Genomic DNA, 139,375 nt, shown 5'->3' on the forward strand with positions numbered 1-139,375 from the left:
AAATTGTGTAAAATTAATTTAATTTACATAAATTTATTTTAATGATGATAAAGATATTACAGAAATAATATTTAAATTTTTTATACATGTCAAAAAATACTTTCATTAATATAATTTTATTTTAGTAACGATTTAGAAGTAATATACATTTACTACAAATGATTAAAAAAATTAGATATTCTATATTCTCCTTCGAAAGAAAATCAATTAGATATAATTCAATAATATTAAATTACATTAAAATATATAATAAATATTTTTTTCAATCAATTTATAAATATTGAGTATTTTTTTTGGAATAACCTCGACAAATATTATTAATATGAGTAATATTAAAAAGATTATTAATTTACAATCGAAGAAATTAGAAGAAATTTGTGGGAGATAATTAAAAAGAGTAGTAAATTCTTTTGATTAAAATATTAGTGAGAATATGAGTGCATAATGAATGAAATTTGTTGAAGATCTTACATCTACTAAAAATAAGATATTTCATTATATATAAGTGGATGTAAATCTCATTCCATGAATCGATTTTATGAAATTGAATTATTACTTAGAATTCAAATATAATTTCTCTTTCTCTTTAAAAAATTGTGAGTATAAAGTTTTACTGTGAATTTTAGATTTTGTTGTAGAAAACAAAAAGAAAAGAAGAGATGGGAAAGGTTGGTGAGGGAAAAGATGAAGACTTGTGGGTCTGAATAATAAAATCAAACATCTAACATCCTGATTTACTCTACCTAAATAATATACCAGTTAAATATATTCACATAATTTAGATGCTCATAATATAATATGATATTACAAACTAATTTTTTTATAAACATTTTTAAATATATACATTATAAGATGAGCAAGTTATATAAATTTCTATATTAACTCTTTATGTATTGTTAGGTCTATAAGAAACTCAAACTTTAAATGACATAAATATAATTTAATATATGATAAAGTTTTAATTCACAATCGAATTGTATCACTAGAATCTTATATTAATCCTATAACCTATAATTCTATAATTATAATTCTACAATCCTACACTCAATTATAAACTTCATGTAATATATGTGTATCTAGGTATCTACGTATACATAAAGACACTTAACTAACTCAAACAAAAAAATAATTACACACCATTAATGGATTATAGTTGAACTCATAGATAATTCATTTATTTATAATCACTACCACATGTATTTTTTGATGAGTCACCTTTCATCTTTTAAATCCATTCAACTTTTTTTTAAATATTATTAACAACTATAACCAATTATAAAAAGTCCATAATCAGTTATAAGACAAATATGTACCATATGAGCAAATAACTAATCATTCTCATACAAGTAAAAATCGAAAATCAAATTTGTAATTTACCAATTTAATCCAATTTTTTTATACATTTCTTTATAGTTTATGAGAGGTCATTCTTCCCTCTCTCTTTCCTTTTTTCTTCTTCTTCCAAGTAAGTGTAAATTAATTCAATAATGCATGAGGAATACTAACACTTTATTAGCACTCCAAAAGTAAATAGACCCAACCAAAGTATTAGTCTTGAATTCTATGCATAATTTAGATCTCTCAATTGTAAAAAAAAACCCATTTTTTAGGATTTATTTTGAAAATATTAAAATAAATAGAAACGTCACATGTTAATTTTATATTTCAAATATTAGTAAGTGTATTTTAGAATCATCACTATAACCAAGTGCATATCTTCATTCTTTTTTATATGTGTGTTTAAAGTTACATGAACTAATAAATATAATAAACTTTATATGGAATAAAAATTATAATAATTTTGTATTGTAATAAAATAGTTATACACTTTAATATTTGACTTATTTCTTTATCTGTAATACAATAACAAATACATGAGTATTTTTTTTCTTAAAGTTCGAGTATAATAGAAAAAAAGGTGTTACCAACATGATATATCATATCTTGAAATATGTTATTTGTTTTACTAAGACAAATGTCACTTTAGTTATTTAGTTATCTTATTGAGTTAAGTTAAAAATAATATTATATATATATATATTTTAAAAATTAGAACAGTAATTAAAATATTAAAAATTACATTTTTATTAATATTAATTTCACAAAATTTATAGATTTTTTTAAGAAAAAAGTAACTAGTAAATAAAATGTCATTTTTAATACTAATTTATATAATAAATATATCAATAGTTTGTCATTTAACATATTATATTATATTTGTATTTACAATTATTGTGACATATAAATTTAATTATGTTTTTCATTGCAATATTAACATTAAATGATATTTTTTTAGAACATTATTATAATTTTAAAATCATAGATAAAAATTTTATAACGTAAAGAGTAGTTACATGAATAAAATATAATTTTTGTATAATTTAATTAAAATATTATTTTTATAGTTTTCATTATCTGTAAAAAAATACAAAAAATTAAGATTCAACTTAAAAAATATATTTTTAATAAAAAATATTTGATATCATACTCTATATCATTATTTAATTCTTTTTTTATGCATACCAAACATTTGATAGATTATAATTTATCATGTTCTTTATTTTATTATTATATATATTTTCCTTACCAAAAACTTAAAATATTAATTGCGAAGTCAAACTTGGTGGATACGCAAAGAGAGGCGGTGAACATAACTATAAATACGACCGAGACAAAGGAATAACGCGGTAGGCCAAATACACATTGGGTTTGGAATTTGGGGATTAGGGTTGTTTGCTTCGCGAAGATGATCGAGGTGGTGTTGAACGACCGATTGGGAAAGAAGGTGCGCGTGAAGTGCAACGATGATGACACAATCGGCGACCTGAAGAAGCTTGTGGCGGCTCAGACTGGCACCAGAGCCGACAAGATCCGCATCCAGAAGTGGTACACCATCTACAAGGATCACATCACTCTGAAGGATTACGAGATCCACGATGGCATGGGTCTCGAACTCTACTACAACTAAACTCCTGGTATCTTCCTCCTCTCTTTCCTTCCCAAATTTTCTTTTACTCTTTCTCAAGTCGGTATTAGGGTTTTCGAGTTTCGATTTCTCCAGTAAATTTTTCTTCTGCAATCAAGCTGTCTTCTGTTTTCTGCCATGTTTGTATCGATTATTCGACTTAGACAATAACATCGTGTTTTCGTTTTTTTGCTTTCAGGTGTGTTTTATGCGTAGTATACTTTGTGTTGGAATGTGATAAGCGCTAAATGTAATTCTGACTTGCTAAAGTCCCATTGGTTTGAATAATGTACATCCCCTTAATCTGGGTGAACTATGTATTGTAGAGCCTATATCATCAACTGATGGGTGAAGTGCTTGCTTATGCCTTTTGCTTTTTAATTCTCTGGTTATTGATCAACTAATATTAGGACACAGGATATTATCGTGAGTTCACTGTGCTATACGAGTTCAATGCTATCTAGAATTGTGTGCCTTTTTTTGTTCTCTAATTTGAAATGCCATAGATTCAAATTGAATATAGTACGCCATGCAGTTTTAAGTATTTTTTTCATAGTAGTTACGTGGTTAATGTTATATTATGTATATTTTTCAATGGATATGGTTCCTTGTATTGAAGTCAAATTAACATATTTATCAGACCTAAGCTTCTACACTTGTGGCTGTTCGTGGATGGATGAGTTTTTCTGTTTTGGCATTTTAATGCGCGAAATCTACCATGTGATCAATAATGAATATTTAATAAGCTAACTGATGTTTTAAATGCCAGCAAAAGTCGTTTATAGAACATTTCTCAATTCTCAAACGATAATATGATTATTCATTTTTCGAAAAAACATAGACACGAACTGTGTTATATTTGACAAACACGCAGTTCTTTGGGTTTGGTAGAGCTGGCACACGATTAGTTCGTGTGCACATGTTAGCACTTGGCACAATGTGGATGGGTTTGAGTGGTAAATCAAAGCAAGATGAATGTGAATTAGAAGTTACCATGGACAAGGCTCCGTTGAATCAGAATGTCAATTATCAGAAGAAAAAAGTTCTCAATTGGGTTATTTCTACTGAAGTAATTGAGGCATATTTGTATTTCAATTACGTCACAACGTAACTGATTTTTTTTCAAAAACTAACAAGTATTTTTAAAGTCAAAATGCACTTAATTCACATGTTTGTTGGTGTTCAGTATACTAGTGCTTGAACTGAAAGAATATGGTCAGAAACATCTTATTTTATTACAGGAGGAATTGTAGAAACATGCTTCTCGTTTACCAGACTGTTCGGTTTACAGAGCGATTGATTAAAATAGTAGTTTTTGCTTATACCAATGAATTAGAAATTCTTTCTCATGCTTGTTTGGATTACCATTCCCAATCAGTGAAATTACGTCCATTTCTGTTAAGTAAATGCAACACATTTGTATCTTTTAATATAAAAAGTACGTTTGAGAAAGGAAGCAAACATGATATTCACCTTCTCTATCGCAATTCTCAGTTTTTATGCGGAAAGGACTAAAATTGTTTGGTCATTACTAAATGTAAGATACATCATCGTTGTTTTTGTACTCCATACGCATGTGCACGTAGTTTTGTATTTACAGTGTTTATGGCATCTACCTATCTACCTAATCGATACGCAACTTCTGCATGCTGCCGCATTCAAGTGGTCATTAAACAACATGGTCAGATACAGCCTTCGGGAGTAAATGGATATATACAGCTAGTATTTGTCATTAGTGAGCCAAGGGTTTTGGTTTTCTTCAAACAAGAAACTACATCAGATAGTCAAGACAGGTTAGCTAAGGAATGAATAGGTTAGTCACTTTGTTGATGGACAGAAAATATGGAAAATCAAGAGTCAGTGTCACCGGCAAAAAAGGATGGACACCCTAAGAGCCATCATCAGCAAGTGCACCATAATCACCCTAGAGTTTCAAATCTGACAGGATCTCACGTTTGTATGTACCATACTAATAAATAAATAGAGCTAAAACATTGACTGTATACAACCATCTCACAACTAAAATGATCAGACAAAAAGCAGGAACAGAATGTTGAGGATCTGCAACACCAAAAGGAGTGATGACCACGATTCCTCCTGTCAGACACAGTAATGTAAGAAATGTGAGAATAGCACTCCCTGAACTTTTTCACTACCAACAAATTTGATTGTCAAGTTACAGACACAGGAAAAATACAATGCAAGTCAGAAGGAAATTATTATCTCCACTTACTTGTTGCTATGAAGTTCATTGAACCCTCTCAACTCAACTCTCTGACTTTTTTCTAAAGCCAAACCTTTTTGGTAAAATACTCCAACTTTTCTTTGTCTTAGTCAACTTCTGCAGCTCGTTTCTGATGCTTGAGCATTCCTTCTCCAGCTCCAAAAGACGTTCCCTCAAGTTTTCATTTCCCTCTGCAGTGTCCCGTTGACAAGGATCATTATTGGGAAGGACAACATTTCCACTGTGGTGATGTCCGTTATCAAGATTGTCAGAAACAAAGAACCACCCAGATATTGATGTACGGAGTCTAAGCTGTTCAAAAAATAGGACTTGAACAATTACTCGTAGAGGCAATCTTTCATTTTGTGCTGCATGAGTGCTTGCTTCTAATGAGAGCTTTTGACAGTTCATCAATCTGCAAAGTTGCTCCCGTTCAGAATCTGTCAGCCATGGATGTATCTGTAGTTGTCGGAGTTTTACATTAGAATGATTATATAATAATGTTGTATTACTTTCTGCGAGGTCGTTCTCAGGGGTTAGGATATCTAAAGCATATTGAGATAAAACAAAAACTACCATTTCATTGTGTAGATTTAGGATTGAACTTTTAAAGAGAAAGTTGGTTCCATTCCATATTCTCCAAATTGGAGGAAAGAAAAAGAAAAGATATCGGATGAAATGGAATTTAATGCATTCATCATTGCTCCATCCATTCCATTCCATCACATTTTTAATAATCTAAAAAATGAAACCTAGTAATGTTGTTTTCCCTTCGGCTCTATTTGGTGATCTATTTTATGAGAGATTCACTCACCAAATAGACTTGTTAAACACTTTTTTTCTTTGTCATGAGTTTAATTTTATTTTCATTCTCAATATAGCTGCACATAAGGCGGTGAGCAGTAGCTTTCAAATATCACCAATACTAATTTGATTCATTCTTCCTCAATTTCAATTCTGTTTCAAAAGTTATGATATCTACATACCAAAACATTTAGTAAACCAGAAACATAACACAGGTTAATATTGGCTATCCAAAATTATCTAACCTTAAGGTATACATCTATTGCGTGGTATATACCATCATCAAGTGGCCTAGCATAATCTGGAATTGCAATAGCAAGTGCCAGAAACTTAGCCAAGCTCATATTAGTATCTGAAGCCACCTCAGCAAGATATCCATCAAGCAAATTTGCAACCATTGTCATAGGTGTCAATGCATCAGCTCCAGCCATCAATGCCCCCTGCTCAATTATACATGGAGAAGCTGCTACAGATGCAGGCTGGTATATAGACATAAAATGATCAAGGATCCTCTGGATGCAGTCTATATCATATAGTGTCTCCATCGAGTATCCCATATTTGGAATGAGAAGATCCACAAGTGCAGCCTGGTCTAGTTGAGCTCCTACCCTTCTCTCCAAATTTTCCCTACATGATGGACTTGCACTCAGTATCATGGCTGTGCGGAGCAGCCTAAGCAAATTCTTTGAGGATGTGACCCCTCTTTTATTAGGAATCAACTCCACAATTTCTTCAAGTAGAGCCCTTTGGTCTGCTTCGGAAGTATTAGGAATGGTAGCATGGCCTGTATCAGTGAAGCTTGATTGCCTATTCATCAAGGGGAGAAACCTCCTAAGATAGTATATGAGAGATGCAGCAACGGCCTCAGATTTCATTCCTTTTGCTTCTATTGCTATAATGAGTCGTTTATAAAAGGGTAGGCTTAACAAAGACACATCATAAAACCACCAATCATCACTTTGAGATAATCTTGTATCTCTAGAAATTCCATTCCATAATGCATGGTCGTCTTCTTGATTTTGCTTGCAATTACGTGCAGCCACGGGCCAGTTGAATAAGTTCGGATCTGAACAAGCCTTCATAGCCAAGGAATCAATGCATCTTGAAACTATATGGAGGTCTTCCGCAAAGGGTTGCACTTCCTCGCATGTTTCAAGGGCTTTTATAGAATCTGGCCAATTGCTGAAAATTTCATTGAGAAAAGTCTCAGTCTGTTCAACAAGATTCGCTTCGCCATAGTCTTCAGTCATTTGCAGGTACTCAGCTGCACATCTAAGGCTGACTACATTTAATGATGTGATTTCTATTTTTACACCGTAGCAGAACCTGGTTATATCCTCAAATGTTTTGGCTCCACCAGGAACATCATAAAGTTGCAAAACACAACTTGATTCATCCTCATTAGAGGACTCTGCAATGAGTTTCTTCAGTAGGCCACTTCTAGAAAGCAATGGAAACTGCATCAAAATCACAAACACAAACGTAGAAACAAACTAAGGATCAACTCGAAAAGACATTCAAACTCATAGAAGTTGAAGAGACGGGGAAAAATCAACTACACAATGCACAGCATGTGAAAGAATAAAACTTAGACGCAGATCGTTAGGGGCTTCTAGTGTTGTTCTCGTGTCAAAATTGAAACTTCACCTTGGCAACTTATATTGGTTTTTAATGCAAACCTAAAAGCACATGCATCTAAGTTTTGTCTTATGTTAAATAGGAACAAGCACCTTGTGGAGGAGAAATGAGATTTCGCCAACTTCAATGGTAACATCACTCGATAGTCCTGTCGTACAAACCCTGAATGCAAAACAATGTTAGTATAAATGATCCAAATTAGGGGAATTCACAAACAAAGTAATGAAAAAACCGTCAAGGGATACAAGGTTACATTTTTATTTATGTGGGAACCTAACAATTATAAAATTAACAAAACGTGGGTTAATGGCAGAAGGAAGGACCCATTAGAGCATAGATTTTGAAAGAGATGAATGATCACCACGTTTGACCTTCCCGACGAAAAGGTTCAGACTTTGACCCCTGCTTCATGAATGCCATTATTATTCATATATCTAATTAGTTAATTGAAATAGGGATTGTTGTTTGAAGATTGATAAATTGAGACATGGAGGGCAGAGGAGGGTGAAAAGGAAGAAAAAAAAAGAGAAAGATGGAAGTGACGATGCTCCACACACAAGAAGGCTAGTAACTGAAGGAGCGAGGAAAACGGTTAACGTAGCTATCTCCAAATTCCGCTTATGATGTCTCTCTCTCTCTCCTCTTTCATCCAATAATTTGTTAGCATGTCTGACATAACGTGGGACAATATCATTTTCTGTGTGTGCATCTAGGTAGGTAGCTATGGATTACATCCAATTATAAAAACAATTTGAGATTCAATTTAAACTGATTTGAAAATAATATTAAAATTGAATTAATTAAATCTAATATTCTGCCTTTTAGATTTTTTTGGTTATTTCAGTTTTGATATTTTCTGATAAACAATCTGCTATTTTTGGTTAAATAATAATAAAGTCGCAAAATAGCGAATGAATATTTCGATTCATGAAAAGTATTTATTTATTAAATAAAAACTTAAATTTTAAAGTATTATTTCACAACTTAATCTAAATTATTTAAAATTACTTAGCATACAAAAGTTATAAAGTATTATATCGAAACTTAATCTAAATAATAAGTCAAGTCAAATTGATTTCAAGTTTTTCAAATATACAAATATTTGTTGATAGTAAGTTTAGCAATATTTAGACTAGGATTAATTCAACAATAAATAAAATTACATTTTTAGTAGGTTTGCAATCTTTTTTGTTTATTAATAAACAATATTATTTTATAAGACATTCTCTCGAGTTTGTATTTATAAAATTTACATTAAAATAAAGAAATTCTTAGAAAGAGATTCTCATTTCGTATAGTTTTATATTTGCAATCAAATGTCTATTTAGTTGAAACTAGACTGAACACCAAAACAATTACGATAATTCTCTGAAATTAATTTCCTCCTTCGGTCTGGCAGGTTGTTAGGGTTTTGCTGGGATCTTTCTCGTCTCCGTGCTTCTCCTTTAGTTCTCAGTCTCGAGTGAATGCCAAATGGGGGAGGTACTTGCAGAAGTCACTCCGAGACGCTCAAGTCAGTAAGGCGGGTCATAGGCAAGTGCACAGTAATAAATGACGTACCATGTTCTTTAGAATGTGTGCTATTTATATTATTTTAATTGATTTATCTTATTGAGTTTGATTAGTGGAATGGATCACACTTAGGATTGCATTACCTAATTCTTAATGGTAGTTTAACTTCACTGACCTTAGTTTGAACGTTAATGGTTATATGTGTCGGTCGGTCTGACCGTGCGAGGTGTCTCAGCCAGCTCAGTCAGAAAAACCAAACCATGTTAGCGTATGTCTCGATCAGTTCGGTCAGGGAGATCGAGCCACGTCATCATGTCGGTCGGCATAGAATCCTATTACTTTAAAAATTGATTAATTTACCTTTCTATTTTTAAAAAATGTGATTTTTAGTCTTTCCTTTTACTCATTTTGCAATGATAAAAGCTATTACTAAATGTTGACGTATATATAAAAACATTAATATCATATATCATGTAAATTTCATCGTTTTATTATTTTTGTAACGGTAAAAGAATGATACTAAATATTAAATTTAAATATAAAGAAGCATTTTACTATTATTTTCAAAAAAGAAATGAAGGCTAATGAAATGATTCTATATAATTGGATTTTTGTTTTTTCTTACCGGTAACTAAGAATTTTATCCAGATGAAAATCGATAAGGAAGCAGTGTTGGGTTGAGTGTCTCCCTCTCCGTCGCAGCAACGGAGTAATTAAACGTCGCCGTTTTGAATTTCGCCATTCACGCCTTCGTGCAACCCAGGCTTCAGTGGGAGCACATGGCTTCCATGCATTCCAATTTCGTCCCCAATTTGTCCTTCAATCGCTTCCAGGTAACCCTCCTAACTTCAACTTTTCGCCTTATCTGCACTTTACATTAACACTATAAACAAGAAAGAAAATCAATTTCTGATATTACATGCCTTTGTTGGATGGGAAATTTAGCTAATTTAATTTGTATTATACAAATGTTGAAACTTGCAACAAACCTCATAGACACCACCATCATCGTACCTTGTTGGTGCTGGTATTGTGCAACGTGGAGTTATTTTGAGCAATTATTGTAGAAGGAGGGTTCCTTGCATAAAGTGTGAAAAGAAAGATGAGGAGGAGCACATTAAGCATGTGTCGGTGGAGCGTCCACCCTATCACAGTTACTTTGACTCCACCTCTGGCCAGCTCGAGCCGGCCTCCGGCGCCCGAGCGAGTATTCCCAGTCAAGAGTATTGGCCTGAGGGAACTGCTAGTCGTGTGAGGGCGGCAAGGGCACCGGCTCCAACTGCTGAATCAACAACCTCTCCATCTTATGGAGCCAAGCCTGGAAGTAGGAGGAAGAACTACAAGGCATCTGTTCCTGCTGCTGCTTCTTCTTCGTCTCAGTCCACTGTGGAATTTTCTGGTGCTGGCTCTGGCTCTTCTGAGCTTTTGGTTGAATCCTCCGAAGAATCTCAGGATCACTCGTCTGAGTTTGTTGTTTATCAGTCTGAACCCGAGGAGGAAGAATTGAGTGAATATGAGTTCAATAAGAGAGTTGGACTTTCTCATCCGTTTGTTGATCCAAAGACTAAAAGGCCGATAGAGGGGGTGCTTCCCAATGAGGAGCTGTGGTGGAATTGGAAAGAGTCGGACAAAGAACAATGGTCCAGGTGGCAAAGGAGGAAACCTGATGTTGAAACGGTTAGTGTTCATTTTTTGTTTTCGTGCTTTATGATCGGAATTTATTTTGGCTGTGGATTAATTCACGATGGTCAATTTATGGATTAAAAGGTCAAGTGGGCAGTTCATTTTTTCTGTTGGCAACCTGGTTAACAGACTACAACGATTTGGGATGTAAAATTATTTTCTTGTCAGGTGCTCTCAGTCACCATTTCAGATACTTCTATTTGTTTGATCATCCATGGTCATGTTCATCAAACAATAGGTCTAAAAGCCAGTCATATATGTTGAAGTCACAAATTCTATGTTTTTTAATTAAGTTTTACATCTTGAACCTAAACTCCTCTTTCATTTTTCAGGTTTTCCTGAAAGCTATGGCAGAAACTGGACAAATAAAGCTTCACGGTGAAGAGCCAACATTAACAGAAACTGCCCTTTATCGAGCAAGGCGTGAAATTTATAAAGAAGAAAGGTATTGTTGACTAACACTCACAACATAACTCTGATAAGCCTAGAAATAAAAATGGTATTTGTTGTAGTGCATTCAAAATGTAAAACATATAAGAGCTGCAAACAAAGTGATTAACTAGATAGGTTAAACAACAGTTGCTTGAAGATTGGAAAAAATTCTGAAAGGACTGAGAAAATGCATGTGAGTAACCTTCATATGCTAAGAAGACTACTTGACACAAATCACATCGTGAATTAAGTGTAAGGAGAGTAACTTGACAAAGTTCTTACTGTTCTGGCCGGACATAAGCTGCTCCAAGTTTATTTAAGCCCCTCCTTTACATGTACTTTTTAATAAACTGAGTTTAAAAAAGTGGTACCAGTCAATATGCTTCATTCATTTAAAAGGTTCAAGTTTGAGTTCTGCTTCCTTGTTAAAACGGATGTACTATGTGAACAACAGATTCCAAATTAAAGATGTGTCTTTTCAAAAATGAAAGGAAAATATACTATTAGTTGTTGTTTTTTAAAACAAAAGTAAAGAGAATACTTGAACGCAAGAAAAAATATTTGAGAAAACCTACCTACTATGGCTGTGTTGGGTTTTAATGTGCCTAAGCATAAGTGTATGGGGTTGAATTTAATTTTTCATAATTGTAAATTCATATAGAAGAATTAATTTTAAAATTCAAAATGGTTTTATCTTAAATTGTGGCACACAAAATATTCTTCATTTTCTTTTGCTTTAAACCGTGAAAATGTCAAGTATAAAAGCTTCCTGTATTAGTTTGTGTCATCACATGATTGAATCAATTAAAATACTCCTGATTTTTGCAGGCTGCAGGCTGAGCAAGAGAGACTGGAAAGAGATGGTCCAATTGCATACTATTCAGAATGGGTGAAAGCATGGAAAAGGGACACATCTCGCGAAGCAATTCAGAAGCATTTTGAAGAGACTGGAGAAGATGAAAATGCACAACTAGTTGAAATGTTTTGCCACCAAACTGACCGAGAGTATCGGGTGATGATGGGGACTGATTATCGAATTCAAAGGGACCCTTTAGCAATGCGAATGAGGGAGGATCAGATAAAGCAAAGTACTGACTTATAAACATAAATATTTGTGTCATGGCTGTATCTTTTTAGTTTCTTAATCTTTTAATGTGATACTGCCATTCTTCTTATTTCTTGAGTTTAAATTTGTTTCACTTTAATTAGCTCTTTGTTAAAGAACCATTTAAAGGCCTTTTTTCTCAGAAAAAAAAAACACTACTATGTATGCTGTTATTTTGACCAAGTTCTGAATGTATTTAAGAAATAAGAGAATAACTAACTGAAATTATATCAGAAAGGAGAACTTTGACTTCCATTTGTTATTATCTATTTACTGATCATCTGTTTTTCTTCGAAGGCCTTTTTTTTTCTTGTTCTTTTTATTCTATATCAATATCATAACAATTAACTAGGAGTTTTCAGCATCTTACATTTTGTTTTTGTCCTTGAAACTTCTTGCTTGTATTTATTCCCTGTTTACTTAATTTAATGTATCTACTTTTACCTCTAATATTTAGTGTTAAACTATTCACCTGTTGCCTGTCGTCATCATAATTTATGCATTGGCATCTTCTTATCAAACAATTTTGCTCACTTTACTGATAATAGTTTAATTCAGAATATTTGGTTAAAAAATATTCATCTTTCTTGCAGTATGGGGTGGAGATCCAGTTTACCCGACTGTGAACTATATTCAAGATCCAAATGAAGTGATTGACTACAGGGGGCCAAATTTTCATGAACCAACGCCAAATATGGTGGCTTATCTGAAGGAGGTTATTTACTCTAAGATCTTCTCCTTGTTTTCTTATTACTCCTTTTTTTTTTTGTTAAAATGGGAATAAATTGCAATAGTTAATATCTTTAGACGAATGTGAACATATATCTATAGGATGGCTAAAATAATTGGCATAAATTCTCAAACTCTAAAAATTATGTGCTTGATACTACTTATAGTGTCTCCAAAATATGAACTTCACTTGGTAATTTATTGTTATTTTATCCACTTCATAAGTTGATCATTACAAAATAATGTCATGGTTTTAACTCGTTAGATATCTTGTATTCTCTTTCAAATTCCATAAAAAAAGTAAGACAATTCTCCATGTTGGTTATAAGATTAAGTTGAATCTGTTACTGTTAGATTCATTTCAGTTCTAATCCTTTCAATTTTACTTTGTTGCTTTATGAGGATAATCCTCCAAAGCACTTGACATAGTGTTACAAATGTCGTTCTGTAGACATTGGCCAAATTTTGCCCTCAAATATATGATTTTTGACTTTTTTTTTACTCTTTGTTGAAACATTCATTTTCAGACTTACATAATGCCAAGACCAAATTTTTAATTAAAATTGTGATTATTTTATTTACGCCGCAATTTCTGAATTTCTTTTCTTTTTCGATCAGCATGGAAAACTCACTTCAAGGGATGAATTTGACAAGACTATGGCCGAGGAAAAGACTGAACTTGTTGAGGTAAGGAAGTTTGAACTTGATAATATTAATTGATTGGATTATTTTGCAAACTGATGAGTTGCATATAGGGAATTTCTTTCTTGAAGAAATTTATTGTTTGGTTTTATTTTATATGATTTGCCTTAACTTGGTTTAGATTAGATTCATTTGGGCAAAAAGATTAAAGTAAAAGAAAGGTGAAAGGTGGGACTCTACACTCAACTAATGTTGAGGGGCAAGAGGTCGGAGTTACGTAGACTCAAAGCATGGGAATTTTAGTTGGCTCTTTTGAACTAAGTTTAGTTCACATATACCAAGGAGGCACGGAGTATCATTTACTTGTCTTTTTTCCAATTCAATATACCAATTCTGCTTAATGGGACGGGAAATTGTCATTTTATTAGGAACCTTAAAGTCTCATTACTCCTAAAGAATTATTTCCGTTGACACAATAGTTGGGGTGGAGGACTCGTGAAATATAGTTTTGTTATGTAAATTGACTTTCATTAGGTTTTCTGCCTGTCACTCACTTCCATCAGGTTGTCTGGACCACTAATCAGAATCTGGATGGATATTTAAAATGGTAGAGAAAGCTATAAATTCAAATAAGAAGAATGTCTCTTTATTCTTCTTTGATTTTATTTGTTAAAGTTGAGCCATAACACGGGGAAGATCCATTTGAAAGTAAATATTTAATGAGTAAGTTTTCTGTTTATCATGGCAACCTATAATATGATCCTTATATCTAATTTATAGCAGGATAGACATGACCTTTTCGAAATTTCTCAAAAGTTGTACACAAATTTATAATTCGTTGACCACTGAATTCTTATGGAATAACTTAGTACTGGTTGGTTTTTTCATCTGAACTTTCTTACTTTACTCAGTGTAAAGTTATGAACCTCTTATAACAAATACTTTCTGCTTTGCATCTTCCTCCATTTAATACTACCTTTGACCAGTCATTCTATTATATGGTCTGATACCCTTTATTTTGTATTATGGCAGATGACGGACATGGATGAAGCTATGGCCAAAGCTGTTGACATTGGGGAGAATGATGTGAGATTATAGGATTTCATTTACAATGGTTGTCTAGTTAGTTTTATTCCAAAATGTTCGGCTATAAGAAATATTTTCTCCCTTGTTTCTCTCTTTTTTACCAGGATGAAGAGGATAGTGATGTTGAGGAGGTAGAGGAAGGGGGAGAGGAAGAGAAGCTTAGTGATTATTGGAGTGTGTTGAAAAGTACCCCTGAGCTTCGCAAGTCAAAGGTACTCTTGTAAATAAAATATTTTCTAGTAGTCGTTTCTCTGCTGGTTTCATCTGCTTTCTAGTTAAGTAGCCTCAGATGGATCAAAGACTTTCTGGTATCTCCTATTATTGGGATGACAATGAAATCAGAAATCGTTGACATATATTTTTTTATATTTCGCTCGTTTCTTTCTCATCCGTAACATTGTTTAATTGACAAAGCATCCCTTCCTCTCCTTGAATATGCAGCCACAGCCAAAGCCAAAGAAAAATGGTGCTATGTCACTGGACGAAGCTGTAGAGGATTCAGAAAACTTGACTGATTTCCTCATGGACTTTGAAGAAGAAGAATGACATGCATCCTCTGTTGCATCTCAAGTGGAGTATTGTATTGCTTTGTAGACAGAATAGAAGGTTTGGTTGTTAATCTTCTTATGTCAATTTCTATACCCTCTAAGTAAATTCTAGGTAGGCACAGCCACAGTGGATGTGTGTCCAATGCGATAATTATTAGAGTGCGATTCTGATTCAAGGGTGGGTTCTAGTTTCTGTTAAGCACTTGTTCCCTAAACATGTCTACATTAACAATTTTGAAATCCCTCTTCATACGGAACCTAGCAGATAAATTTACTAGGGAAGTGACCATTCCAATATATTAAACATATTGGTGCATATTGTAGTTTTTTGGTGCAAAATAGATGTTAAGTCACGTATCTTCTTTCTCAAGTAGTTCAGATAACGATGTCCTCGTTCATTGAGATTTACGACCTCCCTCAGAATTTGGCCCAAGGCATGTACATTTACGACCTCCAGATTTGGTTACTTCAATGTATTTGTGTCCAGCACTTTTGTTTGAACCATTAGAATAATTTTATTTAATCAGATGGCTATGGTTCATTTGAAAGAAATTATCACTTGTGGCAAGCCACATCTCAAATATGGCATCAGCACACCCCAAATGCCAAAGTGGGAGGTAAAATGGTAAAGGGAAAGCTTTAGATAAAATGCACATTTTAGTTATAAAGAATGACTTATAATCAATAACAAAGTATGACGTCAATATATTATTGTAAAACATGCATAAATCATACTTAGCGGTAATATTTTCTGTAATTGAGATTTTATAAACAATTATTTTATATATTAATATATGTAATCACAAGGCGATCATTTTTTTAGAGAAATTAATTAGTGGTAACTACTTTTATACAGAGTATATCAAATTAGGCTTATTGAATTTTAATAAAATTAAGCTTAACAAAAAATGTAGTCACACGTGAAAGTGTCTGTATTTTCAATGCAACCTTTTTTACCAAAAAAAACTTCAATTACTAGTAGAAAGAATTACCAGTTAATTTGTTAGGAAGGAGGAAACGTTGTAACGTTTCATGCAACTTACTGGGCCAGGTTAAGCTATAGATTTTCTGCATTCAATTAACTATTTGAGCAACTTTCATTCATTCTGAAATGAGCTTTTCAAATATAAAAAGTCCATTCCAAAATGAATAGGATATGTCCATGATTTTTTATTGGATGCAAGAAAGAAAAAAAGGTCACATTTTCAGTGTTCTTTTGGGTAAATGATGTAGAACATTTCTTTCTGTATCCAAACCTAATCTAGTCACATCCTTTTCTTTTGAAAGGGTAATCCAGAGTGCAAAAATAACATTCTGAATATTTTCTTTCTGAATGAAAGGAGGTGTGATTTGAGTTTTTCAGTGTATGCAATAGCCGGATCCTATGTATGAAAAAAAGTTGAAGAATGAGCAGAATTCAACAAGGTAATGATTAAAAAAATGAAAGATAACTAATGAAATATCCTACTTTGAACAAAGGAAACTCGATGACTCTGACCTCAATCCCAGAGTTAGGTATTGGCTCTGTATCTTCAAATTTGAAATCCCATGTGGAATTCAACTTCAGTAGGAGGATCTTGTCTGGAATTTCTTTTTCTTAAGCTTTGTTTGGATCTAGATTTTTTTTTCTTTAACTTTGTTTGGATCAAGGTATAAGTAAAAAGGTAAAAAAATAAGAGAAAAGTTAGTTAAGTTGTTTGGTAGAAAAGTGAGTTGAAAAGATTTAGAGAAAATGAGTTGAAATATTTGTAAAAAATAATATTGATGTGACTAACATATAAAATGAATAATTGTATAATTAATTTATTTATAGAAATATCTTTATCTTAAAATTATGAAAAGATTAAATAAAAATAAAAATGAATGTTTTTATATAAAGGTTTACACATTTATTTATATATTTAAAGGAAAAAAATTGTAATTATTTTTTTAACATTAAATTTAGGAAAATAATTTGTTTTATGGAATATAAATCATTTTTATAATAAAATCAAACAAATGATTTAAAAAATTAAATTAAAATGTAGTTTTGTTGTTCAAAAAAACAAAACTAATTTGTATGTTTTTTTATAATTAATATTTCATGTTTTAACATTCAATTCGGAAAATAATTTCTTCTCTGAAGTAGAAATAGATTTTATAATAAATAATTAAATTTATAACTAATAATACATAGTTCTGCAATTTAAAAAGAAACGTACATGAGTTTTTCATCCAAATAAATCTTTTGGAAAAAGATAATAAAATATTTGATAATAAAGATGCAAAATATTACATCAATAATTTATATTAGCCATTGATTATTTCTTTTTGTATAATTATTATGTCTTATGATATAATAGATTATGCCTAAGATCCATCATCACCTTCTTCTTTGCAAGCTTTTGTCTTACCTGCAACTGTCTTTCGAAAATGGTTCCGTTAATTAATTACATGGATCAATTCTTGAATTCTCGACCGTTGCTAGTGAGTACCTTGAAGCTCGATTTCGAGAATTTAAAGAATAATAAAAGTTAGAAATTAAGACATTAATGAAAAGTAAATGATGAATATGTGAATTTTGGTGATAATTATTAGTGTCACACGTGTGCTTGAAAAGAAAACAATTCTTTTAACTAAGAATTAACATCTTAAATAGGTAAATGAATAATGAATATCCTATATTAGTCTAAAGTGTATTTTAAGTCTTCTTTTTCAAATATGAAAAACGTACTCAAAGGAACAAATAAGTAATTTGTATAAAATATATATTTGTAAATTGATGAAAAGCGTCTACGTTTTAGTAAAAAGTTTATTTATATTATTCAGTGTTGTGATAAACTGAATATTATTAGATTCTCATAAATATTATCTGTATAATTCAAAACATGAATATAACTCAAAAAAATTCGTAATTATTAATGTTGTCATTTATAACGTGGTTTGAAGTTTTGTGTTAAGAACTTTTAATAATATATTCGTGGATACTTATTTAAAATTCAAAGTATTATTATGTTCAAATCTGGTGGCAATATCTATAAACAAATAAGGACGCAGTGACCATGTTTGAAAATTCTGTGGTTTCATTTTTCAAACGTGGAGAAACATAAAAAAATGCTATGCAACTTATTTGACTAATTTTTATAAATGGTACTATATATATAATAGTATTATTACACTTACGATGCAGCGTGTGTGTTGCGCGCGTGTATTTTGCCTTTTGCATAAAACTCGTCACTATTCTCCCTCTCTTGTCATAATTTGATGTTTGACTCTACCATGTGCTATTGCGTTCTACGAAGCACCATTCGCCACATTATAAAACTTGTCACCATCAACCAAATAATACACCCCAAAATCAACAATCACTGCAAAAATAAAATAAAAATTACAGCCTCAAAAAGTGGTTTAGGATTATATTAGGAAGAATAAACACAGCTTTTCTTTCTTTCTTTTTGGATCTTAGTGACTTCCAGAGCATATTTGGGTGAAATCTAGTGAAGTTAAAACCAAATCTAATAAAAAGCCCAGGTGTGTTCTTCTCTACCCCTAGATCACAATTATTTATTCTCTCTGCCCTACACTATCCATCTGATTCTTCTCCTATATCTTAAAAGTGCCCTACAAATTAAAATATCATTCCTTTTACCAATATTAAATCCCAGCAATTGAAAAATGTTACCAATATTATAATGAACTTTATGGTCATAATTCTCTGCAGAATTAATACCATCATTGATGTCTAACATTTTCTAAACCAAGAAATGTGTTCAACCCACTTGCCTTGCTTGGAATGTGGTCCCATTAATAATACACGGATTCCTACTTGGCCTTCATATTCAAATGCATCTTTGACACAATTTTATATCATCAAACCTTTCAAATGTATCTTAAGGGATACACCACAACTTTTAAATTCACCCCTTCTACAATACCAATATCCTCGAACCTATATTCAAAGAAGAGAAAAAAAAAAAAAAAAAAACCCATCTCAATTGGTGTACAATTTTTCTACTCTATTTTATTCTCAACCCCTACCCAAAACATCCTTAGCATAGGTGCTTCAAAAAATTGATTTCTCTTTCACTGTTCAAGGGGACACATGATTGATATCTCCTACACCATGGGGGAGAGTCATGTGGTGCATGCTCATGTAGTAGATGTTCATAAGAGAGACAAAAAGAGAGAAAAATGCATTAGGGTTGAAGAGAGAGTGGAAATATTATTAATAATCTAATGACAAGGAATTTGAGATTTGACTTGAAAGACAGAATGTTTATTGTAGGTCCATTTTCACTAACCAGGATGATATAGAAATGATTAGCAAGTATGGTGATGAGCAAACATGAATTTATTATTATAATTGCTATAATTAAAACAAAAACTGTGTAATGGGTTTATTATGTTTGAGATATGTCACCCAAAACATGGCCAAGAAAAAATCCAAATAGATGCTGCCTTGCTTTCTTGCTCTGCTCCCTGGCTCCCCAGTTACCTTTGAAAAATGGCAAAGAAAGAGAGTGAAACACACAAACATTTGGTCAACATGTTTCATTCTCTCTATACCAATGTTTATGCTCTTCTTTCAGGGTGCTTCGCTTACGTTTCAAAAAACACACTTATGGCTAAACCTAAACTAAACCAAACCCCTTTTGATTTATTACTTTTAATTATGCTTAGTCACACTCTCAACCTTTCTTTATCATTAATTACTCCCACTCATGTCATGTCATGTCATCCCATGCCACACACCAAAATCATTAAGACTCATCCCATGGGCTCCACCTTATTATTCTCTTCCCTTTGCCTCACTCTAATCACTGCTTCACAACTTTTTAATCATCATAATTACTATAACGATTATTTTAATTATATGTTTTAGCATCTAAGTTCATTTCCAACTTTATTTTCAAATTAATCATGCGTCCTGTAACAGTACAATCTCAAAGTTTTCTCTAAATAAACAATATTTTTTTTTCTATATATTTACGACAAATATATAAATGTAGTAGCTAGGATTAAAGTAGGTGCGTGAAAAATTAAAATCACATTTGGAAAGAATATAAAAACATTTGACCTATGTTGAATTCATTTATTTTATTATTTTACACAATGAAATGAATTGATTTAAAGATAATGATTATGTAATAATTCATGAGTTTTATAAGTATGGTGTGAAATGGGACAAGTGTGTTGTTTTTGTTGTTGGGACAGGGATGGGTTGAGCAAAATCTGATCCCTACAAGTCTATTTCTCATGATTATTATATACCAATTTTCTATAAATTCGAACTATATTATTTATTTTCTTTCTTATCATTAAAAGATACTTAAGTGAGCCTAAAAATGAAGCAATAATATAATTAAGGTTTAAACATTTGCAATTTCTTTCAACAACCAGTTAAATTAAAATAAAATAAAATAAACTACCTAATCATATAGTCTAATCCCCCATTCCTGATTTGTTGCGTGTTTAAAAATTAAAAAATATTTTGAATCCAAAAAGAAAAAAATATTTTGTTTTTCTTTTTTCCATTGGAATTTGGTTTAAATATGATAAAGACTAGATATCTGAAGAGCAGTTCATCATCCAAATCGACCGAAAGTTACGTGACCTATTAATTTGTTACTAAGTTGCGTGACAATTTAAATTATTATTTACACTTTTTTCTTAAAAAATAAATCATAAATTAATAGTTTATCTTGTATAATGTATATATAACACTGACATATCATTAACAATGACTAATGAATAAAAAGTTTACGATAAAATAAAGTTCTATAATCAATGTAACGATCCAAATTTATAATACAATATTTTATTGTAATATAGAGATGTTCCTATTACTTTCCTAACATTTTATTAGTAACTATACACTTAAAAGAAAGTTGTATAACTAATGTGACATTAATTCCAAATTTATAATTCAATGTTTTCTTAAATACAATATTTTAAATCACATTATTTCTGAATAATTCAAATATTTACTTCATATATATAAACAAAGGGTTAATTTTTTTAAAATATTAATAGACTTAATTTTATCATGTCATGTCTACAATAAAATATTTACAATCATAAACATAAAGGAAGAAGAAATATATAGAGTTATTTATTTTATAATTATTTTTATTTAGTAAGGTATTTTTTATTTTATTTTGATTATTTATTTATAACTATATTTATTTGGTGTTTTTAATCTTATTTTATTTATTATTTTATGACTATATTTCTTATATTAACTATTTATGATAGTGTAATTGTTAATATCGAAACTATATATCGATACTGTGATAATAACCTAAAATTAGAAATGAATAAATTATTATTAGTAAAATAAAAGATTTTAGGAATTGTAGAATGAAATAATTGTTTTAAATATCTAAGTTATATTTTATGTTGATAATAAATTATATATCGTGATCTAAAAGTTGTATACTCGTTAATTGTAGAATAAAATAATATATTTTTTAGAACGATAATTTTATTCAAATTATATTCTGTTTATCATATGATAATAATGGGGTCAATTTTTTCTCAAATTCAAAACGAAATTGAAAGCAAAGAAAATAAATACCACTTAAATTAAATCAACCACTCATTCATTATCATTCCACGTTTATTATAACTGTAGCTTTCTTACACTTTCTTCTAGTTTAATCGACTTAAACTTTAAAACAAAAACAAAAAAAAATATTTAATAATATCAACTAAAGATTATAATATTTTATTGTATATAAGTGGGTGTAAACCTCACCTTATAAGTCGGTTTTATGAGGTTGAGTTAAATTTAAAAATCACTTCTTAACGTGGTATCAGAATCATTTTCGAGTTCATCTTAACGAAAATTTATTGAGTTTATCAGGTCACCCGTTGATCATTATCGGACCATCCATAACATATAAATGGATGCAAATCTCACCTTATAAGCCAGTTTTATAATATTGAGTTAGACTTAAGTTCACTTCTTAACCTTCTTTGTCAGGTTTTTATTTTATTTTATTTTAATAATTAAGTATATATCTTTGTTTGACCAACTCTCAGTCTAGTTATGGTAATTAAGTAAATTCCCATCTCAGAACCAGGACTCTAAAATTTAAATCTCTGATATTATAAACAAAGTTAATACAAAACCACGGTCTTTTTTGTAATTGTTGTAATCGGGTTTTTTTATATGGGCAAATTAAAACCAGAAATTGGGATTTATTATATAGAATAAAATTCTGAGTTGAGAAGCACATGCATCTCTTTTCTGAGATTTTGAATCTTTGAAGGACAATGTTTCATTAACCGTATATTGTTTATCACAAAAAAAAATGAGAATGTAGGATGATGTTACACGTGTTTATGGAGTCTACCTCACCATTGCAGGTATTGATATGAAATGATTGGCACAGAGAAAATCTGGAACATATCCTATATCTTTTTCTCAGCCAATTAATGCATAAGTTTTATATATTTAAATTGTTAGTAGTAAACAAAAGCATTAAGGCTGAAAATAATATAATGTAAATAAATAAAAAATAGTTAGGAAATATAAAATGAATTAGAATTATTATTAAAGTAGATAATTTGATGTGTGATAGGTATGTGAGGTAAGTGAGAAGAAGTGAAGAGTGGAAAAGAAAGTATGATAGTGGAGTCACAAATTCCGCAAGATCCTCGAAATTATTGCATGTTGAAAGCCGCCCTCCCCCACAATTATAACATGTCCTTTTTAGTCAATAACCCCAATTTCTATACATGCCTTCTCTCTTTTCTATCCATCTCCATTTCCATTATTTTTACCTTCATTCATTCAACCCCAATTAACCCTACATCTTTCCTCACTAACCATTACCCTATAACATCTCACCACTTTTCTCCAACTTCCTAACTCCTATGTATCATATATTTGTATCCACATTTTACAACATTATCATCAATTCAAAGTTTAACTATGATAGCCATCACATCAATCAAAAATAACAACATAATCGATTTTATAAAATTAAATTGTATTTAAAGTTCATTTTTTAATATGGTATCAAAGTTATTTAGAATCTATCTTAATGAGTGTTTATTAATCTTTTCATATCATTCATTCACCATTAAATCGTTATCGGATTATCATCTATAATATATAGTCTCACCTACAAGTTAATAGTCAATTCTTACTTTATAAATCAATTTTTGTAAGAGGTTGAGTTAGAATTAAAATTTATTTTAATAAATATTATGCTCAAATTATGTGCATGTTTAATTTTATGAGTTCACATATATGAGCTTCATAACCACCATATTCTTTGAATTCTTTTTATGTTGTGTATTTTACAAGAGGTTTATGTTATATTGACTTGTGGGAAATATTCATAGATGCGCATTCTTGTATTATTATTATTAACTGTGCATATTGACTTATAGAATAAGATTTTTATCATTATTAACTGTGCATTTTGATATGATGTTGTATCAAGAAACTCTAATAAAATGATCCATGAGAAACTATTATTGGAGATCCCACATCGATTAGAGATTAGAGCCTTACTTAATATATAAGTGGGTGCAAACCTCAACCTCATGAGCCGGTTTTATGGGATTGACTTAAGCTTAAAGTTCACTTCGTAATAACTATATAATAAAAGTTTGAATATATGTTTGTTTTCATATTTTAAATTTTATATCTAGTTTTTAATTTCTCTTATTGAAACATCTTTTGCCTACATGTCATTATGATAAAATTTTTGAAAGAAAAAAAAACATGTATTAGACTATTTGATGATAAGAATATTAAATTAAAATTCGTTTTCATATAAATAACAGATAATTAGTGAGCTATATGAGCAGAATTTTTAATTATATTTGGAATAAATTTTCGAATATAAGAACTAAAAAAATAAGTTCAAATTTAGAGAAAAAAAAGTACAAATTTTAAAAACTAAAGTTAGAATTAAATAAATTAGTATTTTGTTTTGTATATAACTCGCACAAGTCCCGTACATCTTAAAAAAAATATTATCAATTTTTTTATCAGAAAAAAAATAGAAGACAGAAATAAGTGTCTTAACTCATGTACAAGAAAAGTTTCAGAACAATTGTCCCAAAAAAAAACTTACATTCTGAACATACTCTTAATAACAGTTATATTTTTAAAAATATAACATTTGTAGGTTGTTTTTTTTATTATTATTATTTTGAATGATTGCGTGATGGACATGTTTGACTCAAACACATTCGAGTAGTAAATTTCCTCACTTGCGATAATGTATTTTTTTTTCTCAATGATTTGATAATTTCTCTAAGTTGTCACAGTGAAAGAAAGAAGGAGAAGAAAAAGTAGAGATGAAAGGATAATACAGAGGGATTGAAAATAGACACGTTTTGATGAGACAAACAAAGGTAGGGTTTGAATTAGATACATCATGGCCACATCACTACCATTTTAACAAGATATAATGTACCAAAAGCAAGTTAATTAGGTCCCATGAATTCTACTTAATAGTGCCCGAAAGCGATCACAATTCAATTCGTTAATAGAGAACTCCTAGAAAGACATTTTTTTCTTTCTATTTTTTCCTTAAATTGTTGTATAACACTTTTTTTTTAGGACAAATTTTCATTTTACTCTATTTCAATTGTTGGAAGATGAGTGACAAGTGAAATTTTACAAGTTTATGAGAATAATTAAATTATTTAAAGTTATATAATTTTAAATTTTACTTAAATAAATACAAAATTATATTTTTTATATTCTCTTATTTTAAATTTATGTATTATCTATTTATATCCTTTCTCGGATTTGATTTTAATTATGATACTTTCGAGTTTACTTATCTAAAAACATTGGTGACATATTCAATATTAAGATATCTCTAAAAAAAACCATTAAATAAAAAAATAGAGATACAAAATAATTAATTAATTAGATATCACTTTAGAGACTACAAAATTATTGGTATCTAAATTAATTTTTATTATTGATAAATAGTTTTTAAATTGGTATCTAATTATATATCAATGTTTTAGCTGATAATTTTAGAATCTAAATAATTAGTAGCTAATTATATATTAATTTAAAAACTATTTATCAATAATAAAAATTAATTTAAATACCAATAATTTTTTTAGTATCTAATTTAGTTAATATAACAACTAATAATTTTTTTTTAAAATTGATTTATATTTAATGATTTTTTATTAATGTTTCATTATTTTATATTATTTTTTATTAATATTAGTGTGGAAGTTTCTTCCTTAAAGTGAATTGTTAACTTTTTTTTTAAGATATAAGTCGATGTTATTTTTTAATTGAGGTTATTTAATGTTTTCTTTATCATCATTATTGATACTTTTCGAATAATCTCAAATGCAATTTTTTTTTAGTCAATTAAGATTATTTTTAATTAATTTTAGTCAAAGTGTTTTTTTATTAATGTTGTTCATGTGAAAATAAAATAAGAAACTCTCAAAAGTGGCCTAAGAAAAAAAAATAAAAATTAAATAAAGTCAATAAGGTAAACAAAAGAACATTCTTTAATGCTTAGTTTTTGTAAAGGCAACAAAGAGAAGTGATTAAATCCCAACCAATTAGTTTAATCACTGTTTGCATTCAACGATGATAATAAAATTCTATGATATTGATGTACAACACTATCATTTTTTTTTTATCTTGAATTGAATTGTTTGGAGGTCATCTTATTAACTTTCACTCCAACTTTTGAAGGACGTTATAGTTTCCTTAAGGTTTTAAGTAGTTCATCATCTTCACTTAATCCTTCCTCCTTGTCCAGCTTTTCAATCAGAACTTGGAGACAAAATTGGCTTCTAATAAAATACTAGCTCAGATAGATTCAACTATACATGCGACCAAGATGATTTGACATGACTCTTTGAGCCTCTTGTTCACCACTTGAAAGAGGCCCAAAACAATTTTGCAAGACTAAATCTTGAGAAATCGATTTAGAAGTAATTTGTTTGACAATAACTAATTTAGAACTTATTGCATTAATTGCATATTTGAGATGAGAGGATCCTTTTAAAATACCATAATTTTCAATGGGCAATGAGTCCTTCTTTTGTAGTAAATCATTTGATTCATGGACATCCTCCAAAGAGGGTATATTAGCAAAACTATAGCAAATTTATTAAACTTTTGACCAACAAAAGATTTAGCCTCCACTTGACCAATAACAACTTCTACAAGGTGATTAAGATCAATAGTAGTTCCCTCAACTTCCACCACTCATGCATTACGAAGAGGTAAATCATATATTTACACATTTACCATGTTTCTCTGTGATACCAACAACTTCCTTGTGAGAGACATCATTAATTTCTTTTGTTTGGTCAGTCACAACTTTTTACTATACAACAAAAAGTGTGGACAAAGCAGTAGGCGGTTTGCCTGTGTTATTGGGGTTATCAAGATGTTGTCTGCATTTAGAAATATCATGCCCTCTTATTTTGCATTAAGAGAAATGTAGGCAACTTCTCAAATTCAATATTTGCAATAAAAGTAAAACCAATTCTTTCCACCAAAATTTGAGGCAAAGCATATATGATATCAATATCAACCAACACTCTAACAAAAAAATCTTTAGATTTATTCATTGTGCATTCATCAAGAGAACGAGGAGTATAAATCCATCTCGCTTTAAAGAAAGTTGTTTTTGGTTGTCAATATTTCATAGGAAGACCATGAATCCTAACCCAACATTGAGCTTTGGTAAGTTTCGTAGAAGATGATAAAAAGTCTTTAGTCCAAATACTCTCAAGATACCTGGATTGAGATTCCAAGATCCTACTTTTAGGACTCTTCTCATGCCTTCAAGAAAAGAAAAGACAAATTCATAAAACTTTTTTTCTAGAGGAATAATTTTTCAAAATCCCATAGATTTCCAGACAAGATCCAACTTTTTGCACACATATAGAGTAAGAGGTTTGTTACCTTTGGATAGTATTATTCTTGCATGAGGGTGTTTTTTACAATCCGCGACATCTTCATCAATTTGAACAAATATCAAATCTCTTTTGGATAAAGGAGAAAACAACTGTGAAAGAGAAATTTCACAAACATTATTCAAGATTTGTGAAAAAAAATCTTTTATACTTGAACCACATAAAATAATTTAACTTTATGAATAGGTATAATCTACCTATATATCGTTTGTGTTAATATATGAGTTTTGGTCTAATCTCCCATATTTTTGTATTTTCTTTCTTTTTTCTTTTTTTTAATAATATTTTTTTTCATGTGAAATAAAAAAATAACAAGATTGATCCTTGAGACGCCTAGTAAAAAAAAATGAAAACCGTAAGAATTTATTCCCCCAACTTAAAATTTATCATGTTGATCTTTATATTTGTGTGTGTGAATTATTTTTTATCAATACTGATATTGTTATTTGATGATAATTTTTGTTTTTTTAGTAAATATTTAATTGAAATTTTTTTTTGTAAAATTTCCACCGAATGCTGGGCTTTGAATTGTCAATTTTCGAATATTTTCATGAGATAAGAAAACAAACAAGTGGATACAGTTCTTGAGAATCGTTATTATTCAAGTTAACTAGGTTTAATGATATTTTATTTTCTTAAATTTCCTGGATACAAAATTAATTGAGGTGATGAAATGGATCAATTTAAAGTAAACTTCCAACTATTAAAAATAACTTTTATTTTTTAAATAAATTGAGTCATAATAAATCCGTGGAATAGTTGAAACTCTGGGAATGTGTGTGTGGGAAGGGAGGTATGAAAAAAAAAAGTATGAAGCACTTCTAATGATTCGATATAACAGAAGGAAAATTGATGTAAAATTAAAGTTATAAACAATATTTAATCTTGAAAAGAACTAAAATTTGTGCTGATGATTTTGCAAACATGGTGGAAATTAGACATAAAGAAAGAGGCACAGCTAAATTTAAATATATTAAATTATATTCTTCCAAAACCGAGGCAGAAATGGTCGTAGAGAGAGAGAGAGAGAAGGTGACGATGGATCCAATTCGAAAGCGTCAAAAAGGGAAACTAAGAAATCCAGAGAGACGAATTTGGTGGGACCCTCAAATCTAAGCCATGAGCTGTTGCTTTTTTGACATTTCTCACTTTTTCTTTCTCCTCTCTCTTTCTTTGCACTAACCCACAAACTCACTTATCAATTCAAAAATGTACGAAAATGAAACACTACCTAGCTAATCTCACCTATTTCTTCATCATTCATGCAAAATCACTTTTTTATTTTATTTTTATTTTATTTTAAACTCTCTCTATCTCCACACCCATTTCCTACAACCTTATCCTTCCCCACCCATCTTAATTATAAACTTCTAAATATCTACAATTTCTAGAGAACATCACAATTATATATTGAGTAGAGATATGAGATAATAGGTTATAAACACAACAAGAAATTACAATATACAAATACATATTGGGAAAGTTAGAATTCAAAAATCACTCGTTCAATTACAATTTATATATGATTTTTTTTTAATTTCTAATAATTTTATGAGTGTTGTTTATTAGTAGGAATAACTTAATAAAAATAAGAAAGCATATGTAGCATATAGTGTATAGCTGTATAATGAGAAAATGTGATGGCAGAAAAAAAAAGGGAGAAAAATTGATGCATGATGATAGTGTAGTTGATGGTCTTGGTCATGATATTATTAAGGACCCACTAGTTGTTGAGTTTTAATCTACTTGTAATGTTTCTTTCTTCATTTCTTAAATTAATATAGGCCCATGCAAGAATTAAGATTGTCTACTGCACTCCAGGGACCTACCTCTGTTTTTAAATTAAATTTAAGAAAATTGAAGTTCATGTATCAGAATCAGGTCAGAATTTGTCTATTTGTTTGCACGTGTGAATGGTTTGAATTTTTTTGAGATGAGTGCACCAGGTAAGCTTCCTCCTTCTGATGTGATATTATGAGGGTTGGAGTCAGAAAACTCATATCAGATTGAAAGACACTTCAGGTTTAATCAGAGGCACCTGATATTATATATATATATATTTGAGTTAGACACATAGATAGATAATTCTATTGTATTATAATTTTCTTAGCAATTATCTGTTCTAGTTTGAAACTTAAGTTTCCATTGAATTGATATCTTGTCAAATGCTAGAGAGGGCAATAATAATTGAAGATAAAATCAGAAGGAAATACGAAGAACATTCAAGTATAGATTATATTAAATTATAATCAATGAGAAAATGCATTTCTATAGCTTTGTGCATGTTGACAACTTTGACCGGAATGTTGTAAGAGCTAAGTTAAAATGGAGAAAGGTTGCATAGATGGTACAGATATTAATCTGCAATATCTTTTGCTGCTTTTAATTCCCACATATGATAAAGATTTGCACACTTAATTATAGTAATTATGTGCAGAAAGGAAGAGTATGTTGCAAGACATGCAACAGAAAACCTATTACTGCGCATGCAAATTATGTATGGATTTCGAAAGTTAATTGTTTATATTATAGATCCTAAGATGCACAGGACCACAAGGACTTAAAGGTTGTCTGGTACTGGCTTGGTACTCTTATGTAACTGTCGCAATCAAGGGATGCCCAAAATTTAGGATCAAAGCCAAGGTCACTGCATCTTTGTCTGATGATTCTCCTTCGGAGTTAGGACTATGGAGAGTTGCCTATGGACTAGGTGATCATTTCTTGTGCAATTCAACAACATCAATGTGTGTCTGATCTGTCTGCAATCATATGACTAATTAAGAACAGTTATTTTATTTATATTTTACTATTCACTGTAAAAAGATACTGTAGGAACACAATTATGTTTTTCAATCATTTGATTAATGAATTTTTTTAAAATTTCTTTATGTTTTAAAAAAATATTAGTATAATAAAGTATTTTGTATGGGTTATTAAAAAAACAGCTCTAATTTTAGTAAAAAAATCTCTAACTTGGGTACGTTTTGCATTAAAATATAAATAACCTTGACTTATAGTACTTTCCTGATATGTAATGTCTTAATTCAGTATTATACACACGTATATATTTGTTTTTTTGTCTTCTTGTTTCTACAAGGGGTCGGTAGGCATGCAACCAGCTATACACATAGTTGAATGACACTTTTTGACTCTTAACCAAAAGGAAAAGAAATAATTATACTTTTAAATAATTTTAACCCTTTTTATTTATCGACCCAAATCTTTTAAGGTAAAATGAGATTGAATTAGGTTTAAAGTCTACTTTGTAATATGGTATCAGAGTGATTTTGAGTCTATCCTAACGAGTGTTTGTTGGATTTATTAGATCACCCGCTATCGGCCTATTATCGAATCACCCATCATATGTTATCTCACGCAAGGTGTGTTGAAGATCCTACATCGACTAGAGATGAAAAGATTTCATTATATATAAGTGGGTGTAAACTTTAAACTCATGAGCTGATTTTATGAGGTTGAGTTGGGTTTAAAGTACACTTCATAGTAAAAAAGATGTTTTTTTATTTATTTGTTAAAAGGGAAAACAAAATATGATGCCATTTTTTTTTTTAAATATTAAAATTGTTAATGATTCTTTGATGAAGCACGGTTTTGTATAGATTAAAATCGGAGAAGATAATAGTTGTGATTGAAAAAAGAAAAATTAAAGAAAAAGGTTTGTGGGATCCATGGATATTAAATATTTGTGTTATTAAAAAGAAGAGGACCCAAGGGTGGGGAACCATTTATAAATCTGAAGCTGGATCCTTTGCCCCACCCTCTTCCATTTTCAAAATTTCATTATCTATAATCTGCCCCACTAAGTTTATCATTCTCAATTCAAATACTAATTTTAAGACCATACATTCAATTCCCCATGCCACATTTATTTCCATTCCACCTCTTTCTTTTTACTTTCCACAACTGGGAAATTCATTCATCTTCAAATTATATTTTATTTCATTTTGTAAGGTTATAGTCACCTCCAGTTTTTTGGGAAAACTTTATCTAGACTGTTAAAAGACTATTATGCCTCTAAAAGTATAAAAATACATTATACTTGTTTAATCTAACTTTTATTATATATTATTTAACTTTTATAAAGTAATAAATATCTTGCTTTTCTTCCTGAGAGTACAAATTGGGACGCAGAGAAATTTGTTAATAATCACCTGACTATCATAAATTAAGGAGGAAAACCGACAAACGGAAAAGGAAGACGTTTATGAGAATTTAGAATTTAGCAGTGAATATTTTTTTAACTTACTTTTTTTTAAAAATGGATCCATGATATTTTATGTATGATTTATTTGTTCTTACAAGCCTAATTTTTTTAGAGTAACTTTTTCTTCTTATTTTTCTAATCTTTTCTGTTTTTAGATTGGAGAAAAATCTGCAAAAATATTATGATGCTCAATTCAGTCTGAGTAAAATTTGCAGTTTTCTATACCACTTACATATTTCTATTATTTATATTTTTTGGTTGGATTATTATAATCATGAATCTTCCTAAAAAATCTAAAAGAAGACTCAATCACATTTTATAAATAATATAATAATATGATATATTAGTAACTAAATAATATTTAAAAATCTTGTTGTTTGGGTTTAACTATGTGAATATAGATCCATGAAATGTCAGTAATCTGATTGTAGTCCATTATTCATAAAAATACATTAGGTATATATAAAAAAAAATAATGTAAAAGGATGTTTTTGCTATGCTAAGTGGTTTGGTTTGTTCTTGTCTCCTTAATTGAAACTTCTTGGATGAATAATATGTTTGGCATTAATTAAAGAATGATTAGAGCATTGATCTTGAAGGGTTATTAGAAACATGAAAGTATAGGGTGTGTCATACATTCACAATGAGTAACTGTGAATGGTACAGATTTGAGATAAACACAGTGGTAGATGATGGACACTGTCCAAACCGCACACTTACCACCGTCCACTTTTTCAGTTCACTTCAATTCACACCATAAACACACACCACTGTTCTACTCAACTCACCCTATCTTGCTTGCAAAATCTGAAATGATGAAGCCCTAACCTATCTTTTCTCCACACTTCTAAATAACCTATAAAACATATATTTTCCTTCTCTCATTTCAACAACATCTATACAATTCCTGCACGCCAGACCCGGTTGTGTTGTGCATTCGACACTGATGTTTCAACTAATTGCTACCTCCTTTGCTTCTACCTCTTTCTACTTCATTTTTATATCTGATCCACAATATATCATTTTCTTTTCAATCTATTTAATATTTTTGAAATACTTGAAAACCCCAATCTCAAGAAAATGGCGCTTTTAAGTGTGCTACATACTTTCTTATTAGTCATATATCTAATACATAAGATAGAGTTTTACATTTTGTACTACGAATCACATATTTATATTCAATGGAATTATACTTGAAGATCTAGTTTTTATTCGATACAACACGTTTATTTGTAGATTTTTTATTTGATATAGGTTGAATTTTTTTTTATGATTTAATTAAAGGTTTGATATTGGATGATCTTTAAAATTCTTTCAGTTTTTTTTTTCTTAATCTCCTAATTTGCATGTATTCGATTAAATATAAGTGATTTAGTTAGATTATTTAAACTTTTTTTGAATTTTGCGTAGGGATTTGTTTTTGTTAATTGTTTTCAGAAGCAAGTTTTTCGATCTTGAGAGGCCTATTTTCTAGTAATTGTTCTTGTAGGAAGTTAGTGACAAGCCTATAAAAAAGGTGTTGTTATTTCTGTGAATTTTGTATATAGATTGAATCACTCATAAAATGATTCTTATTTATTTATTTTTTATTATTAATAAAAATAAGATATTTCGAAGATAAAATTGTGTCATTACTTAGTATTTATTACACAGATACCATAAATATATAATAACCAGTAAGGAAAAAAATTTGTGTATCTTATGCATTAAAAACTTTGTTATGTTCACTTAATTTTTTTCTTCTCTTCTTGTATTATTATATATTTATATTTTCTATTTCTAGTAGGCTGGAGTTTGTACACAGTTTTTTAAGAAAATTATTGTTGGGACGAATGTTCGTCCTAGGAAAAATTGAAGTTAATCACTATAGTGTCATATGAATTTAGTGTATACTCTAGAGAATTTATTTGTTGTGAATTTGACGTTTATAATACAAATTATTATAAGAAATCATGCAAGATGCTTAAATTCAATTTTAATGAATTTAGCATGTCAACATTTATAATAATTTATACAAAGTTTTTTCCAATCCAAATTTTTGATGAATAATTCATATTTTATAAGTATATATGTATAGTCACGAACTTAAGGATCGATTTTAAGAAGATTTTAACTAATATCCAATGATTCGGTTGAATTAGTATGCAATGAAATAAGTGTACCTTGTGACAAAAATTTAGCATGAGTGGAAAGAGATACATACTGCTTTTTAGGTGATACAACTGATAGGTTTAGGGCGATCTTGCTAACAAATTTTTTGTACCTTACCAAAAAATTAGTAACTTGTGAAAGTAAAATCAAATCCTTTACTTTTAAAATTCAGTTTTCCTCAAATTTATTGTTTCTCAATTCCGTTTTCTACCATTCTCTAAGGTTTCGTTTGTTTTTAGGGAAAAAAAACAAAATACTTATATAGAGAAAGTCGGAAAATCAAAATAATTTTTTTTAAAATACGAAAATCGAAACATTTTTTACACTCAAAACTTTTGCGAAGAAAGTTTTATATATATATATATATATATATATATATATATATATATATAATTAATTAATTTTAATTTTATTTATTTTATTTTAAAATCAAATTACTATTATTTTTATTTAAAATAGAATTACAATTTAAATATAATCAAAATTATAAAAAAATAATAATTATAAAATAAATAATTAATCATATTATATATATTATAAATTATAAATATAAATAATAATAAAAATAAATATACTTTTTAACAATAAAGAAATAAATTTATATAAAAATTATATTAATTAAAAAAATCAAAGATAAAACAATAATGTTATTTAACATAAAAATAAGTTTTATTAAATATTTATAATTATAAATATTTAAATAACATTTTAATTAAAAATAATTATAATTTATAAATAAATAAATAAAATTATTTTTTTAATAAATTTTAAATATAAAGATAAATTTATAAACTTACATTTTTATCCATTAAAAAAAAATATAATTTCAATCACACCCATCACATCACTTACAAACTTTCCCTACACTTTTCACTCTATTTACCTTAACTCAAACACCCTAACTTTCTTTATATTTTTTTTTTAAATCATCTCAAACTCATTCTCTCATCTTCACTTCTTAATCCAAAGAAGAAAAAAAATGTTAAATATATTTAATTTAAGAAGACACTTAAACAATAAATGCTTAAAGTTACCAAACTTTAAATGAAAACAATGTGTATTGTGTATTGGTATAAAATTAAAATTCTTTAACATTGGCATAATATATAAATATTATATTATCTGGCATGTAGTGAAATATTAATATTAATGATGTCTTAAAATATATTAACAGTTGTTTAATGATAAGATATTAAAATAATTGTCAAGTTGATTATTATAGGATGTTATAAAGTTGTTAATTAGAAAGAAAGAATCCTGATTCACAAATAAAATGTATGTGTATGAATGTAAAAAATGGAAATTTGGATGGTTAGAAAAATGTAGTGAGATATTATTGAAGGAAGGAAATAGAATAGAGAGAAGTGGGAAAGTGCGCAATAAAAGAAAGGTGTGGGGGTAAGAAGTACGTACAAGTTGGACAGCGACCAATAAACAAAGTACTGTAACTGTAGCTATACCACTACATCTACTGTACACTATTCTCTTATGTCCCATCACCAAATCTTTTTTCCTTTCACACTCAACACTCTTTTTCTCAATCCCTAAATATTCCTAATTCTTTTCTAAATCACTACATTTTTCTCTTACGCTTTCTTTGCTTCACCCTAACACATTTCTCACCAGTGTATCACTACATTTTTGTTTCTGTTTTTCATCTTCACTCACACTATATACTTTCAGTCAATTTTTATTCTGTCTCATTTTCTGAACTCCATAACATAGATAGACCAAATGTGTAAAGAACTACCTGTGTCTAAAAATAATTGATAATTTTATTATGTGTAAAAATAAACATCGATTATGAATATTAAATTTATTTATTTGAATTTCATAATTTAAAATCTTTACATATATTTATATTTTTTCACTAAATTTATTTACAAATATGAAATATTGAAATTTGATTTTTAATGCAAATACAACTATTTTCTAATAAATTTACCGGAAAGAGTTGACTTTGCAGGTAATAGAATTTCACCTTTAAAGAGCAATATTTTACTTAAAGTCATGTAAATACTAAAATCCTAAAAAAATTACTTTTTTGAAATATTGTATGAATGAAATATATAAACTTAATTAAATATTACATATATAATATAATATTGATAAATGATAACTATCATTGCATTTATTATCCTCAAAGAAGTGTATGATTCTAATAATGAAGTTAAATATAATTTTCATATATTTTTTTCTTTGCTGTAAAAAATATATATATTTTGATTTAGTTATTCCTACCTCAAAAGACCAGATAAATAAATTGTACACTTTAATTTAGATGTAATAATTGTTTTAAAGTGATACCTTTTTCATATTTAGCCTGGTTTTTGGATACAAATATTTGTTTTCGAATATAAACTTTCTGTTCAAATACTGTTGTCAATAAGTCATTGTTTTTTGATAATTTTTTTTCAAATTTATCAAATAGTCATAGTCACGATGATGATATACCTTATGCAAATACTCAGAAGTCATGATCAAACATGTAAACTTAAATAATTTGTTCAAATAATTTTCATAAATATTTTTAAAATATCGTGTATTTTTCTACTAGACTGACTCTGTAAGAATTTTTTTTATCAAAAAAATAAAAATTAAATAAAATAAAAACAATATATATAATTATTATCACCTGCTCCCATACATTAGACTATGTAAGATATAATTTTAAAAATCTTAATACATTTCTAGCCACATGCCCATAAGTTGATATAAAGTAAGTTACATTTGAAACATGATCACAAAACTAATACAAATAAGAAAAATAAAAAGTTAGAGTAAAAACATAAAAGATTTTATATATTTTTGAGACTATATTACCGCAAAATTTGTACTGACCAGTAAAATTACAAGTACTTTTCGCTCTAGTCGCTTTCCAGTAACCAAGAAGATACTATGGGACAACTTACTAAATCATTTTTTATCCATTCTCTTATTCTCTCAAGTTTAATTAAGTTGTTAAGTTATCTCAGTCAAATCCTCATTTCATTCTCCTTTTTAAAAGGGCCATTTTAACTATTATAGCAATATCCCGAAATTTATTATCACATTTATGTATTTTAATTGTTCAACTTTGTTATACAAATATTCAAGCCTCGCAATTAATTATAAGGAAATAGTATTCAAGGGATATATTAAGAAGGTGGAATTTGATTTCCATTATTCTCTATGTTCAACTCTAGATAATAATACTCATTTTCAAAGACTAGTTTTGTAAAAGTTTTTTTTTTTTTTAATTTCCCCCACTTTAAATAAAACCAGCGTAGACTTTTTTTTTCTTTTTTAAATTCAGTGGTTGTTCATTATTACTTTGTTTTAGAAAAGTTGTGGGAAGAAGCATCATCCTCCATTTATTATACTCAAGAAAAAAAGATGAAGAAATAATGAAGGGTTTGGAATATGTTGACAATAATTTGAAGAAAGTTACAACGGGTGTGGTGTGATAAAATTGACGGAAAGAACTACCGTAAAATTAAAACAGGAGAAGTTTGATTGAGAAAATAGACCAAATTAATTCCCTAAAAAAATAAAGAAAAAGAACCTTACCAGTGTTTTTGTATGTATTGAAGTACTAAAGGATAAAAGTTTTTTTTTATTGCAAACAATATCAGGAAATAAATATTGAACTGGAGGAAAGTTTTATAATTTTTACATTGAAATATGGAAGAAACACTTATTTATAAACAGAAAGTAAAAGAAACACTTATTGTTTCAGTATAAATCATTATAATCAAACTATAAACTAAAAGTCGTCTTCATCAATATATTTTTCCAAGCAATCAATCTCCTTGATCCTGCTCAGGAGAACATAGAAGACAAGGGAGAAATTTTTTCTTTAAATCAAATAATACAAATGCTGAAATATTGAAAGAAAATAGAAAAGCCTTTATGGACTTAGATTAAATAATAGAAAATAAGTGGTTATTTTTTTGGAGTTTGAAAGCACATCCCCCACCTCTGAGACCAATTATTCGTTAAAAGCACTCGTTGTCAAATTAGGTTATTCTTCACCGCCATGGTCAATGCATCCAATAATGTGGATGCAAGTAGCTGTTTCGACTTCCTTTCGTTGTTTCGGAATACAGGTTTAATTCATAATCATCACAGCAAACTTGTCTCAAATTATGTTTCTTTGTTTACTTAGAATATCTGCATTCCAGACACTACTTGTCTTTCACATTATATCATAGTATGAGAGTGACGTTAATCACACCACTATTTATAACTGCCTGTTAATTACAGTTTACACTTATTCTATTCTGCCTTAATCCTTATTTCAACATGTGAGATTCAATAAAAGTCTTGTGACTTAAGAACAACAAATGATGATAGATGTTAATGGCACTGAAAATTGTCATAACTTGTAATTAAATGAATAATTATACTTGCAAAAAGAATAATGTCCTTTCTGCATCAAAGATTTACAGTGAATTATAAATGATTGAAAAATTCTGATCTTGGTCAATAATTGGGTACTCATGTAATCGATAAATCAATTTTAGCAGAGCTGTACATTTATAAGCAAAGTTAAGGTCTCCCTCTAGAGAAACGGGTGATTGCATAAATATAAAATAAAAGTTTTAAATATAATAACATTAAGTTTTAACATTTATTGAGTAAAGTAAATTTAGCACGCTCTGTATAAATTAAGGGTAAAAGAAATATTGTTCTTTTTAGGAAAAATGTTGCCATATATATAAATTCCAACCGGTGAAGCCTAATATTTGTTAAAAAAACATGGGTATGAAACGAAAAAGGAACTAAGCAATTTCAACCAATCACGTGGTGGTTAGGAATACGGGGTTAGATATATAACATCATACCGAAATTAAGTAGATCCATAAAATTAAAATAATAATATCTATATTTATATAAAGAGAATTGTTCTTTTAGAATTTTTTTTAGTGTATATAGTTTTTTTTTAATTCTAATCTTATTTAATATATCTCAATTTATTAATATAATTGAGTATTTTGTTATTTTATATGAATTATTTAAAAAATAAAATTATTTTTTATTTTTTTAAATTAATGTTATGGGACAGTTTTTACATGTACACTAACTTTCGACTATTTCCTTAATTTTTTATTTTTAAAAAAAAACGGACTTTCACCCTCATTCGTATCAAATAAAATAACATTTATTTTTAATTACTCTTTCCACTTCATTTTCAATCCGTCTTTCAACTCCATTTCAAACAACATTATTCTTTAGTAAAATCATATTTTATTGTATTTACCATCAAGTGAATCATAACCTTAAGATGAATATCATCATACCCTCCAATCCTAATACCACAAATGGAAGAAAAAAAACTTGAAAAAAAAGAGAAATTCAAACCATAAGAAAAAAATGTTGATTAATCAATTCATCATTTTTATTTTATATGTTATTTTTTATTTTTCAATTTCGAATCATGCAAAATTATTTCTGTATGTATATTAAATTTTTATCATTATGAAAACTAAAAAAAAAATGTGGATATACCAACACTATAGGTTTGTGGCTATAGTGTTTCCGATAGTATTAATAATGTAAAATATTTTTAATTATAATTTACTGGTATTTACAATAATCACTTTAGAATATTTTTTTTTATTTAATTGAGGCTATAAAATATGTATGGTGTACTTAAAAAATAAGCTCTTAAAGATAATAATAACATGCCATGTTTTGTTATTCAACATTTCTCTCATCATAATGGCCAAAATTGGCAATATATTTCGCTACTCTGAGGACCATTTTCAATTCATGGGACATATGAATCCTCTCCAAGTTATTATTTTTTGGTAGGTCCCAATGTTACGGTTTAGTAAAATATAGTTGAGGAGATAATTAACAAAATTACATTTAACTATATTTAGAAGATAATGGTGATTATAGTGACTTAAACTTGGCCTAATCTTGATTTCTAACAAGCACAAATGACTAAGAAAAACAACACAGATGTCTTTGTTTATATTCATTAATGGTCAGACTTACCTTCTTTTTAGATATTTATGATCGCGTGAAAGAAAATAGAAGAATTACGGAGGAAAAAGGGAAAATGAAAAAAAAAAATAAAAATGTATGCATCAGAGATGAATGAAATTACTCTGGATTTACATTATTTTTATTTTCTTTTTAAATCAAACGAAAGTAATTAATATTTATTTATTTTCTCTCATTTACTCTTCAAACAAACAGAATGCAATTAATTGTTCCAGTCTATGTATCATACTATTTTCTTATATATTTTTTCTGTCAGAATATAAGTGTAGAGCTAGAAAACAACCATTGTCTTATTTAGCTTGATGTTCATAAGTTATTTTGAATCCTTTTTAATTTTGTTTTAAGAAATGAGTTGTTTACTAAATGAACAAATACAATATTTAACAATTGATAAAAAGCTACGACACGTGTGACCTCGTGGTGAATTGGTTGGTAGGGTACTCTCCTATCCACACAATTAAACATTTACTCTTGAAAACTTGAAATACTGTAAAAACCAGTTTGATAAAATACTATAATTTGATGAAATGTAAAGTGGAAAGTTATGAAAATACGAAGTTATAAGGGAGCAAAGTGCAAATTTGAAAATGGGATTTGGTTTCACATCTAAAGAGATAACTGTCCAACAACATATGACACTGTATCTTCCTTACCTCATGATTCCCAGAGTTGGGTCTCTGCATTGTCAAAATCAATGCACCTGCATTTAGATTTTGCAAATGGTCCAACTTTATCTTAAATAAACTATTCTACCCCAACAGTAGGACAATACTATTCAAAAATTAAATTTATTCTTATACCTAGTAGCCTTTAATTTAATTTAAACATTTGTAATTCTAATGGATTATAACGAAATGAGATTTTAACAAATAATATACTAATTTCTATAGCAAAAATATTTTTGCATTTTTTCTATAACTTTTAGAATTTGAGTTTAGTTAAATTCTAAAAAATAGTTTGGGCTTGTATTTGTATTTATTTTCAAGACAAAACTTAGATATACTTTTTAAAAATTATATTCATTTTATTCGTCAATAAGAAAAATTACGACTAAAGAACGAAACAAACAATCTGTAATAAATTGCACTAAGTTTTATTTTTACATTTAGATCTTTGTTTAATGCCAGTCCATTTTTTCTCGAATAACACTCAATTGAATTGGAAAAAATGGGAGAACATTTTTACAAACAAACACTGAATATATGTTTGAAAAACTGTTAACAACATTGACTAAAGAAGTTTCACGCATCAAGATAAAAAACTTAAAATGATGAAGGAAAATGAATTGATGTGGGATCGAATAAAAATACGCAAACGCATACTTAGAGGTAATGATTAGTATTTACCAATTACATTAACTACATTATTAGCTAATATAAGATTTCCATCGCCTTTTTCAAGCGCGAAGTTTATGAAATCAGATATATGTAAGTAATTAAACAATAACTCGATAACAGCTAGTTAATTACTTCGATAAGTTCAGTGATAATTTAATACTATATTAAAGCCCATAAAATAAAATAAAAAACACACACGATTTTAATTATATGTGAGATATTTAATCTAAGAATAGCATAAAAGAGTAATCCATAATTAGGAATGGGAGAGGAAATGTAAATCTAAAATCTCCCTTCCCTCGTAGGTTGTCTGAAAATGAAATGGTGGGCACGAAAAGTAATAATAATAAAAAGCAAAACTCTCTCCCTAGAAAAAATGTAACACTTGTACGCACTCTCACTCTCTTTCTCCCTCTTAAAAGGACGCCCCAAAAATAATGGCGGTTGCGTTGTGATTGATTGGAGGGGAGAGAGAGAGAGAGAGAGAGAGAGAGAGAGAAGAGGGAGGGTAAAGCTATAGTAGTAGCATGGCCACCAAGTTAGAAGTAGAGTAGTAGTATAGCTTGAACATGACCATGACCACAAACCATAACCATAAAAATAAAGCACAACACACAACCACTGCTACTTCCCATTTTTCCATTACCGGAAATGAAATGAGCCTAACGCTGACTCTCCATTTTCTACTCCTCACCCAACCTTCTTACTTCTCTGTCAATCACTGATCCCTTAACCTCTTTCTCTTCTCGGATTCGCCGCTCTTTTCCTGAGATCTATGTGCTTTTCGCCTTGTTCCTTTCTTCCGCTTCTGGGTCTCGTTGCTCTTTCAGATTGTTGCTAAATTTGGCACTGAGGGCACGTGCGTTTCCGAGAGACTCTGTTGTGTGTAATGAGGACTTCTGTTCTGTTCAGGATTGCAACCTGGGGTGTTGGGGGTTGAGGAAAACCGGAATCGAATGAGACGTAAAACAATTGCCTTTTGTTGTTAAACTGCTTTTGGTGGCTGTGTAAGGGTGGGAAACTAGTGGGCAATTAGTGGATTTTAATGGGTTTTAAGAGGTGTTAAAAACTGGGACAAAGATTACTAAGAATGTTATTCTGCAGTGGAAAGGAAGGAAGAGTGGTCAAGGCTTGGTTTTTGGTGGAAGTAGTTGTTTTGTGAGAATTTTGTTGAGTGTTGTGATTGTGGACTCAATTTTGAAGTTACTGATTTGCTTGAGACTTTTTTAGCTCAAATGAGACTTTCTTCAGCTGGTTTTAGTCCTCCACCCCAGGAAGGTAACTATTTTCTTCCCGTTCCTCTTCCTCCTCTTTTTTCTTCTTCTCCTTTTTCTTCTGCTTCCATAGTTCATCTCTTCTTCTTGGTTTTCACTTCTCAACTTTTCTAAAACTGGTTCTTGCAACCTCAATCCTTGGGGGATTAGAGTGTGCTCTTTGTGCTAATACGATTAGCCAAGCCAATGAAGTCTTTTGTACGTCTAACATGGCTGGTGCTAATGTTGAGGTGGGGATGTGGAAATTTGCGTATTTGGGCTATGTTTTTCTCTTGTTTAGTCACAGCTCAGAGATCAGAGAAAAACGTAATTTGGTTTTGGGATTCGGTAATTGGTTTGAGATCTTGGATTTGGCATGAGTATGCAAAATGAGTTTGTTGGTGTGGACTTTTGGTATTAATTCATGTTTGATGACATTGGGGTGGATTTTGCAGGGGAAAGGCGAGTTCTAGATTCAGAACTTTGGCATGCATGTGCTGGTCCCCTTGTCTCTTTACCAGCAGTTGGAAGCCGCGTGGTATACTTTCCACAAGGTCACAGTGAACAAGTGAGTAAAATATACGATGTTTGATTATTGTATTGCTACTAGCCCTGTGGACATTGTGGTAACATTCTCTTACCAGTGTTGAGAATAAAGTAATAATGCGAATCTTGTGTTTCTGGGCATGAGGATGCTCTCTTGTCTCTTGTCTCTGTCTCCGTATTGCTTCTAATTTGGAGGATGGGGTGGGGTTTACTGTTACACTTTTGTTTAGCAAAACCTGTTTTTTCTTTAACTCTGGGGAACCATGTGTATATTTATGCTTACCTGGTGTTCCCAAGCTCAATTCTTTAGTCTTGAAATGCTGAAGGCTAATGAAGTAACTTCACTTGCCTCCCAGAAACCACCACACGAACCTTCTCATTCAAAACTTTCTCCTTTATTTTCTGCATAAACTACAAGATATCCTAACTCTGCACTATTTTTTTTGCTCAGGTGGCTGTCTCGACGAACAAGGAAATAGATGCTCATATCCCAAACTACCCAAGCTTACCTCCTCAACTCATATGTCAACTTCATAACATGACCATGCATGTACGAATTGCTTACTTTTTTTAGTGATAAGACTGGTTTGTGTTGGCCTCTGATTTTTAAATTTTTTTCTTGTTGGATCCTGCAGCCTCTTTGCTTTAATTATCTGTTTTTTTTTTATGTGGGATTCAGGCTGATGCAGAGACTGATGAAGTGTATGCACAGATGACCTTGCAACCTCTGAATCCTGTATGATATCACTGTCTCAAATCTTAAGTGATAACTGGTTTTGGAGCTTGTAGAGTTATGGTCATTCTTCAGCTTTTAACTATGTCTGTGTTTCAGCAAGAGCAAAAGGAGGCATACCTTCCAGCGGAGTTGGGCACTCCTAGTAAACAGCCAACGAACTATTTCTGCAAAACTTTGACTGCAAGTGACACAAGCACTCATGGGGGATTCTCTGTACCTCGTCGTGCAGCTGAAAAAGTGTTCCCTGCATTGGTAAACCTTTGTGAAAAAGACCATATTACGTGAAGTTAAATTATTTATCGAATCTGCTAATTTCTTGGGACTTACATTTATAGTTGCGATCTTGCAGGATTTCTCTCAGCAGCCTCCTGCTCAAGAATTAATTGCAAGGGATTTGCACGGTAATGAGTGGAAATTCAGACATATCTTCCGGGGTGAGTTAAAAAACTGATTTTCCGGCAATTTAATTTCAAAAGTGTATTTCCGAGACTTCTATGTTCATTTTTTGTCTACAATGTTTGAAGATGGTTTTTATTTCTTTTCCTCTGAAGGCCAGCCCAAAAGGCATCTACTTACAACTGGATGGAGTGTCTTTGTGAGTGCTAAAAGACTTGTTGCTGGTGATTCTGTGCTGTTTATCTGGCAAGTAATTTAATTGTTTCTTGCTCCCCAAAGACGCGTGCTGCTATTTTTCTGGACAGCATTAATATTATTCTGCTTCTCCATCTCGGAGTTTCTCATAAATTCAATTTTGACCTTTTCCCTTTGGCTATCATGGCTGGTTGACTTTTCCCCCTGAACCAGGCTCTGTGACTTGCATGTCATTTGGCCATTCAAAAGAACATATCATTATAATGAAAAGTGAAAACTTTCTCATTGACATGTGGGTCAGCCTTTAAGATGCGTGGTTGCTTGTTATTTCTTATATCTGTTTGCTTTATTGAGATAATATGTTAGAAATGTTAATTTTATTAGTAATTATGTGATGTGTTGTCTTGTGTAACGTACATTTTCTTGTATAGGAATGAAAAGAACCAACTTCTTCTTGGCATCCGTCGTGCTAATCGGCCACAAACTGTGATGCCTTCTTCAGTGTTGTCAAGTGATAGTATGCACTTGGGGCTTCTTGCTGCAGCAGCTCATGCAGCTGCAACAAATAGTCGTTTCACCATTTTCTATAACCCACGGTATAAGTGTACACTTTTGCTAAACTTTAAAGTCATGGAAATGTTTTCTTTAATTGACTCTTTTTTTCTCTTTATAATTTCAGTGCCAGCCCATCAGAATTTGTCATTCCCTTAGCGAAGTACGTTAAAGCTGTGTATCATACTCGAGTTTCAGTTGGTATGCGGTTTAGGATGCTGTTTGAAACTGAGGAATCAGGTGTACGACGGTAGGTTTTTAAAACTTTCATTTTTGTTGCTTTAAATCTGAGGAAAGATGCGATTGGGGACCTGAATAATCTCAAGAATTATAATGACCTAAGGAACACTAATCATATTATGAACATGAAGCACAGATATTAGATTTGTGACTTCAACTGTACTTGCTCTGTGCTTGAATTCATTATACCATTGCGAGGGCTTTGATAGGGTGTGAAAAAACGTGCCTGAGATGTGATGGTGTCTAATAGTAAGGCAATATTTGTATCATATATGTCGTGGCTTGCCCAACATTGGTACATGCTACCCTAAGTTATGATCTTTACAATGAAATGAATGAGAAATGGATTTCATTTTGTGCTTGATCAGACCTCTGATCCTTAGTGTGGCCCTTGATGAATTAGCTTGAGTAAAGAATAAAAAAAAGCTTGAGCGTTTGGTTGAATAATTTTTCATTGTCAGGGAAGATATGGCTAAACATTTAGTAAAGTTGGTGATACTTGTTTATATTGTAATTATGCATTACTATTGTATGTTTCTTTTGCAGATACATGGGTACAATAACTGGCATTAGTGACCTGGATCCTACCCGATGGCCAAACTCACACTGGCGCTCAGTTAAGGTTTGTCAGGAAACACTATTGCTATTATTCAAGCTTTTTAATTATACTGGCTGCATCTTCCATCTCAAGTGTAAAAATTCCAGTATGTTGTCACATACAGTTTATTTATCAAGGAATGGTTTTAAAAATTAAAACATGGCTTTGAGTTGGATTGCAGGTTGGTTGGGATGAATCTACTGCTGGAGAGAGACAACCTAGAGTGTCTTTATGGGAAATTGAGCCATTAACTACATTTCCTATGTATCCATCTCCATTCCCCCTTAGGCTTAAACGACCATGGCCGCCAGGACTGCCTTCATTCCACGGTGAGCTTGTTCATGTCCACTTCTTAAAAAAATACCTAGCTAAATGGATTTCGAAGACTTTCATTTATGCATGGTTGGAAACTCATTCTCCTTGCTCTCCTGATTTTTCTTGCTTGAATGCTAGTAGGCATGAAGGATGATGATTTTGGCCTGAATTCATCTCTCTTGTGGCTCCGAGACAGTGATAGAGGGCTGCAGTCTCCTACTTTTCAGGGGATTGGTGTTAATCCCTGGATGCAGCCTAGATTTGATCCCTCCATGTTGAATATGCAAACAGATATGTATCAAGCTGCTGCTGCTGCTGCTGCTGTTCAGGAGATGAGGGGTTTGGATCCTTCCAAACAGCATTCTGCTTCCATACTTCAATTTCAGCAACCGCAGAACTTCCCAAACAGGACAGCGGCCTTTGTGCAGGCCCAGATGTTGCAGCAGACACAACATCAGCAGATTTTTGGAAATAATCAAGAGAATCCGCATTCACCACAATCTCATCTGCAAACTCAGGCTCATCTTCAGCAACAATTACAACATCAGCACTCATTCAATAGTCAGAATCATCATCAGCACCAGCAACAACAACTACGACAGACACAGCAGCAACAGCAACAGCAACAAGTTGTAGATAATCAGCAAATTTCTAGTGCAGTTTCTTCAATGTCTCAGTTTGTTTCAGCTCCTCCACCTCAATCACCTCCTATGCAAGCTATCTCTTCCTTGTGCCAACAGCAAAATTTTTCTGATGGGAACTCTGTGCCTACTATTGTTTCTCCCCTGCACAGTATCCTGGGTTCATTTCCGCAGGATGAAACATCTCACCTCCTGAACCTTCCTAGAACAAGCTCTTGGATTCCGGTTCAAAATTCATCTGGGTGGCCCTCAAAGCGTGTTGCAGTGGATCCTCTTATTTCTTCCGGAGTCTCCCAATGTGTTCTACCTCCGGTGGAGCAGCTAGGGCAGCCCCAGAGTACCGTGTCTCAAAATGCTATTACTTTACCACCTTTTCCTGGTAGGGAATGCTCCATAGACCAAGAAGGGAGCAATGATCCACAAAACCATCTCCTATTTGGTGTTAATATAGATCCCTCATCCCTTCTCATGCCTAATGGAATGTCAAACCTTAAGGGGGTTAGCAGCAACAATGACTCCTCAACCTTGCCATATCAATCTTCTAATTATCTGAATACCACCACAGGCACTGATTCTTCATTGAACCATGGAATAACACCCAGTATTGGCGGTGAATCAGGTTACCTGCAGAGTCCAGAAAATGCTGGACAAGGAAACCCACTGAACAAAACCTTTGTGAAGGTAAGCTTTTCCAGCAGGATTATATTTTTTCAATAAAAAAAATTCGTCATTATTCATGACATACATTTTTACTAAACTTTTTTGATACAGGTTTATAAGTCAGGGTCCTTTGGAAGGTCATTGGATATCACTAAGTTCAGCAGCTACCATGAGCTGCGAAGTGAACTTGCTCAAATGTTTGGCCTTGAAGGCGAGTTGGAGGACCCTGTGAGATCAGGCTGGCAGCTTGTATTTGTAGACCGAGAGAACGATGTTCTTCTCCTTGGTGATGGCCCCTGGCCGTAAGTCTCCTATTACTCATAACATACCTCATTCTTTGTTTTTCTTCCTTCCTTTTCCCTTTAAGCACTACACCTTTTGAAAAGTAGAGAAAGTGAGGGACTTGTAATAAATAATATGGTAGTTTTTATATGAAGTATTAACTAATCCCTTTTGAAATAATGAAATGGTATAAATTTGTATTAAATTTCTCTTAGCCTTTCATATGGTGATGGCATTTTATGTTGTGGATTTAAGCATCTTTATTTATTTTTAAATCAAATGATTGAGCCCTTTTTCTGTTCATATTTGACACATCCGTGATCTTATGACAGGGAATTCGTAAATAGTGTATGGTGCATAAAGATACTTTCTCCTCAGGAAGTGCAGCAAATGGGGAACCCTGGTCTTGAACTCTTGAACTCGGTTCCAATTCAAAGGCTCTCTAATGGCATCTGTGATGACTATGTGAGCCGTCAAGACCCAAGAAATATAAGCCCTGGAATAACAGCTGTCGGGTCTTTAGACTACTGAAATCATGTGACTGTTAATAGTCTGCACTTCTTCTATCAAATGTAATATTATTGCCCTTACTTCTCAACCCCTCGTGTACGGTGAGAAGGCCTTGCCTAAATGTAGTTTATATAGCCTACACCCTTTGGATTTTGTTTTCCTGTTTTTTCCTGCTAGGACCATTCATAAACTAATACTGTAACTATATGGCATCTAGTCATTGTGCTAGCTACAATATATACGATACTTAATCCGTTAGGAAATCAATGCGTGGGATAGTTCTCTTAGCTTGTACGGAACTATTTTTTTTTAGTTTGGATTTGGCCAAATGTTTGGGGTGCATTATGGATCACAGTGGGCAATGGAGTGGAGGTGATGCTGAACTTGTTGTCACCTTTAATGAGTTTTGGTTGAAATGTTTGGTAGAATCTATTATGATGCATGAAAGATAATGTTCAATTAAGAGGTGCAGATGGCACTGGTGATGATGTGGGAGTACTTGACTTGGTTGAGTGATGGATAAATGCACTTGGGAAAAGGAGGTTGTGACCCTTAGAACATGAAGAGGACACTAAAGCCATGTGATGTGTCTCTCTGATCATACAGGGATGGAAAACAAATCACCATGTCCTTCTATTAATGTTAAAGTGGCCCGCTTTGTCGTGTTCTTGGTTTTGGACATGCACCCTTTCACCTTGGCTCTTAATGTTTTTGCCTCATCAACCGCAAAGTGAAAAAGCTGTGTGCATTTGTCCATTTCGAACTTGCCCAATCATGCCTCTTTTCATGCTCTACTGTCGCAAGTGTTTTGGAATATTGTCCAAGTTCAAGTTTCATGGAAAACATCTATAAACAACTTTAGCTCCTTAATAGCTGTTACTCTTAAGTTAAACTTATCAGGACAATCATTGTTACGATTGAAAAGATTAACAAGTACTATTTTTTGGGCAGAGAAATTAATTAATAATTTGTGCCAATTGATTCAGGAATTGACTACGCAATAAATGGGAACTGCAGGGATTGGCTGGGATAGGATATATATATATATATATATATATAAGTTTATTCTTAATTTTTATTTATTTATCTTTCTCTTTATTACGTTAGGTATAAAAGTGAAATGAAATTTAATGAAAATCCGGGTCCACTTAAAGGCATTGTGCTATTGTATGCTTATATTTAACGTATATATAAGACTAAAGAAGAAGTCACAGTTTGATGTAGGTCAAATTAGAAAATTCTTACGAGATTTATAACTAAATAAATTGATTTTTTAAAATGTGCAACGTAAAGTAAATATCCTCTTTCACAGATATGCAAAACATCTAATGTAGGAAGTCAATACGAAAAACCAACGGATTGATAATTTGAAAGAGTATAGTACTTCTTATTATTAAATAAATATTCATGATTATTTTTTATCTATACAACTTGAGTAAAATCCTAGACACAATTTTACTCATTTGGTTATACATGATAAATAAAATTACATATATGTATGCATATATATTAATGATTGAGATTGATAGAATTGAAAAAAATGCATGAGATCCATAGCCTTTTCCAGCTATATAGTACATAAAGAGAAATGTCTTTGCATAATCGAGTTTCCATTTTATACGAGATCGGAACAAAATCGAGAGTACAGTTCCCAAAATTTTACGTAGCAAAAAATATTCTTTACTGTGAACATGTCCTTACATATTTGTTGGGGAAAAAAAATAAAATCTCAGAACGTGTTGATGTCGGCAGATATGACAGTGAGAAGAAGAGAACTTCATTCTGATACCGTACAGTGGCATAATTGATTCAATGATTTTATTTTTTGAAAAGAAATAAAGTTTGGAATGAATGGAAGGCGTGAAGAAGAAGAAGAAGAAGAAGGTTTTTTAGTTGTGGAAGTGGCAGGGTAGCTAGGTTCCCCAAGTGGGAAATGGGTGATTAAAGAAGTTGGAGTTGAGTGTTGGTTAGTACTATTTGTTTTGTTTTGGTGCATGTGTGTGGGGCTGTCTTATTTGTAGGACCTTTTTTCTTTTTTCTGGGTATGGAATGGTGACCAGGTAGGGCACTATCCTCAATAATAATACAATGCCATGCCACCCCAACCACCCCAACCCCACCCTTTTTAATTTTTTATATTTTTTTAGTTTTTCTCCATTCCTCATTCATTCTTCAACTCACCCTCTTTTCTTCTTTTGTTTCTTCCCACTCACTCCACTCTCTGCTTCCCCTCTGTCACCCACAATATGACCAAAAACGTTTCTACCAACACGTGCACACACCTTTCTCATCTATTTTTTCCTTAAGCATCATGCAAACAACTATATTCCATTATTTATCTAAAAACAGTTTCAACTTGTGTGTTTATCTTTAGCCGTTGCACTGAGAGTGACTAAACTATAGAGAATTGGCAATGAAAGAAATTGGGGTAATAAGTAATAAGTGTTGTGTACGAGAGGTACGAAGTTTTGGTACGGAGGGTTTTCTGTGGCTTAATTAAGTAGCAATTATTTGCAATTGCTCTCTGATGGGAGGCCCAAACATGTTGGTTACTTTGGGAATGTCGGTAATGTACCCTCTTCAGGTTTTCCCACACTCATTTAACTCATCCACACACACTAGAAGGCGTTACAAAATGCACACCAATTTTTAAATTAAATTCCCATTTCGAATACATCAATACATTAACAAACTATCACATATTTTTAACGCACTCTAATAAATCTTTCTACAAATATTCATCTATATTTTTGTAGAATTGGGCAAACGTGGACACCATAGGCAAAACCATCCTACATTTTACTCAAAATGTATCCCTAATTCAAAGAAAGCATTACTAGAAAAAGTATGTCTAGTTTTAGAAGATGATGTCTAATTTAGCCATTGTTGCACAAATGACAACCAACTAACCATTTTTTCTTTTATAGTTTTTGTACTTGGTGCATGATCTCTCAATTGATGTGCAACTGCTTTTCACACTCTATAAATGATTTATGCACTTTATTATTATAGTAGAATGACCAGAATGTTCTTCGAAATCTTTTACACCTTTTAAAAAATATTTTTTGCAATGCACTTTCCAGGAAATAAATTTTTACGAAAATAAGTTTAATGGTTCAAGGTAGCCACCGAGCTTAGCTCTATTTCTAGATACCAAGTTTATTGGGTAATTTGTTTTAGTTCAAAACTATGAAACCATTTTTCAATGCATTAAAGTTAAATATCATGCCATGGTTGGTAATACCATAGCAAATATTAAATAAAGAAGAGAAACTAACATAAATAAACTACACACATATATACACACACGAGAGTGAGAGTTTTTTACACTTCGATTTATTTTAAAATATATACGAATATTTAAAAAATAATTATCGTCATTTTGGAAAAGTACAAGAATAAATTATAGAGGTGAAAAATCAATTTTAATCATGAAGTTAATCCTATAAGGCCAGTTTAGCCTAACAGTTGTTTGGGGTCTTTGGGCCACAATTTTAAGCGAAATGTTGAGGTCCCAAAAAAATAAATCTTGGTTAGTGTATTGATATTTTTTTTTTCAATACAAATTTGACTCATTTATCAAAATCTTTATACTTTTAAAGTCTTCGAATTCTGGTGTTTATCCAAATACTCCAGAGTTTATAATGACTTTGAGGCATCACAATTTTGAAATTTTAAAAAGTTTGATGATGAAAATTTATAGTTTAAAGATGGGAAATCTACTTTTCTTTATTTACTTGAATATGATGTCTTTATTGTTAAGTTTATAGTAAAAAACATTTGAAACAATTTAATCCATTAAATTTATAAATATATTGAGCAAATAAATGACTAAAAAAGTTTGAAGTAAAAAAAAATGAAAGCTAAGTTTACCTAAATTTGAAATATTTAATTTTCTAAAAGTGTTAAAAGCCGAAAATTAAAATAATTCAAACTCTAAAATCCCGAAATGTAAGTAGAACTCCAAAAAGAAATATTTGAAGATCAATTCCAAATTTAAGCAAGCACATTCCTAAAATTTCTCTTATTTTCCTTTTACACGGGCTTGGGAACAAGTGGAGCAGGCCAACGGGCCCAAACATAGTTTGGGCTTCGAGAGAGTATAGGATTAGGGTTTATGATGTGCCCTTGCCATTAGTTTTTCAATTAACATCACATTTGGTTGCGCCTCTGTTCTCTGCCACCGCTGTGTCCATCGCAACCATGGTGATTGCTCATTCTCTCTTCTCAATTATCTTTCTCTCTTTTCTTTGGTTTTTTAGTTTCAGTTGTGCTTACTATAACAACAGATTAACTAATGTCTCCGTTTTTAATCGAGTTTCCCTGAAAGAATGTTGGAAAACCTATTTCCGTGTCGAATTATTTGGTGTAAAGAAGCTAGGTGGAGTTAGTGACAGTGTAGCGTTTTCGATTTGCTGGTGTGAGGGTATAATTAGATTTAGTAATTCTTAACTATACCCTTATTCAGGATTTTCGGATTTCTAAGAGTTTTATTTTCTCCTAATTTCAACGTTGGTACTTGATTATGCTTGGATGTGAGTGAACGTTCAGTTAGGTTGCGTAGCTCTGTAAATGTTTTTCTGTTGGAGTATTTGCTCTTATGTACTGTTCATGCTTTGAAATTGCTGTTAATGCTTGTGTGGTACTTGCTATGCAGCCTAAGCAAATTCACGAGATTAAGGACTTCCTTCTCACTGCCAGAAGGAAGGATGCGAGGTCGGTGAAGATCAAGAGGAGCAGAGACGTGGTTAAGTTCAAGGTTAGATGCTCCAAGTACCTCTACACACTCTGTGTGTTTGACCCAGAGAAAGCTGATAAATTGAAGCAATCACTTCCTCCAGGTTAGTAATGGAATTTGTAGTTTGGGATTTTATGTTTATCATAGCTCCAGTTTTGATACGGTGTATGCCAAATACCAATTGTGATATATGCATAATGAATTGCGTAGTATTTGGTTGAGGGGATATGCATTTCTTTGAGCAACTAAATTTTGAACTGGTTAATTAGTAGCTGTATCATTTTGGGGAACTTATGTTTTGTATTATTTTAGTTTGTGTTATATGGTCTTGGTCGTTTCGTTTATTGCCCTGCAACTTATATTGTTGTTGATGATTGTCAGGTTTGAGTGTTCAAGACCTGTAAAGGAAGCGCTTGAAAGATTAAGGAGAAGATTTTCTTTAATTTTTCTCTAAAGTTTACTCCTATGTAGTTGAAGCATGAGATTTTGTGAGTTTGTCTTTTATATTTAGAACACTGCTAGGACTTGATTGTTTGAAGCGGTTCTGGAAAATGAAACTTTAATTATGTCTAATGGAATATTTTTTTGCTATGGAACTATATATATGAATTTATTGTCTGTTTTATTTTACTTTGTTATTCAGTCAGGCTACAAGCCTACTAATATATAAAAACAAGTGAGGAATTCTTGTCTTGGTAACTGGCAAGATGTTGCGGTTTCATGGCTTAAGAGGTTCATGATGGTGGTATTGCACTGTCATTGCAAGCCAAGAAATTCGAAGTGTACTGTGCGTAAAATATGTTGATGGGGTTCAAAATAATTTTTGTCCAAACACTTTGGTTGCTTTATAATTTATTTTGTTGGCGAAGATTACCCACAATAAAAAAAATTACTCTAGCAATGAAACAACAGTATCAAAAAAATTTAGTTTCTGCTTTAGTATATTTCATGCTGTTCATAGGCGAAAATTAAAGTTTTATTATTGCTATTAGATTTTTAATGTAATTTTCTATAACGCAGATAACAAAAATAATTATGATTAGAGAATGATACTCTTAAAGATGTTGGCAGATCTCAATTAGTATCTAGTTTATCAATAATCTTATCTTAATATAAGATTCTTTTATTTTAAATGGAAGTATGATATATTGTTCGAAACGAAAGTTTGATTACAAATGTGAATAAAAAATTATAAATTTCGTTATAAGTATTTAATCGAGATGTCTTATTTAGAGTATGGGTAACATGATTAATTTTTTTCCTAACAAAACTCACCTTAGGTTTTTAAATTTGTTGAGTTCAACATTTTTCCAAGAAAAGCATAATGAAAAATTATAATATTTAAATTAGAAAAACTATTTAGATTTAAACATCACTATAATACCACGTTTTAATAGTTTTAATCCTATTATTTTTTCTGTCATTTTTGAAAAAAATTATTTCATATCTCTTGTTTATAAAGAGGAAGACTAGCAAGCCTCTAAACTTCTATCTCTTCAGATAGATTTCATTCGTGTACCAATTTCTTATATTTTGCTTTTATCCTCTTTATGAGTATTCTCTTTTTTTTGAACGAGAAAAGTATATAAATATACAAACTAAATTTTTAGCTTTTTTAAAGTTAAACCTTTTTTTAGAATAAATACATATTTAATAAATCTTTTCTTATATTATTATGATGACATGTGATTATCTAATATTTATGACTTGTCATTCACAAATATAAAATATATAATTTGTGTATTTTGTTTTATAGAAGGAAGACACCTTGTACGAAATATATTCATCTGTTTTATTGAACAAAAACAAAGAAGCGGGGAAGACAAACAAAAGTAAAAGAATAATAAACGTGATTAACATTATTAAACAGTTGCCAAAATTTAGATGAATTGTATATATGTAGATTTGGATGATTAAATCAATGACAAAGTAGACAAAGGCATGTGGTAGACACTTTCTTTTTCTTCAAATATTTCTAACTTCTAAGGCCATCATGAATTTCAGAGTTGATCGAAGAGTGATGCTCTGATCCTGTAAAACAACTTCGAAACTAAAATTATTATTTGATCAGCTCCTCAAGTTTCCAATATATGTCATAAAAAGGAATATAAACTATCCATGTACACTTGGAGATAAACAGTTTCCAATTTACCTCGAACCAAAAATTTAATGCAATATATTCAAGCAAACATTAATCTTAACAAATTCTTAAATTCTTATATAAGAAGTTTCTTTCCAATGAATATGTACTAAGCCAAGTACCTGAATTCTTCTCATTTCTACTTATAATTCTACTTTCGATGACTTTTCCATGCTTGAATTTTGATATCCTCATGCTGTTGTGTCTGCAAATTTTAACATAAGATCACATTAGAAAAGATGTAGACATTAATATGATTCTACAATTACTGTTTTTCAGTTTCTTGTTTTTTATTTTATAAAATATTGATCTAAGTTCTTATAGAAAGTGAGTGACAAAGAAACCTTGTAATACCTCTCTCCTCGTCTTGAGCTACACTACAAATCGTTTGACAACTTTTTCTTTTGGTACTCGACAATGATGTTGTGCGCAAATGTTATAGCAGGTGCATCCATCCTATAGGAGTTAAAGGCACTGACATGTAGAGCTACGTGGTGGACTAGCTGAACCAACAGGGGTAGAAATCCCGAAGACCCTTGACCTACGAATTTCTGTACCCATGTCTCTCATGGCAACATTATTATCAAGGAATGGCTTCATCATGAGATCATGTACACTTGGAATATTTAGGCTGAGGATTGACTTATCAGTTTGAAGTTTAGGATAAAACTGGAAGCGTGTTCTTGTGAATGGTATTCAATGCATATCATTATCACCAGAGAATGGAAAGCAATGTGACTGAACTAAAAAAACGATAAAATAATCTAAATCACAATAAATGATAGTTATATGAGTGAAATTGAAAATGATAAAGAAAATTGAAAACAAAATCATTGCTATGAGACTTAAGCTTCGAATAGCAGCTAACTTCACAAATGCATCTCAGTTTTGTTGTATTCCACGCTCAACAAATCGTAACATAAGGTTATCAGCCTCCGCCAACTTTCCATCTAACACCAGCATTTTGCTCACTTTCTCGCACAATTTTAAATTAGGAACCAAATTACGTCTAAACATTTGAGAAGCCACTTTATACGCTGATAGAGAAAGCCCTTTCTTTAGATAGCTTTCCATCAAAACATGGCATGTATGAGCATCATGTTTTGATGTTGTTCTCAATACCTTTCCCAGTAGTTTCTCAGCCTCCTCAAGGTTCCCAAAATCACAAAGCTTTTCAATAACCTGATTGTATACTGTTTTAAATGGCTGCCTAACGAGCATTTTTTCCAATAAGTTCAACATATCATCCACTCTACCCCATCGACAATAACGGTGGATAACTGATCTGTATGTTACAGGAGTTGGATCCAAACCTTTGCTGAGCATCTTTACAATCAACTCGGCTGCCTCGTCCAGTCTACCTTTCTTCCCCAATGCATCAAATAATGTCGTATATGTGATAGCATCAGGATGTTTGTTACTTAAGTACATGTCATCTAGCACTGAGAGTGCACCTTCTATGTCACCGATCTGACAAAAACCATGAATTACAGTAGTGAAATTTACGACATTAATGGCACATCCCTTACTCAGACATTTCTCTAAATATTTTTGAGCTTCTACTACTTTCTGATTTTGGCAGAGTGACTGTATTAACAGGTTAATTTCAACTGGAGTAGGGAAAAACCCTTTTCCAATCATTTCCATGGTCAAATCACAGGCCTCGGACAATTTTCCCTCCCTACGAAGCCCATGCATCACGGCACCGTAAGTGATGGCATTTGGGGTCCACCAATGCTCCTCACTTACACTTATCATCTCTCTTGCCTCTAATGATTTTCCACTACGACAGAGGCCATTCAACAAAGCTGTATATGATACCGTATTTGGTTTGCACCCATGTTTTTTCATCTGCTGCAGCATTTTTTTTGCTTCATCTATCCTCCCCAAGAGACTAAATCCATTAATAATTGCAGTATAGGTCACTACATCCGGGTTACATCCTCTTGAATACATATCAATCACTAAACTTTTTGCCTCACCCATCCTCCCCTTTTGACAGTACGAGTGAACTATTGCGCTATACCCAATCTTATCCACGTGGAAACCCTTGTCTTCTGCTTCCTTTAGGAAAGCAAGAGCATCATCTGCATGCCCATGCTTTGAAAGCATGTGGATAAGCGTATTATATGTAACCTGATCTGGTATTAAGTTACTATCCTGAACCATGTTCTCCATTAAATGCTTCACTTGATCAATTTTTCGCTCCTTACAGAGAAAAGCCATCACAGTATAGTAACTAACTTTATCTGGACAGCAACCCTTGGTTGTCATTCCTGCAATAAGCTCCAATGCATCTTCAATCCGATTTATATCACAGTAACCCTTAATCAAGCAGTTGTAAGTTACAACATTGGGTTTGATTCCAGTCACCTGCATTCGTCCCAAGAACCTCAGCGCCTTCTCCAATTTATTGCCCTTCACCAGAACATAGATAGTAGTGTTACATATAGACAAATCAGGTTCAACCCCAGCTTTCTGCATCAAGGTCAAAACTCGCAATGCATTCCTCAACTTGCCTGCACGACTATAAGACACCATCACATAGCCAAAAGCTTCGGGTGAGCATTCAATTCCGCGGCGAGTCATTAGCCGAAGAACCCTCCTCGCACCTTGGCACAATTTGGTCCTGCTAAGAACATCCAGCATTGTATAGTACACAACAGGGTCATGTCTGTAGCGCCACTGTCTATCAGCCCAATAAAAATAATTCAAAGCAACACGTTCATCAGCCTGAGAGCGCAAAACAGCACAAACAAGTGGGGGCTTGAGGCTTCTCAACAAGTGCCTCAAATGTCCTTCAAAATTAGGGTTCCAATCCGACCTAAGTGTGATTAACCTACAAACTTCCCTAACCAAAGGGTGCCTAAGTTCAGCCTCACCAATTTCAACTCTTGCAATACTTTCTCTCTCTTTGCGGTTGCTACCACGAAAGGAGGTGATAAACTCAAGACTATCATCATCACTAGACCCCTCTCGTTCATCACTCTCTTCTTCTTCTGCCCCATCACAAACACTCGCAGCAAAACTTAAGCTTTCTTGATAAGCAGAACCCGCTTTCCCCAATCCATCTTTGAAATTCCTAATGTTACTGCGTTTACCCTCACTTTGATATCTGAGACCAGCGGTTGAATAAGAAGCAGAAAAAAGGGTGAAAGCAATAGAGGGGAAATGGTTATCACGGAAGTCGGAAGCTAAAAGTTTTGCCAGTAGATGATAATTGAACCTCAGAAGTGGCATCAGTGAAAAATCTTTGAGAATTGATTAACTACAATTAAAGGAATTGAGTTGGTGAGAGACGAGGAAGAAAAGGAAAATGTGAAAATCAACAACACATACCTCTCTCTCCGACTGAAGATGGAAGTGAGTGTAGGAAATTCATGAAAATGGAATCGGCAATTTGAAGAGGGGAAATTGAAAGAACAATATTTTTGAAACAGGTGAAGTGAAGATGGGAAATTTTAAATACCTTTTTTTTTTGGCACATTTTAAATAGCTATTTAGGCTGTATAATTTTATCTTTAAATTTTTATAAAGTTATTTCGGTTATTTTAATCATGAGAATATATTTTTTTGTGTTTTTTAATTATTTAAGAATTTTTGTTAAAAGACGTTATGAGATACAGGGTGTTCAGTGAGTTTGACCTTATTTTTAATAACACTTTTTTTTTTAAAGACTACAACATTTTTTAAGAATTTAAATAATTTGTAAACATTAAAAAAAATAAAATGCTCAATTTAGATTAAAAAAAACCTTTATTTATTATGGAGGAGTCATCTATTTACATTTCCAAACTATTTTTTTTTCTCAACTATTTCTGAAATCGAACCCAACTAATGAGTCCACTTTGGGGTTAAAATATATATCAGGTGACACTTCTTTGCCCTTCATTTTAGATGAATCACACATTTTTATTCAAACTTTGCCCTTTGGTTCATACTTTCTCTGAACATTGAGACATCCAAAGCCAAAACCGTACACAGTATTGCTTTGTTAAATATGACTCATACTTTCACTGATGAACACCATGCAGTCCAAAACCATACATAGTATTGCTTTGAAAACTTGTTGAGAAGGTGTCAGAGCATGGCTACTTAGTAAGTAACATACAATTTTGAGTAAGAGGGAGATTGCAACCTAACTTTGAAAAAGTAATCTGCAATATTTACAACATAAGAGGGAGATTAAAAACTTGCAAAAGATGATGGTTCTAAACTTGAAACCCTTTGCAGCTGTCTCAGTTCTGCAAAACCTGCTCATGCCTGCTACTCTCTTTCCCATTCTCTAACTTCTGATGAGTAGAAATACAGTTAAAATCAACCACATTGTCACCACTAACATAGACTACTCGGAAAATGTCATACTTCATCTCAATGGAGAAACGTTCAAGATATGGCATCATCCATTTTCTTTGGTCAGAGTTGAGAATCCATGAGTAACAAAAATGGAGAGACTTCCAGACATGAATGCACACCATTCTGGGTTTGCTTTGTCCCTTGAAGCAAAGGCCAGAGATTGTTCCTTCCATTTTGGCAAAGCGAGACCTTAAAATTGCTAGAACAGCATAGCAGAGGTCATTAAGGTCATTGGTAGTGGTGACTGCCGAGTTCAAGGATATTATGTCCCCAGTGGAAAATTTTGCTGTTGAAGAGCCATCTCTTGATTCTCCACCATATGCTTCAAGGAAACTGTGATCAATTAATACACCCATGGTTGATATGCTGTTGGTTAACATTGTTTTCTGTAGAGTGTCAACAATAGCATAAATAAATACATAAAAAACTACGAATAAAAGGAAAAGGTGATCAGTGTACTTTGATTAAACTGAAAGATAGCTAAAGAATAAGAGTTTGCATGATTCTCTTCTCGCTTTTTATTTGAGAAGTTGTTCTCTGAAACAAATCCATGCTGTTCAACAATCAAATTTTCATCCAAAATATATTGAGTTTAGAAAATTGTTTCTAAAACAAGTGTTTTGAAATCTAAAATGCAGAAACAACTAAGAGATTTTCTCTCACCCTCTTCTGTTTTCTTCAAGTAGAGATCAACTTTTACAAAAGAAATGTACTAAGAACACTTTCAATTGTGTCAAGGAGACAAGCTTTTTAGAAGAGAGAAAATTGTTTTTGTAAGTAATAAACAAACAAACATTGAGATGGAAGATCTGATGTCGAATAAAAATTATGAATTTTCATAATAATATATAAGTAGTGTAAACGATTTTACAAAATTGAATATGACTTAAAATCTACTTCTTTATAATTATTTCAAAAGGAAAAGAATTTGTCTCGGTTGTTTCATTTCCAAAAATGTAGTAGGTAGCAATCTTGCTACTTTTCCGAAGTTCTTCACATTATCTTGAAATCAGTAAGGGATTCAAATTTAGATAACCCCATGTCATATTTTAATGGTAGAACTCAATGAACATTGCAATTGCTAGATATAAAACAAGTCACCTAATAGCTTAAGGTTTTGTGAGAATTGGTCCTTGACAAGACACATTATGTGTACTTCGGCAATAAAAATTGACACAATATTTGTATTCGTTTTCTAGTAGATAACCGAATGACTATTCCATAAAGAGAACATTTTTCCTTGGCATGTCTATGCATTTCTTATTACTTAAAGATGTGTGGGCCAAATTTTAATCGACTTGCCCTTAAAATTATATCTATTTGTTCTACCTTTGCGGGCTGGCAGTGGATTTGGTTGAAGCAAATGTCAATGTTTCAAATGAATTTTATTAGGAATGGAATACTTTTCCTATTTTGATGATTCAAGAAAAAAAGTGACACGAATAGTCAAGGTTCAACTTACAAGGGTTGAGGTCAGTTCCTCTTTTTCCTTACTCGACTGCCTCGGCCATGCTCCATACCATATGATCTGATTACACAGCATAAATATCACAAAGTTAACAAATGAATCAAGAAAGATAAAGAACAATGGTGTGTGATCAATGAAAAGAAGATCAACCCAAAAGAGATTAACATTAACACAGAACACAACAGAACAAAACATCATTTGTGGGATAGATGGAATGAAACCGGTATAAGTACAGTAGAAGTTTAGAATTTTGTTGGGTCCAAAAGATAGTTTTAATCAATGAAACCAGTGTAATTATTGTCGAAATTTAGAATTTTCTGCTTCTAATTCAGGAAATTGATTATCGCTGAGAAGCCACATGCTAAAAAACAACTAGTTAATTGAACACAAGCATGATCACAGATGTTAAACTATATATCTGTGAATTGATGACAGATTAAACCATTACAGATGGTAAACTACCATGAAGCAATGGCATCTGAAGTTGTCATTCACTGAAAGATAGAAGTTCTTCATGAACATGAACTCGTGGGTCCAAAATCCCACGTGGAAAACAAATCTGAAAATAAGAATGATAAAATATAATCAATTTTGGATGCAAACTGTCAGTTATTGTCTTCCTAGCCATTGATTTATATCATTCAAGGATAAAAAACGGTTTTTCATAAACTATAGTCAGCTAAGTTTCAAACAAATTGAATCCACTAGACACAGAAATTTAGGTCATACAATTCAAAACTGAGATAATTAAGTAAGGAGAAATGGTTTAAAATGAACTGAAATTAAACAGCTGAGAAATTAAAGAAAAAACTTACCATATTTCCATGGATGCTTCTAAATATAGAGCTCTGAACACAACCAAGGCTCTCAGTGGTTAAGGAGAAGTGTTTGAGTCCTTGAACTAGGTGATCTATGATCACAATAGTTGGCTTGAAAACGAAGAAACTTATGTCCAAATTCTTCTTGTTAAAAGACACAGAACATGCCATCTCTTATGTTTGTACTTTGTATATTCTTAGTTAGCCTTGCTTCTAAGCTCCTTCACTGGCACTAAATTATCAATGTTTGTATTTGTCCTCAGACTCATCAAATATGAAAAACAAACCTTAAAACACGCATACCTGAACCTTCCACAATTTGAAGCTGCTTTCTAGAAAGGTTCCTGATTGGTTTGAGGAACTCAACTGGTTGTTTCCTTCTGCATGGTCTTCTGTTCTTTCTTGTAAACGACCAAGTCTTGCAAATGGAACCCAAAAAACAATATCACGTGCATTGACTAGTTCAACACGTTCACATGTTTTGTAACATGAAACAAAAAAATGTTTAATATCTAAGAAATTTATGGTCGAAAGCATAAAATAAATGAGAGGATAAATATAATATTAGACATGCAGAACATAAATAAAATTGTTTAAGTATTTATAATATAGTTTTTCTTTTGTAAAAATATAACATATTTTTCAATAATATCATTTTATATAAAAAAAATGAAATGCACAAGGCTCAGAACCTTGTCTTCTGTCTGTAACTTAATTCAACATGGATTGTAATTTCAATATAATGAAATATAAAGGCTAATAGACTTTATCTTACAGATAATTTCACCTTTATGTTTATATTTTAATTTAATTTGTATAAATTGTCAGTGTAAATTTTTATTATTTAATTCCATTCATAAATATATTTTACACCGACAAACATATAAATTAAACTCTAAACTATTTTTCATAAAAAAATAATACACGTGTATATGACAGTATGTGAGAGAATGTTTTTAGAAAATAAAAAAATAAGTTATACAGAAATTTATAAAACATTTTTTATAAAAATAAACTAATTTACTGTAGTTTGTATCATATTGTATTACAAAAAATTATTAGGTTACATGCTTTAAAATTGACCTAAAATAATTGAGTGGAATATGGGTTAAAAACTTACGGGTCAAATAAAAATTACTGATTAAATAGATCATAGGATGACTGGATTCCAACCGTGCAACCTACGGTAGCATTCAGTTTATGTTGTTGTTTCGCATATTTCAATCGTGGTCTTTTACAAATAAAGAACCAAGATTATTCTAAATGCACACTGTGAAAGATTTTTATTCTTGTTCGACAAATGCTTTTTCATATTAAACTACTCTAATATATATTCTATTTTATTAATCGAATATATATTGAATAGAATGAGATACTTATAAATCCTTAATTTCTAATCTAGTAAAATAATATACTTGTACAACATGCAGTATTCATTATCGAAATTTGAGTTACTCAGGAGTGTAAATTCATATCACAAATAGAAAACATACATGAAAGACAGCAAATAATTATGTCATTTAGATTAACTTAATTATATATATTGAGCAATTCCAATTATTATTTAGAGCAATCGCAGTACAATTGAATAATAAATAATTTGTACAGCAGATTAGTTTCATCGTGGTGACTCAGACTGCCAAAGAAATTTAAGACGTGGATTCTTTAAGCTCTTAAAGCTCATTACTCAATTTGTTTTCTCTGGGATTAAGGAGTCGAGTATAGAATGATTCTGATACAGCTTTCACGAGTTTAATTAGAAGAATCGGGATTTCCATCAAAATAAGTTATCATTGTAATACAGAAATTTTTACTAATACAAAAAATGAGGATATTCTGTAAAGAATGTTAATGCTCCAATACAATCTAATTAAGATCACGGTATGGGGGATACATTGTCACATGCTTTAACCTGCAATAACATGATATAGCACATATTAAGATTTAAGAACATCGATATTCATCGAAAGTCAATATGGCTACTAATAAAGGAATACACGGGGAGTAGAAAAGGTAATAATAATATGCCTGGTACTAAAATACGTAATCAGTTCCAAAATGTCAATGGCTAAGGTACAAGGAAGAGTATGTTTGTTTTCGGAGACAAAAAAACTCTACTTCGTTTACACTCCACTGCACAAATTTATCTACTTCTACTTTATGAAAGTAATTTCTCAGATTTTACCACTGACCGAGCAAACGAGTCAATTATTTTGACATCCCACACCTACTCCCTATCCATTTCCTTAAATCAGACACAAATGCACACACCACTCATCATAAACAGTGAACAATTCATGTCCTAGTTAGTTCTTTAGTACCACCCTTGATGAAAAAATGAAGTAGTGTTACCTTTCCTTACTATAAGTGTATCGGGACTCTCAGACCATCATGAGCAAGCTGTACTGGAATTCCTTCCCTAAATAATACAATAATAGAAGAGTCATTTCTATCACTTTCTAAAACCTACAATATAAACAGAGTAAAACACACACACACATGTAAGGGTTTAGTATTCCAGGTTCCCTGTTTACTATTAGATCATCATGATAGTTATTATATATGTATTTGCAACGGTTTCGACTTCTTAAAAAAAAAAACAAGTCATACCTTTTGGACCACTCCTTCAAAAACTCGTTGTCTTTATGGTGATCAAATTCGTGAGTCATACCAATAAGTAGTGCTTGCTTAGGACACAATCTCTTCACAGTTTCTAAAGTCTGTAAAATTACCAATTAATAACACTACACCATCAATGTCAGGGGTTATGAAGGGTAAACATAACCTTTTGATGTAAAATTGAAAACAAACCTGTGGAAAACAAAGGTGGACATTATGTGACCCAGTCTGTGATAAATAACACAAAAAACAATAAATCAGCAAGTAAATAAATACAAAAGGTAAAATACAGAATAAATTGACATGAATCTGAAAATTCCCACTTCAAAATCATCAGGCAATGAAATTTGGTATTTATGGTTTTTAGGTACAATGTTTCATAATTTTAATGATGAATATATGTGAAGTGCATGAAAATTTTAAACGAATTGTCCAGCGCATATGGATCAAGTAATCATATTTTATCAGCCTTCTCTGATAAAGTAATTAAACTTACAACAAATAAGAGGTGTCCGCCATGTATAAGAAAAAGAAAATAAAATTGAAAAAAATACTACTGTAAAGAGACACTAGTATTCCACAAAACAAATTAACACCAGATTGAAGCAACGCAAGCCATAAGAAAAAGTTAAGAAAAAATCACTTTAAATTATACAAGAATGATGTAACAGAAAATAAATCAAGCATATCAAGTGACAAGAAATAAAAATAAAAAAAAAAAATCCTTAAAAATTCATAATAAGACTTTTGCGTGTTGAGGGTTCGTGCATTCATGCCCTTTGGGCGTGAAGAGATCCTTTACTGGTATATCATGTACATTACCGGAACAAATTCAGTGGCGGAACATAACTGATATTATATACCTGGAACACGGCATGAACATCATATTTATAATTTAAACCCAAAAGAGTTGAAGATGGAACTACTGACCTTATATAATGAATCCAATATAAGAAGATCCAACTGTCCAGCTCCACTTTTTGAGATAACTGTAAGAAGAAATTTATTGCTAGATATAAGATGTTTAAAATGGTAATTCATTTCATAGTTTTCTTATGCATGCTTCAAACATGAAACTGTCTTATGGTGTTATTGCAATCTAAAATGCTACGCATACTGTCCAAACTACAGAATGACAGCATGTGCAAAACAGCCAAAATGAGCAAACCATGACCACTGTCCTTTTTCCAATGAAGAGATAAAGAGAGTAAGAATATGTAGGGATTTTTCTATGGGAAAATTCCAGGGAGATTCGGCACCAATGAGACATGAACATTTCAAATAAGAAAGTCAAAGATACCAATTCTAACCCAAAACCTTAAGACATTAGGTATGTCGATTTTTATTTTTTTATATTTATTGCTCTTTAGACACATTCCTACTCAATGTGGGGAAAACTCACACTTGGAATCTTAACAAAATATATGATAAATCAGATAGATTATAGATTCTTTATATCTTAGAAAACGTATAGCTAGATGCATATGTCCAAGCAAGAAGAAACTAATGTAAAACATACCATGCTCTGTACTAGCAGGAAACCGGGAAACATCAGATATATAAGCCACCCTACTTTTCTCACCAAAAAGAAAGCCCAAACATATGTAATCCTCTCCATGCATAACCTATGTTATAAAGAAACAGTTAAATCCTTATAACAAAGGGTGCTGCATCATCGCCATTAACAACAAAGATCCTGGAAATTAACTGGTAAAGGAGTGAATTTTAATCCTGATGCAGAAAAAGGTTGGTTGCAGTCATCATCAATAATGTTCCAGTCAATTTGAGCCACTCTTCGTACTTCTTCCCCTTCCTTAAGTTTTTTCCGAACCAAATAAGGAAACTTCTCTGCTATGCTGTTGCAAAGATTTAAAACATAGAATCAACTCCTGGAGAGCATAAGACAACCATGAAAACAAATGAAAGGGGCATTGTGATAAAGATTCAAGAAAATATCATTTTCCAGATATACAACCGTTCAAATACAATGGTTGAGAAGTGCACACAAAGCACTGATTTCATCTCAAAGGCTTGCATGATAATAATTTTAGAAAGGCTATATAATTATCCTGTGATGGGAACTTGAATTGAATAACATAATCTATGTTGAAAATCAAAGTCCATACTGAATGTTAAGTTTTAACTTAACTGACTGACTATCACAACTAGTGGTGCAACTAGCTGCCTTTTATGTTAATGAGACATATTTTGTGTTAAGAAGAGGAAAGCTGGCAACATTCATTGTAACATTCTCCCTATGATTGGCTGAAATTATTGGAAATCGCTAACTTTGATGGGTCACGCTTCTAATAATGACTCTCCTAATTTACAAGTGAGTTCACCAAAATCAATGATTTTCAGTAAACTTCTATCAATCATGAAGTGTGTTACAAAAATATGTCACTAACCTTCCTGTGTTAATTAACCATGAAATACATGTGATGATTTTTTATGTAATAAAATGTGATTTGTTTATCTATATCTTCTTAAGTAACTAAGTTTATCTAGTGTGCAAGTGATATGTCAGAACTTCCAGTTTAAGCAAGTGATAGAAAGAATAACTAAAATCAATGGTAGCAATGGTCCCGCACAGGGTGTTTCCCAGGCCCATTTACCCACTGAAGGTTAAATTGTCGAAGTCTTGATATTTAGGGTATTTGACTATAATTTTGCAATTGAGTCAGGAATGATGGTTCGGTTACTATTTGATGGTTAGGGTTATATTGTATGGTGGTGCCTTATTCTTAACAGATGTGTATGAAGGTTTTTTGAAATTAGATGGAAGTTTCATATTAGCTAAATCATGTAGTAGGTTAATATTACCAATATTTAATTAAAAAACAATAAGTCGCTAATAGAGTTACCTATCCATTGAATGTTGACTTAGATATATGGGTGTGGGATCAATATCATTTGTTGGACTAAAAGGCTGCACAGCACGTATATCATCCAATCCAAGGACTGCATCAGCATGTTCATGAGTTAAAATAATCTGCAAATCAAGAACGATTAAATTTGTTTTTCAGATAAAGTGAGATTCAGGTAGGTAAATGCAAATTGCAAGGAAATAATATAGGTAAAAGTTTGTAAACCTATTGTATCCAAGCATGTACTAAAATAGTTTAGGGCCTATTTGGATACAAGCTAGAAGAGCTTGAGAGAGTTTATCAACTGAAAATATAAATCTTTTTCTAGTCGATGAACACTTAAAAGACTTTCTACCTTCATAAGCAAACAGACTTTTACAATCTCAGGAATTTAAAAAGGCTGAGTACCACTTAACAAATTTTCTCATTCAATTGATAAACTTTCAGAATATCACCCGTAGTCCGGTAAATTAGAGATAAGATAGAAATCACATCATTTATCAAAACAACAACGGTATTTAGGAGCCAATTTTACCCTGAGGACGAAAAAGTGGAAGCAAGCCACTCCATTAAGCTTTGCTTCAGTGATGATGAGAAGAGTGCTTCTTTTGGGGTGTGTCAGATAGGTGAGAAATACAGGAGAGATAGATTGAAAGAAGTTGGTGTGTTTGAAAGAGGCGAAATAAGGTGGAGAAATTTTTTAAAAATGGTGAAGCTCATTGCTCTATATCTCACCTATTTTCGTATGTCTTTCTGTCTCTCTCCTCGTCTCTTATCTATTTTTTATTTTCAACAAAACACCTTTAACTCACTTTGTTTCTTACCTATTTCCACAGATCCTCTTTATTTCCATCCGCCATATTTCTCTTCTCTATGTCAAACATGACCAAAATTACAAAAGGTAAATAATATAATGACTAGCACAAGACCTACACGTGTTTCTGACTCATCCAATACATTGCAAGGAAATACGTTGATGCCTTTCTTAAATTATGCCAAGACATGAAGGAGATCCGTGCCTACCTAGGTACGAAGTGCAACATCAGAAGAAACAACGAATTTCTTTTTCATTAGCAGTTTGTGCAATCCTCATCAAAGTTCCAATCGATTACTAAGAGGCATAAAGCCACATTGAACTCTACAATCCACTAGCTTACGCAAAAAAGGGAACCATCTCTAAATTAAGAAGGCGTCATGAAAAAATGCACTCACAGAATCAACTCTGGGAATCCGATGGGAAACGAACCACCTAAGCACTGTCTCCCTGAAGGTCTTGCCAACATCGATCAATATATACTTGCGATCGTTGGCGTCGCCGCAGTAGTCAATCAGGAGAGACGTGTTGCACCTGCAAATCGAGATCTTGAAGCCTCTCTCTTGAAATGAAAGAAGGGAAGGGGAAGGAGAAAGTGAAGGACCTGTAATTGGGATTTCGTTCGGGAGGGATAGACAATGACTGGAAGCAGACGGAGCAGGAAGGGTTGGAGGGTTGAAGGAGGCACATGAGATTGGGAACCATGCTAGAACAACCAGTTCCGAGAAAGATCAACGCCGATTCCGAAGGAGTGGAAGTGGCGGCGCCGTCGACGAAGCCATTGGAAGCGGCCATGCCGTCAGTCACGACGGATCCAGAGATTCCAACCCAAAAACAGAGACTCCGTTCGTGCGGTGTGTTTTGCGCTCTGGGGAAGGAATATTCCAATACAAGTTCATATTTATAGCGAAATTCAGACCCGCCAAAATCAGCTTTACATTTTTAATTTTAATTCTCATTTTTATTTTAGGTCATGTTTGGTGTGTGGCTTCTTCGATACTCAAACCCATATTTTATTATAATTATTATTGAAGAATATTATAGCAATGGGTTGATTTGATTTAATTTGATCTAATTCAACTAATTAAAAGTAGATGATTTGAATGATGTTTAAAATTCAGATGTCGTAGTTACTTGAGAGAGAATCTATTCATATGTGTAGTTATATTAGTTTTAATTAATATTATTAGATTTGCTCTAACGTTCACAAGTAGCTACATTACTGATATTAATGTAAAATAAATAAACATTCATATAATATTTATATTATCTTTTTATAAATCTTTCAAAAAAACATGTTTTTTCTTTCTAGGAATAATATTACATATACATATTTTTATGAAAGTAAAATAAACAAAATTTAAATATATAATCATTTTTCATTTGGTAATCTTATTTTTTTAGATGTTACTTCTATAATATCATCGGGATTTTTCGTGTAAGCATACGATATCACAATTGATAAACAATGTACAAACACATAAAATATAATGAATTAAAAATTTTAAAAACAAACTTATGTAGATGTATTTGTTAAAAACATATCTATATTGAAGGAAGAAATTTATACAATTCATATTTTATAGATATAATCTCAATTCATTCATTAAATATTTATCATTCATTAAAAATTATCAGCGTGAGTATAAAACGGTTTTATAAATTTATTATTGTAAGATAGAAAATAGAATTTAAATTACGTGAAGAATGAAAAGGTTTTTAAAAAGTATTTTTTAATAAGTTTATAATTAGGTTTTAAAACATTTCATTTTTTATTTTATCTAAATTTCATTCTCCATGATTTTAGATTCTTCACATTCTCTAAAATTTTCGACTGATTGTTATTATTTGACAATAATTGAAGAGAAAACTATAATATATCAATATAAGTTACCTGTAATTGATTTTGTTGTCTCTTTTCTTTCTTTTAATGATTATGGGATTTTTGTAATATATATATATATATATATATATATATATATATATATATATATATAAAATGAATCAATTTAGAAATATAAATGTTCTAATAATTTCAACAAGTAGGTTTGAAGACCTATATGTTAATGTTTGGAAGCTTTTGATTACTCCTAGTTAATTTTCTTGCAAAGCATTAATTATGGATATGAATATGTGTATCTAACATGTTGAAATACTAAATTTGTTGATAGTGTGAACCAATTGATATTATGCTAATTTTGACACATCTTTTAGTGGAAATTAACCTTGGATTGAATTATTTTTTCAATTTTGAATGGAGAAGAATTAATTTTTAATGATTAAAACTTGTTAAATATGTTATAATTAGGAATTTATAAATTGTTGTTATTTGTTTAGTTTTTGTATATATGACTTGAACATTGTGTTGAGTAGTCACCATTACTTGCATTAAATATTTTCAATGTGTTACATTAGTTGTTCAAAGGATGATATTTTCTGGCTGAAATATTACTTGAAGTTCAAGCAAAATAAATGTTAGAATAAATTTTCTCTCTAATATAAGTTGATGATTTAATGAAATAAACCATGTCACCAAAGTTTGAATGAGAGAGTTAACATTGATTCTCTCTTCTCTAAAACTCTCATGTAAGGTTGAAATTTAAAGTAATGAAGAGATTGAACTAATTTTATTTTCTTTGAAATTGTTATCTTTCAAGCAATTAACTTTTAACATAAGGCATTCCTAAACACTAGATAGGTTAACAACTTAAGTGATAAGTTTTGTCTTGTTTTGTGATTGTAGTTATTTCACTCAAACAACACATTTTTAAACATGTAAATGTATATATATGAATTAACTAACTTACATTATATAAAATTGAAATACATGATGAGATGATTGAAGATCGAAAGACATGATGAATAATATATATTTATTATATATGATATTGATATGATATTATTAACAATTATATAATGATATTAAGTACAAAATCACACTAAACACATGTCTTTGACTTTACTACTTTATTAATACTAGTTTAAATTAATAGATATTATAACTTTCCTGATTGCTTAAATCCATATATTAAGATATTAAAAATATTCGTTTTGTTAGAATCTTAATATTCAATTATGAATTTCGGGATAGTATCCATTCTTTGTTCAACTTTTTAAAAAAAAAATTGTGAATCAACCACAAAACTCCGCTCATCACTGTGTTTAATCCTCGATTTCTTGTGCAATGTGACTGTTAAAATTTTGTACTTTTCACGCATTTAAATTTTATCTTCAATCATCATCTTATATACTTATTTATATTTGGTATTGTATTTGACATCATTTTCCTTCATTACACATAAGAGTAAATGGGCATTTTTTTTTACTTATGGTTTATTCACTCAATTACTTTTGGATGAGTTTTGAGACGAAGAAAAAAAGTCGAGGGCAAGTTAAAATATAAAATCAGGGTTTAGGTAAATTATTTCATTTCATAATTGTCATTGTTAAAATGTAAAAATGTAAGAAAAACAATATTTGAAATGATTAAAACAACATTGCTTTTATCCCAAAACTTTCAGAATTTGGTAATCTATATTATTATTACAATTATTTTTTATAAAAAGTATTGCTGATTCCTGAAGTATATGAAAAAAATATAATGCTTATTTGTTATGATTACAGTTGTCTTTAGATATAAAAATAATTTTATATTATTGATATATTTGGAATGTTTTGTTAAAGTGAAATTTTTTTATTGAAATTATATGAAATTTAATATAACAAAAGTTAATAAATTTGATAAAGTTCTTTAAAAAAGATAATTATCATTGAATATGTGAAACGAGAATTGCTTTGTGGACAATTTTTTGTTGTTTATTGAGGGAAAGACAGAGAGATTCCCTTATCACTTAGTTATATAATAATAAAAGTTAAAGTTTAAATATTCCCTTAAATTAATTATTTGAATGAAGGGAATCAAACCACGCGAGTCACATGGATTGGACCCACAATAAATAAATAAAAACACAAATTTAATTTCTCCGCTACCTCTGGTTTAACGTAAGCAGTGTTAATGTAAATAAAACTCAACTGTCTACAATTTCAAAAATGCACTCTCACAAAATAATAAATAGTAAAGTTTTCTTAAAAAACAAAAAAAGTGTATTATTATATATGCACATAAATAAACTTATAATTAAATTAAATAACTAAAATTAAGAATAACATATACATATTTAAGACATTAAATTTATTGTCCTATTTTGTTACAATAATTAGTTTATGTGAGATATATACTTTTCTTAAGTTTAAAAAACAACCTAAAACCATTAATTTGATTCAATTTAATTTTAATAAAATTATTAAGTTACTTTAGTATATTATAAATTTGTATGTATATTTTACTCCATATGTTTTATAAATAACTCAATAAATTTGTTTAATTATAAATTATTTTTTTGGATATTATTTTGTTATTAATTATTTATTTAATTTTAATTTTAAAAAATAATTGTACTAGTTTTTTGTTTTATTTTCTAGATAGGAAAACCAAACTGAATTTGCTTAGTTTTTTTTACGTAGGATCCAAAAGCAGAGACTAGGATTCAGCTCCTTAGAAAGCAAGTTCTGACGTGTCAGAGCGAATCGTTCATAAATTATTGGATCCCGATATATTAACACCCATGCACCCTACACACTGACGTTGCATAAGTGACATGGACGTGGCGTCGTGGTGGTGACATGACAAATAATTTCTGTGTCGACATGGCAAAAGTTTTCGGTGGAGTGTTTTACAGCAGTTGGTAGTGATAATCGTCGTAACATTTCAAATGTGGGTGAAATTAATTGTCGCTGCCTTGTCTCTTTTTCGAGTTCGCTGAACGAGAAAAGTGGTTACCCAGGTTCAAAAAAATGGTTACCCAGGTTCAAAAAACTAGTTACCTATACACAGGATGAACATGTGCCACAAAACCAAACCCAATCTCACCCACAATGGTAGCATGCACCAACAAACAACCACACAAGGCACACCACAACACACCAAAGGGTCACGACCCTACCCATGGCAAGGTCATGCACTGAACTAGAAAAGTAGTTACCTAGGTTCAAAAAACTGGTTACCTATTCACAGCATGAACATGTGCCACAAAGCCAAACCCACTCCCACCCACGATCCTACCATGGACAACAAACAACCAATAATGCACACAACAACATATCAACAATTCATCAACGTTCGATTTCGGTTTGTGTTTACCTCAATGTCGAAGGCCATACGACAACATATGTATGCTCTTACCTTCAATTAGAGGTTCTACCGTAATGTCAACGACGACGATACCAATATTTATTATCTGATACCACCGACGACTATGCCCTTCTTTGGAGGATTTCGCCCCAAATTCTTCCGCTTTCACAACAAAGAAAAACTCTGAAATCACCATTCTACCCTCGCATAAACTAACACTTACATCGGTTTTCACTAAAAACCGTCGTTGTCTTGTGCAGTACCATGTGTTCTGTATGTTTGTCTACGTGGGCAGCGTCAAAAGTGTGTAAGGTGCAGAGGGAGTTAATAAAACATTTTCAAAAATTATTAGAAGAATGTGGTGTGTGTAATTATTGAGTTCTGTAGCATAGGTTGAGGCTGTCTTACTCATATCTCCATCTATCTGAGGCTGTCTTACTCATATCTCCATCGAAGAGAATCTTAAAAGCTGACAACAAATATGAATGTCTACCCCAGTTGATATAATTGATTTTTCTTTCAGCAATATTTAATCCGATTGGTTCAAAAAGTAATTCTTCTAAACAGTACAAGTCACACGGTCATACAAGCTTCATCATCCATTTATTTTGATCCAAACAAAACTCTTGTATTGTCTTCAATATAGTATTAATGATAAGGTATATGTTCCAAGAATGAACTTAAACTTTATTGGTGAACAAAATCTACCCTCGGACTTTGCTACGAACAAGATCCCAAGTTTAGTCCTAACTAACAGAGCAAATGACCTTATTTCGTTGTTCCTACAAAGCCCTCTTAGATAGCCATCTACTGTACATGTCCAAGCATTCTTTAGGCTTGTACTCTGGAGCTGTGTGGCCTGCACCCTGAAAATATACCAGTACAAAACAATGGAATAAAAAACTAGCAAATATGCTACATACCTCATTCTCATTGCATCATTGTTTGTTACAGTTTTTAAAGAAGTATTTCCACCGTTCACTTAGAACACAGAGTTCATGAATTCTAATGATCAAACATAAATTTATTATTGTGCCTCTACCAATGATACGTGGACTCAACCATTCAAATTTATTTTGTGTAAACAAGATACAACAAACTTAACCCTTGTTCACCCATTTAGAATATACTTATCAAATGGAATCTATATTTGACCCACAAGAGCAGCAAGGAGAACAAAAAAGACTTGCCTTCACAGTTGCAAATGTCATTCGATTGGAATAAGTCCTTGTGTATCTATTTGCAGGAAAACACAAATTTAATCAGCTTTAGATAAATTAAGCCTGGTATCTACATAACTACGGTTAGTGGAATACCCTGCAACTTGGCCATCTGTATGCCATTGCCTCCAATCATCCACGATGGAGTAGTTTAAAGATCTTATCCATGCTTGAGTTGCCAAGAAAGGAATCAAAAGATCATGATCGCCACTGTTATATAGAAAATTTATTTGGTATGTGAAATTCAAATTAGTTCAACCGTGTTACCTTATTCAACATATTAACATAGAGAAAGAATATTGACCTGTATATTAGCGATCGATATCCCATTTTACTGAGATTTACATGATACTCAAAACTGCTTGGGATATCATGCTTCTGAGGTATATGCATCGAACACCGACGCCATTGTCCTATACTTCCCTGCAGCACATGCAACCAAGATTTATGTTATATGAAGTTGTATATCCAATTATATGTGGAAAAGTTACTGTCATTTATATCAACTACACCTGACGGATATGCAATGCAGTGCGAACATTATCATCATTGGCCCAAAAACTGCAGAGAAAGTATACATAGCTCTAACAGTAGAAAGGAGATGAACATCAAGTTAACACAAATTAGAGAAATTGGCTTCAAATGAAACTAGGAAATGTCTGGATAGTTAGTTTACATTAAACAACCAATGCATGATATAGCAAAAGTATCATTGCATAAATATATAGAAAACAGGCATTAAGTAAACATTGCTGATTGAATAAGGCATGAAGATTACCCAACAGCTCAAGGATGGCAATTTGAGACGAGAATTTAGGAAATTCCTGCTGGGATATTTCCTAATTAGTGATCTCCTCCAAGATGTTTCAGTATCAAGAACCTCACATGATGGGCCCAAAATATAGGAAGAACTAATTCCTGATGTAGTCTGTGGCAATGAAACAATGATGGACTTTGCGATTGTCTCTATTGATTAGAAATGCTACCAACGAAAATCTGGCAAGGAAAGATCAAAGATGCGTACCTCATTGAATAGCTCCATATCTCTAGTACATAATACATTTTTGGTGTCTACATCTATGTACTCTCCTTTACAATTATTTTGTAGTGACTTTTCATTGTAACAAGAGAGTGTAGTTAGCATTTAATTTTCTTGAACACAAATTTTAGGAATAACAGTTGATGAGTTAGAATAATTACATTGTATAGTTCGTCAGAAATAAGTCCCATTCCATGAGAAAAGGGAATTCGAGAGTTATTCTCTCTTCGAGTAGTAAGTGCATTCCCTAGCAGGTATCCCTGAAAAAATAGCATTTCATGATGAGTAGATTACATTTGTCTATCCTCTTATTTTTTTTCCAGATTTCGCCCCTTATTCTTTCCTTCTAGAGCGATACACAAAATATTTTTAACTATTTTAACAAGGTTACCCTCACATCTCTTATATATTATATTAATTCCCTTTAATTGTTTGAAAAATATTTTACTATTATAAGATTGTTTATTCTGACTTACCCGAAGCAATTCAAAACAAGTTATTGGATAAATAAAATTGGATAAAATAGATACAGTAGATTACAGTTTTGTGATATCCGACATGACCCAAAATGTTTTGATATTTATAAATTTATAGTATATTGTAAATTTTAAATTTTATTTTTGGTATAATATTTTATTCTGTTAAAATTTAAGAATAAACTATATAAAATAGAGTGCTGCTAAATCAATGGAGCAGTTTCTTTGGTTTTGACAAAGAATAGAATGCTGCTAACAAATTGAGAATCTCAATTTGACAGCTGTTAATGACACATGTATTAATATTTTATGTCGTTTTTTGTTGCATTAAATAAATATATTACTATAATAAAATTATCAAATATTTGAAGGATCCAAAAAATATTATTTTTCTAAAAGATGATCATATAATCAAAGATTGCATACAATTTGACTTTTCTGAAGTCATTTGTAAGGAGTTATGCCCCTCTTCGTTTTCTAGAAGAAAAACAGTGACCAACATCTTATTTTTGTATCAATGCACATCTTTGACAATTGTATATGGTCCAAATTTAAATTGGAGAACTTTGCGTTTAATATTAACTAACTACATGGAATATATGGTGGTCAAGCAGTGAGCAGTTTTAGTAGTTTGCAGATCTTACATCGAAATTTTCATGGCTTCTTAATGCAGTCATTGTAGAAAACAAATGAATGTATATAAGAAAATCACTCCTAAACTTCCATTTTTCGTATTACTCTGACTCTCCGCACACAAACATTGTAGTAATAGTTGTAGAAAAATGTAAACCTAACATCAAAGAGATACTTTAAGATGCTAACCTGGAGATTTATCCATGGCTGTACCCCTTTTTCATTTCCTGAAAACAAGAGAATGTGGCAATCACTAAACAGGTAAGCGGCCATCAATTTCTACCTATGGCTCGTGGTTCCATTTTGTAGTGCAGATTGAATCACAAAGAGCTTTTTTACCTTGTGAAATTTCTTGAACAATCACTGGAATAGGAATGCCAGAGTATGAATCGCCACCAATGTAAACTTCGTTTGACAAAAAAGTTGGATGATCAATCAGCCACTACAAACATTTAATAATCACTGTAACAATTCAGTTAACTAACAGATTTATCTACAAACAAAACCAAAAAAAAAAAAACAAAGAAAAAGGTGATGATTGTGAAATAAAGAAACAAAAGAAAAAGGATGAACACCTTCCTCAGGAATTGATGGACCTGGTGAACAAGCATCCAATCACTTCGTTGAGCAGCAGACTCTGTTGTGGCATAGGTGAATCCAGTGAAAACAGGCAAGTCTACAAATATAATGTTACTAACCTACCAAAAATAATTATGATAAATATTAAATACCAATAAATAAGCATAACATTATAACAAAAAGATGTGATGAAATAAAAGCTAAAATATCAGTTTGAAGGAACAAGCATAATAATGGGAACCTTAGTCCATGAGTATGACCTATAGAATAAATTTGGAAGGGTTCCATTATATTCCTCATGCTTAAAACCTAGTGGACCTGCAACATTCAAATGTAGTAAATAATCATCTAATTGGCTATTACATACATAAGTATTGAGAAGAAGTAAAGTAGAAATTGAAAAACAATTATGGCACTGTTACCTATTTCAAAGACAAGGCCAGAGAGGGCTGAGCAACCAGGGCCACCAGTGAGCCAAAGCAAGAGAGGATCCTCTTTTGGATTATTCTCAGACTCAATGAAGTAGTAGAATGCCTGCACATCCTCTGATTCGCCCACTCCCACATATCTATTAAACAAATATAATGTCACATAACATGTCTATGGTTTTCATTCAACCAACAGATTTTAATTCCATGAACACAAGTGTAACTTACCCTGTTTCAAGAACAAAAGGAAGGGGTCCCTCGAATCCAGGAAGGAACTTAACTGTGGAGCCACACCGTGCAAGTTGAAAGAAGAACTGTAACAATAACAGAAGGGGAAGTAGAACCCCGTGGCAAATAAAACTATAAGTACTGTAACTAGAACTAAAGTTTGTCATTTTTAATGCTCTTCCCCTTTTCTCTCTGGGCATTTCCATGGCTCTTAACAGAGTTTCTGAGCCTCCAGTTCTAGATCACACCGACACTATTATTTTTATTTTAATTGTTAATAATTAGTATTTTCCTCTTACACAAGGAACTGTTCACCTCGTCTGACAAATAAAGTATAATATTTTAATGATAAGTAGGTCCGATTCTCATATTATCCTTATATTTAAAATAAATGATAAAAAATTATTATACCTAAGTATTTGATTAAAGTATTATTTTTTAATCCATTGATTAAGTTAACAAAAAAAAAATCAATGATCTGACATTTTCTATAAATGTAAAAAACTAAAAAATATATTTTTATAAAATGAAATTGTAAACGAAAAAAAGTTAACTACAAAATATTTAAACAAAATTTTAAATTGCTTAAAATTTCAATTAATATATTAAAATCAATTATAAATTTAAACATTTAATTAATATTAAATATACAAGGGTATAATAAAACAAGATAGGTCAAGTTATAATTTTCAAAAAATTAACGGAAAAACAAAAAAAAAATAACATGAATTTCTTTACAATAGTATTCTTAATACTATAAATTAATTTTAATTAAATTTTAAATTATAAATATATTGCTCTTTAAGCACATTCCTACTCAATGAATTTCTTTACATGAATTTATTATTGCTCTTTAAGCAAGAAGAAACTAATGTAAAACATACCGTACTCTGTACTAGCAGGAAACCGGGAAACATCAGATATATAAGCCACCCTACTTTTCTCACCAAAAAGAAAGCCCAAACATATGTAATCCTCTCCATGCATAACCTATATTATAAAGAAACAGTTAAATCCTTATAACAAAGGTGCTGCATCATCGCCATTAACAACGAAGATCCTGGAAATTAACTGGTAAAGGAGTGAATTTTAATCCTGATGCAGAAAAAGGTTGGTTGCAGTCATCATTAATAATGTTCCAGTCAATTTGAGCCACTCTTCGTACTTCTTCTCCCTCCTTAAGCTTTTTCCGAACCAAATAAGGAAACTTCTCTGCTATGCTGTTGCAAAGATTTAAAACATAGATTCAACTACTGGAGAGCATAAGACAACCATGAAAACAAATGAAAGGGGCATCCGATAAAGATTCAAGAAAATATCATTTTCCAGATATACGAGCGTTCAAATACAATAGTTGAGAAGTGCAGACAAAGCACTGATTTCATCTCAAAGGCTTGCATGATAATAATTTTAGAAAGGCTATATAATTATCTGTGGTAGGAACTTGAATTGAATCACATAATCTATGTTGAAAATCAAAGTCCATACTGAATGTTAAGTTTTAACTTAACTAACTGACTATCACAACTAGTGGTGCAACTAGCTGCCTTTTGTGTTAATGAGATATATTTTGTGTTAAGAAGAGGAAAGCTAGCAACATTCGTGGTAACATTCTCTCTGATTGGCTGAAATTATTGGAAACCGCTAACTTTGATGGGTCACACTTCTAATAATGACTCTCCTAATTTACAAGTGAGACCCACCAAAATCAATGATTTTCAATAAATTTCTATCAATCATGAAGTGTGTTACAAAAAAATGTCACTAACCTTCCTGTGTTAATTAACCATGAAATACATGTGATGATTTTTTTTTTAAAGACATGTAATAAAATGTGATTTGTTAATCTATATTTTCTTAAGTAACTAAGTTTATCTAGTGTGCAAGTGATATGTCAGAACTTCCAGTTTAAGCAAGTGATAGAAAGAATAACTAAAATCAATGGTAGCAATGGTCCCGCACAGGGTGTTTCCCAGGCCCATTTACCCACTGAAGGTTAAATTGTCGAAGTCTTGATATTTAGGGTATTTGACTATAATTTTGCAATTGAGTCAGGAATGATGGTTCGGTTACTATTTGATGGTTAGGGTTATATTGTATGGTGGTGCCTTATTCTTAACAGATGTGTATGAAGGTGTTTTGAAATTAGATGGAAGTTTCATGTTATATTAGCTAAATCATGTAGTAGGTTAATATTACCAATATTTAATTAAAAAACAATAAGTCGCTAATAGAGTTACCTATCCATTGAATGTTGACTTAGATATATGGGTGTGGGATCAATATCATTTGTTGGACTAAAAGGCTGCACAGCACGTATATCATCCAATCCAAGGACTGCATCAGCATGTTCATGAGTTAAAATAATCTGCAAATCAAGAACGATTAAATTTGTTTTTCAGATAAAGTGAGATTCAGGTAGGTAAATGCAAATTGCAAGGAAATAATATAGGTAAAAGTTTGTAAAACTATGGTAAGCACATAATTCTATCAATAAATGTTCTGAAGTTTCATATCAAATATTAGCAAGCGTCATGGCTTATGAATCATTTATATGTTTATTTTTTTCCAAAACGACTCTGTTTCCTGGCAGGATGTAAAATTTTCACTGAACCTCAGGATTGCTGCTGTGAATAATTTTTTCTTTGCAGAATGGTTCCATATATTCAGATTTCACAATTAATCAATGGCAATTGGCAACTATAAATCTTAAGAGGCCCTGCTTAAGTTGCTAATTTCTTACAATAAGTAAACTAAAAAACTTCAACTCTGATTTTGTTAATCATTAGTGGTACGATTCATTGCTTTGTCTGCTCACCTTACCAGTTATATTGACTACACAGATTCACAGAATGACAACATTACTGATTTCTACGAAATATTTTGATGGTTTCACCATGGACCTGTCCCCTCTCTTCATGGCATAAACTAGATACCTTTACCAGCATATATCTGAAATGTAATATCCCTTAAATTTCAGGTGCACTGAGATAACCAAACTCTTCTAAAGTATCTCTATCTGAGGTGATAAATAATAAATACTAATTTTATGATAATAATAACTACACTTTTATAGTAATACTCAGCAAAATATGACCCTGATTTTTAAATAGGATGGAGATGAGCCTTCTTATGACTCTCTGCACTTATCTGACAGACTGAATCTCCTAATAATATCGTGAATCTGAAGTAAAAGTAACATTAATTTTATTTCTAGGTATTATTTAAGATCTCCATTTTCATTGTACCAAATATCTAAGGAAATTACAAAATAGAGGAAACTAAAGGAACCACGGGGCTCCCGATCTTCAGACTAGTATTTCATGTTTGCATCCCTAGGTTGGGCATCTTTTAAGTCGGTTCTTTTAGAGAAACACCAACAGAGAATACTGTTCAAAATATCCTTGACATTTATCAAGAAAGGACATTGTGCGTATAGCCAAAATCCAAGCATGTACTAAAATAGTTTAGGGCCTATTTGGGTACAAGCTAGAAGAGCTTGAGAGAGTTTATCAACTGAAAATATAAATCTTTTTCTAGTCGATGAACACTTAAAAGACTTTCTACCTTCATAAGCAAACAGACTTTTACAATCTCAGGAATTTAAAAAGGCTGAGTACCACAAATTTTCTCATTCAATTGATAAACTTTCAGAATATCACCCGTAGTCCGGTAAATTAGAGATAAGATAGAAATCACATCATTTATCAAAACAACAACGGTATTTAGGAGCCAATTTTACCCTGAGGACGAAAAAGTGGAAGCAAGCCACTCCATTAAGCTTTGCTTCAGTTATGATGAGAAGAGTGCTTCTTTTGGGGTGTGTCAGGTAGGTGAGAAATACAGGAGAGATAGATTGAAAGAAGGTGGTGTGTTTGAAAGAGGCGAAATAAGGTGGAGAAATTTTTTAAAAATGGTGAAGCTCATTGCTCTATATCTCACTTATTTTCGTATGTCTTTCTGTCTCTCTCCTCGTCTCCCTGAAGGTCTTGCCAACATCGATCAATATATACTTGCGATAGTTGGCGTCGCCGCAGTAGTCAATCAGGAGAGACGTGTTTCACCTGCAAATTGAGATTTTGAAGCCTTTTTCTTGAAATGGAAGAAGGGAAGGGGAAGGAGAAAGTGAAGGACCAGTAATTGGAATTTCGTTCGGGAGGGATAGACAATGACTGGAAGCAGACGGAGCAGGAAGGGTTGGAGGGTTGAAGGAGGCACATGAGATTGGGAACCATGCTAGAACAACCAGTTCCGAGAAAGATCAACGCCGATTCCGAAGGAGTGGAAGTGGCGGCGCCGTCGACGAAGCCATTGGAAGCGGCCATGCCGTCAGTAACGACGGATCCAGAGATTGCAACCCAAAAACAGAGACTCCTTTCGGTGTGTTTTGCGCTGTGGCTAAGGAATATTCCAATAGGAGTTCTTGTTTATAGCGAAATTCAGACCCGCCAAAATCAGCTTTACATTTTTTATTTTAATTCTCATTTTTATTTTATGTCATGTTTGGTGTGTGGCTTCTTCTATACCTAAACCCATATTTTATTACTATTATTATTATTATTGAAGAATATTATAGCAATGGGTTGATTTAATTTAACCTAATTCAACTAATTACAAGTTGATGATTTGAATGAGGTTTAAAATTCAGATGTCGTAGTTACTTGAGAGAGAATCTATTCATATGTGTAGTTATATTAGTTTTAATTAATATTATTAGATTTGCTCTAACGTTCACAAGTAGCTACATTACTGATAATTAATGTAAAATAAACAAACATTCCTATAATATTTATATTATCTTTTTATAAATCTTAAAAAAAACATGTTTTTCTTTTTATGAATAATATTATATATACATATTTTTATGAAAGTAAAACAAACAAAATTTAAATATATGATCATTTTTTATTTAGTAATCTTATTCTTTTAGATGTTACTTCTATAATATAATGCTAATTTGTTATGTCTTTAGATATAAAATTAATTTTATATTATTGATATATTTGGAATGTTTTGTTGAAGTGAAATTTGTTTATTGAAATTATATGAAATTTAATATACTAAAGTTAGTAAATTTGATAATGTTCTTTAAAAAAGATAATTATCATTGATGATGTAAAACGAGAATTGCTTTGTGGAGAATTTTTTGTTGCTTATTGACGGAAAGACAGAGAGATTCCCTTACTGTTAGGCGTGAGTACATCACTTAGTTATTTAATAATAAAAGTTAAAAGTTTAAATATTCCCTTAAATTAATTATTTGAACCACGTTAGTCACATGGATTAGACCCACAATAAATAAATAAAAACACAAATTTTATTTCTCCCCTACCTCAGGTCTAACGTAAGCAGTGTTAAAACTCAACTGTCTACAATTTCAAAACTGCACTCTCACAAAATAATAAATAGTAAAGTTTTCCTAAAAAACAAAAAAAGTGTATTATTATTATATATGCACATAAATAAACTTATAATTAAATTAAATAATTAAAATTAAGAATAACATATACATATTTAAAACATTAAATTTATTGTCCTATTTTTCTTATGTTTAAAAAATACCCTAAAATAATTATTTTTTATTCAATTTAATTTTAATAAAATTATGAAGTTACTTTAGTATACTATAAATTTCTATGTATATATTATTCCATATGTTTTATAAATAACTCATAAATTTGTTTAATTATAAATTATTTTTTGGATATTATTTTGTTATTAATTAATAAGTTAATTTTAATTTTAAAATAATTGCACTAGTTTTCTGTTTTATTTTCTAGACAGGAAAACCAAACTAGAATTTCCTTAGTTTTTTGACGTAGGATCCAAAACGTGCCAGATATTCAATATGAATGTCTACCCCAGTTGATATTCAATATTGAGAGCTAACGAGTGTATATAATTGGTTTTTCTTTCAGCAATATTTAATCCGATTGGTTCAAAAAGTAATTCTTCTAAACAGTACAAGTCACACGATCCTACAGACTTCATCATCCATTTATTTTGATCCAAACAAAAACTCTTGTATTGTCTTCAATATAGTATTAATGATAAGGTATATGTTCCAAGAATGAACATAAACTTTATTGGTGAACAAAATCTACCCTCAGACTTTGATACGAATAGGATCCCAAGTTTAGTCCTAGCTAACAGAGCAAATTACCTTATTTGGCTGTTCCTACAAAGCCCTCTTAGATAGCCATCTACTGTACATGTCCAAGCATTCTTCAGGCTTGTACTCTGGAGCTGTGTGGCCTCCACCCTGAAAATATACCAGTGCAAAACAATGGAATAAAAAACTAGCAAATATGCTACATACCTCATTCCCATTGCATCATTGTTTGTTACAGTTTTTAAAGAAGTATTTCCACCGTTCACTCTAGAACACACAGTTCATGAATTCTAATGATCAAACATAAATTTATTATTATGCCTCTACCAATGATACGCGGACTCAACCATTCAAATTTATTTTGTGTAGACAAAATACAACAAACTTAACCCTTGTTCACCCATTTAGAATATACTTATCAAATGGAATCTATATTTGACCCACAAGAGCAGCAAGGAGAACAAAAAAGACTTGCCTTCACAGTTGCAAATGTCATTCGATTGGAGTAAGTCCTTGTGTATCTATTTGCAGGAAAACACAAATTTAATCAGCTTTAGATAAATTAAGCCTGGTAACTACATAACTACAGTTAGTGGAATACCCTGCAACTTGGCCATTTGTATGCCATTGCCTCCAATCATCCACGATGGAGTAGTTTAAAGATCTTATCCATGCTTGAGTTGCCAAGAAAGGAACCAAAAGATCATGATCGCCACTATAGAAAATTTATTTGGTATGTAAAATTCAAATTAGTTCAACCGTGTTACCTTATTCAACATATTAACATAGAGAAAGAATATTGACCTGTATACCAGCGATCGATAGCCCATTCTACTGAGATTTACATGATACTCAAAACTGCTTGGGATATCCCTCTTGTGAGGTATATCAAACGAACACCGATGCCATTGTCCTATACTTCCCTGCAGCACATGCAACCAAGATTTATGTTATATGAAGTTGTATATCCAATTATATGTGGAAAAGTTACTGTCATTTATATCAACTACACCTGACGGATATGCAATGCAGTGCGAACATTATCATCATTGGCCCAAATACTGCAGAGGAAGTATACATAGCTCTAACAGTAGAAAGGAGATGAACATCAAGTTAACACAAATTGGAGAATTTAGCTTCAAATGCAACTAGGAAATGTCTGGATAGTTAGTTTACAAATGGTATATTAAACAATCAATGCATGATATAGCAAAAGTATCATTGCATAAATATATAGAAAACAGGCATTAAGTAAACATTGCTGATTGAATAAGGCATGAAGATTACCCGACAGCTCAAGGATGGCAATTTGAGACGAGAATTTAGGAAATTCCTTCTGGGATATTTCCTAATTAGTGATCTCCTCCAAGATGTTTCAGTATCAACAAACTCACATGATGGGTCCAAAATATAGGCACTATTAATTCCTGATGTAGCCTGTGACAATGAAACAGTGATGGACTTTGCGATTGTCTCTGTTGATTAGAAATGCTACCAACGAAAATCTGGCAAGCAAAGATCAAAGATGCGTACCTCATTGAATAGCTCCATATCTCTAGTACATAATACATTTTTGGTGTCTACATCTATGTACTCTCCTTTACAATTTTTTTGTAGTGACTTTTCATTGTAACAAGAGAGTTTAGTTAGCATTTAATTTTCTTGAACACAAATTTTAGGAATAGCAGTTGATGAGTTAGAATAATTACATTGTATAGTTCGTCAGAAATAAGTCCCATTCCATGAGAAAAGGGAATTCGATAGTTACTGTCTCTTGCAGTAGTAGCTGCATTCCCTAGTAGGTATCCCTGGAGAAAATAGCATTTCATGATGAGTAGATTACATTTGTCTATTCTCTCTCTTTTTTTTTTCCAGATTTGGCCCCGTATTATTTCCTTCTAGAGGGATACACAAAATATTTTTAACTATTTTAACAAGGTTACCCTCACACCTCTTATATATTATATTAACTCCCTTTAATTGTTTGAAAAATATTTTAATATTATAAGATTGTTTGTTTTCTGACTTACCCGAAGCAATTCAAAACAAATTGTTGGATAAATAAAATTGGATAAAATAGATACAGTAGATTACAATTTTGTGATATCCGACATGACCCGAAATGTTTTGATATTTATAAATTTATAGTATATTGTAAATTTTAAAGTTTATTTTTGGTATAATATTTTATTCTGTCAAAATTTAAGAATAAACTATATAAAATTATAGTTTATTATAAGAATAATTACAAAACTACATGTGTATTTTTTTGTGTTAAAAAATTAATATATTTATATCATTTATTTAAAATTAAAATAAATAAAAAAATTCTAGAATTTTTTTGACTAAATTTACTCACAATCCAAATAATCAATTTAAGTTAACCTATAATCTGTAAGACCCAAAGTTGAAGGGCAGTCCGACAAAACCCTTTAAAATCTCAACAAGGTACTATCATAATCTACACTTTGATAATCAAGCTGGAAGCTGACAAAATTATCCATTAAATCAAGGGAGCAGTTTCTTTGGTTTTGCCAAAGAATAGAGTGCTGACAAATTCAGAATCTCAATTTGACAGCTGTTAATGACACATGTATTAATATTTTATGTCGCTTTTTGTTGCCTTAAATATCTATATTACTATAATAAAATTATCAAATATTTGAAGGATCCAAAAAATATTATTTTGATAAAAGATGATCATATAATCAAAGCCTGCACACAATTTTACTTTTCTGAAGTCATTTGTAAGGAGTTATGCCCCTCTTCGTTTTCTAAAAGAAAAAACAGTGACCAACATCTTATTTTGGTATCAATGCACATCTTTGACAATTGATATATGCTCCAAATTTAAATTGGAGAACTTTGCGTTTGATATTAACTAACTACTTGGAATATATGGTGAAGCAGTGAGCAGTTTTAGTAGTTTGCAGATCTTACATCCAAATTTTCATGGCTTCTTAATGCAATCATTGTAGAAAACAAATGAATGTATATAAGAAAATCACTCCTAAACTTCCATTTTTCGTATTACTCTGACTCTCTCCCCACATTGTAGTAATAGTTGTAGAAAAATGTAAACCTAACATCAAAGAGATACTTTAAGATGCTAACCTGGAGATTTATCCATGGCTGAACCCCTTTTTCATTTCCTGAAAACAAGAGAATGTGGCAATCACTAAACAGGTAAGCGGCCATCAGTTTCTACCTATGATTTGTGGTTCCATTTTGTAGTGCAGATTGAATCACAGAGATCTTTTTTACCTTGTGTAATTTCTTGAACAATCACAGGAATAGGAATGCCAGAGTATGAATCGCCACCAATGTAAACTTCGTTTGACAAAAAAATTGGATGATCAATCAGCCACTACAAACATTTAATAATCACTGTAACAATTCAGTTAACTAACAGATTTGTCTACAAACAAAGCCAAAAAAAAAACAAAAGAAAAAGGATGAACACCTTCCTCAGGAATTGATGGACCTGGTGAACAAGCATCCAGTCACTTCGTTGAGCAGACTCTGTTGTGGCATAGGTGAATCCAGTGAAAACAGGCAAGTCTACAAATATAATGTTACTAACCTACCAAAAAATAATTAAGATAAATATTAAATACCAATAAATAAGCATAACATCATAATAACAAAAAGATGTGATGAAATAAAAGCTAAAATCCAACAAAAAGGAACAAGCATTAATGGGAACCTTGGTCCATGAGTGTGTCCTATAGAATAAATTTGGAAGGGTTCCATCATATTCCTCATACTTAAAACCAAGTGGACCTGCAACATTCAAACGTGATAAATAATCATCTACTTGGCTATTACATACATAAGTATTGAGAAGAAGTAAAGGCAATTATGGCAGTGTTACCTATTTCTAAGACAAGGCCAGAGAGGGCTGAGCAACCGGGGCCACCAGTGAGCCAAAGCAAGAGAGGATCCTCTTTTGGACTTTTCTCAGACTCAATGAAGTAGTAAAATGCCTGCACATCCTCTGATTCGCCCACTCCCACATATCTATTCAACAAATATACTGTCACATAACAAGTATATGGCATTCATTCAACCAATCCATGAACAAAAGTGTAACTTACCCTGTTTCAAGAACAAAAGGAAGGGGTCCCTCGAATCCAGGAAGGAACTTAACTGTGGACCCACACCATGCAAGTTGAAAGAAGAACTTTGATAACAGAAGAAGGGGAAGTAGAACACCGTGGCAAATAAAACTATAAGTACTGTAACTAGAACTAAAGTTTGCCATTTTTAATGCTCTTCCCCTTTTCTCTCAGGGCATTTCCATGGTTCTTAACCCAGTTTCTGATCCTCCGGTTCTAGATCACACAGACACTATTATTGTTATTTTAATTGTTAATAATTAGTATTTTCCTCTTACACGGAACTATTCACCTCGTGTGACACAAATATAATATTTTAATAATAAGTAGGTACCACTCTCATTTTATCCTTAACTCTCATTTTATTCAAAATGAATGATAAAAAGTTATTATACCCAAGTATTTGATTAAAGTATTATTTTTGTAATCCATTGACCCAGTTGAAAAACAAATCAATGATCTGACATTTTCTATACTTGTAAAATAGTAAAAAAATAATTATAAAATGAAATTGAAAACGAAAAAAAGTTAACTACAAAATATTTAAACAAAATTTTAAATTGCTTAACATTTCAAATAATATATTAAAATCAATTATAAATTTAAAAATTTAATTATATTAAATATACAACGGTATAATAAAACAAGATAGGTCAAGTTATAATTTACAAAAAATTAACGGAAAAACAAAAAAAAAATAACATTAATTTCTTGACTAGAGTATTCTTAATACTATAAATTAATTTTAATTAAATTTTAAATTATAAGTATGTTATTATTATTATTATTTCATAAAAATATTTTTATTATTACAATTATTTTATTTTATTATTAATTTTAATTTTAATTTTAATTTTTTTTATTTTATAAATTTATTATTATTACCATTAATTTTTTTACAATTTCTATTTAAGAGCTGCAACCATAGACTAGGCTTTAGGTTTATTGAAAGTAGATGAGATTTTTTATTTGAACTAATTTTAAAATTTTTTTACTATAGAAAATCATTAAGTAGAAACTATTTTTATAGAAAAAAAATTAGTTACTGTATTCACTAAATTAAACATTAATTCAAAGACTACAAAATTATTGATATTTAAAGTAGTTTCTATTATTAATAAAATTTATAAATTAGTTTATAAATTTGTATCTAATTAGCTACCAGGATTTTAACTCTCAATTACTTTACATTGTAAAGTTGGTAGCCAAAACTAATAACTAATTAAACACAAATTTAGAAACTAGTTTTTAAATTTTATTGATAATAGAAACTACTTTAAATATTAATAAATTTTGTTAGTCCATAACATAATATCTTTAGTTAATAAAATGACTAATTAATTTTTTTAAAATTAATTTTAATTAATGATTTTTGTTGTAGTGTACTGAAGTAATATAGGAAATTTTGTTATTTTGCTTTATCTTCCTCTTTGAACTTAGTGTAGAACGAAATTTAAGAGAAGGAGAGTTAACGAAATTAGGTTACAATTGGAATTTAACAACTTAAGAGCTCTATATTGATGTTACATGCACTTGAAATGGATTTTGAAATTTTTTGTTGAATGGTTTGAATACAAGCAATCTTGTTTTTGATTTAGAGAACTTATACTCAATTTTGTTTAGTGAGTTAAAGTTTACTAGTATGCAATAATGAATGTATTTTTGGTGACAAATTCATGGTGATAGGTTAGTTTTGCAAAGAAATAATAAAAAAATCACTGAAAAATATAACTATCCAGATTTGACTAATGTGGTAAAGAAACATGACTCTCAATATTTGAATTATGTGGTAAAAAACATGTTAATAATCATGGGCCACACAAAGGTTAATCTAGTGGAGATTGGAAAGTCATTAATACCCCGGACAAGATATAGTTAATGATAAGATTGTCATGCATAAAAATAGAAGAAAATTACTATATTATATATTATGGAAAAAACAAAGAACAAAAAGAGAACTTTCATTATGTGGAAAAATAATTAACTTTCTTTACTTGAGGTTGTATGTTATGTAAGAAAAAAACAACTCCAACTTTAACCTATCAAATCAACACCCCACTTGTTTAAACAACTACAAAATTCTAATTCCTTAATTGATCCATATGGTAGAAAAAATCTTCAAATGTAAAGAAAGAAAGAGGAAAAACCAAATGTATTGATCTATCTTGATTTACTTGTAAATGATTATTTAATAATGAAACTTGAAGATAAATGATCAATGAAACCTAAAGAATACCTAAGATTTATAGGTAAGCAAAGACTTTTTGTTGTATTTATATTTCTAAATTAAATGTTTTAGAAATGATTTATCAGACTTTTTAGTCCAGAATTTAAAGTTTATTATTTTTTATTGTATAATAAAAAATTATTGTATTAAGATGTTTTTCTTATAGTTGTGTAATCAAAATTTAACTCATTCTAGTTATATATATTATATATTGTAAAATCTAAAAAATTATATTTAGTTTTTCAAATCCATAATAACGTCTCAAAATTTAAATTATTACTGAAAATGATTAAATTTATAAAAATTACTAAATAATAAATATAATCTTATATAATATTAGATTTTTAATTGTTATTATTTAGTTATAAGTGCAATTAGTTATAACTATTTTATTTAAATTATACAATATTAGTGAAAACATAGGTGTTATTGTGTTTGTGTATTCACATTTTTATTTTATTATTTATATAGTTATATTTAATATTAAAAATTGAATAAAATAAATTATATGTATTTACTATAAATTTAATAAGATTTATTAAAATTAAATTCACAATTAAGTATACATTAGAATATAAAAATAATAATAAAAATATCTAAGAAAACAATAAAATGATAAAAAATATTTTATTATAAATTTTAAAAAAGATAAAATAAAATATTAATATAAGAATAAATAAGAAAATAAATGTTTACCTAAAAAAACGATTACGAGAAGAATGCTATTTGTATATAGGTATAAATGACACATGGATGTTATGAAATACCAAGGAGAAACTTATCATTTTGAAAAAGTAGAAGATGTCAGGTAAAATCAAAGGAGTGCAAAAAGCAAAACACTTTTATTTATTTGAAGTCTTCGTGCAATCCATATGCCACTAACGTAATGTTATTATTGGCTTTATCAGTAAATTAATATTATATATTTTTATTTTGAATTATTGATAATTTAGTTTTGAAATATTAAAATTTAAATTATAACTTAAAATATTAAAAATATATATTACAAGTCATTTTATATGTGTTAAATCGTTAATATAATTTTAAAAACATAAAAGGATATATAAGATTAAAGTTAGGAATATTAGTTTTATATGAGAAAGAAGAGAAAAAGAAAGAAAAGAAAATGATATATTTATACTGTTATATTTATACAACACATAAAAAGATAAAAATAAAAATAAAAATAAAAATTATAATTATTGAGTGTTATATTTATATAGTACATAAAAAGATAAAAAATAAAAATAATAAATAAAAAGGAGGGATAAAACATTTACAACTGATGCACTAATGTAAAATGTTATATGATAGAGTTGTTACAACTCACAGAACAATTACAACGGAGGAGTAATTACAACTGAAAATCCAAAATATTATATAAGATAATTTTATCATGTTTAAATTTTAAAATTAACATTAATTTTTAGAAAATTTCTTGACTTTTTGTTTCTTCGATTTCTTTTTCATATTTGTAAATTGAATTTAAAATCAGAACTAAAAATATAAAAAATAAATTAAAAGGTACCACAAATGTTAAATAGTTTAATTAATGTTAAAAACATAAAAGGATATATAAGATTCATGATAGGAATGCATTTAGTTTTTAAATTGTAAATTTTAAAATTAGCAGACATTTTCAGAAGTTTTCTTTAGCTTCTTATCTCCTTTTCAATTTTGCTTATTTGAAATTGAAATTTGAAATAAAAAAAATACATAGAAGTGTTAAAACATTTATTTATTTAAAATACATAAAAGGACATATAAGATGCACCGTAGGAATGTATTTGAATTTTAAAAATAACACATTTTTAGAAGTTTTCTTTAACTTTCATGTCTCTTTCAACATGTTTTCCCATCATTGCTTCTAAATTGAATAAATTAACAATTAAAAAATAACTAAAATATTTGTTATTTCATTTTAATAAGGTAAATATGGAGAAGTATATTTGAATATTTGTGTAAAACAAATGATAAAAATATACTTAAATAGAAAAAACGGATAAGGGGTAACACTGTAGCGCAGACCGGATTTAAGAGTGTCACCGCCGTTTGGTTCCATGAGAGAGTGAAGGTGAGGATGAGATTGAGTGGAAACATGAGTGATTTTCGGGTGTGAGAGTGGCTAGAGAGGAAAGCCACATAAGATTAATGAAATACTATTGTGCCCTTACTTCCCATACTTCAAATTTAGGTTTTCATATTAACTTGGATTTCATTTTTTTTTTTCACTATGGGATTCAACTTTTCAAAAAAAAATTACATTGTTTCTTCATATACCCCTTTATATTCTTATATCATCCTTATAATTTAAAAATTAATAAGTTTTATATTATATATTTGACAATTATATTTTAAATATCCATTTACTTTTTAAAATATATTAATTTTGTTAATAATAATAATGAAAATTATTATTAATAATAATTTTGTGTATATATATATATATAACATAATTTAAAGAATTATAAATAATATTAAAATTATATAAATAAATTAACTTAAATAAAAAAATTAATTTAAATTAATAAAATAGAAAATGATAAAATTATACTTATATTTAAAATTATATTTAATTATTTCTTTGAATTTTACATTTATTTTATTTTATTTATAAATAAAACTTTAAATTATTTTAATTAACTAAAGTATGTACAAAATTAATAATTATTTATTCTTATTTTATATAAAAAAACATAAATAATATTAAAATTATCTAAATAAATTAACTTAATTAAAAAAATTAAATTAAATTAATAAAATGGAAAATAATAAAAATATATTTAAATATATAAAATTATTTATTAATTTCTTTGAATTTTAAATTATTTTTTATTTATTTATAATTAAAACTTGAATTTCTTTTAATTAAAAATAATGTGTAAAAAACTAATTATCATTTATTTATTCTTTTTTTATATGGAAAGATAAATTTGTAATCATACAATTTACACAATTAAAAATAATTCAAAATATTCTTACAACCATCACATCACTTACATATTTCAATAAACTTTCTTCAGACATCCACTCTAACATACCTAAATCCAAATACCCTCAACTTTCTTCACAAATCTTCACACTTCCACCCTCTCAACTTTCCACTCCTCCATACCCTCTAATCCAAACAAATCATAAAAGAATACTCCACTTAAGAATGAATGCTAAGTTGTTTTTTTTTTACAAACTTGTTCCTGATAAATTTATTAATTAAATAATTAGTATATGTAGTTGCGGATTAACTGAATCTTGTAATCTTCCTCCACCTATATCCCTACTTACTCTCACTGTTCTCTTCCTTCTTTGGTTTGCTTCATCTCTCTTGACACAGCCATGTCACACAACACCGAAGTGCCAACTTCTTCTATGTCTACTCAACACCATGAAAAAGAAGAAAAAGCCAACCAGAAGGTTCCCTTCTACAAGCTCTTCACTTTTGCAGATCCTCTTGACGTCGCCTTGATGATCATTGGCACGATCTGTGCCATGGCTAATGGCTGGTCGCAGCCTATCATGACTCTCATTCTAGGAAAGCTTATCAACACCTTTGGCTCCACTGATCCATCAAATACCATCAAAGAAGTTTCTAAGGTATCTATGCATGCAATGATTTTTCTTTTCTTTTCTTTTTGTAGTATCTGCTCCGGTGGGATGGAGAATACTCGTAACCCAAGCAAAAATAGTTCTTTCTGATTCTTTTGCAATACCATGTCAAAATACTCTTGGTTATGTAAAAGGGTAAGAAGGAGGATCATTGAACACAGTCTTGCCCTTTATATGCAAAAGGGTTGTTTCCGTTTATACCAAGCCAAGACACAACACATGAAATTACAAACGTATTTATTTTTATTTATAATCATTTACGTATGAAAAAAGAACCTTAACTTGTATGTCTTGGTACTTCAAATTTCAGGTTTCATTATTATTTGTATACCTGGCTATTGAGACTGGAGTTGTCTCGTTTCTTCGTAAGATGGCACACGCTTCTTTTTCTGCTTATTTATTTGTTATAGACTATATACTATGTTGTGTTAGTTGAGTATTAGATAATTGCGAAATTTTGATATCAGGGTTACGGTGGTTTTGTTGAATGCTGCAGAGGTAGCATGTTGGATGGTGACAGGGGAAAGACAAGCCCCCAGGATTCGCAGTTTGTACTTGAAAAATATACTGAAGCAGGACATTGCTTTCTTTGACACTGAGACAACAACTGGTGAGGTAATAGGAAGAATGTCTGGTGACACCATTCTCATTCAAGATTCCATGGGAGAAAAGGTATCATACTCCAAGAGAATCTCAATATTTATTATGGACCATGATCTGCAAATATTAAGTTAAGTAGTCGAGGAAAATTTAACAGCGATAATAATGTTGAAAAGATACTGGCAATATAATACTGAAAATAACACTGATAAATACCAAAAGGTTTTCCTTTTTCTCTCACTCCACCTTTGTTGTACTTGCAATAAAAATTATAATGATAGGTTGGGAAGTTTATACAACTTGCTTCAACTTTTATTGGTGGCTTTGTGATTGCCTTTGTAAGAGGATGGCAACTTGCTGTTATTTTGCTCTCATGTATACCATGTGTTGTTGTTACTGGTGGAATTCTATCCATGTTGATGACTAAAATGTCAAGTCGGGGGCAAGCTGCTTATTCAGAAGCAGGAACTGTGGCTGAACAAACAGTGGGATCTATCAGAACAGTAAGTTACAGTCACACAAAAATTAGTTGTAGAAAAAGTTGAATGATTTTCAAGTTTATATCTGACCATTGTCCTTGACTTTCTTCTGAAACTTAATTAGGTGGCATCTTTCACTGGTGAGAGAAAAGCAATAGAAAAGTATAATATCAAGTTAAAGGTTGCTTATAAAACTATGGTTCTACAAGGGATGGCCTCGGGGTTTGGACTGGGAGTACTTATGTTGATTATCTTGATCGATACAAAACTCTTGTATTGATTTATATAGTATCAATGATAAGGTATATGTTCCAAGAATAAACTTAAAACTTTATTGGTGAACAAACAAAATCTACCCTCAGACTTTGCTATGAACAGGATCCCAAGTTTAGTCCTAGCTAACAGAGCAAATGACCTTATTTGGTTGTTCCTACAAAGCCCTCTTAGATAGCCATCTACTGTACATGGCAAAGCATTCTTCAGGCTTGTACTCTGGAGCTGTGTGGCCTCCACCCTGACAATATACCAGTGCAAAACAATGGAATCAAAAACTAGAAAATATGCTACATACCTCATTCTCATTGCATCATTGTTTGTTACAGTTTTTAAAGAAGTATTTCCACCGTTCACTCAAGAAAACAGAGTTCATGAATTCTAATAATCAAACATAAATTTATTATTATGCCTCTACCAATGATAAGCGAACTCAACCATTCAAATTTATTTTGTGTGAACAAGATACAACAAACTTAACCCTTGTTCACCCATTTAGAATATACTTATCAAATGGAATCTATATTTGACCCACAAGAGCAGCAAGGAGAACAAAAAAGACTTGCCTTCACAGTTGCAAATGTCATTAGATTGGAGTAAGTCCTTGTGTATCTATTTGCAGGAAAACACAAATTTAATCAGCTTTAGATAAATTAAGCCTGGTATCTACATAACTACGGTTAGTGGAATACCCTGCAACTTGGCCATCTGTATGCCATTGCCTCCAATCATCCACGATGGAGTAGTTTAAAGATCTTATCCATGCTTGAGTTGCCAAGAAAGAAACCAAAATATCATGATCGCCACTGTTATATAGAAAATTTATTTAGTATGTGAAATTCAAATTAGTTCAACCATGTTACCTTATTCAACACATTAACATAGAGAAAGAATATTGACCTGTATATCAGCGATCGATATCCCATTCTACTGAGATTTACATGATACTCAAAACTGCTTGGGATATCCTTCTTCTGAGGTATATCCTTCGAACACCGATGCCATTGTCCTATACTTCCCTGCAGCACATGCAACCAAGATTTGTTATATGAAGTTGTATATCAATTATATGAGAAGGGAGTTAAGGAAGTTAGATTAGAATTGGAATTTAAGAATTTAAGAGCTCTATATTGATGTTACATGCACTTGAATTGGATTTTGAAAAGTTTTGTTGAATGGTTTGAGTACAAGCAATCTTGTTGTTGATTTAGAGAACTTATACTACATTACATTTTGTTTAGTGAGTTAAAGTTTAGTTAGTTAAAGTTTAGTTAGTTAAAGTTTACTAGTAATGAATGTATTTTTTGGTGACAAATTCACGATGACTGGTTAGTTGTGCAAATAAGGAATAAAAAAATCACTGAAAAAGATAACTATATTAAAATTTGAATAATGTGGTAAAGAAAGATGACTCTCAATATTTGAATTATGTGGTCAAAACATGTTAATAATCACGGGCCACACAAAGTATAACCTATGATGAAATCTAGTGAAGATTGGAAAGTCATTAATACCCCGGACAAGATCTCATTAGTGATAAGATTGTCATGCATAAAAATAGAAAAAAATTACTATATTATATATTATGGAAAAAAAAAACAAAAAAGTGATCTTTAACTTGGAGGTTGTATGTTATGTAAGAAAAAAACAACTCCAACTTTAACCTATCAAATCAACACCCCACTTGTTTAAACCACTACAAAATTCTAATTCCTTAGTTGATGCATATGTAAAGAAAAAAAGAGGAAAACCAAATGTGGGAGAACAAAAAACTTACATATAGATTAATGTTTTGATTGATCTATCTTGATTTACTTGTAAATGATTATTTAATAATGAAACTTGAAGATAAATGATCAATCTTGAAACCTAAAAAATACCTAAGATTTATAGGTAAGCAAAGACTTTTTAGTCCAGAATTTAAAGTTTATTATTTTTTATTGTATAATAAAAAATTATTGTAATAAGATGTTTTTCTTATAGTTGTGTAATCAAAATTTAACTCATTCTAGTTACATATTATATATTGTAAAATCTAAAAGATTATATTTAGTTTTTGAAATCCATAATAACGTCTCAAAATTTAAATTATTACTGAAAATAATTAAATTTATAAAATTTACTAAATAATAAATATAATATTAAATTTTTAATTGTAATTGTTTAGTTATAACTATTCTATTTAAATTATACAATATTAGTGAAAGCATAGGTGTTATTGTATTTGTGTATTCACAATTTTATTTTATTATTTATATAGTTATGTTTAATATTAAAAATTGAATAAAATAAATTATATGTATTTATTATAAATTTAATAAGATTTATTAAAACTAAATCTACAATTAAATATACAGTAGAATATATAAAAAAAAAATATCCAAGAAAACAATAAAATGATAAAAAAATTATTATATATTTCTAAAAGATAAAATAAAATATTAATATAAGAATAAATAAAAAAATAAATGTTTACATAAAAAAAAAAACGATTACGAGAAGAATGCAATTTGTATATAGGTATAAATGACAAATGGATTTTATGAAATACCAAGGAGAAACTTATCATTTTGTAAAAGCAGAAGATGTCAGGTAAAATCAAAGGAGTGCAAAAAGCAAAACACTTTTATTTATTTGAAGTCTTCGTGCAATCCAACCCATGCCATTAACGTAATGTTATTATTGGCCTTATCAGTAAATTAATATTATATATTTTTATTTTGAATTATTGATAATTTAGTTTTGAAATATTAAAATTTAAATTAGAAATTAAAATATTAAAAATATCTATTACAAGTCATAATATATGTGTTAAATCGTTAATATAATTTAGAAAAACATAAAGGATATATAATATTAAAGTTAGGAATATTAGTTTTATATGAGAAAGAAGAAAAAAGAAAGAAAAGAAATGATATATTTATTAATCAAGAAATTGTGACTCACTTACATTATTGGAGTGTTATATTTATACAACACATAAAAAAATAAAAAATAAAAATAAAAATAAAAATTATTGAGTGTTATATTTATATAGCACATAAAAAGATAAAAATAAAAATAATAAATAAAAATGAGTGATAGAACATTTACAACTGATAGAGTAAATATAAAATGTTATATGATAAATTTGTTACAACTGATAGAGCATGATAGAGCATACAACTGATGAGTAATAAAATTAATATACATTTTTAGAAAATTTCTTTGATTTTGTTTTTCATATTTGTAAATTGAATTTAAAATCAGAACTAAAAATATAAAAAATAAATTAAAAGGTACCACAAATGTTAAATAGTTTAATTAATGTTAAAAACATAAAAGGATATATAAGATTCATTAGGAATGCATTTAGTTTTTAAATTGTAAATTTTAAAATTAGCAGACATTTTCAGAAGTTTTCTTTAGCTTCTAATTATCTCCTTCAATTTTGCTTATTTGAATTTGAAATTAGAAATAAAATAAAAAACATTAGAAGTGTTAAAACATTTATTTATTTAAATACATAAAAGGACATATAAGATGCACCCTAGGAATGTATTTGAATTTTAAAAATAACACATTTTTAGAAGTTTTCTTTAACTTTCATGTCTCTTTCAACATTTTTTTCCCATCATTGCTTCTAATTTGAATAAATTAATAATTAAAAAATAACTTTATAACAATATAAATTATTTTTCATAAATCTACATAACTAAAATATTTATTATCTCATTTTAATAAGGTAAATATGGAGAAGTATATTTGAATATTTGTGTAAAACAAATGATAAAAATATACTTAAATAGAAAAAACGGATAATAGAATCATTCAATCATTCAGATCATGGTACATAACAAAACTTGTTGATTTTATAATATTAATTTATTATTTATTAAGGTGTGAAGTGTATAGAAGATGTTAATATATCACCATTTTAGTTATAATATCTATCATTAAAAGAACACTCCTGTTAAAAATGAATGCAAGTTGTTTTTTTTTTTACAAACTTGTTCATGATAAATTTATTAATTAAATAATTAGTATAAGTAGTTACGGATTAACTGAATCTTCTTGTAATCTTCCTCCACCTATATCCCTACGTACTGTCACTGTTCTCTTCTTTCTTTGGTTTGCTTCATCTCTCTTGACGCAGCCATGTCACACAACACCGAAGTGCCAACTTCTTCTATGTCTACTCAACATCATGAAAAAGAAGAAAAAGCCAACCAGAAGGTTCCCTTCTACAAGCTCTTCACTTTTGCAGATCCTCTTGACGTCGCCTTGATGACCATTGGCACGATCTGTGCCATGGCTAATGGCTGGTCGCAGCCTATCATGACTCTCATTCTAGGAAAGCTTATCAACACCTTTGGCTCCACTGATCCATCAAATACCATCAAAGAAGTTTCTAAGGTATCTATGCATGCAATGATTTTTCTTTTCTTTTCTTTTTGTAGTATCTGCTCCGGTGGGATGGAGAATACTCGTAACCCAAACAAAAATAGTTCTTTCTGATTCTTTTGCAATACCATGTCAAAATACTCTTGGTTATGTAAAAGGGTAAGAAGGAGGATCATTGAACACAGTCTTACCCTTTATATGCAAAAGGGTTGTTTCCGTTTATTATTACTCTTTATGACACATGAAATTACAAACGTAATTTTTTTTATTTATAATCATTTACGTATGAAAAAAGAACCTTAACTTGTATGTCTTGGTACTTCAAATTTCAGGTTTCATTATTATTTGTATACCTGGCTATTGCGATTGGAGTTGTCTCGTTTCTTCGTAAGATGGCACACGCTTCTTTTTCTGCTTATTTATTTGTTATAGACTATATACTATGTTGTGTTAGTTGAGTATTAGATAATTGCGGAATTTTGATAACAGGGTTACGGTGGTTTTGTTGAATGCTGCAGAGGTAGCATGTTGGATGGTGACAGGGGAAAGACAAGCCCCCAGGATTCGCAGTTTGTACTTGAAAACTATACTGAAGCAGGACATTGCTTTCTTTGACACTGAGACAACAACTGGTGAGGTAATAGGAAGAATGTCTGGTGACACCATTCTCATTCAAGATTCCATGGGAGAAAAGGTATCATACTCCACGATAATCTCAATATTTATTATGGACCATGATCTGCAAATATTAAGTTAACTAGTCGAGGAAAATTTAACAGCGATAATAATGATGAAAAAACACTGGCAATATAATACTGAAAATAACACTGATAAATACCAAAAGGTTTTCTTTTTTCTCTCACTCAACCTTTGTTGTACTTGCAATAAAAATTATAATGATAGGTTGGGAAGTTTATACAACTTGCTTCAACTTTTATTGGTGGCTTTGTGATTGCCTTTGTAAGAGGATGGCAACTTGCTGTTATTTTGCTCTCATGTATACCATGTGTTGTTGTTACTGGTGGAATTCTATCCATGTTGATGACTAAAATGTCAAGTCGGGGGCAAGCTGCTTATTCAGAAGCAGGAACTGTGGCTGAACAAACAGTGGGATCTATCAGAACAGTAAGTTACAGTCACACAAAAATTAGTTGTAGAAAAAGTTGAATGATTTTCAAGTTTATATCTGACCATTGTCCTTGACTTTCTTCTGAAACTTAATTAGGTGGCATCTTTCACTGGTGAGAGAAAAGCAATAGAAAAGTATAATATCAAGTTATAGGTTGCTTATAAAACTATGGTTCTACAAGGGATGGCCTCGGGGTTTGGACTGGGAGTACTTATGTTGATTATCTTCTGCACCTATGCACTTGCCATGTGGTATGGTTCTAAACTGGTTATTGAGAAAGGATACAACGGTGGAACCGTCATCACTGTAATAGTAGCTCTTATGACTGGTGGAATGTAAGTGAGACAGTGACCCTTGATCGAATAACTGGCATTTGCATGACATTATTTAGGAATAGAAGATTTTTCTGTGTTACACTTAGTTTAGCATTTCTAATGGAGAACTGAAACCTGATTAATCTTTCTAACATTTCCAGTTCACTTGGTCAAACATCTCCTTGCCTAAATGCATTTGCCGCAGGCCAAGCAGCAGCATATAAGATGTTTGAGACAATTAAAAGAAAGCCAAAAATTGATGCTTATGACACCAGCGGTGTTGTCATGGAAGACATAAGGGGAGATATTGAACTCAGGGATGTTTACTTTAGCTACCCTGCAAGGAAAAATGTGCAGATCTTCTCTGGATTCTCATTATATGTCCCCAGTGGCACAACTGCTGCTTTAGTGGGTCAAAGTGGAAGTGGAAAGTCTACCGTGATAAGTTTATTGGAACGATTCTATGATCCTGATGCTGGAGAAGTACTCATAGATGGTATCAATTTGAAGAATTTTCAGGTTAGATGGATAAGAGAACAAATTGGATTAGTTAGTCAAGAACCTATCCTGTTTGCAGCAAGTATCAAAGAGAACATAATCTATGGAAAAGAAGGTGCAACTGATGAGGAAATAAAATCAGCAATAACACTTGCCAATGCCAAAACGTTCATTGACAAGCTGCCTCAGGTGTATAAATGTTCCAAAATACAAACTTACATTAGAAATTCTGGTTTTAGGTTGATTTATTTTATTAATTCTATTAATGTGTTTTGTTCGCTAGTAGGGCCTTGAGACAATGGCAGGACAGAATGGGACTCAACTTTCTGGTGGGCAAAAGCAAAGAATTGCAATTGCAAGGGCAATTTTAAAGAACCCAAGAATCCTTCTTCTTGATGAAGCAACTAGTGCATTAGATGCCGAGTCTGAACGTGTTGTTCAAGAAGCATTAGAACAAGCAATGTCAAAAAGGACTACTGTAGTTGTTGCACATCGCTTGACAACAATTAGAAATGCTGACACCATAGCGGTGGTTCATCAAGGAAAAATTGTGGAGGAAGGTTAAACATGAACCAATTGGTTCCTTCTTTATGTGTGTGTATCGAAAGTAGTTTTGGTCCATTTTCAATATCATGTTAAGTCAGCGTAGCAATCTATGAAAATCCATTTTCTGTGACGTCTTGGAACAAGGTATTCACTTTTTCATGCTTGCTTTTATTTGTAGGAACTCATGATGAGTTAATCAAGGATGTTGATGGTGCTTATTCTCAGCTTATTCGCCTACAGGAAGGAGCTAAGGAAGCTAAGGGTAGCAATAATTCTGAAGCAGAGAAGTCAAGTAACAAGGTTAATTTAGATAGTAACATAGCCAGATCTTCCACCCAGAGAGAAGTTTCCTTAAACAGAGGTTCATCAAGTAGACACTCCCAGTCACATAGCTTTGCTCTTTCTCATCGAAGTTGGGTACATGAATCTGTAGAAGTAGAAAAATATGGGGATGTTGAAAAAAGTAAAGTTGATACTAAGAAGCCCAATAAGGTTTCTTTGAGACGTTTGGCATACTTAAACAAGCCTGAAGTTCCTGTCTTAGTTGTTGGATCCGTTGCTGCAATAATACATGGTCTTGTGTTCCCTTTGTTTGGCTTCTTGTTTTCCTCAGCAATAACTATGTTCTTTGAACCTCCAGAGAAACAGCGGAAAGATTCTAGGTTCTGGGCACTTCTATATGTGGGTTTGGGTTTAGTTACTCTTGTGGTCATACCAATTCAAAATTACTTCTTTGGCGTTGCTGGTGGAAAATTAGTAGAAAGAATTCGTTCACTCACATTTGAAAAGGTTGTCCATCAAGAAATCAGTTGGTTTGATGATCCTGCAAATTCAAGGTATTTTAGCAAGATATTTTAATTATTATGTGTTGCAATTTCTTATTATACTCATCAACTAAAGGAAATGAATCACTTTCCAGTGGTGCAGTTGGTGCAAGGTTATCTACTGATGCTTCAACAGTGAAAAGTCTAGTTGGTGACACATTGGCCCTCATTGTGCAAAACTTATCAACAATCATTTCTGGTCTAGTTATATCATTCACTGCTAATTGGATTCTTGCTTTCATAATTCTGGCTGTGTCACCCTTGGTCCTTATTCAAGGATTTCTTCAGATGAAGTTTCTTAAAGGATTCAGTGCAGATGCCAAGGTTAGTCTTACTTTCAATTTTGTTTGAAATCATGCATTATGGAAGATGGATGGACATCAAGAGAATCTTTTGTCTGCTATGTGTAGGTAAAGTATGAAGAGGCAAGTCAGGTGGCCAATGAAGCTGTTGGTAGCATCAGAACTATCGCATCATTTTGTGCCGAATCGAAGGTGATGGATATGTACCGGAAGAAATGTTTAGAGCCGGAAAAACAAGGTGTTCGGTTGGGGCTTGTGAGTGCTGCAGGATTTGGTTTCTCTTTTCTGGTTCTATACTGCACAAATGCTTTCTGTTTCTACATAGGATCTGTTCTTGTGCAACATGGACTAACAACTTTTGCAGAAGTTTTCAAGGTGAAACAAGTCAACCAAAACCTTTTGCTCCATCTTTATTTTGATGCTTCTTTTGATCAAGTTCTCACCACAATATTTGTGCAGGTCTTCTTTTGTTTAACAATCACAGCACTCGGCATTTCCCAGACTAGTGCCTTGGCTCCAGACACCAACAAAGCCAAAGATTGCGCAGCTTCAATATTTAACATTCTAGACAGCACGCCTACCATTGACTCCAGCAACACTCAGGGTAGAACACTAGAAGCCATTGCTGGTGATATTGAACTTCAACATGTCTGTTTTAATTACCCAACTAGGCCTCATATTCAAATTTTCAAAGATTTGTGTCTAAGCATTCTGGCTGGAAAGGTAGTCAACTGATACTTTGTTGATATTCCAATAACTGAGCTTTTGGTTGTATAAATAGACTTTATTTGGGAAAATGTGTTGTATTGTAGCTACATTGTTGATATAAATGTCTTTGCAGACTGTTGCCTTGGTTGGAGAAAGTGGGAGTGGAAAATCAACAGTGATCAGCCTCTTAGAGAGATTTTACAACCCTCATACTGGACGTATACTACTTGATGGAGTGGATATAAAAGAGTTCAGATTAAGCTGGTTGAGGCAGCAAATGGGTTTGGTTGGTCAAGAACCTATTCTCTTCAATGATAGCATTCGTGCCAACATAGCTTATGGCAAAGAAGGAGTTGCCACAGAGGAAGAGATAAGTGCAGCAGCTAAAGCGTCCAATGCACACCAATTCATATGTGCTCTCCCCGAAGGCTATGACACCTCTGTTGGAGAAAGAGGCACACAATTGTCAGGAGGACAAAAACAGCGGATAGCCATTGCCAGAGCCATGCTGAAAGACCCCAAAATCCTCTTGCTTGATGAAGCAACCAGTGCACTTGATGCTGAGTCAGAGAAAGTAGTTCAAGAGGCTCTAGATAGAGTGAGTGTGAATAGAACTACTGTAGTAGTAGCTCACCGTCTTACAACAATTAGAGGTGCTGACATGATAGCTGTAATGAAAAATGGAGCGGTTGCTGAAAAGGGAAGACATGATGAGTTGATGATGATTAACGATGGAGTCTATGCATCATTGGTTGCTCTACACATGAGTGCATCGTAAATTTCATATGAAGCTCCATTGCTTAGAAAATGGTTCCTAGAGACCTGATCTTCTCATTATTTCAACTTCTTGAACTAATAAAAGTAGAGTATGTCTATGATTAGAAGGGATTGGTGATGTTTCATAATGTCATAGAGAAAAAATTCACATTCTTTGTCATTCAAAAAACAAATATTGTTGCAAGTTATGGGAAGAACACAATGTGGAAATTTTTTAGTACCCACTTTGTTAAATCAATGGGTAAAACTCTTCATTTTTGGACAGATTTTAACTTTAAATGTATTAGATACATGAATAAATATGATGTAGAGTATTAAATGTAATAAGGTTCAGCAGCAAATACGGCAATTGCTCTGTTTCTCTTTTCACCAGACAAATTCACAAAAAGTAAACGACCATAAGAGGACTTAATCCCAAGTAACTTTTTACTTAACCAATCTTTATATATGGTGATTGAAATAGTCTATTCAAACAAAAAAAATTATCTAAATAAAATATTTAGAATAATTAAACAATTTGAAATAAATATTAGATTCTTAATGTTAGGTATAAAAAAGATTCTTAGTCAACTCAGCTCATCATGGATATATTTTTTGGTGAGTTTGTAACTTGACTCAACCCATTATAGATATACAATCAAAGTGAGTTAATTCGATCAAAATGTTCACTTATTTACTAAGCATTATTATAAAGGTAATAAGTGAAAATTGAAGTCTTAATATATATATAATACAAATAAATTAAGTATCTCAATCATTCAAAAATTATTGAACTAAGAACTAAAATTATAATCTTTAAAAAAATAATTTTTCAACCTACATAATTAAAAATTAAAAGTAGTAAATAATTATAATTAAAAAGTGATTAAAACATTGTGGTGGAATGAGAGGATCCTCCTTTGGATTGTTCTCGGACTCAATGAAATAGTAGAATGCCTGCACATCCTCTGATTCACCCACTCCCACATATCTATTCAACAAATATATTGTCACATAACATGTCTATGACTTTCATTCAAGCAACTGATTTTAATCCCATGAACAGAAGCACTGTAATATCTTTTAAGAACAAAAGGAAGGGGTCCCTGTGGAGCCACACCATGAAAGTTGAAAGAAGAACTGTGATAACAGAAGTAGGGGAACCCCATAATAAACGAAATCATAACCAGTGTTGCAACTTGATCTAAGCTTTGCCATTTTTAGTGCTCTCTCCCTGTTCTGACTGAACATCAGTCCCTCCTTTTTAACTTCAAAAATCAAAATAAAAGATGATTTCAAAAATTATACTTTTTTTGTTATATTAGTTGATCAAGACCAAATTGACCAGATTCACGTTTTCACCCATACCGCAGAAGAACATTTATGACAGAAGAAAGGGTAATAGGACCCTGTAACAGAAGAACATTTATGGCGTGAAAGAAGAAAGGGAAATAGGACCCTAATTTGTTTAATGTCTTTACTACTAATTTGTTTTTCTTATAGTTAAATTTCTATCCAAAAAAAAACTTTATAAACAGAGACAGTTCTTCAACACCTAATTTTTTTAATCCTTAGTGATAATATTTTATTTTGTAGAACATGTGTGTACTCAGATTATCTTAGAACTATACATTTATTTTTCTTTGAACGAGGCAATCAACTAAACAATTTTATCAATTTTTAAATATTTTGCCAACTAACTTTTAATTTAGAAGATGTTTTTAAATAAGGTTATATAAAAACTTACAATCTTCCAATTTTCCTCGCTATCACCGGCAATTTGCACTCACTTAATTATAACAATATTTATGGAAAATTTCTCTCCGAAATCTGGTTAAGGATCTTGAGATGTGTTTATGAAACTTGAGAATGAATCTTCATGTCATTGAAGAAAATTAAAGTGATGAACGTGCAAAATTGGACTCTATCTAGTGACGTGTGTAATGTGCATGGCAGCAACATTTTTTTTCACATTATGATGCACTAATATGGAGAGATACCAATGAAGCATAAACTCCATCTTCAATCTTCATCAAAGCCTCATGTCCTCCTTTCTCAGCAATCACTCCATTTTTTACTACTGCTATGATGTCAGCACCTTTAATTGTTGTAAGACGGTGAGCTACCACAACAGTAGTTCTATTAACACTTACTTTATCTAGAGCCTCTTGAACCACACGCTCTGATTCTGCATCAAGTGCACTCGTTGCCTCATCCAGCAAAAGGATTTTGGGGTCTTTCAGAATGGCTCTTGCAATGGCTATGCGCTGCTTTTGTCCTCCTGACAATTGTGTCCCTCTTTCTCCCACAGGGGTGTCATAACCATGTGGAAGAGAGCTTATGAACTTGTGTGCATTTGCTGCTTCTGCTGCTGCAACTATCTCTTCCTCTGTGGCACCTCCCTCTCTGCTATAAGCTATGTTGGCACGAATGCTTTCATTGAAAAGAATAGGCTCTTGACCAACCAAACCCATTTGTTGCCTCAGCCAACTTAGTCTGAAGGTTTTCATATCCACACCATCAAGTAGTAGGCGTCCAGAATCAGGGTTGTAAAATCTCTCTAAGAGGCTGATCACTGTTGATTTTCCACTCCCACTTTCTCCAACCAAGGCAACGGTCTACACATACATATATCAATAATGTTATCATATAGTCTCAAATTAGTAGATTTGTACAACCCAAAAGCTTAATTATTAGAAGGAAAAACACAAATCCTTGAATGTTTTTTCGTACTGGTTTCTGATTAGAATTAGAACTTTATCCGGTTAATTTATGCTAACATTTAATCCAAAATCTTTATTACCATATAATCGAGATGAAATTAAAAGACACCATCAAATGTACCTAACAAGTTATACCTAAGTTTTGTTCTTATTGAAGTAATAGAATACTAATGGTTAGTGATTACCTTTCCAGCTGGCATGCGTAGACACAAATCCTTGAAAATTTGAATATCAGGCCTTGTTGGGTAACAAAAGCTGACTTGTTGTAGTTCAATGTCACCTTTTATGGTGTCTAGTGTTGTGCCCTCATCACTGCTGGAGTCAATCGCTGGTTTTGTATCAAGAATTTCAAATATTGAAGTGGCAGAATCTTTGGCTTTGTTTGTATCTGGAGCCAAGGCACTACTCTGGGAAACACCAACTGCCGTAACTGTTAAGGCAAAGAAAACCTGCACAAAACCTATAGTAAGAACTCTTACAATTCTGATTGAATTGTTGCGAAGTAATTTGAAGAATAAAGTTTAGGGTTAAACATGATTGGAAATTAAGAACCGAGGGAAAGAAAAACAAGGGAAGAGAAAAACTCATATTATTGCATTTTACACATCTACAAGAAAACAAAACGTCTCCAAAAGTAATGCTAATATTATGTGAAGAACCAAGTCATAAGAAAACATCAAATTAAGGTGGACCATTACATTATAGACATACCTTGAAAACGTCTCCAAAAGTTGCTTTCCCGTGTTGCACAAGAATAGATCCTATGTAGAAACAGAAAGCATTTGTGCAGTATAGAGCAAGAAAAGAGAAACCTAGTCCTGCACCACTAACAAGCCCCAAGCGAACACCTTGTTTTTCAGGCCCTGAACATTTCTTCGTGTACATATCCATCACCTTTGGCTCAGCACAGAATGATGCAACAGTTCTAATGCTACCAACAGCATCATTTGCCACCTGACTTGCCTCTTCATACTTCACCTATAAAAGTCAAAGGAAACTTGTCAATATGTGCTTCATTTCTCGTTTCTGCAGATGGAATCAACAAAACAGAATTTAGACCAACCTTTGCATCTGCACTAAATCCTTTTACGAACTTGGTCTGAAGGTATCCTTGTAGAAGCAACAAGGGTGACACAGCCAGAATTACAAAAGCCAAAATCCAATTAGCAGTGAATGCTATAACTAGACCTGCTGTGATTGTTGCTATGTTTTGCACAATGAGGGCCAAGGTGTCACCAACAAGACTTCTCACTGCAGAAGCATCAGTAGCTAGCCTTGCACTAACTGCACCACTGTATGGAAATTCATTTCATTGAGTTAGATGAGTTGAAGGAACAAATATATGATATGATTGTCTATTCATCTTGTCTTTTATAATTTGAAGTAATTATCACCTCAACATACCTTGAATTTGAAGGACGATCAAACCAACTGATTTCTTGGTGCACAACCTTATTAAATGTCATTGAACGAATTCGTTCTATAAGTTTCCCACCAGCTATCCCAAATAAGTAGTTTTGCAATGGTATAGCCACCAGAGCGACAATCCCCAAACCAACAAATAGAAGTGACCAAAATACAGAATCTTTCCTAAGTTGTTCAGGAGGTTTAAAGAACGTGTTAACAGCTGATGAAAGCAAGAGTCCAAATACAGGAAGAGTAAGGCCATGTATTGCTGCTGCAATGGATCCTAGTAATAAGACAGGAACCTCTGGCTTGTTCAACTTGACCAAACGGCTAACAGCAACCTTTTGATGCTTCTTATTACCAACTTCACTACTTTCAACATTCTCGCTATCTCCCTCTCCAGACTCGTGCAAGGAAATTTGATAAGGAAGTGCAAAACCAAATGAGAGAGAGTGCTTACTGCTTGATCTTGCAAAGGATGTTCTCCGAGATAAGCTGAAACTATTGTTATTTGACTTATCTGCTTCTGACTTACGACTCCCTTCTTCTGCTCCTTTATTTCCTTCTTGTAAACGAACAAGCTGAGAATAAGCGCCATCAGCATCCTTGATTAACTCATCATGAGTTCCTGCAGATAAAGAAAAAATGCAGTACTTTTTATTCATGTTAGGAAAAAAATATATAGCAGTTTGCTTAGTAAACTAAACATGATACCAAAAGTATTATGCCGATAAAAAGAACTGAAACAGTTGGCTCAATTTTATTACCTTTCTCCACAATTTTGCCCTGGTGTACCACTGCTATGATGTCAGCATGTCTAATAGTTGTCAAACGATGTGCAACAATTACAGTAGTCCTTTGTGTCATAACTTTTTCTAGTGCTACTTGAACAATACGTTCAGACTCAACATCCAATGCACTAGTAGCTTCATCAAGAAGAATGATTCTTGGGTTCTTCAAAATCGCCCTTGCAATTGCAATTCTTTGCTTTTGCCCACCGGAAAGTTGAGTTCCATGCCCTCCTACCATCGTGTCAATGCCCTACAAACAAAAAAGTACAACTTTCTTAGCTTTACATAATATGGAGGAAAAAATAAGAAATATAAAACTTGGTTCCCTTTTGTAAGACAGTGTGTATGTATAACTATAACCTGAGTTAAAAAAATTGTTATACCTGAGGCAGCTTATCAATGAATATTTTTGCATTGGCAAGTGTTATTGCTGTATTTATCTCCTCATCTGTTGCACCTTCTTTCCCGTATGCTATGTTTTCTTTAATAGTAGCTGTAAAAAGGACAGGTTCTTGACCAACAAGTCCAATCTGTTCTCTAATCCATCTAACTTGAAAATTCTTCAAATTCACACCATCTATAAGAACTTCTCCAGCTTCAGGATCATAAAATCTTTCTAATAAACTGATTATAGTTGACTTCCCACTTCCACTTTGTCCCACTAAAGCAGCAGTTGTGCCACTTGGAATATAGAATGAGAATCCAGAAAATATCTGAACATCTGGCCTTGCAGGGTATCTGAAGTAAACATCCTTGAGTTCAATATCTCCCTTCATGTCTTCCAAGACAACCCCATTGGTGTCATAAGCATCTATTTTCGGCTTTCGTTTAATTGTCTCAAGCATCTTATATGCTGCTGCTTGACCCGCTGCAAATGAATTCACGCATGGAGTTGCCTGACCAAGTGCCCTAGTTTAACAGATTAACCAGGGATGCAAATTAAGTAAATAAAATAAGATTGATTAACATAAAAAAAGAAGCTCTAAAGACTAAGAAAAATCATGTCTCACTTACATTCCACCAGTATTGATTGATATGATAATGTTGAAAACACTTCCACCATCATAGCCTTTCTCCATAATGAGTTTAGAGCCATACCACATGGCAAGTGCATAGGTGCAAAATATAATCAACAAAAGTATTCCCATTCCAAATCCTGAAGCCAGCCCTTGTTGAACAGTTTTAATATAAGCTACTCTTAACTTGTTATTGTACTTTTCTATTGCTTTTCTCTCACCAGTAAAAGAGGCAACCTGGTTAAACATCAGGATGTCAAGGAATATGCCTAAATATCAAAAACAGTGCACAAACTATCTATCAATAATTTTTGTGTCTTACAGTTCTAATGGCTCCAACTGTTTGCTCTACAACATTTCCAGCTTCTGCATAAGCGACTTGCCCGCGATTTGACATTTTCGCCATCATCATGGACATAATTCCTCCAACAACCACAATACAAGGAATACATGCAAGCAAAACGAGACAGAGTTGCCATCCTTTTGTGAAGGCAATTATAAAGGCACCAAAAAATGATGTAACAAGTTGAATAAACTTCCCAACCTGCCATTAACTTCATTTCAGTACTTCTGTTTTTTTGTTATATGATATATTGGTCCTTTCCATACACAAAAGCAGCATACCTTTTCTCCCATGGCATCTTGAATGAGAATGGTGTCACCGGACATTCTTCCAATTACCTCACCACTTGTTGTTTCAGTGTCAAAAAAGGCAATGTCCTGCTTCAATATAGTTTTCAAGTACATGCCACGGATCCTTGCGGCTTGTCTTTCTCCTGTCACCATCCAACATGATACCTCTGCATCATACAATAAAACAACCTCGTATAAGAGTTCTGTGTTTATTGTTTGGAAAACTACAAAGTCCCAATTGGAAAAATAACGACGAGCAAGAGTGTAAATAAACATAGAGAGTACTTAACTCATCTAATATTATGTACAATTTTGCTTAAACACAACAAGTAACCTATAACAGAAAGATATATCTTACGTAGAAAAGAGGCTATTCCAGCACCAAAAGCCAGGTAAACAAATAATAATACAACCTGAAATTAGAAGTGCCAATACAGACATATAAGTTAGTTTGCAAACATATTTATACAAAATGGACATAGCATGCAATGCAAGCTACAAAAAGAAACAAGAAGAACCCTTTTTTCAAGGGTACATGTGAAATTTATGCATGTTGATTATACCTTGGAAACTTCCTTAACTATGAGGGAAGGATCAGTGGATCCAAAGGCATTGATCATCTTCCCAAAAATGAGGGTCATGAGAGGTTGCGCCATCCCATTAGCCATGGCAGAAATGAGACCAATAATCATCAAAGTCCTATCAAGCCTATCTGCAAAAGTGAATAGCTTGTAAAATGGAACCTTCTCCTGGACTTTGGTTCTGTGATCTTCATCTGCTGCCATGGCTAATGGGTTAGGGCCTAACCTTCCCCAATGAAACAAATGGGAAGACAAAAATCTGGCATTAAGACATGTCCTATTTAAATGCTTGTATATGAATCTAATTTGGGCAGAGCATTGTTTGGAATTCTTTACGTGTCTTCTCTAAATAATTTGTTTTCAGATCTCATAATATGCAAAGAGAGTAAATTAAGAGGACCTATTTAGGCCCTGAAATTATGATTCATAAAGTAATTCAAGAATAATTAAATTATGTTTGATTGATTAATTTTTTAGAAATATTCCTATAAATTTTGATGAAATTAAACAAGAAGAACATGTTATTTTTATCAGAAACTTTAATTCTTATCATGTTAAGTTGTGTGATAAAAATATTGTCTAACAAAAATAGCATAATATGTTTACTGTAGCAATTCCTCTTTTAATTTAAAAATCTTATATTCCCACATTTTCATGTTAATGATTTTGTAAAAAACCGTACATGATTAAAAATATTGTTCAATGAAAATTTTTATTAGTTAAAAATAAATCAAAACATATTTTTTTAATTTCATATTCTTAAAAACTAGAAAATTTTCTTTTACCATGTTAAGAATCAAACATAAAAATGGTAACATCGCTCTCTTCCAGAGAAAATAGAACCCCACCCCTCACGCACATTTATTTTTCTTACTTTCTTATCTTTCTTTCTCTCTTTAAATATCTCCATTCTCTTTTAATTTTCTCTCTCAATCTTCATTTATTTTAAAATCTGATCTCTCCACCACGTTGTAACTGAGGAATTAAAGAACATTTCTACATTATCAGATTTTCAAATAGAGTAAGTTTATTTTTGTTCTAAAGATCTTTTTTCTCTGTTTTTTCTTAGGATTTAATCATCAATCTGGATGAGGTTAGTTGAAAAAATTAATCCTCTCAACTTATTCTACTATATACTTAATTTTTATTCTATTTGGATAACTTGCATTAGGCCCGTAAATCTTGAAGTTTATCCAAACTGTGAGGAATAAAATTATAGAAGTTGCTTGGAAAGCAAACATTTAAGGTAAGGGAAACTAACTTAAATTTTTAATAGCACCCTAGGTTAGATGATCTGGATGTGGAGGGATGTGGTCCCAGTATTCAATTTCTCTTGTAGGGATGTTGTGTGTTTATATATTGTGTTGTTTGCTTATATATTATTTAAACTTGTAGAAATATTAGATTTTGATGGTTTAATATTTAATTGTTTTTTTATGTTAAACAAACTTTTGAATGTTGTGGATCATGTTTTGAATGATATTGTATGATGAAAATAATAGGGATTTGAATTCATATATTTGGGATAATGTATGAACTGACGTTTGTATGTGTATTAAGTATTGATGCCCCTATATGGTAACAGAGATCTCCAAGCTTCATTGATGATCTAAATCACATAAACATATCAGGTCGTGAGAAGTTGATGAGGGAGTTCATGCACATTGTGACATACGAGATGCATGGTTTGAGTTGTATTGAACTCACCCTGATCCTTTATGTTGGATTCGCGGTTAATCTTTGGATCAAGTGTTAATCTCTGGTAGGACTTACATAATACGGATTTTTTGGAAGGCGTTAGATGTTATTTTGTTTGTTGAATATCCTGGATGTGTAGATTCATGTGTGAGATCTATGTGATTGTTATGTTAGGATTTGAAGAATATTGAATAATTGATAAATTAATCGATGTAATTTGATTTTCTCTTTTGATTTAATTGTGTATATTATAAAAGTTTATTTTCATTAGTTTACCCTTCCTTTTCTTATTGTGTTGTGAACTGCGATGATTGTACTATATGTACACAAGCAGATGATCATACAGGTATTAGAGGTCTAGGAAATGTTCTTTTAAACTTTATATTGTAAATATTTGTATTTCTATAAGTCCTAGTCAGGTATTAAGAATGTTTTGAAAAACTCTATAGTTGTATAAAAATATGTAAAACTTGTATTATAATAGTTAGATACATCTTTTGGGTGTTCCAAAAATCATATTCATCAAACATAAAAATCATATTTAAATGAGTTTTTTTGTAAATACTTATAAAAAAATGGGTAACAAAAAATAAATAACTTTTTTATAAAACAAAATTAATATACAATATTATCTTATATATTAGTTAATTTAATAATTTTGTAAGTTGAGATTTGCATTAAGTTATTTATCTAAATCAGACGTTGGATTATTAAAGAAATAATAATTATCAAATTATATGTAATTATTGTATGCAATATTTGACGATATTGTACCCAATTATATGCAATTAATTTATTAATTATAGAATCTCATGATTAGTATCGTATCTAATTAGATGGTAATTTGGGGAGAGAAACTCCCTATATATTTTCTATAGAATAAGAAACATCTCTTCTTCTTACATTTTTTTATCATTTTCTTATATGGATCTTTAAAATTTAGAAATCTTTTAATTATTTTTTTTCTTAAAAATAGATATTTATAATTTATGTATAAATTAATTTTAGTTTAGGAAAAAAAAAGTAACTGTCTTTTCATTTTATTTTTACCTCTGGAAAATATTCATGAAAAGAATAATCCAAAGCTCACAGAGTAGATTAGAAGAAAGGACAGTGATTATGATAAGATATTTATTGAAGAATAATAGTTGGAGAAGAGATGAGATTGTGGAAAGACAGAACAGAAGCTAGATAGAGGCGTTGTTGGTCCTCATATGGTCCAAGTAGGATTTTCCATCCAAATCACGAGTGAAGTAATCTTGCACATATTTCTCTACTCCAGTCCTTCTGAACAGAGGAGGCTTTTCTGGGTTTGTGAGGCTAACTGCAGGTCCAATCTCAGATTCAAACTTCGGGAGAAAGAACATTGCAATGGAAATCCTTTCATTCTCTGAATTCACTGTTGCCCTGTGCTTAACACTTTCGTATGCTCCATTGCTCATGATCTGCATATTCCACAATTTTCTCTTCACTTTTTTTTCTCTATTCGGTTCAAAAAAATTCATTTTAAAAGCACACCCATGTACCAATCATTTTAAGAAGCGGACTAGAAAAATCAACCTACAAATTCAGTCCGCAAAGCAGGACCACCCTTATTGTCACCTCAAAATAATTAGAAATCTATATTATTATAAATAATATATTTTTATAGATAACAGTGTAAAAAATATTAACATATTAATTAAATTATTTGAATAACAAATAATGTTTGAATAAAAAAAATATTTAATGATATGGTGAATTTTTTTCCGTTGGTATGTTTTTTCTATCAGAAAAAAAAATGAATTAAATTAAAATATATCTTATCATTCTATTCATCTTCCTCTACACTTAAACTTCTAAAACATTCACACAAATGAAATCGTCTTTCCAATGTTTATTTTGAAAATTCTCAAATTTACACCATTTTCTTGCAATCTTTTGTTCAAATTAAGATTTCGTATTACAAATAAAACAAACATATTAATTATTAGTAATTAAAGAGATTAACTTTTTTACCTTATATTTAAACCGTAAAAATTTAGGCGTTGAAAATATAGCTTTAAGATTATTGCTTTATTAGTATAAAAGTAAATTAAACCCCCTCTATCTATTTTTTTGAGTAGACTGACAAGTAAGTGAATAGACTCATAGAAACGAAGATAGTTAGGTAGATATATAAAAAAAAAATTTCACACCTCATAATTCACTCTACACCCTAATAAATATTAATATTTTAATTTTTTAAAATTTTGAAAATTATTTTAACATTTTACATTTTTCTTATATTTTCATTAAGGAGACTTTTTCATTTTTAAAATTTTTTTATTACAAATTTGTGGGTGTAAAGTGGAGCAGGATGTCAAAATATCATCCAGAATCATTTACACTATTATAAGACATACTCTTAAAATATTAAAGTATATTTCAAAAGGATGCATTAAATTAATTTTTAAAATTATCAATAAAGTATTAAATAATTGTAAACTAATTAAGGAAATTTATGATAATTTAATTTATACATAATAAGAAATTTAATATTTTGAGAAAAAAATTAATAAAATTATTCAATAAAAACATTATTGAAAGATCTATGACTAAGTTTCCCTAATATATATAAATATAAAGCTACACATCTACATTTAAATTCAATAATTTATTTATTGCTGATAAAAAAAATCTCTTATTAAAATATTCAAAGATTTTCATTGAAAAATAATTCGAAGAGCATTATAATGATAAGTTAAATTAAGTTTAATAGTAAAATATGAGTCCAACACTAACTTATTTGAAACGATAAAAAAACTTAAACTAGTTAAGTTTTGATAAAGTGCATATTTTATTAATTATATTAGCTAATTTATAATTTTAAATTATTTTATAAAATATTTAGCGTACACAACTTCATTTATTAAGTAAAAAGGGTAAATAAATTGTAATATATAAAATGATAAAAATAACCAATATAAAAATATTGAAAACGAATAAAATATTATAGAAGTTGCTACCACAACCACCACATGCAGATCTAAACATTGAATAAATGGTTAGGGCCAATTTCTTTTCTGTTCAATCCATGTTTCCCATTCAAATACGATATGTGTGAATAAAAAGGTTTACATGTATTGTACCAAAATAAAAAAATGGAGTTTCAATGCAAGTTATTTGACTCATATATCTTAATATAGTAAATTCAGAAATTAAAGTCACAAGTCGCTAATTATAAATTAGTATAAGAAATTAAGATGAAATTAATGTCTCCGACAAATAAGGATCTATGGTCAAAGTATAGGAAAATCCAACTTTGTAAGTTGTAAGCAAGGTTGAAAAAACTAATGAGTTCGCAAGGATCGTTCAGAAAAAAATGAAAACAAAAATATATTTAAAGATGCGATCCACACATTTTGGAAAAGACTTGAGTATTGAATTTGAGTTATCTCATATGTGACACCTTGTCCCGATCTATCCCAATCCACCATTTAATGTATAAATTTTCATAACTTTTCGTACTATAGAGATTACTCAGATTCTATTTCTTCTATAGGAGTAGGAAGATACTAATAAATTCTGAAATGAGAAGTCACGATTGTATATAAATTAGATTATTTTTAAAATGATTCTTATTTATTTGGGTTTTTATGATGATGGGTTTTTTTTTTTTTTGCTTTTTATCAAAATGGGATCTGTTTCAAAAAAATTACAAATTTAGGCAAGTCGTGTCAATTCGGCACGACTTCATATGCACAAATCGTCCTAATTAGACACGACTTCTGCCATGTCATAGTGAAGTCGTGTCAACTTGGCACGACTTCTGCTTTGTCATACTGAAGTCGTGCCAACTTGGCACGACTTTCCAAATACAATAAATTTTCATTTATCTATTTATTTCCAAATTCAATAACAATTTTCTTCATTTTTTAATTAATCAAATTATTGTATTACATTACCGTCAAACATAATCCATACACGGTTATCCAATTTTTTGTTCCTTAAAACTAACATTCTTAGAAAATTATGTATCAAATTAATTTTTAACATTACATAACTTACTACCCAATATATAAACAATAAAAATTAAAAAAAATTATGAAGTGGCAGAAGTCGTGCCAAGTTTGCACGACTTCAGTATGACATGACAGAAGTCGTGTCTAATTGGGACGATTTGTGCATATGAAGTCGTGCCGAATTGGCACGACTTGCCTAAATTTGTAATTTTTTTTAAACGGACCCTATTTTGGTAAAAAGCAAAAAAAATAACCCCTTAAAAACCCTATTTATTTATTATTATGATAAAAAAAAAACTATAAAGAGATATATAAAATAATTGATGTGGCAAATTAAAAAAAAATGATAAAAATAGTAGAATTGAGTAATAAATATAAATGATGGTGGGATGCACGTAGAGAGAAGAATATGGGTCCATACGAACCTCCAGAATGTCTCCAATGTTGACAACAAGAGCATCTGAGGTGATGTTCACTGGAATCCAATCTCCATCTTTATGAATCTGCAGGCCATTCACTCCATTGATTTGGTTAAGAATGGTGATTCCTGATGCATCAGAATGAGCAGAAAGTCCCATAACTAAATCTGGTTGAGGACATGGAGGGTAGTACGTCATCCTCATATTTTGTATCCCATCCTCGAACACCTCCACCTCTCTCTTCTCCATCTTCAGTGCTTTCCCCAGCAACCCCACAACTCTCATACCAACATTTTGCAGTTCGTTTATGTATAACTCTAAGATACTTCTGCATAAAATATAGGTTAACTAATCAATAACACGTAAGATATTTAGATCATTTACATGCCAAAAATTCTCTCTCTCTCTCTCTCTTCCTCTTTATATGTTGAAACTGGTCATTAAAACTCTTATATCAGTAACATTCCATAACTTGTTAAAATGCTTCTTCTAAAGGTAGAGTTACCTGAGTGATGAAGGGAGCTGTGGTAAAAGATATGGGTTTCTTTTACTACGAGGGTTGGTTTTAAAAAATAACCTATCACCCCAATCAAGTGTTTTATCCTTTGATCTAATCACAGTTCCGTAGCCTTCAACATCACCTGGCCGTATCTTGTATTTCATCTTTTCTTCCAAGGGGAGCATGAAGAATCCTTCAACTTCATCTTTCAGTGTTTTCAGCACTAGTGGGCTTATTCCATGCTCCACCAACTGCATATGTATAAAGCATATACAAATTATGAGCAAAAGAAAAAACGAAGTTAGAAAATGAAAGTGTAAAAGGCATCTTGATTTGCCAACCTGAAAGAAACCCCAATCCCTGCAAGCTGAATTCAATTTCTCTAGCTCAAGTTCTGTATCTTCTCCATGGATCAGTTTTTTGAGGTTGATGGTTGGGAGTGCTTGAGATAAGGTTTCATCTGGGAAAAGTGAGGGTTCGTTATAGTACTGTTGTTGAAGGTAGCGTTGAGGAACTGAAGTGAGTGGTTTCTTTACAAGTTCCTGAATACTGAACACTTGTTCAAACGTTGTCGCTGATTCGGAGGGTACCATGTTGTTCTTCTAACCACCTTATACCACCCACTGTATTGGTGTGTATTTATACAACCAGCGTTGGATATTCTCATGACGCAGAAAAAGAAAGAAAAAACAATGTAGTGATATAAAGAAAAATAAAAATAAATGGAAGGCAAAAGTTAAGTTAAAAGTATAATACGTAGTATTAGAGTGCGTTTCTGATCTGTTACTTTAACTAGAAAATGAAAATGAAATTATTTATGAAAGTTTTTTGGTGGTGCAAGTGAAAATGATATTATCTAACGCTTAAATTTAGTCTGTGTAGAATGAAATAAAATAAAATAAAAAAATTTTGTCGACAACGGGAAACTCATCCACTATTTATTTTTTTGAGTTATAATGTTGTGCAGAGTCTTAAAATTGAATGCTCAATATCTGCCGACCTAGTGTTCTTTAATGGCTTTAATTCCTCTATTAGGTTATTGTTGGTGGATTTGTTTGATGGTGAATTTGGTACCACTCTAAATTATAACCCCGAAACACTAAATTTTGGGATAGCCATTAATACATGATAAAAAAAAAATCACAAGTCTATTACATTAGAAAATAGTTGGACACAAGAAGAAGAAAAAAAGTAAACCAAGTAATAATTTTCATTTTTTTTTTTATCTGTAACATTAGTTATTTTATAATAAAAAATCGTATACTATTATTAAATCGTGTACAAGATGTACCATAAAGTGACAAGGATCACAAGATACATAAAGCTATAAATCTACAGTGGGAATTAAACATTTTTTTCGTGTGGTTTGATGTTGACCTGACGCATCTTATATATGTAATGTTAGTTTTTTCATATTTTTTTGTGATTTTGGCTTTTATATTCTAAAAGTCAACATTTTAGTTTGTCAATGTCGTATGTCTTTATTTTATATATTTAATTAATAAAAATATTATTAATGGTATCTTAAATTAAAATATTAAATATAGACTTTAATTGAATCAAAATAAAATACTCAGATAAAACCGATGTAAAATTGAATATTTGATCAAACTTACATATTTTCTAAAATGAGAAGATTAAAATTCTAAAATATGGGAAAATCGAAATCACTAATCAAATATTAAAGGAGACTAAAATTGAAATATAAAAAATTATAAAATAAATTTGTGTTACGAGATATAATAAAAAGTGAAAGAAAAAAAAATAAAGAGGACGTAAATAGGTAAAGAATAAAAATATAAAAAAATACAAAATTAACATGGATCCATGCATGTTAATGCAATATACTGTAGAAGCAGTGCTTTTAACTAGTATTTGGTTAACATATTTTGTTTATATTTTACTAAATAATATTGAAAAAACTTAAAGGTATAATGTGTGATCAAAGTTTATATATCCAGTAAGTTAAATTTAATTTGTTAAATTATTCAAAATGAATGTAAATTTAATATTTTATCCTCTAAATATAATTTAAGTTCCAAATCCATTATTGCTTTCATTTGGGAACTGATACAAGTATATGCATAGCTTTTACATGACTCTGGCGATGTTGATTTAATAATTAGTAAGTCTTACATCCACCACTTCTAGATAATAAGTCATATTCGCTAAATAAAAACTAAAACCTAAAAATTAAGAAGGTAGGTTTGAGATGACGAAGAGTATTTTTTTTTAGCTTTATAATATGCTCTTTCTTTTTATAAGATGTATTTGATTATGTGAGGTTATGGTCGAGCCCAATCATACGGTCTTAATATCTATAAAAATAATGGTTATGAACTTATTAAACTCATTAGTTTATGTCTTTATGTTTGATGTTGGGATTGTAAGGTTATGGATCGAGTTCAATCATGTGGTGAAACAATTTTAATATTGATCTATGAAAATAATGATTATGAATATCTTGGGTCTGAGTCCAATAATAGGATGAAAGCAAACTTGATATTGATCTATGTGAATGATGAAAAAATATCTCATATTTTTTATAAAGAGGGGAAGACATTAATTACGAACATTAATTGGATATGCAGTATTGTAATTAATTTGGGAATATAGCTCAAAACAATATTAGATATAAAGAAAATGAGGGGAGAGTACTACTGTATATAGAGAGAAAATGAGGTATGATCAAGGTAAAATAACAACTAAACTGATAACCATTATTTCTATTAAATTAAATGTTTTAGTTGAGAGTAATTTCTCTTAACTAATAAAAGTTAATTTTAAAATAGAGTTGAAATGATTTTAACTTATATAAAAAGATTTTATATCTTTTTTAAGATAAAATAAAAATTAGAAATTTGATTTTTAAAAAACACATAGATTATGGTTAATATCTTTATTAATATATCATTAGAATCAATATAATATTATTAATTTTGTTCTTGTCATCACAATTATTACCATCTCTTTCATTATCCTTTTCAGCATAGACTTTTGAAAAAAAAAAGTCCCTTTCTCATGGAAAATAATGCTTTAATAATTTTGAGGGTTATATATAATTCTTAATTTGATGAATTTAAATATAAATATATATAATAAAGAATAAATTTATAATTAAATAATATGAAAAAATATTAAAATAATAATTTATAATATAATTGTATATAAAAGATGAATTTGGAAGTTAAATAAGAGAGGTATAAATAGGTGTCTAGGTAGATGATGATGGTAGTAACTAGAGTTAAATAAGTGTTGGTAAGATCCTGGTAAGTTTTCAACTCTCATATTTGCTACATTCGGATGTTAATTCAAAAGTTAAGCATCACAGCTACAAACAGAGTGCTATCGCTTGTGAAAATTCTTCTTCTGAATACAAATCTTGTTTTGAAGGTGTTTGCCTAGTTCTATTGTTGATTTTTTTTAATTATATTTTTTAGATTAATTATTGGATGGTTAGTTTAATTTTGGGTTTAACATGTCAACTTAAAAACAACAATCTAATTCCCACTTTTTTCTTATAAATTATTTATTTATTTTTGAAAATATATTATTTTAAAAAAAAATCCAGAGACACATGCATGTGCTAGTATATTATAAGCTTCATTATTCCAATCCTTTCAAACACTTTTGTTTGTGATTGATGAAATGATCGTCGATTTTTTCAACATTGAAACCAATACTAAACTTCTCCTGAACATAATTTGAAAATGAAGTGCATAAGATTTTGCCTTTCCATCCAATAATAATTAGAGTTTGAGAATCTGGAAATCTGTGTATCGTAATAATACTCAACTTTGCTTGGTGCTAACTCAGTTGTTGCGACCGAAAGGACATGTTTAACATCATATTTGACATTTGGTCTAGTTGTCGGAATTAAATGTTTGACACGTGACAAATCTTTTTTCTTCTAAAGAAGTTGTGAGGACTTAAACAAAAAGAAACTATCTTCACCACTCATGACAGATCATATGCAAGAATGAAAATTTCAAACAATATATTGACAGAGGAGCTATTTGATCTCTTTTCTCCAGATTTATTGTGCCGTTGCAGCACCTACTTTTTCTTAACTATTATCTCATCATTAATCATATTTATATACTTAATTACACCACCTGCACTTTCTCTTTACAAATTTGGAGAAAATATAACACTTAACTAAAATGCTTTCCTGAATTTCGTGATGTAGAACTACTCACATATCATATACACACAGTATTTATTTCGACTAATAACTCTTGGCTTGGATAGTTTGTATTCATATATGTTGCATAGGAATTTAAATATATTTTATTTATGGATTTTTAAATGAGCAATTATTTCATTCTTATAGTTTTGGTCTTTAAAACCACTGAAAAATAATATTTTTAATTCCTACTGTGGTAAAAAAGACTACAAATATCCTCTCTTTTTTAAAAAAAATGAAAGTCTGAATAAATAAAATTTAAATAATAATTAAAAATTACTATATATATAAATATATGTATGTATGCATTTTGTTTTTTAGGATAAAGACGTATTTAGATTTAAGATTACAATCAATACAGTTCCGGTAGAAAATCGAAAGAAAAATTGGTTTTAACAAATATGGATAGAAGTCTTCAAGGAAATTAATATTAATATTAGTTTTTTTTTTTAATTTTTAGTTGTTTTTTTAACATATATTTAATCTTTATTTCATATTTTTTATTCTATTTTTTAATAATTCTTTATTTTATATTATGTCTCTTTCACTAGCATAAAATAAATGTACTATTTATATATATTCAGACTTTTTCTTTGATTTAAGTAAGAAAAATAAAATAAAAGAAATATTTCTTTTCATATATTTTGTCCTCCTTTTTCTCTTTTGTTCCTATAATAATTTTAGTTTTGACCTTAATTAACTACATGTATAATGTATTGATCTAATTGCAAGTTAGTTCCCTATCCAATCTTTTATAAATTACTAGGATAAGAATATTTCATAATATATAAATGGTATTTACAAGTCGATTTTATAAGATTAAGTTAGGTTTAAAGTTCACTTCTTAATATAATATTATAATCCTTTATAATTTATATTCTAATGAGAGTTTGTTAGACTTATTAAGTCCCCGCGGACCACCAATTATATAGTCTCACGTACGAGTTGACAGTTTGTGTGAGAGAGTATACTAGAAAACTCACATCAACTAAAGATAAAAACATCTCATACACTACAAGAAAATTATTAAATAACAACTAACTTTAGAGACCAAAAATAATTAGTCACTGTATTAACTAAATTATATACTGATTTAGAGACTAAAAAATTATTGATATCTAAATTGGTTTCTATTATTAATAAAAATCTATAAAATAGTTTATAAATTGGTATGTAAATTAGTTACCTAGATTTTAGTTACTAATATTCTTGATTCTAAATTGATCTCTAAAATACCAATAGAGACTAAATTAGAATATAAAGTAGTAAGTAACTAAAACCTTGGTAGCTAAGAGTTATATACTAATTTAGAAACTATTTTATAAATTTTTATTAATAATATAAACTATTTTGTAATTTTTTATTAATAATAGAAACTATTTTAGATACCAATAATTTTTTTAGTTTATAAAATAGTCTTTAATTTAGTCAAATAGTACCTAATTATTTTGGTCTCCAAAATTAGTTTTTATTTAATAATTTTCTTGTAGTTATATTATATAGATGGGTGTAAACCTTCCCTTGTAAGTTAATTTTATAAGATTGAGAGTTAAGTTTAAAGTTTATTTCTTAAGATAATATATAAAATATTTTATAATATATAAGTGTATGCAAATTCTATCTTATAAGTCAAATTTATAAGTTAGACTTATATAAAAAAAATTTTATCCTAGAGTCCGAATTTGAAATAAATTGTTGTTGATTTCACATTAAGATTAAGGTTAAGGGAGACTGGAAGAGAATGATGACAAAAAGTAGGAGAAGAATTTAGAAAGTGTGTTTTCACATTAAGGGAGACTGGAAAATGATGGCAAAAAGTAGGAGAAGAATTTAGAAAATGTGTGTGGTTTGACCAACAAAAGAGGATCAGGGGGAAATGGGAAACGAAAACTAAGAAATAGTCAATATTTGAGTTTTTGGAAGAACCTATGAATTACGAAGCATAAATTAAAAGTAAAATGTTTTGAAGGAAGGCATGAGTTTATTTAAGAGTTTATGTACGAGATTTTTTTATCATTATGAGTTTATTTAGAAAGTTTTATGTAAGCTTTTTGGATGGTTTAAGATTGGATTCTTTTGTATTGATTGCATATTTGGTATTTAAATCGAAGGATGAAGTCAATAATATACATTAGGGGAGGGTAAAGGAGTTTATTAGTTTTTTTTATTCATCTTTATATGAACATTCTTCAAATATTTTGTTTTATTATATTTATTGATAAAAAAAATATTGTAAATAAAAATAATATTTTTTAAGAGAGAAAATATCTTATTGTCTAATTATATATATAAATATGAGATTTTTTTAATAAGTAACTTTTTTAACTCTGTGTGATATATCATAATATTAAAACTTTACCTGATTTTACATATTAGTTTATTTTTTCAGCAAAAAAACCTGATTTTATATATTAGTTACCTTCCTTATAAATATCGTTTTCTTTTTTATATAAAAAAATATCAATCTCTCTATTATTACACTATTTCAACTTAAAATTTTAAGAAAATAAACATATAATTGTTTATAATTGATTTATTGCTCAACTTACTTATAGATATACAAGACAAGGCGTTAACTCTAACGTAGCTAAACTTATTCAATAAAAACGTATATCTCACCATTTTTAAAGTGAGATTTTTTCGTTGAAACATATAAACAATATAAACCCTAGAAATAACATCTTTTAAATTTATGTGTATATATCTTTTGTTTCAAATTAACTGTGATATGAGGCCATGGAACTTTCATCTTATTAAAATATCCATATTAAAGCGTTAGAGTAGATTGTGAATATATATATATATATATATATATATATATATATATAAGGGTGTTGTTGGAGAAAAAAAAATATTGTATTCTTCGTTTAATAGAATAATTAAAAAAAAACTATAACTCTAAAGCAGCAGGTAATTTCAATTATAGTAAATATTATTAAATATGTGTTTGAATAAATAAGCATATAAAAATTAATTTCATGCTTAATTTTGATAAGGGAATTAATAAGAAGTGTTAATGGTATTAATTAAAAAAGTATCCAATGTTTTCTATTCAATATCTTTACTTATTTAAGAATAGGTATTAAATGTATTATATATTAATATTAATTAGAGCAAATAAACTTCTCACTAATATTTATACTTATATCACTGCACTTTCATCCACAATCCACACAAATAGTACTTTTCTTGAAACAAACAGATCCCGTAAAGTTTGTTTTAATTTAATGAATGTTATTTAACCAAATTTTTATCGTAAATTAATATAATGGGAAATTGTTTTTATATAATCATTGTTGTTGGTATAAATTGCGATTCTCATAATTAGATCAGTTCATCGATCCTTTGATGCAAAATTGGCTATACATAAAATTTATCTCAAATTGGTGAAATCCGTATCAATCCGGTGAAATTGATCAAAAAAACTAATCAAATCACTAAAAAAACGGTTAAAAAAATTACATTGATAACTTTTTTTTCTTAAAACATATAAAAAATTAATCATTTTCTTTTTAATTCTACATATAAACTTGTTAATATTAATAAATATCGGTGTATATCAATGAAATCTTAGTTTAGGTATAATAAACATATTTTATTTAAATTTTGATGCGTGTTTTAAAGATTAAGGCGCATAAATCTATATTTTAGTTTTTAGCATCATAAAATTATGAGCATGTAAACTTTGAATATTATTTGGTACACTTTTTTTAAAATAATTTTATCAGTATCGATTCAATACGTACGGGTTAATTGATCAAACCTTAAACTGTATTTTGAACACTTCAATAATTGATTAGATTTTTTAAATGTGGATATAAACAATGTAATTAACTTAAAAATACGTTGTAAAAGAGAGATCTTAATAAAAAAATGTTTAAAATATTAATATGTAGAGTTAATTATAGGACTGCCGAACCCTAAGTTAAATAATGACATGGTAACATTTTTTTATAGTGATTAAACTTATAAAATGAAGATAAGTAACTCATTTAAATAATGATGTGATGTAGATACTATATGGTTTGATATTCTTTAGGGCAACCACCTACAGTTTCACGTGTAGTTGGTACAGTTGGTGGAAAAAATAAAGATCGCATATGTATATAATAAAATATTTCCATTTGCTTGCTAAGTCTAATTTTTTTCTGCCGACTTGTTTGCTAGGGATGAAAGGTATTTTTATTGTGCAAAACGTGCTTAATATGAATTGATTCATACGTTTGACAAAGATGTTCCCTCTTACCATTAATCTCCAAATTTGAAGCCAAGACAATAGCACGTTTGGATTGTGAGACAGGGAACTCATATGCTCAACCGGACAGTGGTTGAAGATATCACAAGTTTGGTGCCGTGAGTACCTGTTCTTCATTACAATCAATAATATTTTGAATCCTTTTCATAGTTTTTGTTTTCGATACATTATATCTAAACACATTATAAACTACCCAGACTAAAATAAATTCTACTTAGGACAGAACACAAATAAAAAATAATTAAATTAAGTTTTATAAGGATCGATTGCTTTTTTTTTATATGATACTCCTGATTGTATTGTGCATTGTACCGTCCCGATACTATCAGGAATTGGGCTGATAAAGCTCGCCAGGTATTAGGCCAACGAGGCTTACTAGGAATTAGGCCGAGGAAGTCTGGTAGGAAGGAAAAGCGGTCTAAGCTCAATCCGACAATCCTCACGAAATAACATCGTAAACTGCATCGTCAAGGCTAATAAATACTCTGATTTGCTTGCACAATATTCTTAAATATATCACAGTTTGCACAATATCTCTAATTATATCGCTTAAATACTCTGATTTGCTTGCACAATTTTCCTAATTATATCGCTTAAATACTCTGATTTGCTTGCACAATATCCCTGATTATGTTACATAAATGCTTCGATTATATGACAAAAATGTTCCGTTCTCAATAGATGATATCCGGATATATTCAGATTTTAGAACAAGTGACCGTAGTATGACACATTAATGCTCGGAAAAACTAGAATCCAAAAGTCAAGCCCATGAGGCCTTGTCAATAGACAACCACCCCCAAGAGTACCTTAACTCGATCTTTTACATTATATTCACTATATATTCAAATTTTTATATTTTTACTGACTTGAGCGTCGGAGTGTAATCACAAGAAGAGTCTCCGCTCATCTCTGAAAGCTGATCCACTAAAGCTTGAAGGAAGACTATCAAAAAAACCTCATCCGAATTTCAACCGATCTGAAAAGCCGGTGAGAAATCATTTAACTCTTCATATATATATATAAACAGTTGGTATAAAGCTTTAAAAGAATATATACACAAATAAATAGTCTCAGTTTCAGTCTATTACTAAAGCTATAAGCTTCGATTGAGCTAAATATCGTATTGTTTGAGTGTTTATACTAGCATTTAATAAATTGTAAAAATTAAAAAGAAAATCAATGGCACTCGTATAAGTTGTGTTTACACGGTGGAAACCACTATCCAGTGAGGGGAGAGAGAAAAGTGTTATAATGAAAAACATGCATTAATTAAATGTCCTTTATATTCTTTTTTTTTACATCAAATGAACTTGGGCTCCTTTCAGTTACAATGTGCCTCTTTTTCTTGCCAATTCTTCCTGTACCTTGCCCTTCATTCGGAAATTAAAATCCATAACTAAAAAAATATATTCTAGAAAAGTAAATATTGACTATATTTTTGGGTTCTAGAAGTGGAATTCTGAAATAAAATTAAAAAATCAAAATTTCATTCTGGAAAAATAATTTTAAATACAAAAAATACATTAAAAAAATTAAAAAAAAAATCCAGAAATATATTTTAGAAAAGAAATTCCAAAAATCAGAAAAGTGTTATAAAAATTCAAATTTAAAAACGTATCCGGAAAAGGATATTTATAATGTATTTTGATGTGTACCTTCTTTCATTTAAGGATATTTTTGTTCTTTTACATAAAAATTGAACTAAGTTCAAATTTCATGCAGAAAGTAATTTCCCTTTTTGTTAATGAGATTGGGTCTCAGTACATAACTTGCTTGGGTGTTTCTCCTGCACTCAACAAATGGCTCCCTGAATCCCATTACTTTTTAAAAAACCTATTTTATCTCTTTTAAAAATGATTTTCAGGTTATTTTTTAAAAAATATTTTTGGAACAATTTTTATGAATTCTGGATTTATCATTTTGAAAATTAGAAGAATGTGTTTCAAAATAAATATTCCATAATGATTTTTTACCTTCTGAATTTTCTATTTCAGAAACACACTTTGTTTCTGAAACCCTTTGAAAACACATTTTGCTTATGGTATTCCTATTCTGGAATCACCCAAAATTATAAAGGATAATTCTGGTATTTCATAGAATATAGGGGTTCAGGAAGAAATACCCAATTTGCTTTCGGCCCAGCCTAATGGTAAAGCCCATATTTGCTCTCCCCTGGACACTTGCATAAGTCTTCTATCTTTTGGAAAATGATTGTCCTCAGATATAAAATGAATTTGACAAGGATTAAGGTAACTTGGAGTCCATAAAAGAGGCATATTATAGAATGATTAAGAAGTCTTTAATTAGTTGAAATTATTTTGTATAATTGCATTTGTGAATAAGTACTCTTTTATTATGTTTATCCTTATAAACATAATTAATTATACTGTAATAAAAAATTATAAATAGAATAAAACTAATAAAATACAATTATTTTATGTATGTACTTCTATTATAATAATTAATTTTTGAAGTACATATTTTTTATTATAAGAAAAATTATACATAATGTGTTTCCACTATTATTTATTATTGTTACTAGCGGAGGCGTTTTCGCGTTTATCTGTATTTTTTTTATTATTGATATATATATATATATATATATATATATATATATATTTAATATTTAAATACATATTTGTTTAAATTTATATTTTTTGAAAAAAAAATTAAATTAAATGATAAGGAGAGATTTTTAAGTAAGATGATGATTTAAAAAAAACTGCTTGACTACTGTTTCACTTTTACTATTTCGTTTCAAATAAAATATTTACGAAATGATAGTATATTAATTTTAAAAATAATAAATAAAACAGTTTTTAATTAATTATAAAAATAATTAATTATTTAATAAATATTTAAAATATAGAAAATAACTGAAATATCTAAAATAAAATAAAATATTAATAAAAATAAAATAAAATAAATTTATGTATTCCAGTTATAATAAAAAATATTCTTTATTTGTATAAATAAGTATAGAATATTATAATTTATTCAATTGACTTTTTAAGTTTATAATAAAATTGGACTAAAAATAAAAACTGCAGTAGTGCCGAACTAAATAATATCCACGTGCATTGTCGGTTATATCAGGAACAAAACGAAACAGGGGAAGTGTCGTTTTAAAAATGTTGTGTATATAAAGTGAATAGAAGAAAAAAGAATCAATCGATTTGGGTGTTTGCGTTGCGAGTGAGTGAAGATGGCGTGCTTGCACGACCACAGTTGCGAAGAACATGACTGTTCCTCTACTTGGTCTCTCTATCAGCACATAGACATCTCCAAGGTTTTTCTTTCTCATCGGTTTTACATCAATTCGTATTTCATACCAATCAATATATTCTCTGTAGTTTTCACTGATTTGATAATATGGTCAGGTATTTGCTTTGAATGAGGCGACCCCAGGTAGTGTTAAATCAGTTTTTAAAGCTTGGGAAGATCGTCTGAATACTTCTGGGGTAATGCACTCCGCGATTGTTCTCTTCAATTTTAGGATTCACTGTTTCTGCATTTTGTATTCAACTTTTAGTAATTGCTTCAACAGGAACACTTGGAAAGCAACGAGGGTGATCCTGAGTTACTTGTATTCATTCCGTAAGTCGCCATGTCTGACTTACACATTTTCCACTGAACTGATTTTTCTCTAGTTTTAATCTGATGTCTGACTTACATTTTCCACTGAACTGATCTTTCTCTAGTTTTAATCTGATAATTGAATATCTTTTTTATTTATTTGTTTTAATAAGCTATCTTCCTTTGGTGTTGTGTTAGTATATACACGGGTTGAATGGATTGTTTATTTATATTTATGTCTTTAATTTTCATTTTCAGATACTTCCATTTTAATGCCCTTGAATACCTAGAGAATTTTTTACCCCTTAATTAACAATGTGTGTAATTTTATTACTATTATTGGTTCCGTTTCTCTCTTTGAAAAGCTTAATTTTATTGCAATTATTGGATTGTATGGTCTTGTCTGCATATGCTACCTGAACATGTAACAGTCAGCTAATTCTGATTTTAATTTAACCGTACTCCTGCAACAAGCCTTATCCCACTTAGTGAGTTTGGCTACATGGACCACATTTCGTTATTAGGCTTAGTTAAAAATGTGTATAAATGTTATTCATGAGAGAGTTCAATGACTGTATCCTCTTGCCTCTAAGATATTGAATATTTGAATCTAAGCAAGGCAAAGTTTATATATTTTTTTTGGATAAAAACAGTCAAATGGAATATTGAAGGGTGTGAATAAATAAGTACTCTTTAAAATGGGTCTGAATTACATAATATGTTTCTAGCAAACATGTGCTTTGATGTTAAAAGGGAAAAGAAGAAAAAGTAGTATATACTTTCTTAATAACTCTACACTTTGTGTTCCATGAACCAGAGACCATTCGGCATTAACTGTACCTTAACTGTAAAAAATTCTGTCAATATTTTACAATACTTCAATAAAAAAAAGAAACATAGACATGTGTTTGTGACAGTGTTTAAATATGTCTTTAAGGATGATTCCTTTTATTGGAAAGCTTTTCCTTTATGTTGTCAACCTTCATATTTAGTATGATCAACTCTCTGCTAAAAAACTAATGTCAACAACTTAACTGTAACATCTTCCGTAAGTTCTTACAGAACTTATTATCCTTCTATTGTTGATGTAGGTTTACTTCCGATGTCAAGATTAAGAGCATATCTATAGTTGGTGGAGCTTCTGGAACAAGTCCCTCCAAGATGAGAGTGTAAGTTTTATGGTTTTGGAGCAGATGTATTAGATTGATTTTTTTTCACAAGTAATTTATGGCAATAATTCTATTTTAAGATCATAGAAATCACCACCAGTCTGTGTGACACAAGTTTTTGGTTTGTTATTGTCTTTGATAACAACTGAGTTTAAAATGGATGTTGCTTTTGGTTACCATTTATTATTTGAAATATTCCTTTTCGCATGTCATTTTCTCACATTTGTGATTTCTACTTTCCTTTCAAGTACAGCCTGCTAAATTTGTGTGTATATTTATGTGGTACGGACTTGTTTTAGATACCATTTTCTCTGTTATCTTTTCCTCATCTTGTGTGCTGTTTGATTCTTGTGTTGTTTGCCTGCTTAATGCTATCTTTTGTTACTACTTGTACAACTAAATTGTTCATATTCTCAGTTCGATATTAGGGCAACTAGTATAAACATCTTATTAATGGTCATACTGAATGAAGTTTCTTGTACATTTTATTTATGAGCAAAAATACCTGTTTTTCTTTTGGTCAATTTATTCTTTAGAGGAGACTTTGTAAGATGAAACATGAAAGTATGAAATATATTTTTGTCCAAGTAAAATTTCAAATATATTATATATGTCTCCTAAAAAAATTGTATTATTTTTATCTCTCTAAAATTTAGACATATTTTTTAGGTCATGTTGATAATGATGAAAATGGAAAGCTGATGTGAATGGTGATTTTAACTCGTGAATTTTATAATTAAAAGTGATTTTAGTTAGGTCTATAATTAAGATTATTTTAAGACCCTTGTAAGTTTTCCATATATCTTTATTATTTACGAAGACCTTAATATGTTTAAATTTTAGAGGAATGGGAATAATACGAAAATCTTTTGAGGCATATTTAATATTTTAGGGATGCAAAACGTGTTTTATAACCAATATGATGTTTGTCAACCTCTTTCCTATTACTTACTTTCACATAAAGATAAATGGATATTACAGTTAGTATTTGGGCCCACAAGGCTTTTAATATTTGCCAAGTATCCCATCTTCAATCAACATTCTTGGTACCACCTCTATATAATGTACTTTGGAAAATAAAATTTATATAAATTGAACTAAATGTTTCTGTAATTTTTTATGTAAATATTCTCTTACTCAGAATGGCTGAACACTTCAACTTGAATTAGGTTCGTCAATCGAGAGGGCATTGACTTTTCAGATGCACAAAGCATGCAAGCCGTTCAGGTATAGTTTCTTTTAAGGTTTTCAAGGAATTCATTGACAAGTCAATGCCACAACTTGTATGAAACAATTTTTTTTTTCTCTTGCAGGAATGGGATTTGGTTGAGAATATGCAAGGAGTGTTGGAATACCAGACAAGGTAATCCTCACCGATTTCTCATTTTAGCTATTCCATCACTTTGGCCTTTTCTACAAATTATTGTGCCCGAAAATATTGTCAAATATTCAACAAGGCAATAATACGTGTATGCTATGCACTTCTTCAGTATTATTAATTTAGCATATTCCTATACTATAGCTAATTAAGAAGCAGTATTGTTTTTCATTGGAATTTTCTTTTCAGTATGTTCTTTTAATGCATCTATCATTTTTGTTAGATATTCTAAATTTCAAAGTGTGGCAAATATTACATTGCACTTTCCTGAGAGTTTTGGAGGTGACAAAACTGAAATACACTACATTGGCTTTAAAGGCGAAGCCACTCAGGTATATAACTGCTAGGTTGCTTGTTGTTTTTAGTCTAGTCCAGTGAGATTATTAACTTTCTTGTTTACTGTATAGTTGAAAAGGGATGCTGTTGTCAATATTGTTTATGAGCTTTTGCCAAATCCTTCTGACCACAAGTAAGTATTGAACTCTTGGCTTTTTTAGATAGTCCATTATCTTTTATATCCTTCCGTGCCATTCATTTTTAAAATGGAGGAGGCTAACAAGTTTGTAAGTCTAATATCATTTCAGAAAAATTTGGTTGGGACACAACAATGATGTTGGACTCTCCAAATTAGGCATTTTTATCCCTAGTATCTGCTTAATTGCAACATATTTTGTCCTATTAGCAAATCATTGCCCTCTAGAAAAAAATTTCTTCAACTTCAATGATCTTAGTTTGCATATAGCCTTTGCAAATATGGCTAGAACCTGTAGAAGTAGGTTAGAGTTCACTAGGTCAATTTAGAAAGGCGCCAATTCAAGATTTAATTTAAATGTATTTCTCGGTTGTAAACTTATAATTTCCATCCTTAAAGGTTTCATACGTGTTTGTTATGATGTCCATGTGAAGCATAGTTGCCTCATGCATGTGCATCTCGGGCAGACTCATCCGCGCCCATTTCCTTTGTGTGTGTGCTAGCGCATACCTGTTTATTCATAAGATTGCATGTTTTTGTTCATTGCAATGGTTGAGAGCCTAGTATTCATGAACTTCACTTTTGTGTAGTTGTGTATCTTGGTAATTCCTAACACTTAATTCTTTTGTAGGACACGTGCTGAAAGTGGCGGGGGTCTTTCACACATAGAATGAAACACATTTATTGGTTTTATTTTGTTTATTTAATAGCCATCGCTACCCAATCTTGTTCCCCTTGTTTCCATCCAACCTATGACGGAAAGTGCAGCTGGACCTGGTTAAATACAATACTATTCTATGAGATATTTAGTCCTGCAGTCTGTGTAAATTACGTGAGGAATTCTGTGGCTATATACTGTTTATCTGGATGATGAATATGACAATCATAAATATTTTATAGAACAATGAAAAACTAATCATTTGCAATTGTTTCTCTCTGCAACTGGAAGAATAAACCCTTTAGGAAAAAGTAATGATAGGGTCGGCTACGATTTTTAGCTATGAAATTGATGTTTGATGGCCAAAGGTTGAGATGCAATTGACTTTTGTAAAAGAAGCGAATCTAATTCAGTTCTACCTTCTAGCTAAGGAAACTTGTATGAGGTTAACATCTAAATGGGGAAGAATTATTCAATATCTTGGCTGCAATGCAAGAAAAGTGAGGAATCATTTGTGAGGATAAGATTTAACTCTTCACTGGTTGGCAGAAAAGGAAAAACTCAGATAGAAAATATCTATGGCCATTTTAAATAGAAAGACTTTCTCTTCATAAAAAAGGCATCAAGTTTAAATTATGTGTTAACGATATTTTTGTACTATTAAAATTCTAAAACTTTTCTCAATTGAAAATGCATATAACATTAAATTAGTCACTATTCTTCTTACTTTCTGATGAAAAAAAAAAGAAACAAGTCGTCCATATTCATAAATTAACTAATTATTGGTGATCATTGCAATTTATAACTTTTTTAAAGAATTGCATATCCACCTTTTAAAATAAAACAAATTATAATCTTTTTTACCTCATTCACCATTAATAAGATATATATTTTTATTTTAATCCTTATGTATATATTATTTTAATCTTCGATGATATTATATATTAGCATAATATTTTTTTAATTGTTGTTATTACTGAATTGACAAACACTAAAACAAAAAACAGAATGAAAAAAAATAACTAAAATAAAAATAAAAAACTTAATTGAACTTGTTTTTTTAATAAAATACTCAATTAGAATATTATTTTTCTAAACTTAATTTATATTTTTCATGTACTTAAAAATATAATATTATATTTGTAACTTTATGTTTATTTTTTTATCCTTTCTTATATACAAAGAGTTTTATCTAGTGCAAAATCATATAAATAGAAAAGATGAATTATAAGTTTGAATTGTAACTTCTTCGAGTGATTTCATAAGAAGTTTTATTAAGTAAAAGCTCATTACTAACTAAATTATATTCTTATTTTGTTTACTTTCATAAATTTTAAAATTATTTTCCCTTTCCTTTTATGTTATTTCATTAATTTTGAAATTACTATATCTTCTAATATATTTTATCTCTTTATATATGACTTTATCGTTATAGATGCTTATATTTTTTTTAATAAGCTTATGTTAATTCAATATAATTTAAATTTTATTAATTAAACTCAGAATTTTAATCATGCTACCTTGCAATTGAGAATTTTAAACATGTCAATATTTAACAAAAATGAATTACTTGTAAATGTATTTTTTTATGTATGGCATTGTATACCATATAGTATATAAAAGTTAGATGGCAACCTCCCAAAATATATAGTTCAACTATTAAAATAAATAAATTACGTGTTATTGATTCAGCTAACCATTTAGGATATAATTATATCCATATTTCAAATATATACAACTGAAAACAAAAAATCTAGAGATCAATGAATAATACACATTAACTTTAACAAACATTACACATTTCATAAAAAAAAAATAGTTACTATGAAAGTCTATTATTCAGTTTATTTTCATAACAATTAACTTTCTCATATATAAATTTTATTTAGCAATATATATCTTATGATAAGATAATTTATAACATACATTGTTAGAGTATTGGTGAGTAATCACCCAACTCAATGTTAGAAAGTTTCATCTCTCTACAGTGCACGCTACCTTTGCATACGTAACTCATTGTAAATTTCATCACAATAATTTATAGAATAATAATATATTCATAAATCATGGTTTGTGATTTACAATTTCATTCTCAATAAACATATATCATACATATGTGAATACTTGAGCAACAACATCCTTATAACATCCATATTAATAAATAATATTTTTTCAAATATAAGAGTTACAAATTCTTACACTTGAACTGCTATGATTCAATTCATGTTTTAAAAATATTTTACAATCTACATAGGTAAAGTCTTAACATTGGAAAATAAATCAAAATTGTTTTTGAGAAGAAACTAAATATAATAAAAATAAATAATGAAAAGAATAAAACAAATATTAAAAAATAATTTTTCCAATTAATTAATTAATTATATATAAATTAATTTATCTTTAGTTATGTGCTACTCCTTCTATCGAACTTACAATGTGTCAACTTAGCCACTACAATAAATTGTATTTTTTATTTACTTACAAAAAGACAAGATCCAAATCTTTGGTTACGTCTATGTATTAATTTATAATTATATTATATAATTTACTTTCTATTACGCATTAATTATCTTTATTAAATTTATATTATGTAATGTTAAATATATTTTTTACTTGTTTTTACTTTATTTAATAAAATATTAACTTTAATAATATTTAACTTTTGATTTCCTTTCATAAAAAATATTACACACTTCTTTGGATTGATGAGGGAAGACGATAGAGTATAAAAAGGTAAAAAGAGTAAAAAGTTGAAGTGTTTGGATAGAAAAAAAAATAGAAAGTAAAATAAAAGTGATTTCTTTTAATTCAAATAATTTAATTTTTCACTTTTATTTTTTGTTAGTCTCCCTTAATAACAAAGTTTAAAAAATTATAAAAAATTAGTACACTTAAATGTTTTAATTTTGTGAGGAGGAGTTGTAGAACGTTCTTACGTCCGTAAATGGCTATGTATAAGATTCAACAACTAAGCTATGTGTTAATTAATATTTAAAATGTTATTTGTGAGCTTAATCCTACACAGCAACTTATCCACAGCTGCACTACAAACAAAACAAACTTAACATCATGACGTGGAAAGATTATCTCCACACTAGTACTTATCGAATTCCCTACTGTTTTTGCTGATAAACTATTAATAAATTAAACCACTTCTTTTCTATTGATTTGTAATAAACTAATATACAAATATCTTTAAGATTATTTTATTTCGTAAACCATATATAAAATAATTTTACTATTAATTGTCATTATCAACAACACGAATCCCTTCATCGCCTCCATTGGCTACACAGAGCAAGAACAAGAATGAAGTTTATTAAAATCATAAAACTAAGATAAATAAGAAGTTAAACTTAATAAATTTTTTATTTCTATCTAATTTTAACCAATGATTTAGAGTGTGTTTATTTGAAGTTTTTTTTTTTTGTAAACAAAATGTACTTTTGTTACTAATTTTATAATATTATACTCAAATAAAGCATACAGATTATCAGTATATATATATATATATTTAAACAAACAATTATTCGTATAAAGACTTTTGTGATGAAGAAAAATTTATATAAAAAAAAGGTTCACCTATTTAATTAACAGTTAAGATAGAATCTCAATTAATATTTATTATGAAATTATATATCGTATTCAGATGAAAATATTATTCCTGCTAATTTAAATGGTACTTTGGCATGAATGAAAGGTTAACCGCATAAAACAATTTTGCTAACTATAGTGATTTATTATATAATAAATTAAGAATTTAATTTAGTTAGTCTGCTCTAGTACATAATATTGTTAAGATTAATGATCTCACTGAAATACTGTTTGTTTTAAAATTTGATGTACGTTATTTTAGAACATTACGACGAGTTAAAGTAAATATATTTATAAATTATCTTTAATCTCCAATACTATTTGTATGTGACATCGTAATTTATTTTAATTAATGTATCATCCTTCAATAATTTTTTTATTGATTTATACTAATAATATACTTTCATTACATTATCTCTTGCTTATATTTATTTTTTACAGTTATAATTATATTCACCAGCATTCAATTCCTAACAAGTTTATTACATACTAAAATATAGTTTAAATATGTAAAAATATGTAAATTTTATTAAGGTAGAGATTTAAATATGTTTTATTGTTTTGCGCTCTTTTAGTTTTCATTCGTATAAAAAAATTAGAGTAAAAAATTAGAAGGTTTAAAGAGATAAAAGTAGAAAAAAAAAGTAAAATGAAAGCTTAAAGACACCTACAAAGAAAAAATACATCATAAAAAAATAAGTTAATAAAAAAAAATCTTGCAACGTGGTAATAAATGATTTTACTTGTTAATATATTATATAAATTAAATATAAAACGTATATTTAAATTTTATAAATTTTGATTATATTGTATGCATATTAAACCAGGAAGTAACATCTTAAATAAAAAAACATTAAGATAAACAATAATTTAATATAACAAGTATTATTGACATATTTCATTTTTATTATAATAAAAAAAATTATAAATTTAGTACAATAACTTTAATTCTATTGATTTTGTTTATCATCCGTCGATGGTTAATATAAGTGGGTATGTATTTAAAATATTTAAATATAACTTTCAATAAATCATTAAAGATTTTATTTATAAAAAGAAACGAAAAATATAGAATAAAATTAAGGTTGTTACCTAAATATTTATTATATATTTATAACAAAGTTATAGGTTCAATTAACATTTATGGAATTAAAATTTGTACTTCATAATTAAAATATTTAATAGTACAATTAGCATTACTTACATATTATATTCAATAAATAAAATAATTAATGTGTGTAAGGTAAAGGAATAAATAATTTAAACGTCATGTAATATGCTGAAAAAAAATAAGAAAAAATTAATGTAATATGAATTGAGAAATAATTTGATCACCACTTAAAATGGGAAATAATTGAATCATCACTTGAAATAAATGGAGAAGCAACTTGATAATCATTTAATATAAATTGAGGAATAACTTGATCATAATTTATTATAATAATTATTTTTGCATTCTAATATGCGAACAATGCAAATTAAAAGAAAAAAATATAAAAGAAACAACACAATTACTAAAAAAATGGATGATCTCCATCAATCAAGTTATAGTAAGCTAACTTTACTGGTGTGTTTGGATTGGGGAGTGGATTTGAGGGAGTGAATTTGTAGTGATTTAAGAGGAAAGTGTGAAGAAAGTGAGGTTGTTTGGATTAAGGTATATTAGAGTGGATTTGTGAAGAAAGTTTATTGAAGTTTGTGAGTGATGTGATGGTTGTAAGAAAATTTTTATTTTTTTTAAATGTATAAAAGGTAAGTTTACAAATTTACCCTTATTTTAAAAAAATTTAAATTTGAAATATTTTTGTATAAATTTGAATTAAGTAAAAACTTTTATTTCAACCTCAAATAAATTTTAATATAAATGACATAATTTTATTTTTATTCTTTCATAGCTTTTATATTTATATTACTAATTTATTTTCTTTTAATATTT

The 139,375-nt window shown here is 30.3% G+C and overlaps 14 protein-coding genes, 1 long non-coding RNA gene and 1 pseudogene across 20 annotated transcripts; 8 read left to right on the plus strand and 8 right to left on the minus strand.

Annotated features, from left to right (window-relative positions):
* Nucleotides 1–2,668: 2,668 nt before the first annotated feature.
* On the plus strand, nucleotides 2,669–3,440 carry LOC137832411 (ubiquitin-like protein 5). The gene is made up of 2 exons (XM_068640568.1): nucleotides 2,669–2,975; nucleotides 3,165–3,440. Exon 1 carries the CDS (start codon nucleotides 2,747–2,749, stop codon nucleotides 2,966–2,968), a length of 222 nt encoding a protein of 73 aa, XP_068496669.1. The 5' UTR covers nucleotides 2,669–2,746; the 3' UTR covers nucleotides 2,969–2,975; nucleotides 3,165–3,440.
* Nucleotides 3,441–4,764: 1,324 nt separating this feature from the next.
* LOC137832409 (BTB/POZ domain-containing protein At5g03250-like) lies at nucleotides 4,765–8,225 on the minus strand. Its single transcript, XM_068640566.1, has 5 exons — nucleotides 7,993–8,225; nucleotides 7,724–7,793; nucleotides 6,239–7,450; nucleotides 5,199–5,648; nucleotides 4,765–5,062 (listed from the first exon to the last, which is right to left on the minus strand). The coding sequence occupies exons 1-4, from the start codon at nucleotides 8,049–8,051 to the stop codon at nucleotides 5,232–5,234; spliced, it is 1,758 nt and encodes a 585-aa protein (XP_068496667.1). The 5' UTR covers nucleotides 8,052–8,225; the 3' UTR covers nucleotides 4,765–5,062; nucleotides 5,199–5,231.
* Nucleotides 5,128–5,700, plus strand: LOC137832412 (uncharacterized). The gene is made up of 2 exons (XR_011084575.1): nucleotides 5,128–5,269; nucleotides 5,387–5,700. It is a non-coding gene; the product is annotated as an uncharacterized lncRNA (long non-coding RNA).
* A 1,411-nt stretch (nucleotides 8,226–9,636) lies between the features above and the next one.
* LOC137832410 (protein PLASTID TRANSCRIPTIONALLY ACTIVE 12, chloroplastic) lies at nucleotides 9,637–15,725 on the plus strand. Its single transcript, XM_068640567.1, has 9 exons — nucleotides 9,637–9,976; nucleotides 10,140–10,820; nucleotides 11,159–11,271; nucleotides 12,087–12,346; nucleotides 12,957–13,078; nucleotides 13,711–13,779; nucleotides 14,767–14,820; nucleotides 14,925–15,032; nucleotides 15,262–15,725. The coding sequence occupies exons 1-9, from the start codon at nucleotides 9,923–9,925 to the stop codon at nucleotides 15,364–15,366; spliced, it is 1,566 nt and encodes a 521-aa protein (XP_068496668.1). The 5' UTR covers nucleotides 9,637–9,922; the 3' UTR covers nucleotides 15,367–15,725.
* Nucleotides 15,726–41,330: 25,605 nt separating this feature from the next.
* Nucleotides 41,331–48,199, plus strand: LOC137832408 (auxin response factor 6-like). 2 transcript variants are annotated; one of them, XM_068640563.1, is made up of 14 exons: nucleotides 41,331–42,266; nucleotides 42,697–42,809; nucleotides 43,239–43,337; nucleotides 43,467–43,523; nucleotides 43,620–43,775; nucleotides 43,873–43,957; nucleotides 44,075–44,165; nucleotides 44,546–44,710; nucleotides 44,794–44,916; nucleotides 45,453–45,528; nucleotides 45,686–45,833; nucleotides 45,958–47,141; nucleotides 47,232–47,422; nucleotides 47,735–48,199. In XM_068640563.1, the coding sequence occupies exons 1-14, from the start codon at nucleotides 42,224–42,226 to the stop codon at nucleotides 47,931–47,933; spliced, it is 2,730 nt and encodes a 909-aa protein (XP_068496664.1). In that variant the 5' UTR covers nucleotides 41,331–42,223; the 3' UTR covers nucleotides 47,934–48,199. The 2 variants fall into 2 exon arrangements, with proteins under 2 accessions (XP_068496664.1, XP_068496665.1); XM_068640564.1 differs by having other exon boundaries at nucleotides 45,961–47,141.
* A 3,784-nt stretch (nucleotides 48,200–51,983) lies between these two features.
* On the plus strand, nucleotides 51,984–53,249 carry LOC137832413 (large ribosomal subunit protein eL38z/eL38y-like). The gene is made up of 3 exons (XM_068640569.1): nucleotides 51,984–52,118; nucleotides 52,570–52,753; nucleotides 53,032–53,249. Exons 1-3 carry the CDS (start codon nucleotides 52,116–52,118, stop codon nucleotides 53,052–53,054), a joined length of 210 nt encoding a protein of 69 aa, XP_068496670.1. The 5' UTR covers nucleotides 51,984–52,115; the 3' UTR covers nucleotides 53,055–53,249.
* A 1,234-nt stretch (nucleotides 53,250–54,483) lies between these two features.
* LOC137832414 (pentatricopeptide repeat-containing protein At1g09900) lies at nucleotides 54,484–58,262 on the minus strand. 3 transcript variants are annotated; one of them, XM_068640570.1, is made up of 4 exons: nucleotides 58,130–58,262; nucleotides 55,145–58,058; nucleotides 54,913–54,995; nucleotides 54,484–54,681 (listed from the first exon to the last, which is right to left on the minus strand). In XM_068640570.1, the coding sequence occupies exon 2, from the start codon at nucleotides 58,028–58,030 to the stop codon at nucleotides 55,673–55,675; it is 2,358 nt and encodes a 785-aa protein (XP_068496671.1). In that variant the 5' UTR covers nucleotides 58,031–58,058; nucleotides 58,130–58,262; the 3' UTR covers nucleotides 54,484–54,681; nucleotides 54,913–54,995; nucleotides 55,145–55,672. The 3 variants fall into 3 exon arrangements, with proteins under 3 accessions (XP_068496671.1, XP_068496673.1, XP_068496672.1); XM_068640572.1 differs by having other exon boundaries at nucleotides 54,484–54,692; XM_068640571.1 differs by having other exon boundaries at nucleotides 54,484–54,700; nucleotides 55,145–58,175.
* Nucleotides 58,263–58,776: 514 nt separating this feature from the next.
* Nucleotides 58,777–61,920, minus strand: LOC137832417 (uncharacterized). 3 transcript variants are annotated; one of them, XM_068640577.1, is made up of 5 exons: nucleotides 61,736–61,796; nucleotides 61,430–61,664; nucleotides 61,077–61,173; nucleotides 60,609–60,674; nucleotides 58,777–59,532 (listed from the first exon to the last, which is right to left on the minus strand). In XM_068640577.1, the coding sequence occupies exons 3-5, from the start codon at nucleotides 61,134–61,136 to the stop codon at nucleotides 59,029–59,031; spliced, it is 630 nt and encodes a 209-aa protein (XP_068496678.1). In that variant the 5' UTR covers nucleotides 61,137–61,173; nucleotides 61,430–61,664; nucleotides 61,736–61,796; the 3' UTR covers nucleotides 58,777–59,028. The 3 variants fall into 3 exon arrangements, with proteins under 3 accessions (XP_068496678.1, XP_068496675.1, XP_068496676.1); XM_068640574.1 differs by lacking the exon at nucleotides 61,077–61,173 and having other exon boundaries at nucleotides 61,736–61,920; XM_068640575.1 differs by having other exon boundaries at nucleotides 61,430–61,842.
* A 1,263-nt stretch (nucleotides 61,921–63,183) lies between these two features.
* LOC137832416 (putative hydrolase C777.06c) lies at nucleotides 63,184–68,621 on the minus strand. Its single transcript, XM_068640573.1, has 10 exons — nucleotides 68,337–68,621; nucleotides 68,131–68,266; nucleotides 66,916–67,043; nucleotides 65,760–65,907; nucleotides 65,571–65,676; nucleotides 64,982–65,040; nucleotides 64,244–64,279; nucleotides 64,043–64,152; nucleotides 63,785–63,851; nucleotides 63,184–63,344 (listed from the first exon to the last, which is right to left on the minus strand). Exons 1-9 carry the CDS (start codon nucleotides 68,525–68,527, stop codon nucleotides 63,794–63,796), a joined length of 972 nt encoding a protein of 323 aa, XP_068496674.1. The 5' UTR covers nucleotides 68,528–68,621; the 3' UTR covers nucleotides 63,184–63,344; nucleotides 63,785–63,793.
* Nucleotides 68,622–73,504: 4,883 nt separating this feature from the next.
* On the minus strand, nucleotides 73,505–88,004 carry LOC137833569 (uncharacterized). The gene is made up of 34 exons (XM_068641910.1): nucleotides 87,736–88,004; nucleotides 87,513–87,658; nucleotides 87,345–87,421; nucleotides 87,102–87,221; nucleotides 86,903–87,005; nucleotides 86,753–86,790; nucleotides 85,348–85,446; nucleotides 85,172–85,258; nucleotides 84,926–85,075; nucleotides 84,651–84,722; nucleotides 84,443–84,561; nucleotides 84,240–84,353; nucleotides 84,114–84,159; nucleotides 83,709–83,788; nucleotides 81,591–81,924; nucleotides 80,463–80,478; nucleotides 80,345–80,361; nucleotides 79,767–79,894; nucleotides 78,599–78,746; nucleotides 78,416–78,516; nucleotides 77,527–77,763; nucleotides 77,293–77,438; nucleotides 77,112–77,188; nucleotides 76,867–76,989; nucleotides 76,631–76,733; nucleotides 76,481–76,518; nucleotides 75,344–75,442; nucleotides 75,168–75,254; nucleotides 74,922–75,071; nucleotides 74,656–74,727; nucleotides 74,448–74,566; nucleotides 74,240–74,353; nucleotides 74,114–74,159; nucleotides 73,505–73,789 (listed from the first exon to the last, which is right to left on the minus strand). The coding sequence occupies exons 1-34, from the start codon at nucleotides 87,900–87,902 to the stop codon at nucleotides 73,706–73,708; spliced, it is 3,657 nt and encodes a 1,218-aa protein (XP_068498011.1). The 5' UTR covers nucleotides 87,903–88,004; the 3' UTR covers nucleotides 73,505–73,705.
* A 5,312-nt stretch (nucleotides 88,005–93,316) lies between these two features.
* On the plus strand, nucleotides 93,317–94,945 carry LOC137833570 (ABC transporter B family member 9-like). Its single transcript, XM_068641911.1, has 5 exons — nucleotides 93,317–93,574; nucleotides 93,897–93,943; nucleotides 94,054–94,258; nucleotides 94,468–94,689; nucleotides 94,790–94,945. The coding sequence occupies exons 1-5, from the start codon at nucleotides 93,317–93,319 to the stop codon at nucleotides 94,943–94,945; spliced, it is 888 nt and encodes a 295-aa protein (XP_068498012.1).
* On the minus strand, nucleotides 94,116–95,965 carry LOC137832419 (putative serine carboxypeptidase-like 52). The gene is made up of 4 exons (XM_068640578.1): nucleotides 95,839–95,965; nucleotides 95,631–95,744; nucleotides 95,505–95,550; nucleotides 94,116–95,179 (listed from the first exon to the last, which is right to left on the minus strand). The coding sequence occupies exons 1-4, from the start codon at nucleotides 95,862–95,864 to the stop codon at nucleotides 95,096–95,098; spliced, it is 270 nt and encodes an 89-aa protein (XP_068496679.1). The 5' UTR covers nucleotides 95,865–95,965; the 3' UTR covers nucleotides 94,116–95,095.
* Nucleotides 95,966–99,072: 3,107 nt separating this feature from the next.
* On the plus strand, nucleotides 99,073–104,591 carry LOC137832418 (ABC transporter B family member 9-like; annotated as a pseudogene).
* A 1,576-nt stretch (nucleotides 104,592–106,167) lies between these two features.
* LOC137832420 (ABC transporter B family member 9-like) lies at nucleotides 106,168–111,866 on the minus strand. Its single transcript, XM_068640579.1, has 12 exons — nucleotides 111,532–111,866; nucleotides 111,327–111,381; nucleotides 110,960–111,135; nucleotides 110,658–110,879; nucleotides 110,334–110,572; nucleotides 109,703–110,228; nucleotides 109,296–109,569; nucleotides 108,526–109,156; nucleotides 108,185–108,413; nucleotides 107,833–108,099; nucleotides 107,307–107,570; nucleotides 106,168–107,016 (listed from the first exon to the last, which is right to left on the minus strand). Exons 1-12 carry the CDS (start codon nucleotides 111,751–111,753, stop codon nucleotides 106,372–106,374), a joined length of 3,750 nt encoding a protein of 1,249 aa, XP_068496680.1. The 5' UTR covers nucleotides 111,754–111,866; the 3' UTR covers nucleotides 106,168–106,371.
* Nucleotides 111,867–114,364: 2,498 nt separating this feature from the next.
* Nucleotides 114,365–118,761, minus strand: LOC137833166 (oxoglutarate-dependent flavonoid 7-O-demethylase 1-like). The gene is made up of 4 exons (XM_068641525.1): nucleotides 118,490–118,761; nucleotides 118,155–118,399; nucleotides 117,656–117,977; nucleotides 114,365–114,692 (listed from the first exon to the last, which is right to left on the minus strand). The coding sequence occupies exons 1-4, from the start codon at nucleotides 118,739–118,741 to the stop codon at nucleotides 114,435–114,437; spliced, it is 1,077 nt and encodes a 358-aa protein (XP_068497626.1). The 5' UTR covers nucleotides 118,742–118,761; the 3' UTR covers nucleotides 114,365–114,434.
* A 10,955-nt stretch (nucleotides 118,762–129,716) lies between these two features.
* On the plus strand, nucleotides 129,717–134,113 carry LOC137832421 (uncharacterized). The gene is made up of 9 exons (XM_068640580.1): nucleotides 129,717–129,881; nucleotides 129,973–130,053; nucleotides 130,140–130,189; nucleotides 131,260–131,337; nucleotides 132,507–132,564; nucleotides 132,651–132,700; nucleotides 132,939–133,047; nucleotides 133,123–133,184; nucleotides 133,819–134,113. The coding sequence occupies exons 1-9, from the start codon at nucleotides 129,798–129,800 to the stop codon at nucleotides 133,859–133,861; spliced, it is 615 nt and encodes a 204-aa protein (XP_068496681.1). The 5' UTR covers nucleotides 129,717–129,797; the 3' UTR covers nucleotides 133,862–134,113.
* Nucleotides 134,114–139,375: the final 5,262 nt, after the last annotated feature.

Source organism: Phaseolus vulgaris, chromosome 6 (genome assembly GCF_000499845.2).
Source record: "Phaseolus vulgaris cultivar G19833 chromosome 6, P. vulgaris v2.0, whole genome shotgun sequence".
Lineage (NCBI taxonomy): Eukaryota > Viridiplantae > Streptophyta > Magnoliopsida > Fabales > Fabaceae > Phaseolus > Phaseolus vulgaris.

Coding starts and splice junctions, on each gene's coding strand:
- LOC137832419 (XM_068640578.1), bottom strand. CDS start 95,864: ATGGGATATCGATCGCTGATATACAG. Junction 95,745..95,838: donor TATCGATCGCTGATATACAG/GTCAATATTCTT, acceptor TCTATATAACAG/TGGCGATCATGATATTTTGG. Junction 95,180..95,504: donor TGACATTTGCAACTGTGAAG/GCAAGTCTTTTT, acceptor GTATATTGTCAG/GGTGGAGGCCACACAGCTCC.
- LOC137832417 (XM_068640574.1), bottom strand. CDS start 61,603: ATGGCATGTTCTGTGTCTTTTAACAAGAAGAATTTGGACATAAGTTTC. Junction 60,675..61,429: donor GAAGCATCCATGGAAATATG/GTAAGTTTTTTC, acceptor CTGTGTAATCAG/ATCATATGGTATGGAGCATG. Junction 59,533..60,608: donor AGGAACTGACCTCAACCCTT/GTAAGTTGAACC, acceptor GACACTCTACAG/AAAACAATGTTAACCAACAG.
- LOC137832421 (XM_068640580.1), top strand. CDS start 129,798: ATGGCGTGCTTGCACGACCACAGTTGCGAAGAACATGACTGTTCCTCT. Junction 129,882..129,972: donor AGCACATAGACATCTCCAAG/GTTTTTCTTTCT, acceptor TAATATGGTCAG/GTATTTGCTTTGAATGAGGC. Junction 133,185..133,818: donor CCAAATCCTTCTGACCACAA/GTAAGTATTGAA, acceptor ATTCTTTTGTAG/GACACGTGCTGAAAGTGGCG.
- LOC137832408 (XM_068640563.1), top strand. CDS start 42,224: ATGAGACTTTCTTCAGCTGGTTTTAGTCCTCCACCCCAGGAAG. Junction 43,524..43,619: donor CCTTGCAACCTCTGAATCCT/GTATGATATCAC, acceptor TCTGTGTTTCAG/CAAGAGCAAAAGGAGGCATA. Junction 45,834..45,957: donor AGGACTGCCTTCATTCCACG/GTGAGCTTGTTC, acceptor CTTGAATGCTAG/TAGGCATGAAGGATGATGAT.
- LOC137832416 (XM_068640573.1), bottom strand. CDS start 68,527: ATGGCCGCTTCCAATGGCTTCGTCGACGGCGCCGCCACTTCCACTCCT. Junction 65,908..66,915: donor AGTCAACATTCAATGGATAG/GTAACTCTATTA, acceptor TCTTTGCAACAG/CATAGCAGAGAAGTTTCCTT. Junction 64,280..64,981: donor TATTGGATTCATTATATAAG/GTCAGTAGTTCC, acceptor TATTTATCACAG/ACTGGGTCACATAATGTCCA.
- LOC137832411 (XM_068640568.1), top strand. CDS start 2,747: ATGATCGAGGTGGTGTTGAACGACCGATTGGGAAAGAAGGTGCGCGTG.
- LOC137833569 (XM_068641910.1), bottom strand. CDS start 87,902: ATGGCAAACTTTAGTTCTAGTTACAGTACTTATAGTTTTATTTGCCAC. Junction 85,259..85,347: donor TTTCTGACGAACTATACAAT/GTAATTATTCTA, acceptor TACAATGAAAAG/TCACTACAAAAAAATTGTAA. Junction 74,354..74,447: donor TATCGATCGCTAATATACAG/GTCAATATTCTT, acceptor TCTATATAACAG/TGGCGATCATGATCTTTTGA.
- LOC137833570 (XM_068641911.1), top strand. CDS start 93,317: ATGTCACACAACACCGAAGTGCCAACTTCTTCTATGTCTACTCAACAC. Junction 93,944..94,053: donor ATTGAGACTGGAGTTGTCTC/GTTTCTTCGTAA, acceptor TTTTGATATCAG/GGTTACGGTGGTTTTGTTGA. Junction 94,259..94,467: donor AAGATTCCATGGGAGAAAAG/GTATCATACTCC, acceptor TTATAATGATAG/GTTGGGAAGTTTATACAACT.
- LOC137833166 (XM_068641525.1), bottom strand. CDS start 118,741: ATGGTACCCTCCGAATCAGCGACAACGTTTGAACAAGTGTTCAGTATT. Junction 118,400..118,489: donor GGGATTGGGGTTTCTTTCAG/GTTGGCAAATCA, acceptor ATACATATGCAG/TTGGTGGAGCATGGAATAAG. Junction 114,693..117,655: donor ACATTGGAGACATTCTGGAG/GTTCGTATGGAC, acceptor TGGAATATGCAG/ATCATGAGCAATGGAGCATA.
- LOC137832409 (XM_068640566.1), bottom strand. CDS start 8,051: ATGGCATTCATGAAGCAGGGGTCAAAGTCTGAACCTTTTCGTCGGGAA. Junction 7,794..7,992: donor CGTCGGGAAGGTCAAACGTG/GTGATCATTCAT, acceptor TTTTGCATTCAG/GGTTTGTACGACAGGACTAT. Junction 7,451..7,723: donor TCTCATTTCTCCTCCACAAG/GTGCTTGTTCCT, acceptor ATTTTGATGCAG/TTTCCATTGCTTTCTAGAAG.
- LOC137832413 (XM_068640569.1), top strand. Junction 52,754..53,031: donor GAAGCAATCACTTCCTCCAG/GTTAGTAATGGA, acceptor GATGATTGTCAG/GTTTGAGTGTTCAAGACCTG.
- LOC137832420 (XM_068640579.1), bottom strand. CDS start 111,753: ATGGCAGCAGATGAAGATCACAGAACCAAAGTCCAGGAGAAGGTTCCA. Junction 109,570..109,702: donor TCATTGATAAGCTGCCTCAG/GTATAACAATTT, acceptor TTTTGTTTGTAG/GGCATTGACACGATGGTAGG. Junction 107,017..107,306: donor TACGCATGCCAGCTGGAAAG/GTAATCACTAAC, acceptor ATGTATGTGTAG/ACCGTTGCCTTGGTTGGAGA.
- LOC137832410 (XM_068640567.1), top strand. CDS start 9,923: ATGGCTTCCATGCATTCCAATTTCGTCCCCAATTTGTCCTTCAATCGC. Junction 9,977..10,139: donor TGTCCTTCAATCGCTTCCAG/GTAACCCTCCTA, acceptor CAAACCTCATAG/ACACCACCATCATCGTACCT. Junction 11,272..12,086: donor GAAATTTATAAAGAAGAAAG/GTATTGTTGACT, acceptor TGATTTTTGCAG/GCTGCAGGCTGAGCAAGAGA.
- LOC137832414 (XM_068640570.1), bottom strand. CDS start 58,030: ATGCCACTTCTGAGGTTCAATTATCATCTACTGGCAAAACTTTTAGCT.